This window comes from Rhamphochromis sp. 'chilingali' (genome assembly GCF_963969265.1).
Source record: "Rhamphochromis sp. 'chilingali' genome assembly, chromosome: 7".
In the NCBI taxonomy this organism is placed as follows: Eukaryota; Metazoa; Chordata; class Actinopteri; order Cichliformes; family Cichlidae; genus Rhamphochromis; species Rhamphochromis sp. 'chilingali'.
The window spans coordinates 17,960,349-18,076,106 of record NC_137934.1 but is presented as its reverse complement, the minus strand read 5'-3'; the positions used below and the strand labels follow the sequence as shown (position 1 = coordinate 18,076,106).

The 115,758-nt window shown below is 41.0% G+C and overlaps 3 protein-coding genes across 3 annotated transcripts; 1 reads left to right on the top strand and 2 right to left on the bottom strand.

Moving 5' to 3' along the window:
* Positions 1–33,623: 33,623 nt before the first annotated feature.
* itfg2 (integrin alpha FG-GAP repeat containing 2) lies at positions 33,624–42,472 on the bottom strand. The gene is made up of 12 exons (XM_080887739.1): positions 42,268–42,472; positions 41,452–41,547; positions 41,336–41,377; positions 41,067–41,244; positions 40,851–40,990; positions 39,893–40,041; positions 39,713–39,807; positions 39,245–39,298; positions 38,929–39,020; positions 38,223–38,340; positions 36,564–36,737; positions 33,624–33,774 (listed from the first exon to the last, which is right to left on the bottom strand). The coding sequence occupies exons 1-12, from the start codon at positions 42,361–42,363 to the stop codon at positions 33,707–33,709; spliced, it is 1,302 nt and encodes a 433-aa protein (XP_080743865.1). The 5' UTR covers positions 42,364–42,472; the 3' UTR covers positions 33,624–33,706.
* A 2,241-nt stretch (positions 42,473–44,713) lies between these two features.
* ascl1a (achaete-scute family bHLH transcription factor 1a) lies at positions 44,714–46,431 on the top strand. Its single transcript, XM_080887013.1, has 2 exons — positions 44,714–45,521; positions 45,612–46,431. The coding sequence occupies exon 1, from the start codon at positions 44,939–44,941 to the stop codon at positions 45,503–45,505; it is 567 nt and encodes a 188-aa protein (XP_080743139.1). The 5' UTR covers positions 44,714–44,938; the 3' UTR covers positions 45,506–45,521; positions 45,612–46,431.
* A 1,689-nt stretch (positions 46,432–48,120) lies between these two features.
* LOC308400100 (uncharacterized protein) lies at positions 48,121–115,513 on the bottom strand. The gene is made up of 15 exons (XM_080887604.1): positions 115,285–115,513; positions 110,392–110,457; positions 103,813–103,999; positions 99,717–100,151; positions 98,539–99,045; positions 93,312–93,458; positions 87,212–87,391; positions 83,681–83,757; positions 81,753–81,858; positions 75,157–75,381; positions 60,154–60,224; positions 58,838–58,948; positions 58,637–58,734; positions 53,702–53,771; positions 48,121–50,529 (listed from the first exon to the last, which is right to left on the bottom strand). The coding sequence occupies exons 1-15, from the start codon at positions 115,432–115,434 to the stop codon at positions 50,278–50,280; spliced, it is 2,682 nt and encodes an 893-aa protein (XP_080743730.1). The 5' UTR covers positions 115,435–115,513; the 3' UTR covers positions 48,121–50,277.
* Positions 115,514–115,758: the final 245 nt, after the last annotated feature.

The window sequence follows — 115,758 nt, the reverse complement described above, 5'->3', positions numbered from 1 at the left end:
CTTTGACAGTTGATTGGCCTGAGCATTGAAGGTTCCCATCTTGCTGCACTGCCCTTTTTTTCCATGACAGAGACCCAAGCCAATTCCCATTGAATATGTAGTAAGATCAAGTCCTTTTAGCTCTATAGCACGAGACAAAAACATTTCAAGTGTTTTTAAAGAAAACCAGAAGAAAGACAGAAGTCTTTATATCTGAACTGAGAGCTGTGTCTCTGATGTTTTATAGATAATTGTTTCTTTTAGAAATTCTTTCAAAGGAACACACCAATAACCAATCTTTTACAGTAAATTACATCTAAGCATGATTAAAATCACAGAATGATTAAATGTGTTAACATGTTAATGTGTTTTTTATATGCTATATACAGTAGCTATCAAATGTATACCATAGGCCAAGTCAGATATATATATGTAATATAACGTGGAGTGGAAAACAAATTTGCCACTTCCTCATTTCTTAATTTGTTGCACATTTGTCACACTTTTGGGAAAATATTCTGTGGAGTGAAGAGACAAAAGCTGGACTCTTTTGAAAAGGTCCTACTACATTGGGAGTAAAACTAACACAACACTTCATAAAATGAACATCATAGGAACAGTCAAACATGGTCTGGACTTGAGTTTGATTGAGATGCTTTGGCATGACCTTAAAAAGGCTGTTTATGCTCATAAACCCTCCAATGTGGCTGAATTAAAAAAGGTTCTGCATTGAAGAGTGGGCTAAAATTCATCCACAGTCATCTCAAACATGGCGGTTGTAATGTAATGGTCTGGGGCTGCTTTGCTGCTTCAGGACGACTTGCTGTAATTGAACCATCCATTCTGCTCTCTACCAGAAATATATCCTGAAGATTAAGCTCACTTGGGTAGACCAAGTCCATGTCAGAATGGCTCAAAAACAAAATGAAGGTTTTGGAGTGACCAACACCAATGAAATAGCAGATAGGCTGGCCTTTTATTTCATTTAAGAATAAAACGAGGAGCTCGATCATTCAGAAAAGCTTCGTAGTAGAGCCGCTACTCCTCTACATGGAAAGAAGCCAGCTAAGATGGTTCAGGCCTCTGACTAGGAAGCCTGCTGGGTGTTTTGAACACGTACTACTGGGAGAAGGGCTATAACTCAGGACATACTGGGAAGATTATATCTCTCAGCTGGCTTGGGAATGCCTTGGTGTTTCCCCGAAGGAGCTGGAGGAGGTGATCAGGAAGGTGAACTGTGACCAGACCAGATACACAGCAGATAATGGTTGGATGGGTGATGGATGTTAATGAGGTTGTGTTGTGGGGCAGGTCTACATGTGCCTTGGAATTTATTGTTGCAACACACAAATCATGAGCACATTACTCTAAAAATACTTTGTAGACTCTCATTGACCAACATGGAGGCAAATTTTATATCCTTAAAAGTATGGACCATGTAAGGAGAAGAGAAACTGTTGTTAAAGGCCCTCAGCCTGAACGTACTCATGCTAACATGCTGGTACAGGAAGTTGCATATAACTTGGCCTTACTCTTTAGACTGTTGAATCTGAGCCAAACCCTTTTCTAGACTGCGTGAAAGTATCTGATAAGGCCATGGGACAAGCTACATGCTAGTGGAGCTTACTCCAAAGAAAAGAAAAAAAGCTTGGTCCCTCCGTCTGATGATACAATTAAAAGAAGAGCTGATAACATGTCAGATATCACAGACGTTTTTTTGTTTTACAGGTGTGCCTGTGGGTTCATCTCGTCCTATTTAGTCACACACAAACAGAAGAGGAGAAGCATTCAAAGTCATTGCATAGCTGAGTGTAATAAAAACTTCCTAAATGTTAATGCAGCTAAAGCTTTGTCTTCAATGACAGTTTTTGGTTTTAACTAAATAGCTTTTGATTCATGCCCTGATGAATCTCTCCTTATATATTTTTTCTTACAGATGAAGCACAGGGTTCCAAATATGGACTAGCTCTGTCTTCCTCTAGAAAAAGAGGTAGATGCAGAAAGAGAACTGATAGAAAGAGGCTACGGAGGGAGCCTCAGGGCCAGCTGCAGGCAAGCAGCTGAGGGCTGGTGCAGGGACTGATGGCCTCCAGTAGCACTGTGAGGGAGTCTTTTTTGACAAGCATATGTCCTTCAGTGTCCATATTAAACAAATATGTAGGACAGATTTTTTACATTTGTGCAACAGCTCTAAAATGAGAACCATCCTATCTCACACTCAGAAAAATAAAGGTGCCAACTGGAACCAAAAGTGGTTCTTTAGACTGATGCCATAGAAGAACCCTTTTTGGTGCCACAAAGAACCTTTCAAACAATGGTTCTTTGAAGAACCATTTCTTTCAGTGGTTCATTGAAGAACCTTTAAAGGTGCCCCAAAGAACCATCAAGAAATGGTTCTTTGGGGCACCTTTAATGGTTTTTCAAAGAACCTTTTTAAAAATGGTTCTTTAAAAGAACCATTTTAAAGAACCTTTTTTGAGTGGTTCTTTAAAAAACCATTTTAAATCTTTCAAAATAAAATGCATCATAAATTGAATTTGAGTAGGGTAAAATAAATACGAGCACAGCATAGACATATATTAATGGTTTATTGTCATTTTGTAGTTACCAAAAGACAAAAAGGCATTTTAACCCTCAGCACAACATCACTACTAATACATGTCACATATTAGTGTTTTAAACAGTAATAATTAAATATATTTGCTATACTATAAATAAATATATATAAATACTATATCTACAGATAACACAACAAATAATACATGTATTGTTTAATTAATAAAACATCAGAAAGTGATAAAACACATTAGAAATAGCAATAGCTTCATAACAGACCAATAAATCAACACATTTTCATCAGCAGATATTTGCATGTTCAGTAAAAACATTTCAACAACAAGTTTATGATTAAAATGATCAATGAACTTCAGCCTTACGCTATGTAATGTACTTTTCATGTTGTACTCATGGTCCTTTGTTAGTCCAGTTTAGGACAATGTCTCTGACGTATGTTTCATATCAAATATATGTCATATCAAAACAAGCCCACACCTGCAGTTGTTTCAGTTTTTCACTGGTGTTTCCTGTCAGCTGGTCAACCTCACTCAGGTGGACATCCATATCAGCCAAACAAATGACAAGTTCCTCCCTTTGTGCTTCAAATCCCTCCCACTCTGAGACAAGGAGCTGAAAGAGAGAGAAAAGAGTCAATTATAAAGAAGAGAGAAAAGTGAAACCCTCCTCAGAAGGTCTGACTCGCATACCTGCAGTTGACCTGTGATGGACTCCAGTTTGGCGTTCACGTCATCCCTCGTCGATGCCAACAGCCGAGTCTGCAGGGTGCCCTGGAAGAGCTGAGTTAATGTTCGACTCCTCCTGGTCAGGCTCTCCAGCTGGATGACCCGAGGTCTCCCCTCTCGCCGCTGCCTCTGAACACACAAACACAAATTGCATCTGAAGCAGGAGGTGCAGATTTTTTTTGCTATTCTTTTCTAAATCCAGGCTAGATCACGTGGAGGTATTTGGAAAATTGTTTTGGCCAGTGGACGACTGTTGTCTTGCAGAAAGTCAAATCAATCAAACAAATGCTATACACAATCAATTCACAAGAACACATTGTAAAAAACAAGTCCAGTTCTTGCCTGATTTCAAGTGAAATCTGCATCAAAACAGGGTAAAATGAGTGTTTGCAGCAAATGTGAGCACAAAGCCTCACTTTGTACAAGCCTGCTATTACAGTTCTCCTCTATGCAGACGACTTTCCTGTTTTCAAGGCACAACTTGGATCTGCTGTACGAATCTTATGGATACACACTAAATGAAATAATAGTGTGCATGACTCCAGATTCTGATCCCTCATCCTAATATGGTCCCAACATAGCAACAGCAATAATGCAAATGTTGAGGCTTCAAAATACAAAGTCCATAAACCAATGGCTGACATGGGTTTTATCATAAGGGTGATAAATATACAGATTTCAGTCTGTCTTAGAGATTTGATGTTCATTTACCTGCAGATGCACTATCACTTAAACCCCCACGGATCGCCATTTGGCGTTTTCTACCTTTAAAACCCGGAGAGCAGCCAAATGGCTTTTAGCTAGGCTTTAGCTTCAGCCAAGTGGAAGCTAAATTGGCTAGTCATTCATATGTAAATTGGGTCGTTATCTGGGAATTCTGGAGGGAGGGGAGTGGGGGTGTGTGATTGAGGGCGTGGGGGAGCTGCTAAAAGCTGTGCACTTCCTTTTGTGTTTCATCTTGATGCATTCTCAATCATCCAGGGAAATAAATCTCCAAAAGTCACCAACTTGGAGTGTTTCAGTTTGCCATCTTAGGGAGAAATCAACACACATGGGTGTATGTCCTTTGTTGCTGAGATTTATTGATAAAAACAGTACAAAAAAACCAACCATTTGTACACATATTTACAAATGGCCTGCTGAGTGGTGCATGGAGCATGTTCATTGGTTCATGGACCTCCCTGAACTAATGGCATTTATTGCAATTGTCATCTTGCGGGGGATTAACAGGGTTCCATCTCTAAATGACTGCTGGTGGGCAAACCTGGGAAACCCACAGATAATTGGAACTATGGCACGAAACCGCTTCCAAGACATCATGCAACACCTACGCTTTGATGACAAGTCCACCCGCAGTGATCGAGCAAAGACTGATAAGTTCGCTGCAATTTCCAGTGTGTGGGGATCATTTGTCACCAACTGCATCACGTGCTACAACCCTGGTCTACATATCACCGTTGATGAACAGCTTTTCCCATCAAAGACTCGGTGCTGTTTCCTGCAGTATATTGCAAGTAAACCTGACAAGTTTGGGATCAAGTTTTGGGTGGCTTGCGACCTAAAATCCAAGTACATTTGCAATGTCTTCCCATATCTTGGCAAGGACCCCAATCGTCCCACTGGTTTTTAGTGGGACGATTTTAACATGAACAGGTTTTTAGTCATCACTCTGCAGAGTGATGACTAAAAACCTGTTCATGCATTTATTACTTATAGGCTGGACTAGAATTAATAAATGAAATGAAATAGTAATTCGTTATTATTAGGATGTCCTAAAACCTCGCAGAAAAGCCTTCAGTTGATCCAAAATGCTGCAGCTAGAGTACTAACAAGACTGGAAAGAGAGAGCATATTTCTCCCAATAACGTCTTTTCTTCATTCTCCCTTTATTGTTCATGTTCCCTGTTAAACCTAGAATCGAATGTAACCCTCTACTGTACACATTTTAATAGTACATACTAAAAATTACTTAACATCATTTACTGACTCGCTTTGGGCCATTTTATTGACAAAAACCAATTTTATATTTCAGACACCCCCTCCCCAAAATATTTTTGTTGCCTAGGGGCAACATTGTGCAATACAAGAAAATGATCAGTTCAACAAATTTTCTTCCCACTAAGGCCAAAACACTTACTCACAGTGGGTCATATGATTGTTGGGTTTTCTCTGTTTTCTTTGTATTATTGCAGGGTCTTTACTTTACAATATAAAGTGCCTTGAGGCAACTGTTGTTTTGATTTGGCGCTCTATAAATAAAACTGAATTGAATTGGACTCTGGTGTTAGTTTCCTGGTCTTTGTGCACCCACTGTTGAAGGCAAGTGTCAAGTGAAATCCTTATTTTTGCATCTATCCCTTTGGTATAACTAAAAAACAAAGACCCACAATGCTGCGTGTTACAGATGTCAATGTGACAAGCACAGGAAAAAACTGCATCATGTAAAAGAAACTAATGGCACCTGGGAAACCTAGAGGTGCACAGCCCAGAAAATCTGTCAAAACACTGTTTTTGTTCAGGGACACATCTGCATTAGGCGGGTGCCTCATTTCTGGCTGTTTTCTCACAAAGCAAACTGCATTGATATTGTGAGAGCTGTCACACGAAGCGTAACAAAAATAAAGCTTTGTGTGACAGCTCCTTGCTCCGCTAAGCCGGGGAACACGGTTGGGGAAAGGACATTACAGGAACACAAAATTACTACGAACCTTAAAGAAAACCTCCCTCAGTCCACCCCCTCCCCTGTTTTGAGTCAGTTTTCACACCACATCCTGTCAACACTGAGCTGCTAACACCTCCAGTAGGAAAGTACCAGAAGTCAAGTATTGTTACCGAAAAGGCAATGCAGTGTCTCAGTTGCAGCAGATGCTTTGAACATAAACCACAAACTGATCACTGGCTCATGGTAGAGAGGACACATCAAAGGGTCTGCTCTGACTTTATGTTCTTTAAGATAAGCTTTATGCATCGGTGACTCTGCCAGCAGCAGAAGTGCTGCATAAAACAATGTCTCATCTTCCCATACAATATGCATATTTACCATTCAGAGGGCAGCTTTCGACTGGGGATTACAGCAGAGGGGGTGCACCAATCTACACAAGAGAATGACTAATATAAATCTCCACCCAGAGGGCTGAAAGCACGCATATAATAACACGGTGTTTCAAAGTGATTGCTCGCTATTCATCACCAGTGAATTCTCCGAGGCTCTAAAGCCATCATAAACTTACAGTAACTACTCTTTTAGCTCACCCACCTCTGTAATTGCTTTGATAGAAAATTACTGGAAAGTGAGCTCAGGTGTAGGATCAGCACACATACAGTAACAACAGATAAATCTTGGCCTCTGCCGGCCTCCAGCAATAACTGCAGAGATGTGATTAAACAGATAAACCAAGTTTAACCACTGGTCCTTTCAAGATTATAGACTTAAATGATGAGACTTCTAACGTTACTTATTCTGGAAACACCACAGTGAATCAAATAAAAACTGCAATCAGGCCTTTGTAATTGACAATGAGTCTTTCACATCACTGTGGAGGAATTTTGTCCTGCTTTTCTTTAAAGAATAGTTTTAATTCAGCTACTGTTACGGGCCTGTCTGTATTTTGAATCAAGGTGTCTGGATTTTGCTCCATATGTGTGTTCTGTGCCTTTAAGTGTCTGTGCAGGTCCTCTTTCTGATTGGAGAGCTGGTAGCTCTGATTGGTTCCCATTATCAAGTGGCCGGTTTAAAAACCCTCTCCAACAGCTGTTCCCTTGGCAGCAACAGCAGACCTGCCCGTGGCATCCAAACTCTCAGTGACAAATTTTTGCATGTGTCTCCTGTACCGGGACGTAACAGCTACACTGGAGGGTTTTCCAGCAAGAACAGTCTGTTTTGTCATGCCAAAACATCTCAATCAGGTTTAAGTTTGGAGTTGACCACTCCAAAACCTTCATTTTGTTTTTGAGCCATTCAGACATAGACGTGGTCCACCCAAGTGAGCTTAAGCTTCACAAAACAAACTGATGGTTGAACATGCTCCTTCAGGATTTTCTGGTAGAGAGCAGAATTGATGGTTCCATCAATTTCAGCAAGTCATTCTGAAGCAGCAAAGCAGCCCCAGACCATCACACTGCCACCACAATCTTTGACTGTTGCTGTGATGTTCTTTTGATCAAATACTGTTAGTTTAATGTCACATGTAACAGGACACCAACCTTCTAAAAAGTTCACCTTTTGTCTCATCAGTCCACAGAATATTTCCCCAAAAGTCTTGGGGATCATCAAGATGTTTTTTTGGAAAATGAAAGATTAGCTTCTCTGTTCTTTTGAGTCAGCGGTGGTTTTCTCCTTGAACTCTCCCATGGATGCCATTTTTGCCCAGTCTCTGTCTTATTGTTAAATCATGAACTGAAACAAGTGAGGCCTGGAGTTCTTTAGATGTTGTTCTGGGTTCTTTAGTGACCTCTTCTTTAGTAGGCCAGCCACTCCTGGGAAGGTTCACCACTGTTCCAAGTTTTCTACATCTGCAGATGTTGACTCTCAGCGTGGTTCATTGGAGTCACAAATCCTTAGAAATGTCTTTGTAATCCTTTCTACAGTGATGGAGGTCAGTGACTTTGTTTCTCATCTTTAGATCATGGCATGATGTGTTGCTTTTTGAGCTCTTTTAGTCTACTTCACTTTGTCAGACAGGTTGTATTTAATGATTTCTTGATGCAACAGGTCTGGCAGTAATCAGGCCTGGATGTGGCTGAACTAAACAGAACTCAGCTTTCCAAAAATGTGGCTAATCACATTTGATTATTTGTTAAACAAGCAGAAACAAATACTTTTTCACATACGATTGAAGAATAGGTTTAGATAACTTTTTTCAAGTATTACATTAAAAAAATTAAAACATTAATAAAATAAAAAATTAAATTTGAAAACTGCACTTTGTATCTTTGCCTAAAATTTAAAATTGTTTTTGATGGTGTGAATCATGTGTGACAAATATGCAAAAAAGTAAAAAAGTTAAAAAAAAAAAAAACAAGGAAAGGAAAATATAAATGTTTTCAGAAGCGAATCAATATACATGTAGAGCAGTAGGTATTCAGTGCAACAGGTCTCACCTGGGGTGTGGGGTTTGGGCCATTAACAGAAAAAATAATGATGGAAAATGCTCGTTATCCCTTCCTGTTAGTGCATAATTAGTCATTAGCCAGAGTAATCTGGACCTTAGAAAGGAGGCGGATGAATTGAATTGATTTAAGTTTTTTGTTTGTGCTCATGTACTGTTCAAGAACTTGTAGAAAGCACTTAAATCATTAATCGGGTATTGATAAATGAACTAATCAAGTTGAAAAACTCTTATTGACATGCACTGGCAGTCACACAGGCGTAGAGACTGGTCAGCCACCCGTTGCCACCCATCCGCTTTTTAAGTCCGATGTCATTAGCTGTTTCCGTCAAAACTCCTAATACTGTGGCATCACTGAGAGTTAAAGCTGTCTAAATTTTTTCATTAAATTTTTAATAAAATGATCAGTGTGGCTGCTCTCTCCTAGGTGTAACAATAAAGTTTAACATGCAGGAATCCATGAAAAACAGGATTTATGAAGTTTAATGGAGTAAAAAGTTAGCAGGGAGTTAGCTCGCTAGTTTCCATCTAAAGATGACATACCATGTTCTGACTGAAGGATTTCTGGAAAACTTGCGTGGCAGGAAAAACATGCTGAAAACAGACCAAACTTCAGTCCGGAGATAATCCACTGTGGAATTATATAGTATTATATAGCTTTTTAGCATTATACTTTTTAGCATTGTACTATTTAAACATTATACTTTTAAGCAGGCCCCTGTGTGACCTTAGGAGCAAGAATAGTTGAAGTAACATCACAGGAAAAAGATGCATAAGTGAGATACTAAGAAATATACAGAAGTTACGGGGGGCAAAAGGGCAGCGTTAAGAACAGTCGAACACCTTGGATAAGTATACACTAGAAAAGCAGAACTAAGGAGGAGAGCGTAAACTCCCGGCGCAACACACTTGACACCAAAAAGCGCACACTCATGACACTTGACATGACCACACACACACACACACACACACACACACACACACACACACACACACACACACACACACACACACACACACACACACACTGCAGATAGAAACATGTACATCATACACACACATAAACAATTAAGACATGCATTTAAGAAAGGGGTTAAAGATGCAAGACCTTTATTTTATTATTTTATTTTATTTTTTGTTTCACACATGGTACATCAGTAATGCATTCCCATACACAACCTTCCTTTCAATTAAAGTAACACTGTTTCCATGCATGAAAAGGAGCAGGAAGAAGAATAAATTCTTATTGATACCTGCCCCCTATCTGTGATAATATAAGTAGGCAACCAAAATTACACTATGAAAATTTTCTGCACATAACAAAACAAAACAAAACAAAGCAAACAGAAAAATATACTCAACAATGAGCAATACCACTAAATATCAAACTGAAAGGATCATTTTTCTACAATTAAATTCTATTCTTTTCAACTTCTTCATATTGGTTTATCATTTTATTCTTATAGTAGATTTTAAATTGAGAAACATTTATACAACACTTAAGATGATCATTGAGAGAATTCCAGTTTCTTATGCTTATGACTGTTGGACACATTTGCCTTTGTGTGGTTCGAGCAAACCGATGCTTAAAATAAAACTTCCTTCTGCCGTCTCCATTTTCTGAACACAATACAAATAAACTTTGTAACTTAAGAGGTAGTGTTTTGTTTTTCGCCCTAAACATAATAGTTAAAGTCTGTAATTTTACTATGTCTTAATAATTTCGATTTTATAAACAAATTATTAGTGTGTTCTCTATATTTAACATTATGCATAATTCAACGCGCTCTCTTCTGTAACAAATGTAATGGTTTCATATTAGTCACACATGTATTCCCCCATACTTCAACACAATAGCTCAGATAGGGTAGAAACAATGAAAAATATAATATTCTTATTGTCTTGTAATCTAATATATATCTTACATTACCCAGGATATAAATACTTTTAGCCAACTTTTTTTTAACATGTTCAATATGAGATTTCCATGTTAACTTGTCATCCACTATTACACCCAGAAAACAGAATTCTGTCACTCTTTCAATTAACACTCCCTCTATAGAGAATACTATCTCTTCCTCCCTTACACGGTTTCCGAACATTATAAACTTTGTTTTTTCAAATTTAGCGATAACTTATTTACATCAAACCATTTTTAAATTTTTTTCATTTCAATAACCATAACTTTAGCCAATTCTTTCAAGTTTTCTCCGGAACAATAAAAATTTGTATTGTCTGCAAACAAAACAAAATTTAACATTTTTGACACATCACAAATGTCGTTTATATATAAATTAAAAAGTTTTGGTCCTAAAACAGAACCTTGAGGGACCCCACCTTTTATTTTCATTCTATCAGATGAATTGCCTAAACACTGCACATACTGAAACCTATTATCTAAATAACTGCTTAACCAGTTCAATACTATTCCTCTCACACCATAAGTACTTAAATTAGAAATCAAGATGGAGTGTTGCAGAAGAAGAAGAAGAAGTGTACTTTATTGGTCCCCGTGGGGAAAATCCCTCTCTGCATTTAACCCATTCACTCAGTGAAACAGTGGGCAGCCATTGGGCGCCCGGGGAGCAGTGTGTAGGGACGGTACCTTGCTCAGGGGTACCTCAGGGTAGCTGTTCAGGGGAATCGAACCCCCGACCTTCCGATCATGGGGCCGCCACTCTACCCACTGAGCTATCCCTGCCCTGTGTCAAAAGCTTTTTTTTTTTAAATCAATGAATACCCTATAGTATATTTATTATGTGTTGCTGATGAAATGCCTTCAATAGTAGTCATTAATGCTATTGCTGTTGATCTGTTCCATCGAAATCCGTAATGACTTTCACTTAACAGTTGATGTTTTTCAATGAAACTATCAAATCTTTGTGCAAAGAGTTTTTCAAGCACTTTAGAAAACTGTGATAGCAATGATACTGGTCTATAATTATTAAAACTATGTCTGTCTCCTGATTTATAAAGGGGGACAACTTTTGCCACTGTCATTCAGTCAGGAAATACACCTGAATAAAATGAGAGATTAAAAATATAACAGAGAGGTTTGATTATACAATCCAAGATCTTTTTTACAATGACCATGTCTAACCCATCACAGTCAGTGGATGTCTTGTTTTTAGATTTTGCTACAATAGCTATGATTTCTTTTTCAGTAATTTCCCCTAAAAACATAGACTGTACCACTCTGCTATCTCCTTTCTCCTAAATAGGTAGGTTAGGTTGCCATGGTCACCTGTAGTTTGCACAGAAGACGATCGTTAGTGAAACTGTGACGCAAAGTAGAGACAGAGGCCGTTTGCTTTCAAAATAAAAGTTGCATCTTTAGCATTGTATTGGTTGCAGCAGTAAGGCAGATCTTTTACAATGAAGGCGACTGTTTTGTTGTGTTATAGTGTAAGGTTATCGAAACAATGCCAGGGTGAAGCCATGCTACCATTACAGTCAAAGCGTGTGACTTATCTTTTGCCCAGACATGGTATCGAGTTGTTTTTATCTCATATAAACACACTTTTTGATTTCTGCTCCTCTTCACATGATTAGAAACTGGAAGGTTAGAGTGGGCAGGAGGGCTTTGCTTTTGTCGCAGACCTTTGATAAAGGCTGACAGCCCACTCCTCTAGCCAGACCATCATCCTCATCACAGACTGTTCACTCCCACACCAGCAGCAAGACTACTGCAGAAAAGAAAACATTATTTACTTTGCCTGCCACTAGAAATAGCTTTCTCCATCATGTTTCCCTCATCTCTATCAATAGCATCTCTTCCCGCTTTATATCATCCCCTCCATCTGGTGAGGGGATGAAAACACATCCCTGCAGGCTCTAGTAGCACAGCAGGAATGACCCACAAGTATTTACTTCACAGAGCAAAGCAGGGATGTTAATCAAACCAAGTCATCAGTGGTGAGGCAGCATGTTCTGTAAATCCAAATCCACAGAGTGGGAGATTCTCCAGAGTATTTCAAACAAGACCGATGATTAAACTACCAGAAAATTAAAATGCAAACCGAGAAACATTTAACAATTTTCCAAGATAAAGGGTATATGATTTGGGTAAATAAAAAAGAAATACCCAGCAAAAGTCAAGTAAGTATACACAAATGCATATGGTTCTGCAAAAGAACAATTCCTCTTTTTCTGTCAGGGGACCACCTCAGACAGGACTCCGATTGGGGTTAAATACCTGCGAACCTCCATCGAATCTGAAGAAGCTCATTGGATAAAAGGGGAAACATCTTCACAAACATAAAAGAAGTCCAGTTGCCTCCAATGACAGCACTTGATGGTAGTCGTTTTGCAGCACACAGACAACAACTACCATCAACCTGATGTGATGAAAATACTTTTTTTGTTTGTTTGTTTTTTTACACCAAAATCAGTTTATTTCAGTGAATTCTACTTAAATCTGCTTCTCTACAGAATTGTGTGAAATCTTGATGAACAAACTTATGATACTGAACAGCTTCAAACCGAATTAATGCCTGACCCCATGCCAGAAACTCAAATATTAGCTGTCTCATCAGTTAATTTCACATTAATCCCCTCTGCCACATTATTCCTTCAAAAGTGGTAAAACATTTTATTAGAAATATTGTGACCACCTAGGAAGCTAAGTGCTTGTGTATTTCCAGACTCATAGATGACTGTCTGCTCCTGATATAAGGCATATCTGATATGTGAACATTAAATTTGCCATTCGGTCTTTGCATTCTTCAGTGGTAACTCTGTGCAACATACAGTAGTTGTTAATTTACATTAATCTACATGTTAATCTGAACCTTTTTTTTGTTCACGTGGACTTGATGAAAGGGGGGAGTTGCTAAGTTATCTAGCATCTTTGTTACCAAGCTGCATTCATTGAGTTTACAGGTGCAATGCAGAGACATACATATCTGCTAATCAGGGCTGAGTAAAAGACTAATCAAATATTAGAATTTGACTTACCAAAATTGAAGAAAAAACTTTGATGATCTGTACCACACAGCAAACCATATTCTTTGTCAGATGAGGCATTAAGAATGTTCCAAATGGCTCCAAAAGCACAGACATAGTGAGGAGGTCCAGTTTAATGACTCGAAGCAGTGGATGAGGCATACCAGACACCGACATCCTTGACTCAATTATTCAGTTGGATAGGTTAGGGGAAAAAAGTTCACCCCACTCAGAGTTGTTATAAATGTGGAAACTATCCAGAAAGGCCACCCTGCAGTTTCTGAACTCTTTTTCAGTTCTGTCACGCCTTGATTTGGACATAAGGTAGAACTGGAATTTACCAGCTAATGCTAGCCCCAACTAGCTAGCTTGGTTAGTAAAGGGCATCTTTTGCAGAAATGTGATCACTAACCACGCAATGTTAACTTGTTTGCCATAGTAGATGTGTGACAATCAGGGTGACAGTGTACAATCAGGTGAATTAGAACCCAGTCACACAGGCCTCCCACAGGGCAGTTTCAGGAAAAGTGATTTCCAAATGATTTATAAACCATGCCAACAGACTTGTCAGTGACCCTCTGGTAATCACTGCCACTAGGGAAAAACCTATATTCCTCAGGTGTTTGGCAAATGTTTCTTGGAAATTGCTTGTTTTTCTCTGTCAACTGGTAAAAACTTCTTTGTGTCACTGTTTTTGTCACTAGAACATTGCTACGGTTGTAGTTTGAATGAAAGTGACGGACTTCTCTACAAACACTGTACAGATACTTCCCAAGCTGTACTGAAACTGTTAAATATGCAACACAAACTGGAAATGGGGAAGGTTTGCCTTTTCCGGCTGTAGCACTGATGTAAAACAATAGTTTGCGTCGTACATTGTCATGTTGAATTGCCGCTTGGCTTCTAGCTACCAAGGATTTGTAGACATGCATGTAAAATAGAAGGAAGCAATGGAGGATTTTGGTGAAGTACATTTTTGCAACTGATTTGAGCAAAAGTCAGCAAGCTCCAGGAACCACTTGACTTGTTGGCTCAGGAGTACACATTTTCCCCCAGCAACCAGAGGTTGTATTATGATATGGCTGACAAGACTAAGTTTGGCAAGAAAAAAATGGCTCAAAATGTACAATAAACAAAACAAAAAACCCCAAAACAGGAGAATTGACCCCTTACCATGTTTTTGATTGGCCTGACACTGAACAAGACAAAATAGCTTATATCTTTTACTAAAATTATACCACCTATAATGCACAATTTGAAGCCCTAATGAAGTTTACCCTCTACTCTTAAGTTAGATTTAGCTACCAAATTTATCTCATGCACAGGTGTTATGTTAGCTATGTATACTAAAACAATTTTTAGCACTGGGCTGCAAACATGCTGAAATCTGCTCATCATTACAGAGCACAAAACAGATTTGTACATTTTTCAGGTGCACTTTACATGCTGACATGTTAATGCTATCGTCCTTGTATTAGCATGTCAATCAGTCACGTCCACTAATAAAAATCAGAGATGCATTTAAAGTGTCAGATTTAGTAGTTTTATAATTGATTGTAAAATTTGGGTTTTGCTATTTAGGTTTTAAATTTTGTTCAACATGCTAATGCAAGAATGTTAAACAAGCTAGGATGCTAACACAAGTTGCCCAAAGTAGAGTAAAACCATTTATTCTTAAACTATCAAAACCATGTAAAGTAATACGTCGTTTTAAATAAATCTGTACCTATCCAGAATAGTTTTATAGTTATATTTAGTATATTTTTTATACTTGCTATATTACTAAAGTAAACGTGTTTTATTATATATTTTATGTATTGGTGCAAAGAATTACAAGTAAAGTTTAATTGTTATTTTAAAGATGTTGAAATGAGGCATTACATTTTTTTTAATGTTACATTCTCTTTGTTCATAAAAGTATGAAAAAATTATAAAATAATAATAATAATAACAATAATAAGACCCTCTGACTGGAGATTGTGTACAAAGTTAATTATGTAGAATATTTATTTATGACATAAAATCCTTTTTAAAGTACCAGCATTCTCTCTTAACTTCCACTGTCACAATGACTGCATTTTCAGAAAGGCACTCCAACATAAATTCCCTCCAGAAAAATTGTCTTTCTTTTCTTCTCACCCTCAAAGTGACACTGAATCAAAAATAAGCATTATCCTGTCACATCTGCAGCACATTGTTCCAAAGATCAAAACGCTGTTAGCAAGAGTGGCTATAAAATTCATTGCATAAAAATCCAACACTTGCACGATATTGCACAATAAGACACCATGTAAGATTGCAATCCCCTGTGTCTACTGAGATAACTCCCCTAATTTTTAAAACTCCTGTTGTTCACTGAAACAAAGAAATGTTGTGGAATTAAGTCAGAAGTGGGCTGTTAATCACAAGTGTGGTTACCATCAGTGGCTTGGGGCTGTTGATGGGACGTGGCAGAGCTTATGTTAAGTGCTCTCACTCTTTGAGTGGTTAAGCTTATCAAGATTATCCATCTACCCATCCATCCATCTTCTTTCATTGATCCAATTCAGTCAAATCGAAAATAACTTTGGTGAGATAAATGCAGTGGAGAGAAAATATATCTCAGAAATGTTGTGTACTCGAAGTATAAAGTGGCATTCAAACTACCCAAAGCTTGCACCTTGAGTAAAGTAAACAATATCACCTGAATTGCATTTCGGCTGTTCTTGTGATTTTCTTCACCTCCTGCGGGGCTCCACAGTCTGAAGATGAGCTGGGCTTTCAAAGCCAGCCTCTGCATAATTATCCTCATGTATTCCTGCAAACACGGCCGTCCCAACCATTTGTGACTCATCAGCATTGTATTCAAGCCGTACGAGACGTGTAAATAGGATCTCTGGGAGCGCATTAATCAGCAGTCGTCTCAGCCTGTTTCAGCCTCGGTTATGCAATCAAGTATAATAGCTGCACTCATTTTACTGAATTCATTTTCAGCACATTCAGGTAAAGTTCAGCAAGTGCAGCAAATCAGACCCTGTGGTCAGAAAGAGTTTTCACTGACTAGAATCCTAACTGTTTCGTAAATGGCAGGAATTATCAGAAACCTGTAAAACATATTTAAATTCTAAATAAAGGCATATTAAGATGCTAAAACATAGGGTCTATTTTAAAGCAGTAATTCGAACATTTGCTTGTCACAAATTCAATATGAACTCCCAAGGTTTGGGTGAAAGAAAGAAAATTAAAAGGCATGGCTTGTTACTGCAGAGCTTTTGTACTGAGAAAAACCAGTACGTTTACCTAATTGTGGTTATTGTAAATACGGTAAATATCAGCTTTATCAGCAAAATAAATTACCTAGGTTAAAGATGTCCTCGTGTAAATTGGGAATTATTTTGAGGATTCTGTTTTTTTTCTGGTTTTTGATTCTAATCTAATCACAGAATCATATCGTGGTTTCAGAAATCAAATAAAGACTTGATCCAATGAGTAGCAAAGCTTTACAGACAGATTACACAAAAACTTCAGACTTGCATTTGCATGCGCAAAGGGAATTAAGTGTCTCCATTTCTTTAAAACTGTGAGAGATGGCATTGGCTTTGGTGACAGCAGTGTCTTAAACCTGCGTTGTTTTTAATGTCAGCAGGAGGCGACTCCTCTGGTCTCAAAAAGAAGAAAATTGTTTACCGAAGTCAAGTCCAGTGGTTGTTTCACTGAAAGTCTTTTTGCATCCAAGACTTTCACCTCCTGTGTGTCGTTAAAAAGAATGGCAGGTTTAAAAGAGTCAGGTTTCGGCTTCACCTTTCTATGCTGAGGAGATAGTAACATAAATTATTAGAATCCTGGACCATATATATATATTAGGGGTGCAACGATACACAAAATTCACGGTTCGGTTCGGTTCGATACTTTGGTGTCACGGTTCGATATTTTTTCGATACAAAAAAATGTTCATGCCTTTTTAATTTGTCATTTATTAAAATTATAAATATATATTTTAACTCAAAAGTACAGTTTTTAAATTTAACCCTAACCCTTGTGCGCGTTTTTTATTTTGACAGCGAATGCGCACCTGCGGACCACTTATGTGCACCCCTGGTTATTTAGCTCGTCATATTGCAGCCACAGAAATTCTTTTGTCCATGAAACCATAAAGCTGCACTTTCTTTTTGCCTTATAGTCTCATTTGTCATAACTTCTCCGTTTTGTGGTAAGCTTTTCTTTGGCTGTCACTTCTTCACCCCGACCTGTCTTATTTGGCTCAGCAGAACTAAAATATATATCCTGCTACTTTTACACACGGACTCACATAAGCTCAGCGATTCTCTGCGCGATCAACCTCTCACATGTTTAAGCTTGCTGCGGGAGATTTCACTTGTCATGTTTGCATAGTAAGCTAACGATTAATAAGACGATGTCAGAGGAATTGGTGCACAAATTATCATCACTCACAGATCAGTGCTGTCATTGCAAAGTGAAAGCAAAAAAACAAGCGCAAATTCAAACGCGATTTCAATATGTCACATATTGACAGTGGCTCACCGATGCCAATGACATAATTACCCAGCTACATTTCTGAAAGAATGCAAAAGCATTGACATATATTTTTCCTACAATAGCCCGACGGGCAGGGCAGAGAGATTTTTATAGCCCGACTGGAAAGATCGCTAGCTCCGGGACGTCGGGCTAGCGATTTTGCAAGCCCTGTATCTGATTGAGGAATCACTCATCTTTGGAAAAGAGAGTTTATTACAGAGAAATGTCTCTTTCCAAAATAAAAGCTATACTATCCGCTTCTTCTGGGCTATATTCTCAGCAGCATAAGGAGAATCACGTGCTAACAGCTGTCTAAATGACTCGGCTAAAGTTAGTAGCATGCTTGTTGTTTTTGTCTTTGCACTACGATGATGTCGGCGTAAATGTGCAGTCATATTCGTTGTGTTCCCACTAGTGCTTTCAGGTTAATCTCGTTGAAATGACCTTAACGCCACAACACGGCAAATCTCCGTTAACGAGCTACCGCCGATCGCTCCGTGCATGGGGCTAGACGGCCAACACGTTAACGAGCTAACTGCGCTAACACACTAGTTCACACCAATGTAATTAAGCATTGCATGGCACATCCAACATACTGTTTTACTTTAGTCCATGACTCGCTTACCTTCAGGGTCATATGTCACATGAAAACCAAAATAATTCCAAACGCCAGATCTGAATGAGGGTGGGGGAGGTCCATCTTGCAAGGAGAGCTTAACTTCTGTCTCGCTAGCTTGCCCTGCGCTCTTCCTCCTGACTATGCTGTCTGTGTTGAGCGCTCAGTGAATCTGCGTTCGACTACTCCGCCTAGGCTGCACTGTCGAGCGCAGATCCACTGAGCGCTCAACACAGACAGCATCGTCAGAAGGAAAGTTGATAAAATAAATTACAAATGTTGTATTGTTCGATACATATGCGTACCGAACCGAAAGCACTGTATCGAACGGTTCAATATCGATACGAATATCGTTGCACCCCTAATATTATATATATATATATATATATATATGACAATTAACTGTTTGAGTAGATTTTTAATCAAAAATGCCAAACACATACCACCTGAAACTCGCGAAAAAGGGACGATCTGCTGAATACCTTTATATGAAAGTAATTTCATGTAAATAACCAGCAGTTGCAGCTCTGTCCAACTTTCAGAGAATATTTGCCTATAAATGAGCTAAATTTGTAGTAAACTGTGGTTATTTTTAGCAGGAATTGGTCTCCATCAGCGGAGTTGACCTTGTGGGAACAGAGACAGCACATCAACATCTCTTCCTCTGATTTGTGGGTGTTCCTACTTTCTCACAGGAACAAGAGGCTGTCTGAGCGCCAGCAGTCGTATATATTTACAGATCTGACAGCGGCTGCCTGACGATTCTGTGACCTGACGCTAAAGGCTGTGGAGGGACATTAGAAAGGAAGTTTTTTAAGTGCCTTTAAAAGTTAGATTAAGTTCTTATAGATATTATACATTCAGCTCATCAAAATGTTCTTTCCAATTCCAAGCATAAAATCTTGAGCTTAATTTTTAATCATGTATGACGGATTTTAGTTCATTTACCTGTGGTGTTTTTGCCCAGCTGTAAATATCATTTTTTTATTGTAAAATGAACTCACTGGCCACTTTATTAATTACACTTGTTCAACTGCTTGTTATCTAAAAAAATCAAATCAGCCAATCACATGGCAGCAATTCATGTAAACATGGTTGAGACGACCTGCTGAAGTCCAAACTAAGTCCAGACTTGGGAAATAGCTGTTTAACTGACTTTGAATGTGGCATGGCTGTTGGTCTGAGTATTTCAGAAACTGCAGATGTGCTGGGATTATCCCACACAACCATCTCTGTGGTTTGCAGAGAATAGTCCAAAAAAGATAAAAACATCCAGTGAGTGGCAGCTGAAAATGTCCAGGAATAGCCAGAGCTGAGAGTAAGGCGACAGTAATTCAAATAATCACTTGTTACAACCAAGGTATGCAGAAGAGCATGTCTGAATGCACAGCCTTCAGGTAGATGGGATACAACGGCAGAAGAGCCACACCTGATGCCACTCCTGCCAGTTAAGCACAGGAAACTGAGGCTACCGTTCACATGGGCTCACGGACAGAAGATTACACAAACGCTGCCTGACCTGATGAGTCTCGATTTCTGCAGCAATATTCAGATTGTAGGTAGGGTCAGAATTTAATGTAAGCAACATGAAAGCACAGATCCATCCTGTCTTTTCTCAGCGGTTCAGGATCCTGGTGGTAATGTAAAGTCCACTTTGGGTCCTTTAGTACCAACTGAGCATCATTTAAACACCACAGCCTACTGAGTATTGTCGCATGCCTTTATAACCATAACATACTGAACTCCTGTTTGTTGCTTCCATTGCGGTAAGGTAACGTGTTAAAAGCTCAGATCATCTCAAACTGGTTTCTTGAACATGACAGTGAGTTCACTGTACTCAAATGATCTCCACAGCCACCAGAACCCAATACCAGTAGAGTGGCTTTGGCATGTTGTTAAACAGGACGTTCACATCATGAATGGAGCCGACAAATTTGCGGCAACTGTGGGATGCTATCATTTCAACATGGAGAAAAATCTCCGACGAATGTTTCCAGCACCTTGTAAAATCTGTGACAGGAAGAATTAAGATGGCTCTGAAGGCAGTGTGGTGCTAGAAAGCTGTATCTAATGAAATGTCCAAGGAAGGCAAGCAACACATTTTTACAATATTAACAAATGAGGCAGGCAGTGTATAGAGAGTGGCTTGAATGGACTGTGGCTGCATGCCATGGCATGCCAGCTTCTATAGACCAACTCCTTATGATGGGTAGAGTAGAGGTCCGTCATGGGCATTATAGTCACAGTATACTGTATGCTCACATCTCAATGATTTTAGCCTGTGATCTCCCAAAACATGTCTCACACTGGAGATGTCAAATATTTTAAAAAGCCAGCATTTAGGATTTATAACAGTAATAATATAAATCTCCACATTAATGACCTAAAATGTGTAATAAAAACATATTTTTTAAAATGAAGAAAACATAATTAAATTTAGCATACATTTTTTAAAGATTAAAATCTGCATAGTAACTATATGATATTTAAAAATCAGTCATACGGACATAATGTAAACCACACTTCTCAGTGAGATGAGGGTTAAAACAGTCATCTGATGAAAACAGTTACTCAAAAAAATCCCAAACCTGAACATTTCTTTCCTGTAATAATCCTCAAAGGTGATCCGGATTCACATTAATAAAAAGCCAGATTGCAATTTTCCATGTGAAATGTGTTCAAGTGCAGAGGTGTCACATGACTTGGACTCGAGTCAGACTCGAGTCATTAATTTTATGACTTTAGACTTGACTTGAAAAATGTTCTAAGACTTGTGACTTGACTTGGACTTTTACACCAATGACCTGGGACTTGAATTGGACTTGAACCGGTTTACTTGAAAAGACTTGATATTTTACCCCAAATATAAAATTTAACATGCATATTATATAGAGATTGAAAATGTGACGTCATTCACGGGTAGAACCGCAAAGGATTCTGGGAACTCGTGGCAAGCGGTACTAGCGCACGCAGGCTTTTAATTAAAATCAGTTATACAGCGATAAAAAGAAACACAAAAATGTCAAGAAGCTGTTGTATTATTAACTGCAATAGCCGGTCGCATGACAGCCACTGGAAGCCGACGGGTAAAGAGATCGGTTGTTATCGGATTACGTCGTTGAAGAGAAATTGTTCGAGCCATGTTTCCGAAGTAACAAAGAGGCGACTGGATTGCAGCCATTCAAAGATCAAATATAACGTCCCAGAACACTCCAGCTCACAGGTTAGTCTGCTCCAAGCATTTCCACAAAGGTCAGTCTGCTGTTGTAGTTAATGCGTCATTTTTCTTAACATAATTGGTGATATAGGTTACAAGCAAGTCTGGCGCTGAACAGAAATTGTCGCGCTATGCTCCTTTATTTATTGTGCATAAATAGTGAATTGTCCTGACACAATATTGCGTTTCGCTTCTGTTATTATGGTACATTGACAAAAACATATACTTTTATTCACAGGGTAAAACAGTTGTTTTGTATGACTAATTGTCCAATGCGATTACAGCATACAATATTATTGTCACTGCTACATTTCTGTAACGCGTACCAGAAATTATTTCCACTGCTAATTAAAGGTCCTATTAATAAACTGTTAACGAATGTGTATTTATGACGACGATTTGTGAGACTGGTAAACTTATGATACGTACGATGGTCTTTACTTTCTACACGGTGCATTTCAAGGTCCTGCACCCATCCGACGGTAAACTGTACCTGGGCTTGTTGCAGTGACCGGAAGTTACTAAACTTCACGAGTGTATGCACTCACTCCAAGAACCGTATGATTATAAATATGCATATAAATATGCTACGATGAGATAGCTGACTTCATCTAACTAGCAAATGTTTTCCAGGCTACGTTGGTGATGCAGTTTTTTTTTTTAATGATATTTTTAAAAAAAAATCATTTATTTATGTATGATATTTTTGTCATGCGATTTTAAAGCCGGTCCTACAAGCGCATCCAAGAATAACATGCAGCTTATCTCTGAACTGTCGGTGAAAATTATTCTTGGAGCTAGGTTTAATTGAGCTGCATTTTAAAGAGGTGCAATTTCACAATTTGTGTATATTTTCTAAGTTCACTATTTTGTCATGTGTTGAGAAAAACACAGATTTAAAAATTACATGGTCTAATATTTACATTTAGCATAACTGCAACATTCTTTTTTCGTTTTTTTTTTTAAAGACTCGAAAGGACTTGAAATTCAAAGTTTCAGACTTGTGACTTGACTCGGACTTTTACACCAGTGACTTGAGACTCGACTCTGACTTGCCTGACATTACTTGAGACTTGACTTGAGACTTGAGGATAAAGACTTGAGACTTACTTGAGACTTGCAAAACAATGACTTGGTCCCACCTCTGTTCAAGTGATAACATTCAGGGACATGAAGACAACACTGCTCACATTGTTCCACACTATATAACAACAAAATCCCTACACGAGATATCCCCAGTGGCCTAACAACAATTTTCCTGCTAAACAAAACAAACTAGGCTTCAACTCGAGTAAGTCCATGAAATGATGTGGCTAAAATAGCTGCAGATAAATCCATATATACACACAGGAGGTCAGAGACATCATGGCAAGGCTATTAGCCCTGCATGGTGATGTCACAGGGTCAGATGTCTGAGATGTGTTTTACGTCCAGCTTGCCTGCTCGGGGAAAATATCAGAGCAAAAGTCAAGGCCGAGCGCAGGAATCATTGCTGGAAAGCAGGCAGGGCTCTGCATGCTAAACAGGCTGACATTTTGCCTGGGAAATCCGAATGGAAACAGGAGTCCCATACTCTGTTTCAACACAAACCAACCAGCTTAAATCCATGCTTATCTGATGGGATACATAAACACAACAGCATAACAAATGAGCTGGGCCCTGCTTGACCTTTGATGGTCATGAAGATGAGGCAGTGTGAACTTACTGGACTCATTTAAAAGACCAGGCTGTAACTAGGGCTGCTCGATTATGGCAAAAATGATAATCACGATTATTTTCACTGAAATTGAGATCACGATTATTTGACGATATTTATTTCGTCCGCCAGAGCTTATATTATTTTTTTTACATGCTGTAGTGCCATTTGTGGGAGCATTTCAAGTTGCTATACATCAATACAACTGTTATAGCCCATATTTTAAAAATGTGTATGCATTAAGTCCATAGTAACTACATTAATTGCAAAAAAGTGCAATAAACTACAAAAAAATTGAAAATCGTTTTTGTTTTTACATATATTTCTACTTGGAGAAATTTAAGAGGTTTATCCCTCAAAACTTTAAATACAAAAAAGTTGCAAAAAATAGTTTACAACAACAGGAAATTTATTTTGAGTGTCTTCATAGTTTTATTTTTGGAGATACAGCAATTTTTATATACTGCAGGAAAAACAAAAAAACAATCCTATGATGCAAATTTGCAAAGAATGTGCATGTGCATCAAAATAAACTATTTCCAGCAGTGCAATTCGAGTTCTAAGGCCTACAAGTAAAAAACTACATTTTCCGCAAAAATGACGTCACTTGCGATAGTTCACGTTGACGTCTTTTTCAATGTGGGAAGTGTTAAGAACAGCTGATCGGATCGGCAAAGCGTGTTTCTGGAATATTATGTTTTTGTTCCTGCAAGCTCTTTTTATGCAATTTTTGCAAAGCTATATGTGGAAGGAAACCGTGACCGAGGACAAGCTGATGGCATAAGATGTAAGTACAACTCCTCTGGTTTCATATGGAAAAAAATTTATTGTGCTAGCTTAGCGTTCAGGTTCTACAGGGATTTAAAAATAGTTACACAAAACGAGCATGCTGCTCTGACCGGCTTTAAAGGTTTAACAATAACAATGTATTGAATAATGACTTTAAAAAATAATATAAAATAGTGTGCAAATACTGATAACAGTGCAAATGTTTGCAATATAAGAAATAAATGAAAAATGTGAACTTTGCAGTGTTGCTCTGTGGTGCAGCTACGACACCATAGCAAAGTTTACACACTGTGTCTACTTGATCCACGTCTGACTCCGCGAAGCCATAATGTTTCCACACCACTTAAGTTTTTTTTTTTGTACCTCTCTTTTCAACCAACGGCAGTCCTCTCCTCTCCAAATAACTTCTGCTTAGCTTTCCGAGCTTCCCTCGGGTCCTCTTAATTGTTGTGACGCGTGTTCGAAATGCAGAGCAGTGCGCTTGATTTGCCACATGGAGCAGCGCGAGAGTAAAGCATGAGGGAGGGGCTAATAATCGGCTCAGTCATTTTTAATGATCGTTGAAAGCCCAGATCGTAATCGTGATTAAAATTCGATTAATTGAGCAGCCCTAGCTGTAACTGAACCAAGGACTGTGATATGACTGCAACTGCTGCAATTATCTTTACAGCTGGGGTTAACTTAATAATGACTCATCTACTCACACAGCTATCAGCATACATTTTGGCCACTTGCCCTTTTCATGACGTACAAACTGATGAGGTAAATATAGTTAAGTACATTTAAAAGATACCAATCATAACATGAGGTACTTTTAGGATTCAGAACAACTGTGATGTAGATAACACAAAATATCTGCAATTTAAAGTAAAAGTTTTTAGGAAATAGTCCCCTGAACAGCCCTATTTTGGTAGTGGATGTGGTTGTGGTTAAAAGTTTATGTAAACTCATTGTGGGCATGGATGCTGTGGTAATTTAGAGCTTTTAATGATTTTTTTTTAAACTGTTCTTTTCCAGGGTGAAATGATTTGTACAGCATCTTTAATGACATTAAAAACTGCATCATCCACGTCCACATTTTATAGCCTTTTGATGTTCTTCTATCAAACCCAGCATTATTATTAGCTTTTAACCAGGAAATCCCGGCCAAGAGAGACCTGGCCAAGGTCAGAAAAAACATTTTTCTTAGAGTAAAGAAAAAACAAATGCAGTCTAAAGCTCTTGTACTACAAAGGGAATTTAAATAACTTCATCTGCATGAAGATGCTTCAATAAAAACAGAAAATAAAACACGTCCTAAAAGGGAGCCCTGTGGGGCACCTTTAATTTTCCCAACAAAATCATAATTATGACCCCTGCATTTCATTACTCATCCAAGTGACTTCTTCAATCTCAGCTGAATGCAGGTTTCTGCATCCTTGTAAATTGTACAACTCCATTTCTGATGGTGGTGTCTAAATATTATGGTGTCAAAATAATTTACATTATATTTATTTACCTTTAAGCAGAGGTGTGGACTCGAGTCACATGACTTGGACTCGAGTCAGACTCGAGTCATTAATTTTATGACTTTAAACTTGACTTGAAAAAATGTTGTAAGACTTGTGACTTGACTTAGACTTTTACACCAATGACCTGGGACTTGAATTGGACTTGAACCGGTTTACTTGAAAAGACTTGATATTTCACCCCAAATATAAAATGTAACATGCATATAGAGATTGAAAATGTGATGTCATTCTGGGGTAGAACCACAAAGGATTCTGGGAACTCGTGGCAAGAGGTACTAGCGCACGCAGGCTTTTAATTGAAATCAGTTATACAGCGATAAAAAGAAACACAAAAAATGGCAAGAAGCTGTTGTATTATTAACTGCAATAGCCGGTCACATGACAGCCACGGGAAGCCGACGGGTAAAGAAATCGGTTGTTATCGGATTACGTCGTTGAAGAGAAATTGTTCGAGCCATGTTTCCGAAGTAACAAAGAGGCGACGGATGGCCTGGATCGCAGCCATTCAAAGAGCAAATATAACGTCCCAGAACACTCCAGCTCACATGTTAGTCTGCTCCAAGCATTTCCACAAAGGTCAGTCTTCTGTTGTAGTTAATGCGTCATTTTCATAACATAATTGGTGATATAGGTTACAAGCAAGTCTGACGCTGAACAGAAATTGTCGCGCTATGCTCCTTTGTTTATTGTGCATAAATAGTGAATTGTCCTGACACAATATTGTGTTTCGCTTCTGTTATTATGGTACATTGACAAAAACATACTTTTATTCACAGGATAAAACAGTTGTTTTGTATCACTAATTGCCCAGTACGATTACAGCATACAGTATTATTGTCACTGCTACATTTCTGTAATGCGTACCAGAAATTATTTCCACTACTAATTAATTACCGTTGAGCTCAAAGGTCCTATTAATAAACGGTTAAGGAATGTGTATTTATGACGACGATTTGTGAGACTGGTAAACTTATGATACGTACGATGGTCTTTCGTTCTACACGGTGCATTTCAAGGTCCTGCACCCATCCGTCGGTAAACTGTACCTGGGCATGTTGCAGTGACCTGAAGTTACTAAACTTCATGAGTGTGTGCACTCACTCCAAGAACCGTATGATTATAAATATGCATATAAATATGCTACGATGAGATAGCTGACTTCATCTAACTAGCAAATGTTTTCCAGGCTACGTTGGTGATGCAGTTTTTTTTTTTAATGATATTTTTAAAAAAAAATCATTTATTTATGTATGATATTTTTGTCATGCGATTTTAAAGCTGGTGAGCAGAATTTTCAGCTTGGTACGTTAGTGTTCATCAGTTAATCATAAAACATATTTAGTGCTTATAACAAATATATTATGCTAAATAAAGACAGATTTTTCCACAATGTATATGATAGTAAGAGTTAGTAAACCTGTATTAAAGTCTCCCTCTGCAGTCTGTTGTTTCTTAGATTCAGCATTGAAACTGAATTTAAAACCAAACATAGATGACATTCTGTCGCCTCATCAACCACCAAGATCTCACTGCCTACAGACATTCAGTAACTCTCATTGGATAATGTTAATAAATATCTTTCACTAAATATGAACGTTTTCTACCTGTCCTTGTTTAAATTATGAAAGAAATTATTATGCCTGAGAATCTCTAGAATGTCGAATACTTTCCACTAAACAGTTGTCTTCTACTTTGGTTAGTTTTTTTAACAACCATTTAAAAAACATATTTTGCTTTTGTTTTATTTTTTACTGCAATTCCTGTAGAGTAGCTTTTATAGTGTTAATTCAGTATGTGCTACAAAATAAAAGCCTTTCCTTTACATTAGGTTTGTGGGCATTTTATTTTGAATTGTTCCAATCATGGCACTTCAAAGGAACAGCGCATCACAGGAACAGCCTGTGATGTCACAGTGCACATTCTACTGGAAAACCCTATAAATAGGGGAGACGTTCAACCGACTTTAGTGGATCTCGGATGGCAGAAACACAAAGCAACCTGGTTGTTAAAACAAAGACAAGGCGGACGCAGAGAAACGCATACGCACACGCTGACGCATCTACAATGGCAGAAGCAAAAATAGAAATGGTCATCACACCAAAACCTGAGGTTGATAAAGCCGCACAACCAAATACTAAAAAGTCTCCTGTGGCACAATCACCAAAGGAAACGGTTGTGAAACCAAAGAAACAAAAAATGCAAAAACAGAAAAGAGTGGCTGAAGAACCAAGAAGAGCAATTACTCGGGCATATGCCCGGGCTCTTCTTGAAGCTCAAAACAGCACGGGTGATGGAGCAAACCCGAAAAATGAAGAAATGCAAAAAAACACTGGAGCCACTCCTGAAAAAGAAAAGGCTGAATCCCTCCCCATTTCAAATGCAAAGGAGGACATGGAGAGAGAGAGAAATGGGAAGAACCCCAGCAGACCAAACCCTGTGCCTAATGGAGGGACTTGGCAATATCAACCCATTCCCACATTTAGACCCCCGTTTAATCCCTGGCACGAGATTGCTGCTCTCAGACACCAACTGGAAGCCTCCCAATACCATCAGAACGACCTTTACTGTAAAATGGTAGGTGCAAACAAGAGGGCCTCTTATCACCAGTTTCAGGTGAACAAACTTCGTGAAGAAATTCACGAGAACGAGCGAAATCACGAGGAAACGATCAAAGGCCTCATAGAGCAGCTGGAAGAGGCTTCTAGTAATAAGACCTATGACATCAGTGAGACAGACACTCTCGCAAGTGACAATGAAGCTATGGTCATATTGGATGAGGTGATTGCTACCCTGCAGGACCAAATCAGCCACCCTACCACAGAGCAGTGTGTGGAGTCTGCCACTCCAACCACAGAGGCTTCACACACTGACTCTGTAGGACTGAAGTCCTCTAAGGAGGCTGAATTTGAGCTCAAATGTAGGATTCAGCAAGAGCAGATTGAGATGCTCCAGAAACAGCTCCTAGCAGCTCAAAATCAGCTTGAAGAGCAGGCCGTTAAACATAGGCAGGAGCAGGAGACACTCAACCTGGAAATCAGTGACCTGAAATCCCAGCTCTGCCCCAACAAGGCCCTTCATGATTTGAAGCTAGAGTCTCTGGAGCGAGAGCTGAAAGGGGCCAAAGCTTCCTCACTTAAAATCCCACAGCAGCACAAAGAACAAAATTCCACTGCTGCAAATGAAATGCACAAATTTGAGCTTCCGAAAGAAAACGAGACTGGACAACAGGAGAAGATGGAAAAAGAGGACTCACGGCCATCCACTGCAAGGTCTCTGCAGGAGCCTCAGAAAGAAAAAGACACCACAGAACAACAGAAGATAGAAAAAGAAGAGTCAGCTGCATTTTCTGTACAGGAATCTTTGCAAAGTCTACAAGACAAACAGAAAATGCTCAATGTCAAGGTGGCTGAACTCAAGACTGAAGTCAAGAGCCTGCCAGAGATTCCGCCAAGTAAGAAGAAGAACAAGAAGAAGCGGAACTGTGCGCGTCCCCAATTTCACATAATTGGTGTCAACATCAAGTCCTAAAAATCATATTTATATACAACTAAATTGTCAGTGAACATTTGAAGCCCTCTCGGTCAAGACAGAAGGCCACCCCTTCCTGAGCCCGGTTCTGTCAGAGGTTTCTCCCTATTAAGAGGGAGTTTTTCCTCTCCACTGTCGCCAAGTGCTTGCTCATAGGGGATTTGGGGGCTTTTTTTTAACACCAACCACTGAAAAGTTCACTGACATCAAATTTAAGACTCAGCAAATATGGAAATGGATCATTCGTCATCAAGTGAGGAATCATCCATTTAAAACATGTTTGCTGAGTCATATTTAGTTGTATATAAATATGATTTCTGTCACACTAAGGCCAATCACAGACTAATTTGGACAATTGGTAAAAAATAAATAAATTGAAAAAATTGAAAAGAAGTAGTTGTGTCATTGTTTCGTGTAGATTTCAAATAACATGCCATTTTATGTCAACATATTTCTGTTACATTTGTAGTGCTTGTGGTTTTATATTCTTATGATCCTGTTTGTTTGATGAGTATATCCTTCTGCCTTGCTTCACATATTTACTGCTGCTTGGCTAGCTTTAGTCATGCTAGCATCAGCACGGGTAGAAACAGATACACATCAGAGACATCACATGTAGCTTGTGTTTATGTTCAGAGTGACACCTGATTTAAAAGCAGGCAGCAAAGCACTGAGCAGCATATCAGTCAGCACAGAAAACAAATGCCATAAATGTCATCAATTAGGCTGGAATAGTTTGTTTCTAGTGGCTTCTATCAGAGGTGTGGACTCGAGTCACATGACTTGGACTCGAGTCAGACTCGAGTCATTAATTTTATGACTTTAGACTTGACTTGAAAAAATGTTGTAAGACTTGTGACTTGACTTAGACTTTTACACCAATGACCTGGGACTTGAATTGGACTTGAACCGGTTTACTTGAAAAGACTTGATATTTCACCCCAAATATAAAATGTAACATGCATATAGAGATTGAAAATGTGATGTCATTCTGGGGTAGAACCACAAAGGATTCTGGGAACTCGTGGCAAGAGGTACTAGCGCACGCAGGCTTTTAATTGAAATCAGTTATACAGCGATAAAAAGAAACACAAAAAATGGCAAGAAGCTGTTGTATTATTAACTGCAATAGCCGGTCACATGACAGCCACGGGAAGCCGACGGGTAAAGAAATCGGTTGTTATCGGATTACGTCGTTGAAGAGAAATTGTTCGAGCCATGTTTCCGAAGTAACAAAGAGGCGACGGATGGCCTGGATCGCAGCCATTCAAAGAGCAAATATAACGTCCCAGAACACTCCAGCTCACAGGTTAGTCTGCTCCAAGCATTTACACAAAGGTCAGTCTGCTGTTGTAGTTAATGCGTCATTTTCATAACATAATTGGTGATATAGGTTACAAGCAAGTCTGACGCTGAACAGAAATTGTCGCGCTATGCTCCTTTGTTTATTGTGCATAAATAGTGAATTGTCCTGACACAATATTGCGTTTCGCTTCTGTTATTATGGTACATTGACAAAAACATACTTTTATTCACAGGATAAAACAGTTGTTTTGTATCACTAATTGCCCAGTACGATTACAGCATACAGTATTATTGTCACTGCTACATTTCTGTAACGCGTACCAGAAATTATTTCCACTACTAATTAATTACCGTTGAGCTCAAAGGTCCTATTAATAAACGGTTAAGGAATGTGTATTTATGACGACGATTTGTGAGACTGGTAAACTTATGATACGTACGATGGTCTTTCGTTCTACACGGTGCATTTCAAGGTCCTGCACCCATCCGTCGGTAAACTGTACCTGGGCTTGTTGCAGTGACCTGAAGTTACTAAACTTCATGAGTGTGTGCACTCACTCCAAGAACCGTATAATTATAAATATGCATATAAATATGCTACGATGAGATAGCTGACTTCATCTAACTAGCAAATGTTGTCCAGGCTACGTTGGTGATGCAGTTTTTTTTAATGTGTATGATATTTTTGTCATGCGATTTTAAAGCCGGTCCTACAAGCGCATCCAAGAATAACATGCAGCTTATCTCAGAACTGTCGGTGAAAATTATTCTTGGAGCTAGGTTTAATTGAGCTGCATTTTAAAGAGGTGCAATTTCACTATTTTGTCATGTGTTGAGAAAAACACAGATTTAAAAATTACATGGTCTAATATTTACATTTAGCATAACTGCAACATTCTTTTTTCGTTTTTTTTTAAAGACTCGAAAGGACTTGAAATTCAAAGTTTCAGACTTGTGACTTTACTTGGACTTTTACACCAGTGACTTGAGACTCGACTCTGACTTGCCTGACATTACTTGAGACTTGACTTGAGACTTGAGGATAAAGACTTGAGACTTACTTGAGACTTGCAAAACAATGACTTGGTCCCACCTCTGCCTTTAAGCTATCAAATAGAAATGCAGCACAAAAACAATTTGCTTGTCGTGCATCACTTTGTTGCTTGTGGATAGTCTTGGTTGTGATTTTTTAAGATAACCATCTGATATAAGTACCACACACTTCACATTGCTAATAGTTATTTTGCCTATAATCACTACAATTTTATGAAACTGATTGCTTTGTGGTCATTTTCAGGTTCACCAACAACCCAGTGACACGTTTTGACTTCCTGAAACATTTCTCCTCTATTCAGCCTGGAATTCAGGAAATTTGTGCAAGAGTCTGCTGCTCTGCTTTCAAACTCATACACACAATGTGGAAATAGCAGTCCTTATCAGTAATTAGCTGGAAAAGATCTGGGAACCCATGCACTCAAGACTCTCATTCTAGTAGAGCCAATAGATATATACACAACTGGTCAACAGCAATCAAGCTACATTTAAGAGCTAGCATTGTTTGGTCCGTGTTGAAGTCCTTATTCTCATCATCTGTGAGCTAACAGCTCCTCTGGGGCAGGCGCTAAGTGAGGCTGCTGCATTAGTGGTTTTATCATTGATTTGTTGGTTCGCTGATGCAGAAGAGGTGTTTGTTTCCAGTAATCCAGATTAGAGCAAACAAACTCTCTGTAAACTGTCATATCCATGGTTTACCATCGTCAACCTCTTTGGGCTTAGTGCTTACCCAAAGAAATGATGGCAAAATTATCCATCTTCTTGATCACTCGTCTCATTTAGGGTTGCAGCTAAACGGGAGAGGTGGGATTCACCGAGGACTGGTCACTTGGCTGACAGAGAAGCAGACAACCACACTCTCATCTCCACAGAGTTGTTATGTCTCCAGACCACAGGAGGAAAACAACTAAAGTATAGAATATTAATTTTACTGCAGTGAGACTTGCTTCTGCAGACAATTTTTTTTAAATGTAAAAATAAATAAATAATAAGTTCAATTCCATTCAGCATTTTTGGGATTGACTAAAATCTTAGTAAAGCCCACAAAGAATACATCATCCTACAAACAATTAGAGAACAGATTATGCATTTCTGTGTCCCACATTGCTATAATTGCCTCCAAACTTGCCACCAGAATGATCCACTGGGCTGTTTTGCACTTTCCTTTATATGCGTGATCATTTCTTTTCCTTTTTAAAAAAAAAAAAAAAATTCAAATTTTATTTCAAAATGTAAAATATCTTTCACCTCATCAACTTTTTCCACTGAAGGAGTTTTATCTTTAGCTGAAGCTAATGCAGACAATCACGTGATTAAGAGTGGATTAAGAAGAAATTATAACTGCTGGATTTTTCTTAGATGGGATGCAAACAAAACAAGACTAAGAAAAAGTTCATGGACTTGGTCCTCAAAGGAAAGCCTTCTTTTTGTAAGTCTCTAAAGGGCAGGAGAGATAAGAGGCTACCAGGACACCTGAGCCACATGCTCATCTTATTAATATTGCATGGGAAAGACAGAGGCAGTCGACACAGGTGGTAATAGGATCCTCCCATTGGGAACAGTGGGAGATTCCCCCAGTCCTTCCCATCATCACTTCAACACTACTAACTCACTGCTAGTCAAATGTAAGTAATCGTGTTATGCATAATCAGAAGCGCTTCATGTCTGAGATGATACACTGGATAGGAGAATTTTCTCAGACACTACAGGGAATGAATAATAGGAAGGCACTGCTGTTTGATTGGGGAGCTCTTTTCAGCCGCTTGTCACCGCTGACTGACGGCCACATAAAGCTTCTGCTAATCCCCCGCCCTCCCCTCGCTCCCAGATTCACATAGTCACCAGTGAAAACAGCAGGTTAAACAGTGCAGCATTTCCCCTGCATTATGTCTCATTGCTCTCATCCTCTGCCCACCTTGTTAAAAGCAACCTGGGCGGACAGAATACCAATGACAGAGGCAGCGTGCAGGTCTGAGATAACAGCCAGTGGCGAGCCGATCAGAAACCCAAACCCCAACATCTATCTGTTGGGGAGCGCGAGTAACAAGAGCAGCAGCACAGAAGACGGTCTGTCAGTGTTTATTTACAGAGTATTTACAGTCAGGGGGAAAACAGAGAAGGCAGCGTGGTGATGCATGTCACCGAGCTACGTTTGCGCATCCTTGTAGAGAACATCTGCCACCAGGGCTCGCACTGCGGCCGGATCATCAGCATCTGTGGAGGCGAAACACAATGTGACGGTTACCGCTGAAACCGGAGTACTGACATTAGGGCTGCCACAAACGATTATTTTGATAGTCGACTAGTCACCGATTATTTTTGATTAGTCGACTAATCAGATCATCATCCATTGGACGTACAGCGTACAGCTTATTGCACCAGCAGCATCTGGTCTTATATAACTATCATTAGCTTACAGCTTGAAGTGTTTGTGCTAACTAAAAATAAAGACAAGATGGTAGTTTATTAATTTTTAATGAAATTTGCAGATTGTTTCGGTGAAGTTTAATAAACTCCTTGCTTTCTAAAATATAACAGGACACCGGAGTATATTATCCAGCGTCTCAAACTTCTGATGATCAGCTGTCTGCTTGAAGTTTATTTAGCTGTGCAAAAACTATAACTTTAATCTTAGCCAAACCGATTTACTCAGGAACAAATAAAATACTAAAGAAAGCCAAACAATAACATTTTAAGTTATCTAAGTGACTTATATATCATGTTTAACCTGAGTAGCGAAAGACAGTGGTGGGTTTGAAAACGATTTGCCGGGAGTCCGGTGTTCTCACGGCTCTAGTTAGCCTTGCCCCCGCCTAGCTAACGAGCTAGTGGGTAACAGACGTCTCCGAAAACGTCGGAGAGCTTTTGAAAATATGTGGTGTCTTGATAAACTGAGCAGATATTTGAGGTTTACACAGCTACATTCTCGCCTGAAAATATGTTAAACGTTTATTTTGTGACCCAGAAAGAATAATAAGAGTAAAGTTAAAACTAACTAGCTGCCGCCATTGTTGACAACTGCGCTGGGCTGCGCTATGAATTCTGGGACACAGCTTCTTCTTCTTCGGGGTTTAACGGCAGCTGGCATCCTTGTACATGCAGTGCTGCCATCTTCTGTTTCAGTCCGTTATTACACCCTTAAATCCTACTACTCATTCCTGCGTCCTTTGTGATCTTACAAAGCTTCAAACGATGCGTCGACTATTAAATTAGTCGTCGACGATTTTAATAGTCGACATAATCGTGACTAGTCGACTAATCGTGGCAGCCCTAACTGACATGTGACCAGATTAACATGACTTCACAGGAAATGACTCCACAAACGTTCACGGTGCATTCGGGCACGGTCTGATAGGCACCGTGTCAGATTACACAATTAGGAAAGCCATACATTATGGCCGTGACTGATGACATGTTGGAGATCGACCAATCACAGCTCGCAGCCTTTCACAGCCTGTTGATGTCACCGGGATTAAACAGGAATTTACACAAACAAAGGCGCAGATCATATCGACTCATATCGACTGTTTCAAGCTCAAATGGAAAAGATGTTAGCTTGCATCTTCTATTGGGTAATCGTAAGAAGTCTTACATAGGGGAAAAAGGCTAAAAAAAACCCCCTAAATTTCAGCCTTTTTGTGGAAGTAATAATCAATCATCGTGCAATTTACATTCATAATGCAAATATTTTAGTTTATACTCAAGAATATTTGCTTTAAACCTTTAGTTTATTATTTGGCAGACTTTCAAATATAAACCTACTAATCAAACCAGCACATTATTATTTTTTGAGACATTAAGATGCTAAATTGCATTTGTTTTCCTAAACAGAAGAATTAGTTTTAAGTGGTTGATTATTATTTATTCCTGATTCATTTCTGACTTCTCCAAGAAGTATTACATTTGTTAAGTAGTTTTGCATTTGGCTAGAGTCAGTGTTACAGCACAGTCTCAAGAGTCTAAACAGTCTTTACAGGGCCGTAGAAGGCCTTAACACATCAGCAGGACAGGTAGCTGCTCCTTTGTGCAACAAAGAATAGGATGAGCACTGCCAGAGCTACAATATAACCTCCACGAGGCCACAAGTGTGAATGTCTGAGCAAACAATCAGTGGGCCCTGTGCTCGCTGCCCGGCACCATTGAGCCCGATTGGCATTTGCCATCGAATACCAGTATAGATGTAAATACTTGGGAGGACAAGGAGACGAGACTAAGATCTTCTGCACTTTTTAAAATGATCCTTAATATTTTCCAGTGTGTAATGCTTCCAGTATTTCTTTTACACATAGGATATGAAGGTGAAGTCATAGCATTGAATTTGAGTGCAGGATTTTAAGCTGCAGTGCTCTAAATTGGTACAAATCATTATTCCAATTGTCCTCTCACATACTTTCTGTGATCTCAATTCCCTCTCTCAGGTCTGTCCCAGTTTAGGATCACTAATCCCGCAACACCCACTGAAAATTTACACAGCATGCTTTTAAATGTCAGAGTACTCAACTCAGTTCATTTTAACCACATACACTGTAGATGGTAACTGTTCTTTAATTTCAGCTATATTTGCATGTAAAGCGAGCAGTCAAAGGGAAAGGCTGGGTAATAAACAACCAGTTTTTATAATACAGCCAGAAGCAGCTAAAGTGTGTGCCTGCAGGAGGAGAGCATAAACTGACACTACAGCGACGTGTAGAAAAAGCCACAAGACTTGAATTAACACTCAATTAATACCCAACGTTACATCTAACCAGTTTACAATATCCTAGTTATATTTGTTTGGTGATCAATAGGAATTCTTGCAGAGACTGTGCTGCAAACTGTTTCTTTAAAGAAGAGTAAGAACTTGCTGGCAGGGCCTCGTTAGTTGTAAAGTCTGTCATGGTGGGGTCATTTTCTTCCTTCCTCCTCATCAGTATTCAGATCAGAGCCCCAGTTGGGCTCTTATTCGCCCTCAAACTGAGGAGGTGTGTGCTTGACTCCGAACGCTGAGCTGCCGACGTACTTACCGACTCCCAGCATCTTCAGGTGGCTTTTAAAGCCGGGCTTTTCCTCCAGCACTCGCAGCAGGTTGGTGGATTCCATGCGCTCCAGCTCCACCTTCCAGTAGATGTAGATTTTGTGGTTGAAGCTGACATAGACGAGGCAGGGCCCGTTTTTGCCCTCCTTACATGTGTACTGACCTGCAACCAGAGAAAACCTGAGAATCTTACACACAGTTTTTACTCAACAGGTGGTGGCAGTGATATGAGGGACCGTGCTTTGTGAATACAAATAAACAAATCAGCAATCCTCCGCTGCCGGGCTACTGTAGCCTCCACACAACACAACAAGTCTGATCTGTCTGAGGAGCTGAGAGCAGAGGGGAGTGAGGCCTGAACACCTCATTTAAACTCAGCAGGTGGAAAGCAGCAAAAATGGCTGGAATCAGAGATCTCAGGCGTCTTTTGTCTCTTTCTTTAATCCACTTAAAACCACACATGTCACACTAGGCGCCTCAGATTAACTGTCCAAACACTGCAGAGAGATCTGACAGCACAGATAAGAAAGACAGAGAGAGGAGAGGAGAGGAGGAAAAGCTCAAAGCAAGGCGAGGCTAAAGTTCTATGCTGCCATCTGGTGGAGCAGGTTTGAAATTCCACCTTTGTTTGAGGTTACAAACGCCTGGACTAAGGTAAGAAATCAGGTTGTAGAGAGCACGAAAACTGCAGTGAGGCCACGGGAGTGAAAATATATGAAAAGTCCAGAGGATTTTCACATCTTGTTTGAACTGTTAGTGTAATAAATATCCTCGTCACTTAGCTACAAAAATGATTTTCCACTAACCTGCAAAATGTAATGTAACATGTGGGAAAGCTGAGATATACTGATGACAATGCAGTCATTTTCTAAAGGGTTCAGTCATTTAATTTGAGAACCTTCAGTTTTCTGGTTATTATTAAGGGTGTGGGGTAAAGAGCTGTCCTTCACCTGAGCTCACAGTTTTAGCTTGTTATCTCTGGCCCAAGTACGCACATGTTTGTGGCCCATGAACTAAAAGGAGTTTGAAGCTAGAGCCTGGGAGGAGTTGTAGCTGAGGTGTTGTCAAACATTTAGGTACCTTAACCTCAAATCCAGAAGTGTAAAGCAGATCATTTCCTGCTGAGAGAGGAAAACAGTGGAAAATATTCCAAACACCTTCTCCTCAAACAGTCAGAACCTCAAGTGAAAAATGGTTTCATCTGCATTAATCTGGAGCTGTGTGGACAGCCTGAGGGAAATATCTGTGTCTTCAGCTGCTGAAAGCTCCGCTGCGAGAGGCTCAGAGACACATTAAGCAGAATCAACAGATTTATGGATGTTCAGCAACTCCGCTAATCCAGAGGATTAGAAGACTCCAGGTGGATTTACCTGCAAAAATGTGTAAACGATTTACAGAGCACAGATCTGAGCATACACATGTCTGTTTATCATTTATTCTCTTTGCCTTAAGCTCACCATCAATACTGAGCTGAGTGAGTTAACGTGAAAGCCAAAAACGCCCCAGCGGCTTGTTTTTAAGTGTGTCACATTCAACAGTGAGCTGAAAGTCGCATTATAAGTTGGACAAAGCTGCAGATTTAGATCTACCGTCACAGAAAAACGACGGCGGAGCAAAAACAAGGAGGAGGTGGTGTGACGTCCCTCACCTGCACAGAAGGCGTTGACGTTCTCGTCGAACTGGAACCTCACCACGGTCCGATTGTGGTCGATGATGTAGGTTTGACCGTCCCAAGCACACGCCACCACCTCCTCTCTGCCGTCCCCCTGGAAGAAGACACAAACACAGACGCACACAGGGTTGCTGCGTAGCTGAGCGCATACACAAAGGCAAACGCACATTTCTGAATTAATTCAGCATGTAATCGAGTAGAAACAGTTGTCTGGTAAAAGTGAGCAGGGTAAAGGGTAAAAATCTGAATTTGGTCGGATATTGTTCTTGCTGTGGTGGCTTAATGGAGATCAAACTGGTATAGTATAAACTAAAGTGACTAACTTGAAATACCCATGAGTGCCGAGAAGAACAGAGAGACTTTCTCGACAGCGGCTGCATGACTGCAATGTCACGTGTAGCCTACACGGGGGGTTTTATTTTGAAAACTAAATGGCTTCTCTGTGCTGTTGTTACGTCTGACTTCCTGCCGGCTTTATCTGCATTTTAAGTTAAATGTTAGTTAAATGAGTCCCATCAGCTCCAACAATTTCTAATAACACACGTAAGAACATTAAAAACAGACGAGTTAGCAAAACATCTGTTTTTCACTGGAAACTAAAAAAACAAAAACAAACAAAAGGTTTATATTTTTGTTAAAAGTTGAAAGCGTCCACGAGTGTCGGCCTGTCGCAGAGACTCACTGTGACGTCGAGCTTCTGCAGGGCAAACAGCTGATGATCCACCTGCACCGACCACAACAACTGCTCCGAACTGTTCATCAGCTTCAGCGTCCCTGTGACACGGGGAGGCAGAAAACAGGTCGGCCTTAAAAATGGTCAAAAATAAATCAACACGGCTAAAAACTGCTGTTGTGTACAGACTGTCACTGTCATATGCATTTTAGCCAACAAATTAAAAAACTCTTTCTCCTGCTTAACCAGCTTGTTCTAGTTGATAGAAAAGCACAGACTTCTCCACAGAGATGTGAATTTTAAGTGTTTAAAATTCCCATCCTACCATCTAAAGTACAGAGAGCAAACAGTCCACACGTTGACGACTCTTCCTTGGATCCTGTAAAAAAAAAAAAAAAAAACACACACACACACAAAAAAACTGAATTCTTCTATTAATATGCAATCAGCCATTTTTTTGTGAGTTTTTTTAAAACCATATCAAACGCACTTTTATATGTTTTTACTGTCACACCGATCGCAGTATGAAAGGAAATCATTTGCATCATCTGTGTTTCTGCATCTCAGCAGGATGATGAGAAGAGGAGACTTAAAGAAATTGTACAATTACAACACACCTAAAGAAACCCACTGAGACGAGACTCAGCTGCAGTTTAAAAGTGTCTCCAGGTGAGCGACAGGGCCCGGGTTTACCTGCAGACGCCCTCTGTCCCCACATTATTTACCTCATCAGCGACCCAGTAAACAAGCGTAGGTGCGAGTGTAAAACGAGCCGGCTGGTAAGAGCGTCTACCTTTGCTAATGCTGCCGATGAGGTGAGTGGAAACGTTCTTGTTGTGTATCCGCCCGGTGGTCAGATGGAGAACTACGTCTCTGGAGGGCCCCTCGCTGTGAGGAGGGAAATCACGCTAAATTAATCCAGTCCATCAATCAATCTAACCGACACTCACATTATAATGGAGGAGGCGTCTACCTCCCAGGCGTGGTGGGGGTGTCGTCGCCAGAGTCGGAGGAGTCCTGTTGCGTCCAGGAGCAGAGCAGGATGGCGTAGCCGCAGCCTGGCTGAGACACCATCAGCTCAGGTAACCCCTCTGGACCCGGGTTCACTGACAGACTGTCCACCTGCAGAACAGCCAATACCTGATTATTTATTCAGCTAGGTCTCATCTATGGAGGGCCTTGAGTGCCCAAACGCCCTTTTCCATCAGTACCTACTAAGGTCAGCTCGCCATGGTTTTATGGGTTTTCTGTCTAATGGAATAATAGTTTGTAATGATTGTGAAGGCACATGTTTGAAATGTTTGAAATAAAAATGAACTGAACTGAACTGAACGTTTTCACAGTGGTAATACGAAATAATGTCACGTCTACACAGGCGGAGGTACCGCTCATTGGGGTGGACTACGCTAAAATAATTTGGTAAAATGCTGCCACCTAGTGGTGAAAGTTTTCATTAAAGTTTGCTGAGAAAATATAAAGTAGTTTATTTATAAGGTGCACCTTACTGGCACTAGACTGCACCCTCTTTTGCGTTCAGAAGTGCTTTAATTCTTTGTGGAACAGATTTAAAAAGGTCCTGGAAACATTCCTCAGAGATTTTGGTCCATACTGACATGATAACATCACACAGTCGCTGCAGATTTGTTGGCTGCACATCCATGACGCAAATCTCCCTCTGCACCACATCCCAAAGGTGCTCTATTGTACTGAGATCTGATGACAGCCTGTGAAGTACAGAGTACATGAGGAGATGTGTGCACTGTGATCCAAGGGATAGATGTGGTCTGGAACAACACTCGGGTAGACCGTGGGGTTTAAATGATGCTCAGTTTGTACAAAGGGGTCCAGAGTGTGCCCAGAAAATACCCCCCCCCGCATCAAATCAAGTTTAGTGATTTCACATGCTGGTAAGAAACAACACCTGAGCTCACCTGTCCCTCCAGAAGCCATTTCTTCAACAGAATCAGCTGACCAGGCCCTGCATCAGAGCTGTCAGACGGCTCCTCCCAGCGAAAGGCTCGCACCACTCGGTCTGTGTATCCCACCACCAGCTCGCAGCGCCCATCTCCATCTGCAGACACGCACACGCTGCACTCAAAAATCACAAAAATCCACATTTATCACAGAAGAATTTAGCGAGAATTTACCAATATCACTGATGAGGATGACTTTGGTGTTGGCGGGAATGTGCTGGGTGAGGAAGGGCTTCTGGTCATCAGGTGACTGAAACTCGTGCTGGCTGGATGAGTCTGCCTTGCTCGCGGCAGCAGCTGTGAGGTCAAAGAGGTGAAACCAGCCCTCTGCGCCCACGGCAACCACGAAGTTCTGACACAGAAAAAATAAAAATAAAAACACGCCGTCACATCAAATCCTAAACCTTCAGACAATATGCAGCTTCTGACTTCTCTGTTCTCACCTTTCCTTTGTTGCACACATCTCCAACAGCAACGCAGGTCAGCTGGGAAAGCACAACACACCACATGAGCCACAGATCACATGACACAAAAGGATTTTTCTAGCACCTGCACTGACCATGCCCACGCAGGACCTTGTGATCCAAGGTTTGGAGTCATCGTTCTTGTAAACAAGCAGCTTTCCGTTGGTGTCTCCTACGACCAGCTCGTTCAGCTGCAGAGAAGGGAGACAGCCGTGTTAGTGGAGCAGTTGAACAATCAGGTAACACAGGTCATAAAATTTTTTTTTTTACTCTTCTTGATCAAGACAAATTCTAAACTGAGAAGCTAAAAAGTCATTAATTGTGAGACAAAACATCATTATATTTTGCTAGGAAAATGGGGAATAGATGTGTTTGTGTTTGGAATCACTGTCATGCTGATAAACAGAGCCACTGCCAATCAGATGTTTTCCAGGTAATTTGGCACACATCAGCAATAGTGGATCAAAATGTGAGTTCTCTAACACGACACTGGCTGAAACCCTAAGTTGTCATGTGCAGACACAGCACTGATTCGTCCCTTTAGTGTGGTGCCTTTTTAATTGTTTTTTCAGTCAGGTAAAAATGAAAAAGATCAGGAAGCAAACAGCACTCAACTGAAAATAAGTTAAAAAGCAGCCAGTGTCCGAACAACCAAGGAGAACTTGAAAAAAAGTACCAGAATTTCTTCCTCTTTGGAAGCAAGATGGAGAAAGAAATGAGCGGTGACTCAAGACTTATTATAATAAGAACAGACTGCAAAAAGTCTAGTTATCAAACCATAAATAAATACATTACTAAATATATTTAGAATTTAATTTAAACATTTAAAAGTCTGCATTCAAGAGGTCCGAGAAGACAAAACAAACATTAACGATAACAATAATAAACAAAAGTTAGCTTAGCTTCCGTACCGAATCGTTGTCTGCGTCTCCCAGACAGATGGCGTGAGGAAACAGAGTCCCTGTGAAGTCTAAGCTAACCCGGTGCACATAGTTCAGAGAGCGCATAGCTGATAGTCTTTGTATTCCCTTTACGGCCGCTGATTTACCGATACTGCTCTGGCTACCTCATTCACGCGCTCACCGCCTCCTCCTAGTAAACAAAACCACGTGACCTAATATCTACGGGATCGTAGCAGAGACATAAAGGTGATCCGCAAACCAAAGCACTGATCTGCCTGGACGTGTTCCTGTTTCCATATATATATTTTATTAGTAGTAGTAAAAACATGTACGCACATGTGTATGTTTGAAGAAAGAGAGCTTTTAAAACTGAGCTAGTTTACGTACGCTGTGAAATACTGACACCTGGCGGTCAATGAGCGTAAGTGCATACTTTCAAATAGTTTGATTTTCGTTCTTGCCTCTGTTCTTTCTTTGCTGGACCCCCATAACAGCAAAGAAAATTACATTATGTACCCAGACCATGCACCTGGTGATCTATTGAATCTTCCCCAAGTTGGTGAAAAAGTAAATCTCATCGTTATCTTATTAATTTAAACATTTTGCAAACAAACACGATATTAAAACATATTAAAGCGTGAAAAGCACCAAAACGAACACTCAAAGTGAAGAAAACTAGCTATTAAACATAAACATAAGCTAAAATTAGAAAAAAAAAGTTATTTAAACTTGCAGATGTTATTAGATCATAGTCCACATATTATTTATTAATGCAATTTGCACTTCTCTCTTACACAGTGTCAGTCCTTTTAACTAAATTCGGGTTTGTTTTTTATTTTTATTTTAACATTGTTGCTTATTTAACACAACAATTTCTCTTGTGGAATCTATCTATCTATCAATCTGAAACAGGGCAGGATGGGAGGATTTACTTCTCGGTGATAACGTCCACTGCTGTCCTCTAGAGGGCGCCCGTTAATTACAACTTTACCTGTAAAGCAATAAACGACGCAGGCGTGAGGGAGTTAAATCAGTGTGAAGCCAAACATTCTAGAAGAGAAGAGAAGCTCCACTGCAGAAGAGTTATTTTTAACTTTGTCAGCCATAATTATAATTCAGTTTAAAAAAAAAAAACAAACAAAAAACAATAAATGATATGATACTATGATGAATTACATTTATTTTTGTAGAGATGAAGTGTTTATCGGTCTTTCTGGGTGACTGAGCCTGCCACAAAACAAACTGAGAGATAATCCCTCGCATCCCCCCCCCGCCCCGCACACACACCAACACCAAAGAAAAGAGGGAAAAATACAGAAAGTGGTTAAAGAGGGAACTCGGGTAGACAGATGTCATATTAATTATTACACCCAGCTTTGAGTGGAAGGCCCCTCGAGTAAAGTGAGTGCCCTCCCAGCCTCTGGACGACGAGCAGCAGCGGAGAGAGAGAGAGAGAGAGAGAGAGTCCTCACAAAACGATAATTGGACTGTGGAAGCCCGCTAACAGCGTGGATATATGTTTCAGAAAGATCAGGCAGGGCGGAGGGGCGCAGGGGGGACGCTGAATAGGACCCACGCCTCTTTTCTAAACTCTCCGGCTGGGCTTTGAAGGAGAAAGTGGAGGTGGTGTGTGTGTGTGTGTGTGTGTGTGTGCGTGTATCTGTGTGTGTGTGCCTGAATGTGAATGCCACAGAAAATTTGAACTATTTATGGCAATCCCCTCTAAAGGCGCGCATGCACGGGTGCCCAGGCCCAGAATAAGGGGGGAGAGAAAAGAGTGCGCGCGCACACACGCAAGAAGTTCACCCGCAAAAACTGAACCCCAAAACAATCCTAATTCTGTTTAGTGCGCAAAGTTGTGCGTGCATGCGCAAAGACGCGAGAGAGCGTATTGGAGTTTGTGCGTGTTTTCTTGTTATGCACCTCTCAGTCCCGCATAGAGAGTCCAGTTACGCGCACAGACCGAGGATTTGCGCCTCCTCGTTCCGCTTGTGCGGCCGATGAGGCGCGCAAAGTGGAAAATTTTACAAAGTCCCGCAAACGAGCGGCTGTGTGTAAAGAAATGGCACAGACAGGGACCAGAATCAGGATCGGGCAGAGAGAACGTCGCACACTTCACTTTGTGAATAGATTTTATGCACAGTTTGTGTTTTCTCTCGCTCCTCTGTATTTTAGCTGACCTGTAAAAAACAAAAACAAAAAACAAACCCAAAACAAAACGCGTGACTGTCCACCTGGAAATGCATCAGACTGAGTTCGGTGTGGACTTCTATGAGTCTGTTTCACCTTCTCGTAAAAAACCCCTCTCCTCTCACTGTTTGTTTAGTGCTTCAAGTGGCACGCGTCAGGCGCGCGGCGCACCGGTACCGGGGCAGGAGCCCAAGGTGTATCCACGCGACCGGAGGGCGTGGCCAGCCCCTCAGCCACCCGTGTTGAAAAGCAGTGGCGTCTTTCTCCGAGAGCTCAGAGCAGCTTTGAGGAGCGCGAGGCAGCATCAGCGGAGCTGCGACTGCCCTCCTAACCAATAGTAGCACCCCCCCCCCCCTCCACATTGGAGCAAGTGCGCGACCAGCGGCCACAGCACGTGAACGGCACGAGCGGGACGCGCTCCCGGAATCTCTGCGATTCTTTAAAACTTCTGTTTTTTTCCCCACACGCGGGTAGGGACCTCACGACCAAAATGGAAATTAACGCGAGTCAGCAGCAGCAGCTGATGCCGCCCGCGTGCTTCTTCTCCGCGCAGAGCGTCCAGCTGAGCGCGAGCGGCAGCGGGAAGTCCGCGAGCAAGCAACCGAAGCGTCCGCGCTCCTCCTCCCCGGAGCTGCTGCGCTGCAAGCGGCGGTTGAACTTCGCGGGTTTCGGCTACAGCCTGCCACAGCAGCAGCCGCACGCGGTGGCGCGCAGGAACGAGCGCGAGCGCAACCGCGTGAAGCTGGTCAACAACGGCTTCGCCACGCTGCGGGAGCACGTGCCAAACGGCGCCGCCAACAAGAAGATGAGCAAAGTGGAGACACTGCGCTCCGCCGTGGAGTACATCCGCGCGCTGCAGCAGCTGCTGGACGAGCACGACGCCGTGAGCGCGGCGTTCCAGGCGGGCGTGCTGTCGCCCGGCATGTCGCAGGGATACTCCGCGGACATGAACTCCATGGCAGGCTCCCCCGTGTCCTCCTACTCATCCGACGAGGGCTCCTATGACCCCCTAAGTCCGGAGGAGCAGGAGCTGCTGGACTTCACAAACTGGTTCTGAAGAGCATCCGTGCGAGGTAAGCGCACACGTCACCGCGCTCGTTCCAGGCACCATCGTCATTTAACTCCCGACAAACCTAACTTCCCGTTTCTCCTCCTCCTCGCAGAAATATGGATCAGCTCACTTTATTGCTCTCCTGGGCTTGGGATGGTCCCGAGGAGGAGAAGAACAAGATGGTCCTCCCCGGTCCACCTGACAGTCTCAGCAGGGTCCCGGAGCCTTAACTGAACATCAGGCCGGAGATCAGCGCCAAAGGATTAAAGGAAGACGGGTCTCCCACATGCAGCGTGGGAATCCAAACTTTCTGTGTGTCCCCTTGATAAAAAACAAACAAACAAAAACAAAACAAAAACAAAAGAAAATGACCCTAAAGCGATTCACGCTCTCAGCACATTAAAAACTCTTCTATGCCAACCCCATCACAGTAGCACCAACTCTCTCTCAGACGCTGACTTCAGAAAAATGCTTCCAAGTCACGGATTTATTCTATAAAATTCTATATCAAACGCTCTTTTTTTTAAGATATATTAAGATATTTTTGTATGTAAGAGATTTATAGATGTTTTGTACACATCCTTTTGTATATATTTTGTCTATATATTTGCGAAGTCGCTTCTATACCTCCTGCCTATGTAGACGTGTAGTCTATTATTCTCTGGCTGTTGTGTTCACGAGGTTCCAGAGGGAGTTTGATACTCCGATGTTTTATCCTATAGCACCGATGTGTCTTATTTAATAGCAGAACCACGTTATTGCATTATGTCATGTCACAATGATCAAAAACTTATGCAGCTATTGTCCAAACAGAGTGCAATAGCCACGCATTGTCTCTTTATACTGCCAGCTCTATATCCTCTCCACATAAGCGGAAGATAAGAAGTCTTATAACCATATTTTCTACACTCTAGTCTAAAAATAAAACGAGATGCTACTGAATTACTGTTCATGTCTTAATTTTAAAGTGTGTGTGTGTGGTGGTGTGTGTGTGTCGGGGGGGGGGGGGGGGGGGGGGGGACGACGACTGGGTACAGTTTTCCTTGTGTGGCCATTAAAACCAACATGAGTAGATGGAATACGTGGAGATAAAAGGGGAAGAACGCACGTTTTACGCACGATGCATTTTCTCTTTTCTTGTTTGAAGCTGAGCGCAGAGTGGCTCAACTAATTCTGTAGCCGCAGGTCTTTTACTAGAGAACTCTCACACCGCTATCTCTTTCTCCTTGGTAATACCAGCCAGCACCTTCAACCCAACAGACGCATTTTTTCACACTCGCAAAACATGCGTAAAACTCCACTTTGTCTCCATTTTAAAAACACACATACACCTCCTCCACCACATTGATGTCGTGAAAAATAAAAATACTGCTGTGATATTTCTCTTAACAACATGACCTTAAAATGAAGACACCTCTGCAGTTAATGAACCCTCGAGTGAGCTTTTCAAGCTAGTCTTCCTTAGCGTCTGTGCGCACGAAGCGGCTGGAAGGTGGATCGCCCAAGTTGTAGGATTACAATGACACTATTTCCCCCAATTCAACTCACACCGAGAAATATAATTCAAGTAAACAGGAGGCTTTAAAATTTGCAGATGGAGGGCATGACGTGAGATTGTGAACTAGAGCTCTGAGGTTTCTGCACAACTGAGTTTGACAGGTAGGGCGGAGGCTGCAGCCGGACGCGTGTCTGGTTTAATGAGTGAATGGGGTCTGAATGGTGGTCGAGTGGAGACACGGAGCTGAATTGGCTGATGGCGTGTGCCTCCTGACAGCAGCATGCCGCTGAACACACAACCACCACCTGGGAGGGGAAAAACATCCGTCAGAGTGTGGGGTTCAACATGTTGGTGTTAATGTGGGTGTTTATGCAGAAATGGCGTTAAATACATAAATAAGACACGTTTTAGTGAAATTCTTTGGAAAAACTCGTGTTTATTGTAAATATGAGCGCACAAAGGAGAGTTCGTGGACCACCAGAGGGCCTGAGAGAGAGGCAGAGGGTCCTCCTGGCTCATTCAAAAACACAAGTTATTAGAAAACTGTCTGAGTTTAGCATTAACTTGCAGACACTTCATTGTTTGTACAATAATTAATAAACAATTATAATATCTATTCACTTAATCTATTTATTAGAAGCACAGGACCTGCAACACTTCAGATCAAACAGATGATACCTCTAAATTCTGTATATATTTTCTGATGTGAGTAAAATTTTCTGCCAGCTTGGAATAACTTTAAACCCGAATAAAACTTTTCCATCAGAATAGCACACGAGAAAGGTTTGATCCCACTCTTGTATGTGCAAATACATCTCTAATTTCCTCACCTCTTTCAATTTACTTCAAGACCTTTTATTTTGAAAGGCATCTTGAACTTCAATAAAAATGAGATGTGATTTTTTTTTTTAAGTTTTCAAATTTAACTTTAATTTAGTGTCTAAAAAAGTGAAGTAAGAGGCACGGCAGCCTCCAGCCAAGCACCATCACAGTTTAACAAGTAAACAATTATGATGACTGGATTAAAATAAAACATAAAACAAATAAATAAAAAAGACCTCCAACACACAACCAACAGTGAGAGGTCCCCAGACTTTGTCATGGGGCTCAGCAGTGGGGGGAAAGCCACACAGTGGTACTTTATGACTCAAGGAACCTATGGAGTGAGGAACTTTGTTTCTCTAAAGATAAAATCAATGTTTTGGATTGTTTTAAAAATATAAAACGACAACTTATGGCAAGTAGGGCAAGCCCAGAGAGTGTACACAAAATACACGTTTATTATTATAGACTGTAAATAAAAGATGCATTTAACCTTATAGATTCTATATAAAAGATGCATTTAGGCTTATGGACTTGTTGAGTGTTTTAAAACCAATCTATATGGATCTGAGCTCACTGACTAATGACCCAGTCACATGATGAACTATACTAACAACCTTCTGGAATCTGAGGAGGACCAAAATTACAAAATGAAAATCAAGTTGTTTTAAGTAAGACAAAACAAGTGACTGAGCCCAGGAAGTCCACAGGAAAGTGTTTATTGGAGGGAAGGGGAGGATGCTGAAAGTTAATGTTTACTTTTTTATCATTTAGCTGTATTTATTTAGCAGGAACAATGGACAGTACATAATACAAAGCTACTTTCCTCCTGTAGTCTCTGGTAAGAAGACCCTAAGCTCACCTGCAGCCACATTTTCAAACTAGATGGAGTTCAAAACATGCATCTAAAGAGTCACAATAAAAGCAGTTTTGACTGTTTTCTCTGGTGACATAGAGCTTACAAAGGTTTGCTGCCTGTCACAGCTCATTATGTTTCCCTCAGCGGCAGTCTGTCAAGCGTACACAAGCGGCAGGAGAGCGCGGCCATATCTAATTGGCAAAGCTTAGGCAAAACAAAGGCTCAAACCACATCAGTTGAGTATCTTAGCGAACATCATTCATCAGTGTTGATTAAGTTGGACTGAACTGGACGGTAGCCAATAGCTCTGCTGCGCTGCTGCATTTTTCTCAAATGTTTTTGTGTCTTTTTTTTTTTTTAATAAACTCCACAACAATGAACACTTGTTACATGAATCAGAGCGTCAGACTCTGAAACTACAGCAGCCACAGAAGATTTCAGGACCACAGACAGCACTTTACTGCTCTGTGACGTGATCCACATGCCTCAGAGAAACGACAGAGGCTGGAAACAGAACATACTCAGCACACGTGTGACGTAAAGGACATGCGCACAGGAAGAGACCAGCAGCAATGTGACCACCTGAGACTGTGCGATGCCAATAAAATTCAGCTACTCGTACAGATGAGAGATGGAGTGGGAAGTGCAGAGTAAATTCATTTCTATTTTCAGGGAATTGAAATGACTGCTAAAGGGAGCGCAGTGCAAACAAAGTGTAAAATGTAACGTGGATATAAACACACACACACACACATGCTGCAGAGCGTTTACATTATTAATGCAGAAAAAAATAAAGGAGACAATAAAAATCTGACTCCTTGACAGAAGATAACTGATGGTTTCACAACTGTATTTCCATGGTTTATTCATTAATTGAACTATAAAAGGTCAAAAACATTTTGGCTTCCAAAATCTTGACTCTTGTTTATATTCAAAGTATTCATATGGAAATATGTGTTTACACAGCTGTCGAGGAGAGAGATTGTTTGAACATTACCCCACAGAAGTCCCTAAGGGATCGTCAGTCTAATGATCGACTTATCTTTTATCAGTGTGTCATAAACATCCAGTGTAATTTCTGTTCTGGCGGCTTTTATCACCAAGGCTTCTGTTATTTTTTTAATGTCCAACAACAAACACTTGTCTCTGATAGTCTGTTAAATTATTAAAAATCCTGTATTCATAGTTTTTATCATTAGAATGTGAAAGCATTCTTTCAGCGAGTTCGTCTTTAAGATCTAAATATCTAATTGCATAAATATTAGTGCTTATTTATATATATACATTTTATGAAACCCAAACTAATGCTGAATGTCTAATTTAGAGCAATTTAAAATGAAAGAAATAAGTTTCAGGTGCAGCGGAGATAGCAAGGTATAATGGTTTCTTCCACTCTAAACTCAGTCTTGCTGGTTGTTACCAGCAAATTTAAAGGTTAAAGCTAGAAGTGAAATGTAACAAAGTTGCATAATTTAAAAGAAATACTTTGTATCTCCACTACAAATGTCCTTTTTAAAATCATTTTTCTGTTTGTCACATGTCGTCTTTTCATACAAGCAGACGTGGCTCAGCTGAGATGTCATCCACAGAGTGCTGAGGTCAAAGGTTGCTGGAGTCATCAAAAGGGTTGGAAATCACCGACTTGTGAATGAGCATGAAGAGGGGCAGGTAGGCCAAGAAGTCCAGCAGGTCCAGAGGAGGAATGTGCTGCAGCTCCAGTCTGACGGCCACCTCCTGATCCAGGTGGATGCCCCCGGCCTTCAGCTCCAGCAGCAGCTGCTCTGCGCTGATGAAGCCCTTCTGAGCACCCGCATCGCCCTGCTGGTCCTCCAGGAGGAACAGGAAAAGTTGCTGCAGGAGTTAATAACAATCATAGTTTTTGACATGACCTCAAACATGGAAAACTGGCTCTGGTCTTGCTCTTTGAACCACTTCAATTCAATTCAATTCAATTCAATTCAATTCAATTTTATTTATATGGGCAGCACGGTGGCACGGTGGTTAGCACTGTTGCCGCACAGCAAGAAGGTCCTGAGTTCAATTCCACCATCAGGCCAGGGTCTTTCTGTGTGGAGTTTGCATGTTCTCCCCGTGTTTGCGTGGGTTCTCTCCGGGTACTCCGGCTTCCTCCCACCGTCCAAAGACATGCAGCTTGTGGGGATAGGTTAATTGATTAATCCAAATTGTCACTAGGAGTGAATGTGAGTGTGAATGGTTGTCTGTCCCTGTGTGTTAGCCCTGCGACAGACTGGCGACCTGTCCAGGGTGTACCCCGCCTTTCGCCCTATGACAGCTGGGATAGGCTCCAGCGCCCCCCGCGACCCTGAAAAGGATAAGCGAATGGATGGATGGATGGATAGATAGCGCCAAATCACAACAAAAGTCGCCTCAAGGCGCTTCATAGGTACAGAGAAAAACCCAACAATCATATGACCCCCTATAAGCAAGCACTTTGGCGACAGTGGGAAGGAAAAACTCCCTTTTAACAGGAAGAAACCTCCGGCAGAACCAGGCTCAGGGAGGGGCGGCCATCTGCTGCGACCGTTTGGGGTGAGAGAAGGAAGACAGGTTAAAAGACATGCTGTGGAAGAGAGACAGAGGTTAATAACAGATATGATTCAATGCAGAGAGGTCTGTTAATACATAGTGAGCGAGAAAGGTGACTGGAAAGGAAAAACTCAATGCATCATGGGAATCCCCCGGCAGCCTACGTCTATTGCAGCATAACTAAGGGAGGATTCAGGGTCACCTGGTCCAGCCCTAACTATATGCTTTAGCAAAAAGGAAAGTTTTAAGCTTAATCTTAAAAGTAGAGATAGTGTCTGTCTCCCGAATCCAAACTGGAAGCTGGTTCCACAGAAGAGGGGCCTGAAAACTGAAGGCTCTCCCTCCCATTCTACTTTTAAATACTCTAGGAACAACAAGTAGGCCTGCAGAACAAGAGCGAAGTACTCTAATAGGGTGATATGGTACTACAAGGTCATTGAGATAAGATGGGGCCTGATTATTTAAGACCTTGTATGTGAGGAGCAGGATTTTGAATTCAATTCTGGATTTAACAGGAAGCCAATGAAGGGAAGCCAAAACAGGAGAAATATTCTCTCTCTTTCTAGTCCCTGTCAGTACTCTTGCTGCATCATTTTGGATTAGCTGAAGGCTTTTCAGTGAGTTTTTTGGACATCCTGATAATAATGAATTACAATAGTCCAGCCTGGAAGTAATAAATGCATGAACTAGTTTCTCAGCATCACTCTGAGACAGGATATTTCTAACTTTAGAGATGTTGCGCAAATGGAAGAAAGCAGTCTTACATATTTGTTTAATATGTGCGTTGAAGGACATGTCCTGGTCAAAAATGACTTCAAGGTTCCTCACAGTGTTACTGGAGGCCAAGGTAATGCCATCCAGAGTAAGAATCTGGTTAGATACCATATTTCTAGGCTTTTCAGGGCCGAGTACAATAACCTCAGTTTTATCTGAATTAAGAAGCAGAAAGTTAGCGGCCATCCAGGTCTTTATGTCTTTAAGACATTCCTGCAGTTTAACTAATTGGTGTGTGTTATCTGGCTTCATGGACAGATAGAGCTGGGTGTCATCTGCATAGCAGTGTAAATGTATGCTATGTCTTCTAATGATGCTGCCTAAGGGAAGCATGTATAATGTAAACAGAATTGGTCCTAGCACTGAACCCTGTGGAACTCCATAATTAACCTCAGTGTGTGAAGAGGACTCTCCATTTACATGCACAAATTGGAGTCTATTAGATAGATATGATACAAACCACTGCAGCGTAGTACCTGTAATACCTACAGCATGTTCTAATCGTTCTAATAGGATATTATGGTCGACAGTATCGAATGCTGCACTAAGGTCTAGCAGGACAAGCACAGAGATGAGTCCACTGTCCGAGGCCATAAGAAGATCATTTGTAACCTTCACTAAAGCTGTTTCTGTGCTGTGATGAACTCTGAAACCTGACTGAAACTCTTCAAATAAACCATTCCTCTGCAGATGATCTGTTAGCTGTTTGACAACTACTCTTTCAAGGATTTTTGATATGAAAGGAAGGTTGGAGATTGGCCTATAATTAGCTAAGACTGCTGGGTCTAGAGATGGCTTTTTGAGTAAAGGTTTAACTACAGCCAGTCTGGCTCAGTGGCTCTTCTCTCGCTGGCTATTTGGGTTCTGGCAGAGCTTCGCAGAATGCCCAAGTAAATTTCTGCTGTTTTACAGAGTACACTTGTGTGTTGTTATTGTGTGTGTGCTCTTTAGGGAAGCCTCAGATTACCACAGGCTGTTTCTAGTCTTTTTTGAGTGCACCTGTTTGCACAGTTAATGCAGTCAAGGTACTAATTGTCAGACGCGGAGGCGGAGTAGGGGTGGGAGGGTTATAATCCCTCTGGCAAACACCCATTGCTGCTGCCCCCCCCCCCAACTTCTCCAGTTAACAACCCTATCCCTAACAGCTCTGTAATTACGAAGCCTCCCCTACCTGGCCAGGGGCTCAGTTTCCAAACCCATGGCTGCAGGCTTTCATGTTCCTCCTGCCTTTCTATTGCTCAGTACTTCCTTCTGTGACTGAGTACTGGGCCAGCTGGTAGATCCATCCTGGTCCATCTAAGATGAGCCGTGTGTCTCAGGCTGATTACAGGGCTGGGCGGAGTGGACGGCATGTTCACTGCTGGGCACTTTAATGAGATTAAGGCTGTGCTAATCTATGAAAAGGGAAAGGCACCCCTCTCTTTCTCTCCCTGACTTGCTTCCCTCATTTCTATGCATGAGGGGTGAGTGCCTCTCATAAAAAAAGCTTGCTGTATAAAGGATGCCTTGGAATTACTCTTCAAAGTGTTTGCCAGCATTTATTTCATTATAATTATACCAGCGAGGCCATGAAAAGAGGCGGGGACGGCTTGTGTGGAATAAATGTGACTAATGTGTGAGTTAATCTGATGTTGCATTGAGGGCACATCATGAAAACAAACTCCAGAGTGTAAACATGAGGCAAAGGAAGCTTTCACTGCACCTTAGCTTTGAAGAGTCTCACTTCCAAGGATCGGAAGTCCATGCTGCTGATTAGCGATCGCATAAACTCGCTGAAAGGAAAAAGCAAAAATAAGAACATGAGCTGAAAACTTTTCAAGGTTTAATTCTACCTGTAGAGAAGTCACATCCAGAATATCTTCACTTTTAAACTCATGTTTCCAAGTCCAAAGTGAGATTACCCCGATGATGTAATCAGGGTATTTTTCAGGCTTTGGGAAACTCCCGAAAGAGAGGAGCTACGTTTATATCTTTATAAAGCTATAAAGTGAAATCACAACGGATCTGAGAGCTGCTTTGAAATAAGGCTTTACTGCCAGTCAGATAAATTCACAATTAAAATGTGATTTCTTAAACGTTACTTGTCTTAAAAGTAGTGCAGTACGTTACTTAATTACTCACCGGAAAAAGTAATTGTTGCATTACTTTGGCATTATTCTATAACATGACCTGAAATACATTGCTACACAATTACCAGCTAACAACATAAACCTGAGGCTACAGTCCCACATACTGACATAAATCCCTATCCTAATGAGGACACACAAGATCCAATGCAAAGCTGGAAACGAGCCCAAAGAGCCACAGTGATTCTAGCCGGTTCCAGAGAACAGGAGCTGGCGAACACTCAGTGTTGAGTAAATGTAACACGAGTAACAACACAATTAACTGTAATGTAATTAATGAAGTTAGTACAATTTAGCTACATTACTACTGACAAATGTAATGTGATTACAGTAACATGTTAGTTTGGAATGTGTTACACCCAGCACCGGTTACAACACTGCAGATCATTAAAACAAGATTTACACCCATGAGCTCAAAAGTAACAATCCCAGAAATGTTTGTAATGTTCAATGCCTAACGTGCGCTGTTTGTGTGTATAGAATTGTTTATTATTCTTTTTAAATAAGAGGGGAAAAAACACAAGTAGTTTACTGGCCTAAAGATTAAAAACATAAAAAAGACCCTAAATAATCCCATACACAATACAAGCTACCAAACTGTATGACACACACTTATACAACGTGTGGATGCACATCATTTAGTTCATAGAACATCTGCTTTTTTTTTAGAGCTATTTATAACCTTATTTTCATTTTTTAAATTTATTGTTTAAATGCATTTATTTATTTGTTTGTCAAGTCATTTGTATTTCTGCAGCCCAAACTCACATGTAAAGGTTTCATGGTTTTCAGAGACACATGTTTAACTGTTTAACATCGAGTGTATAATATCTGATACATGAGGTTTATTTTGGCATTATTTCAGCCCAGCGTCAGACTGGCGACCTGTCCAGAGTGTACCCCACCTCTCGCCCTGTGGTAGCTGGGATGGACTCCAACCCCCCCCCCCCCCCCCCCCCCCCCCCCCCGATTCTGATAAGGTTTAGAGAATGGATGGATGGATGACAGTTATTTCATGGTTCAGGCTTTACAGAGTTAAAAAGAGACACATAAAAAAACTCCCTAATGTTTTGAAACAGATAAAAACAACATATTATTTTAAAATTTGGAAGATTCCTACATCTAACCAAACCAAATAGTGTCTGAAATATGTTTTTCCAACAGAGCTTATTTTTTGCAATAACTGAAAAAAAAGAAGAAGAAATATGATCAACTTTTTGCAGAGGAAACCAGATTAGGGTTAAGTTTATTTACACATTTCCAGTTTGTATAGTTTTGCTATTTGATTGCAAACCTGTTCTGATTTCATAATACAGACACAAAGTGGCTCCATGAGCCTCCAGAGCACGCTGCACTAATTCTTTTATTGACTAAGTCATGAAGTGTAAAAGAAGAGAGCAGCTGGCCTTTAAGGACAAACGGGATTGTTGTGAATACAAATAATTGTGGTCATGTAATCGCTCCAAAAATAGGAAAAACTTTGGCGGCATTTTTTGGCGGGTTTGTCCTGTGCGACGTCGTGTTTACAGGAGACGTGATGGTAAAATGTTCTGAGTCCATTGTGGTTGTTCACAGTAGCCAAACAATGCGTGGGCAAACGGGGACACCCCGCCACAGTAACGGATAAAACTGCTCTGGTTTTGAGTCCGTGTGGAGGTTTGGGGAGGGGTGTCAGCGACCGGACGCACACTCTGCAGCAATGTGACAAGTCGCAGACCGGCACAATCTAGGTCTGCTCGGATAATTAGAGGGAGACTGGTCCGATTATGTGGGCACAGGCCTCTCCTGTCCAGCGTGTGGCACAGCGACGGCCGTCCCTTCTCTAACGAGCGCCCAGTGTTAATGAGCCCCTCCTCGCCGAGCGCTCAATGGCCTGTTAGACCAAAGAATGGCTGAGCACCAGGCCATCGAGTGCAGTGCACGCCTGAGTGCTCCCAGCTCCATGATTGGCCCTTGTCCTCCAACCACGGTGCAGGCAGGGGCTTGATGGGGATGAAGAGAGACAGGGCAGCTAATGATTATTAATTGCACTTGGTTTGCAGTAAAAGAGTCCAAATGCTGGTGCGCTAAGGACACTGGCGTGATAATGGCTCGCGTAAATGAGGGGCGAGGGGACCGATGATGGACTGCAGGGAGGATAATAGCAGCCTAACCCATTTTCTTTTGTCGGACCTCCTCCGGCACCCCGCTGTGGCCAGCACAGCAGACTTCTCGCTTGCGTAATACTCCCCAAATTTTGGCGGTCCCCTCGCTGGGGAGCTGGCGAAGCAGGAGGTGAAGGGATGCAAACATATCCTGACCTAGTTCGACTTGACAGAGTTGAGGGTTGTTTTGGGATATTCTGAGCAGGCTGACGGGTGATGGGAAACTCTATCAGACAGTTTACGTAGTGGGGAGATCGTCAGCGTGAGCTTCCAGCGAAAGCACGAGGATGAGCCGGCTCCGCTCGATGCCGTTCGGGAATTCTGCATGGTAATGTGCTTCCCGTCAGACCACGTGATGCTGCCTGAGGGAATGTGGTGCTGTGTGAGGTGGACTTGTGAGGAAGCACAATGCCACACAGGGACAGATGGCCTGAGTCAAGGGCCAAAACAGGAGAGCACAGAGAGGGTGAGAGGGAGGCAAAAAGAGAGCCGGAGAGACGAGAGACACGAGAGGGGAGGACAGTTAAAGATGAAAAGAAAAGAGGAGAGCAAACGGGGGAGGAGGGTGTAATTACTGTGCCGTTAAACTGCAAGAAACATCTATGAACATGAGGGAGCCGCCTCCTCTAAGCCCTTCATGATCAGAAAGGCTGATTGTGTAACTACTGTTGCAGCTCATTTCGAAGCTAGGATTACAGACAACAGGATTAAGTGAAACAGGTAAGAGGATCAGCTGAGTTCAGTTGGGATGAGACGGCAGAAGGATGCTATTGTTTTCTCCTTGTTTAGGAGGTGGCGATAGGAGCGCTGATCTCCTCTCTTCTTATCATTTAAATCGCAGAAAGGAGTTCTGTGAAAAGAGGTTTAATATGGACATTCATTATCATTACTATAATTGCCTCTATAGAGCGCAGACACCCTGGGCTTTCTGTGCCAGCGAGGCAGCCAGTCTACAGGCCTCCTCTAATGCACCACACAAAGGGGCTGGCCGTAAATCAGAGGACCCGTGACCCTGGCCCCGTACTCGCTGAGAGGGAGCTCTCACTCTGGGGTGAAGGTTTTGGGTGCAGGCCTTGACCTTCGGGGACCTCTGGTGCTGGCTTGGCTCCACACTCTCCTGTGTGTAGGAAGCTATAGAGCCCGGGGCAGCGAGAGATCGCTGTGTGTGGGAATCTGCGACATATGGGGCACAATGCAGAGACACAAGGACGCGGAGGCCGAGCGCCGCCCGAGCAGGGTTCAGGGTTCGGTTATTTTCACGATCTGTTCGCCTGCTAATTCTTTTTTCTCCCGTTTACGCCGTGAAAAGTGAGAAAGGAGTGAAAACACCTGATATCTTTTTGGCTAAAAACACAGACACACAGCGAGCAGCCCCTGGATTGTAGAGCGTTTGATATGAGGAGAATTTTTTTGTTTTGTTTTGTTTCAGGGTTGTTTTAAATAAATAAATTAATAAATTGTTGAATTTTTTTCATGTATTAATTGCAGACCAGCTCCACAGTGGAGCTCTTTAGGAACGGGAGAAGCACGAAAAAACATCAGAGATCCAAAAAGCAGCATGAGAAGCCCAGAAAGTGTCTGAAGTGGACACCTTCAAGCACCAACAACAGCACACGTGAGAGTAACACACAGAACGGTCGTTTGTGACACAGTAGTCGACGGTCCATGTAGGCAACGACCCCAGAGTGAGTGTATGAAGACCCCTCTTACAAGAAAAGAGCCAAAGCTTGAGTTTCGAAAGCTAAAACCAGTTGAGCAGACTTGCTTCACGGCCACAGTGCAGTCAGTGTTTCCTGTGATGCACTCATTGGTCATCTTTGTAATAAAACCTAAAGACTAAAAGAAAGAGTAGCGTGTGCCTTCATTAGCACAGGGATTTGTGTCACGGTGTGGCTGTAATGTTAGTTTTATACTGTTTATTTGGTAATTATATAACTTTTACTCTCTTTAAGGAGGCAATGCATTACTTTTTTAAAGTAATACAACACAGCTCTTTAAATAAAGTTTTTAACTCTTTTACAGCTTTTGCATCATTTTTCTAGCTGTTTTCTTCCAAATTAATGGATATATATGATATCTAACTTTTTCATGGTAAGATAAGTTTGAATTAAGTCAAATTCTGGTGACTATTCAACATTGGTTTCAGCCCTTAAGGGCAAAGTGCACAGTTATCACATCCAGACTCGAAACCTTGACCTCTAAAGTCGTATAAAACATTTCTAAAAAGGTAAAGTGGATCAAAGAGAGTCCCACACACGATGGCAAAATCACTGGAACAAACTTGCATACACAGTCTTATTCTTATTTATGGGAGGTCAGCGACTCCTCCTCCGGCTTCTCTGAGGGGTGTGTTAGTTGGTCACTTACTCCATGGATGCAATTTTCTGTGCCAGGCTTGCAATTACAGCAAACAGCCTCAGGTCCACGAGCCCATCTGTCACTCTGAAGTCCACCATCTCCAGGATCTGAAAAATAAGAAAGAAAAGAAATCCAAAAAGCAAACCCATGCAACTGTTAAAGCGTCGTGAATGTGTGATGTGAGCGTGTGCAGGCAAAGCGAAGACCCACCCTGTAGACGTAGATCTCTTCCTCTTCGGAAAGCAGCTCAGGAGGGATGATGTTTTTAAGAGCGAGGAGGACCTGCAGACAGGAGATGTAGCCATCACCGTCACTGTCCTCCTGCAAAAGAAGACTGCCATTACCATCTTTAACTTAAAGGATTAAACAGGGAAAAATGCTGGGTACTATATAAAGAAACAACAGAAAGTTGTGATAGATGATTAAAATCTGTAGCTTGACCTTTACTTTCTTTATTATGTTTGGAAATAAATCCATCCAGTTTGAGGATGATTGGATTAACTGATTAATTAAAAGCCAACTTATTGTCAACCTTACTACCATCAGTGGGAAAAATTACATTATTACTAAAAGGAAGTTCAGCAAATTACAGTGAAAGAAAGAGAATATACTAAAGAATAAAGGTGAATATAAAACCTGAATCACGCAGGACTAGAGGAAAACGTGTATTCCCCAACTAGTTGGAGAGTGGTTGCTCGAGGTTACACCACCAGATTTGTTGGTAGCAGATTGCCTCTAGTTTGCATGAATGATGCCAACTTGTCGTCTTTTCAGTAGTGAAACTTCAAAACGCAAACTGGAAACAGAAACATTTTGCCTTCAAACTAAAAACTGCGCTTTTTAAAACATGTTGGTTGTGGCGGTAAGGTAGAACTTTTAGTTTGAAGGGAAAAAGACTCCAGGTTGCCTCATACTTTTTCACATTTCACTACTGCTTGGCGAGTAGTTGTCAACTGTTTGCAGACAAGTCGTCGTTTTCCATGCTAACCACCAAAGCAATCACTAGCATAGAAGGCTTTTGGTGCTTTCACCTAGTAACAACCAGCAAAATCCAGCAACCACTCGGCAACCAGTTGCAGAGCATAGTGGTTAAAGTGGAAAAAACGATAAATATTTTACAAAAAAGCAAAACAAAAACTCAAAACTTGAGATTTAAAGTCTTTTCTTTTGACTTTTCGTTTCGACCCTTGGAAATATTGTAGGAATCCAACCAAGGTGTGAATTATCACATTAATTAACTAGCAGAATCTTTTCTTAAGGCTGAAATCTGTTTCAACCTTCTTTTAATACTCATTGGTTTTCTTTGTTGACTGTGATTGTGAACTGGAAAAAAGTGATTTTTTTTAAATTCTTAAATTCTGAGATAAACATTTTTACAGTTTTCCTAAATTTTGCAAGCCATTGCTACTGTTAGGAGAAAAAAAATCTGTATTTCTGGGAGGGAGAGCAGCAAATTACAGTGAGTGAAACAGAATATCCTAAAAGAAAAAGGGGAATATAAAGGGTTTAAATCCCTTTTCACTTACTGCTTCAAAAGCCCTTTTGTACTCGGCCAGCTTCTCCTGACTGAAAATGCAGTACTTTGCCAAAAAGTCGACTGGAAAGAGAAGAAAACAAAGGCAAAAGTTGAGAGCTAGGGGAAGCCATGTTAACTGTACTCTTAGACATACTAAATTTCAGACGGTGAATTCATCATCTTTATGTGTGATAGTCAAAAGAAACATGCAGCTCGAGTAACAACGTCAGGCTTCTCACGGTGTGTGCATGTGTGTGTGTGCAGAGTGGATTAGGGCAATATTTCTCTCCTCTGGTCGCACCGGGGTCAGGGAGGGGGGACAATACGGGGCGAGAGGTTCACAGGACGTCCAGTTGACCAAGATCGGGGAGGAGGGAGCGAAGGAGGGGAGGAAGGGGGTCAGAGTGGCACTTGGCTGCTGGGTCTTTATATGAAGACAGAAAGTGAGATGAATAGATGCAGCGGTCAAGGCCTCGAAATGAACGGCACTGCTGTGGTTGAATAGGGAAAAGGTTTTTCCTGAGTTTGAGTATATTAGAGGGAAATATTAGCATTTGTATTAAATCATTTCTACTTAGGAAAAACACTAACCCTAGGGGTTCGGTGAGTCGGTCTCAGGGGTTCGGCAGAACCTCCGCCGTGACATGCACGGCTCATTTTGTACACCAGTAAAAAACATATCTGTCTTGAATTTGAAAAAAATCACATTTTATTTTTCACTAAAGAGGGGTTCAGTGAATGCGCATATGAAACTGGTGGGCTTCAGTACCCCCAACAAGGTTAAGAACCACTGGCCTAGACTGACCACTTTTCTGAGGTTTCTGTGATAGCAAACTTTTCTGCTTTCTATTTTTAAATTTCTTCTATTTTAAGGACTTAAAAAACAAAAACAAAACAAAACACTGTTTCCAGATGTGTTCGAAGATCAAAGGCATAACATTTAACTCTGGTGATGTCAACTTGTGTTGTTTACAACTTCAGTTCTATTTCTTCATTTTAAAAAATGAATCGCTTTAACAAAATTCTCTGGCCTACATACTGAACTTAGATAGAAACAAAGTTTCGACCCTCGCTCTAGTGTCAACCCAATAACGATATGCTTCCCTGTACTGACGGCAGTTTGTCCACATGTGGGTCTACTGGGAGGCAGGTTTCCATGCAAACTTTACAGTGGAACTACACGGAGCTTTTCAGCTTTTCAGAGGCTCAGCTGTTTTTATATATTGACTTTAGTATATTTAATGAAGCCAGACAAAATGTTACCTTCAGGTTTTTTGAGTTATAGACCATCGGACTGCATTGTTGTGGCAACAAAGTCTTTTCTGATAACTTGCTGTGCATTTTTTTTGGCACATTTGGGGTAAATGTCCCAGCTGTTTGATCACCATATGGAATTGGTGGCTGGTCAAAACAACTTCTGGCATATGAACGGTCTTCTTTTTATTTTAAAACCAGGCTAATCTTCTAGGCATCACTTTTGGCCTTCTAGAAGAGTTTTTAAAAAAAACATGTATTTTTTTATGGGGCATTAATTAAACTGTCGATTTACAAGTTTCCCAAGATACCAAGTATATCAAGCTGGAGTTTATTTACAAGATGTACAAAAAAAATTCTTTTTAGGAGTTGATTTTGAAAAAAGAGAAAGTTGTAGCTTGTGAGTGAGAATCATTATTATAACAATGTAAAGCTACCCAAAGGAAAACAGAAGGGAGATAAGCATGCCAGCAGATTACAATACAGTCCTTTTGCATGCAAAAAAGCAAAGTACAGAAACAGTATCTGCTAAATTCAATTCTATATTGTTTTAAATGATGTTTTTATGCCGCTTTCATGTAAACTCCTTTTAAACATACTCTATTAGGAGAAAAACATGAGCTTATTTCCCTGATTCAGTGCAAAAATCCCAAATGTAAAAGCGATGATTACACGAGGGGCACAAACTGAGACAAATCGCACCCATGAATATTTCAGCAGGCAAATTTGTTAGGGAGAGCGACTCCGTATAAAAAGCGAGAAGGGGGGTTAGAAAACGGGGCTTTTAAGCTGCTGCCACTTCAATTTAGGAGATGCGAATGAGTCTACTGAATAATGGATCTATTCATTGGTGTGAAGAAGAAAGAGAAGCAACAGAGTTGATATCAGTCTGGACTTAAACCTCTGGACCTCTGGGGTTTCTCTCCAATGGCAGGGGGGCCTGTTTGAATCTGCCATTTATCAGCTTAGGCCTAATCAAAACCAGGCCTCCTCTTTTCACATGCTAAATGTTACATTCGCATCCAGTCAACTTGACTTGTTAAAGCTTGATTAATCAAAAAAAGCAAGGCGGCCTGCCTTCTTCGCATCTGTTTGCAAATATCTGCGATGAGACGAGGGTGCGGGACGAGGATCTGGAGGGACACATGCGTGCAGCCGCAGCTCGGCCTGCAGCGGGCCCGGGCGGGGATTTAAAGGCTTTCCTCATCCTCCTCGGTGGCTGCATCAGTGCACCTGTCAATCTGCTGAAGTGAACTGGCACCTTGTGTGACACAGTGAATGGATCCTCCTCCTCTTTTTTCTGAGGAGGCTGAGGTTCACTGACCATCTGGAGGAGAGTGAGCAGCTGACCTGTGCTGACGTCTGTGAGTCCACAATGACAATATGAGGTTACACACACACACGCACACACACACTGATACCGCTAATAATAAAAACCATCCAGGCGTATATAAGGTGCATTTTTAAAATAATTTTTCCGATCATTTACTCAGGCAGGATCTTTTTTCTTTTTTTTAATTTTTGCACTCCATTAGACTTTATATTTTGAGACTTCACCCCAGAAATATATGACAACACAGCTAATACAGGAAGCCACAATCTACATTAAAAAAAAACTCCACTGAATACTTCCCCCCCCCCCTCTTTTTAGCAAAGGAAATTACACTCAACGGGACGGGACAATATATATTATATTCAGTGTATGCATGGACAGTTTTCAGGGTGAAAATGTCAGAGGTCACACGAGAGTGGCCAGACTGCTTTGAGTTGACAGAAAGGCTAAAGTACGTAAAACAAAACTCGCTACATCTATGCAGAAGAGCATCTCTGAAAGCACAACCCTGAAGCAGACGGGCTCCAGCAGCAGAAGACCACGCCAGGTGCTATTCCTCTACAGGCTACAATTCACACGCTCTCAGAAGATGGGAAACATTGCCTGGTCTAATGATACGCGTTAAGCTACAAACATGCTTGCATTCTTAAAACTTAAACTTAAAACAATATGGCAGATTTGTGCACAAATATTCAAGCATGTTAACCGATACTCTAAATCTGAGACATTAAATTGATGAAGTTTTGCTACTGAAACTCTGCTATATCCCATGATGTTAATGCATCTGAAGTTTTATGTAACAAAGCAAGATTTTGGTCTTAGATCAAGACCTGTTGTTATTAACAACAGTATATTATATATACGTTTTGCCTCATAAACATATATTAATGTTACAATATAAAAGCTAAATAAATGAATAAATCACTTGATTCTGATGGTGTCAGGTAGGAACTTTTCTCAGCTTTCACCAGAGCCAATGGTTCACATGAATGAAATCTGGGGCCAAACTGTCCTCTAAGTACTGCTTCCGGATGAAAACTGCACTTTATTTTCCACTTGTTTCTGTGAAACACGCTGAATGAGGCTTGTTCTGAGAGTTAAAGCCGTTTGCTGGGGCTTCACCTTCAACATCAGCCTCGCCTTCTCTTTCAGCTGCTGTTTGCAGCGCTCAGGCTCACAGTGCAGTGGTGCTGGAGGAGGTTGGGGGGTCCCCGGCTGAGAAGAGCGTACTGTCAGGGAATCAGGCTGGACAAAAGGTGCAGTGGAGTGAGAGATTGAGGGAGGAAGCGAGGCCGGGTGGAGGAGCGGGACAAAGCCGAGGCAGTAAAGCCTCCTGCCTGATAGCCTTATCTGATTCTACTCCAGCGCTCGATGGCTTTTTTTTCACCCTGCCTTTAAAGCGCACAGGTTGTGCCTTTGGTGTGAAGCCTAGCAGAAAATGTTAATCAAGAGAGGGACTGTGTGGAGAAAGGCGAGAGAAAGGGGAGAGTCACTCTGTTGAGGCCATAATCTGTAATGAGACCGAGGCGATTCAGTTGCAATTGAAAGAGGAAGAATGGGGCCATGATGATGATGATGAGCAGGGAGGTTCACTCTTTTACCGGCGTTTGTTTTTCTGTTTTGTTTCTTTTCTCTCGTGAAGTCAGTGCTCTTGCACCGGCACAGAGCCGCGGGTCACAGCTCATTTAATACACACCCTCGGACATTGTTTCCAACGTCTGCAGCTGACAGATGAAAAATACTTCTGACTGCTCCACTGACCGTTATCAGTCTGTGTATGATTTATATTTCCCTCTATGGCAAATATTGATGCTGTTTCTAGTAATCACAGCTCTGAATAACGGCTGATGCAACCCTCATTAATTATTCGCTTGTTTCTTGCAGTCTGTAGTAAATACAGAGGTTGTCTTAGTGCTGTGGAAAACAAAGCAGGAAGTGGACAATGCGTGTGCCGCACTCGGTAGTGAAACGTTTCACTCGCACGTGCAACTAGAAGTAGATGGACTGTAATGAAGGAAACAAACATGTAATAAATAAAGTCACCATGACCAAGTCATGCCCAGCAGCATCTGTTTCATGGTGGATTTAAAGCCCTGCCTCTTTGCTGCGACCAAGAAAGTGAATCCAGGTGGAGTGAAAGAAGAGTTTACGACATCTTTTTAATCATGTTTGTTATCAAAAGCTTTGAGCTAAGCCAATAAAAGTTAATTATCTGACCTCCTCTTCAAAACGTTAAAACCACCGGAGGTTTGTTTTAAATAGGCACAAAGCACCTGAATCAACAACAACAACAAAAAATACGTGTTTGTATGCAGATAAACTGCTTCTCTAGTTCCCTTAGCTCTTTATATTTGGCAGGTTTCTGATAAATCCTACTGCAGGCTGGCAGCAGCAGGGCCATGAATGTTAACCTCCTAAGACCCAAACTCTTTCATGGCATGTATTTTTAATTTCTTTTTGCTATTTGGGCCAATTGGGACCTGATGAATGTAAAAACAAAGAATGACATGATTTTTTTTTTTTTTTACCTGATTTTTGTTTCTGATAAAAATAAGAGCCACACATAAGGACATTCTCTTTAAATTTTGATAGAAAAGTGGCAGTATAATGTCCTCTTTAGTGGATATCAGGCCCTTGTAGAGCAAAATTTAGTATTTTGGTCTAGACAACCCAAAATGTGATGTCCACACATGTGAACGCCAGGTCCTAAGATGTTAAAGATTTTAGTTACCAATTACTCTGCATATTAACACTGTTAATAAACCATTAATAAAGCTACTTTCAGCAGCTCCTATATTCATTTGATTTAGCTGTGTTTTGCCCTTCCTGAGTCTCAATATCTGCTATTAATAACTTCTGCTCTTAAGGTTACCAGTCCTTTATAATTTAACCACCAAAGTATTTTAAATTAACGCTTTGGTGGAATTTGTGCTCGATAATGGGTTTAATTCGTTTCCCCACAAATTCTAAGCTAGTTACCTTTTTCCCCTTAGCTTTCACTTGTTGAATAGAAACAGCAAAACGGTCCGGTCTTGTAACTGAACAGCATACTAGAGACACAAATGTAAAATCAGACAAATCTGCAAAACGTTACCACGTGACCCCTGGATTAAAAACATAGTTTTTCTATGGTAATTTGAGTATATTTAATGAAATAAATGAAAGAATGACAAGCCCTCAAAGTGCATGGGGGAGGGTTGAAATATCCCCCCCTCAACTCTGAGCATGTAACAGGATATATCATAGTTTCAGCAGGAAAACTACACTTGGTTAAAGTGTGTGCTGTATTTACAAAAAAAATTCCGGTAAGTTTTAGGGTTAAGCATAAAAATGTGCTTTTCTGGGAGTAAAAGTTGTCATGGCCCTGGGTCGTTGACCCAGCGTTTTGCGTTTTTTCTGATCTGTATTAGTTAGGGTTAACCTGAAGTTTGGTGTATTGTCAGCCCTACCTGTGTCTGTCCTTGGTGCTCTGTTCATGTCCCCGTGTTGTGTTGTACATCAGTCTGTTTCCTGTTTTATTTTGAAGGCTCGTGTTCTGGATTTCCTGTTCTGTTCTGAAGGTCTGTGTCTGTTGTTATTGTGTTCAGCTTGTCTCCTCCGGTCCCCAGGTGTATTAGGTTCAGCTGTTCTTCCCTCCTGTGTGTGATTACCTGAGTACCTTGTGTGTGTATATTTAGTGGGTGTCGGTCTGTGTTCGTTGTCGGCTCGTCTGCGTTCATCCATGTATCACTGCATTCTTCCGTGTATCTCTGCGTTCTATGGTGTTCCTGTCTCTGCGTCTCTCTGCCCCGCACCCCTTTTGTATGGTCTCAGGTTTGTCATTTAGTTCTCCCAGTTTAGGTTTCTTCAGTTGTTTTGTCATGCCTCACTGCCTGTTTCTGCCATTGTCACTTTGTAAATAAACTTCACTCGTATCATCAGTCACTGCTGCATTTTGGGTCCTCCCTTTCCTCCACACCACACGGCTCACTCCGCCAGCCGTGACAAAAGTGAAATATGTGAAAACAGATCATCACACCCAGTTCTGACTGTTTTAATGCCTTAAGTTTAAAATACAGCCCACATTCAATTTGTGCATACCTACACAAAAACACCTCTGTAAAACAATGTAAGGCTGTGATGTATAACACACGGGCACACAGAGGGGTTCATTGTGTTTGTAACGTGTCCACTTGTTTGTTGCTCTCTTTCCCGCTTAATCCCAGACTTTTGTTTCTGCTCATCATCACACTGTATGCTGTGATCCATAATTCCTTCAACAAAGGTCACATTCAGCAGCAGAGAGGAGGTGACCTCGTTTTTAACAGCAGGAAGATGTCAGGGTGAAACATGCCCCACATATACGGGACTAAAATATGTGATTAAGAGCGCAGATTTAGAACAAAGTGCGTTCATACAGAAGCAGATAAACATGTTTTGACAGGATAAAATCTATGAGAAATGGGTCCTTAAAAATGAGATGATTCTGTAAAAGTGATGAGACCCTATGTGTTAAGCAGGTGAGAGGAGCTTTGAGCGTGTCATTACACAATAATATTGAATATATAGAATATAGATGAGGTGGCGATGTCAGCCTCCACATGATACACCAGCAGGAGGTGCAGTCTATACTGAACACATAGAGTCAAATGTATGAGTAAGTTGTGCAACAGCAATAACGTTCCCCCTGTACCTGTACATTTTTCATGAAACCTACCTGAGTTAAGAGTTACAACAGACAACTCATGCATATTTAACTCAGCCTGCAAAGGATTAATATTAAAGAATAAACAGCTAACCTGTTATCTTTGTACTCACAAATTCAATGCATGTCACATTACGCATTAAATTAATTACATTTATTAGTTGATATTAAATCCACAAAATACAAACTGCAGGTGTAGACACGAGGGAACAGCACAGGAGATCACATCGGGAGTAAAGGGGGAACATCACAGGTACATTTTTGGTGGTTCAGAGTCTTTTTGAGGTGGTTCTGTGTCTCCTTATGTCAGTTCAAAGCCTACATCACATTTAGAAATGGCCTAATAGAATATATTGTTTAAGAGGAACTGTAGCCCACCATTCACTCACAGTCCAGAAAGACTAAATTACAACAAGAAACTAAGTTACAGGCAGGCAATTGTATCACTGGATACATGGAAAACATTTATGGAGCTTAAAAACACCTTCAGAATGCCGACTTGTTTTCTATACTAGCAGGTAAATAAGGAGCTTAGAAAACAGAAAACAAGAAGTGAGGTGTAATTTTGTCATATCAGTGACTGTGGTGAAAGACTACATTATAATCATAATTGTTGCAAACATGGGAAATGCAAGAACTTTAAATGCAACAGTTTTTTTTAAAGGTCACCAGTGTTCAAAACACAGTGTAGCAGAGTTAGGTACTACCGTGCTAAAACAGGTGACGGCACAGCAGCATTATCCTTAAGCCTCTGTTGTTTCTACATGGACTCATGACTCCACCCCTCACTTTCTCCAAAAAGACTGTGTTTGTGTGTGTGTTGAAGGGGGGGTTAAAGCTCTGGTAGGAAAACAAACAAAGACGCACGTAGCGGCCACACTCCTGATTCTGGCTGCACGCCATCGGCCTCACCACAAACCACAACTTACGCTTTCCACATGCACACACGCCTACGACCAATCAGCTCCTGCCGCAGATCCTCCTGATATGCTCCCAAGAGTCCAAATCATCTGCTTTGCTGCAATACCTGATCTCCAGAGATAACCTTACAAAGACAAATCATTTGCTATTATTGCCCTGCCGCTCCTTGACATTGTGCCATTAATAAGGCCATTGTCGAGGGCACTCTCTGTTTGGACACCATATAATAGACGCTTTGACAGATTTACTTTGCTCTCTCCCTTCTTTTTTTTCTCTCTTATGAATACAGCGGGCATATTCCACGCTCCTGCTCATCAATAGACAAGCTGTTTGTTTGCCTAGTCATTCTGGACTGATGGTAAATACATAGAGGTATGCCACACCAAAGGCTGAACAAACAGGGCTTACATAAAAGCACTGTACCTGAACGCACACTATGGACATCCCCCTGCAAACACGTAACTATTTCTATGACCTCTTGTTACCTGCTCTTTAAGCAACTGGTCTTTCTTGTTCACTTTCTCTTTAATTCACTGTTTGGAGCCAACAATTAGACATCAACCCACAGGTAGAAAGCAGTAATGTGGGCTGGTGGTGGTGGTGTTACTGGGTGGGGTCAAAGTGAGGCTGGTTTCAAGGCTGGCAGGTGTTCCATATCAACAATGGCATTCATCAGAGACCCACAGGGTCCCTTCCACCACAGCCAGCCGCTGGCTAACAGGCACGCTTTAGCAACACAAAGGAAACCACAACTACTTGACATCCGCTTGGGTTGTCCATTGGAGATAGAGGTGAATGGAGCCCAAAGTGGCTTTTAGAAGTCCAGAAACTCATTAGCACTACAACTTTGTCAGCTAGACTCTTTGACACAGTTCAAATCACAGCTGAAAACCTCAGTTTTCATCTGAATATCAGCTATAACCTTCCTGTCTTGTTGTTTTGTGTTGCAAGGTAATTCTGAGTGTAAATAGTTTTTTATTTTTGAGAAAGTAAATATTTCTCATTAATTTCAATCCATTTCTACATATGTTGTTTTATATTTGTTCATTTGAAACAGTTTTTGGAACTGGAGTTCAAGGCTTTCAGTACCCACGGTGAATTGGAATTGACATGAACCCTGAAGTGGAGGCCTTTAAAAGGTCTCTTAGGGTCCTTATCATTAGTGAGAAGAGAGTTACTGGTCCATCTACGTTCATACAAGCGGTGTTTAATGCCCAAAAGAATGACATCATAAATACAAGCAGTGTTCTTCTCAGTCAGGAGTCCCTCTTTTTGACCCCCTTCCTCACCTCCTCCCTCTCATTCTCAGGTGTGACATGATGGAGTAAGTAATGGGAAAGGTTATCCTGTTCTTATTTAAGGGAGGTTGGAAACGAAGCCTGTCTCTTAGATCAGACAGCTGCTACATGCTAAGCTTGTATGTTTTGATAGACTTCTGAGTATATATCCTTTGTGTTTCCTGTTCTCATAGTTTTAATTAATTTTTAGTTTTTAACTGGTTTAGGGAGGAATTTTTTTTTGGCTTATTTGCATTACGTCATTTTGTTTCTTTTGCGCCTCTTGTAGCTTAGTTTATGTTTGCTTTCAAGTAAAAATAATATGAATCTGGGGTGTGGCATCCTCTTTCTGCATGCTGTGGTCACAGAGCTTAGATGAGTTTTTCTTTACCTGCTCGTGTCCATAACAATAAGGTCATTTACCCAGGCATGGCATGCCCAGAAAGTACACACAGTACTTTTCAAAAGCAGGAGGTCCTTTCCAAAGCTTTCGGGGAATCAGGAGCCATAATAGCTTATTTCAGGAAAAAAAAAAGATTCTCTTTAGTAGAGTCCCAGCATAAAAAAGGGCACATGAAGCATATGAAGCACTATTTAGGTGCCACTTATTCTATAAAAAGGGGGCACAGAAGATCAAAGGTGAAAAAGGTTTTACTTTTTTTTCTGTTGTGTAAGAAACCAACAGCTCATCACATAAAATCTTCTCTTTGTGCCTGTGTACATACTGTCTCTGCTTTGACTCATCTCTGCAGAATGACTCCAGACACGAGGCGCATGGCAGCGATTGCTGACTGATGACAACCTGGAGTGTCACGGGACTGAATGGACAAAAACATTACAGGTGTAGGGGTGGGGGTGGATTTTGGGAATCCTTTGGCAAGGGCTCGGTGCCGAACAAAACAACAACAATTATGTCCTTTTTAGAGACTAATGAGGGGCCACAGTTACAAGAATGAACCAGAGGGAGTTCACAGACATACAGATACAAGCCACACACAAGGACAAACACGAGAAAACAAAAGGACCCTTGGCAGACAAAAATACAAAAATGAGCCAGGAGAGAAAACACAGCAGCCAATCACACAAGCACAGTCACTGAGTGCCTTCATAATTTCAACATATTTCAGTGTTAATTAAATTTTCAATGCTAATAATTTTGTGTTAATTCTAACCAAAACTGTTTTTCTAAACCTGAAAAATAATGAAAGAATCCTTCATGTTGCATCAATACAAGGAGTCTATTTTTTTTACAGAAGACAAAAGATTTCAAAACTAACTGGATTTATTTGACGTTCATAATATGGAGAGAAAAATCTCAAGGGTTTTTTTTTTTTTCACCCCTTGAGAGTCTTGTTACTTTATTAATGTACGTACATTTTTTTTATTAGAATTACTTTTAAAAACTGTATTAAAACAACACATTCACAGCCTGGTACAACAACAGGTTTGGTCTCTGTGGACAGGAAGTCCTTTAATTTTAGCATTTTATAATTCTTTATTTATTTAAAAGGGACAGTGAAGCTTAACATAGTCCAAATATAAAATATCAAATGATGTACTGCACATAGGTTTATAGCTATTGCTCACTTCCAGCCATTGCCCCGTGTTGGGCTTACATTCACAATACACACAGTTACACCATTCACTTTTTTTAATCACCTGTTTGGATGTAATCGAGGTGTTATGTTGGAGTGGGGCTAATTTGATTGACAGGTGTGCATGCGATGCTTTCTAGAGAACTTTTAATGGGATTATCTCACTAGTGTTACAGAATCCAGAGCATTTGTGCTTTCTATTGTTAGCAAATAAGTGTATAAGTGTTAGTATATTTAAATATAGTAAATGTGATAAATCTAGCTTTAAAAACCTGGGCATTCGTCTTGTAATCGGAAGGTTGCCGGTTCGAGCCCCGGCTCCGACAGTCTCGGTCGTTGTGTCCTTGGGCGAGACACTTCACCCGTTGCCTACTGGTGGTGGTCAGAGGGCCCGGTGGTGCCAGTGTCCGGCAGCCTCGCCTCTGTCAGTGCGCCCTAGGGCGGCTGTGGCTACAATGTAGCTTGCCATCACCAGTGTGTGAATGTGTGTGTGAATGGGTGGATGATTGTGTATAGTGTAAAGTGCTTTGGGGTCCTTAGGACCAAGTAAAGCGCTATACAAATACAGACCATTTACCATTCTTTCCTAGTCTAATTGACCACAAGGGCACATTCATAAAGCATCTGATGCTACAGACATTGGTGGATCGACTGAGTGAAATTTGGGGTTTAGTATTTAGTTGAGCAAAGGTATTTTGAATGTTATCATTTGTTTTTGAGATTTATATTTAGCCTTATTAGATTGCAAGAGTGGAATATAGTGAGAGAGTGGAGAGGGTTTGAAATAAATGGTCTGAGGCAGAATCTGAGAAAGCAGTCTGTGGTTAGGGCATAGCAATCAGTCAATAGTCACTCTCTTTTCCCTCAATTTTTGTATCCACCAAGCCCTGACACCCGTTTATTGTTTGATAATGAGGTAATGAGAAAATCCAGTTCACAGTGTGTTTTAGGAGCATTTCTCTGAAAACAGATGTCATGCTCCGGTCAAAAATAAACAGTGACAGTAGACACACACACACACACACACACACACACACACACACACACACACACACACACACACACACACACACACACACACACACACACACACAGTAACCACAGTGCACACTCCTGTAACAACACAAAGGCTTTCCATTAGTAATAACCTTTCTGCAAAGTAGCGAGGCCAGCTGCTGGGTTCTCCATCCTGCTTGATTACTCTCTGAACAAACCTGTCCAATCAGTCCTATTCATGGGTGCCAACACTCACATGCCAACTCTGACCTGACTGACCTCCGCAGAGGGCCAGCCCCTTCAGACTTGACCTTAGGTGTAGATGCTTATTGTCGGAGCTGCTGTCCCCAGCGCTCTTACAAAGGCTCGGATGCCAGAAATTAGGCACTTGAGGGAAACTCGAGAACTCCTGGCTAAAACTCCTGCTTGCAGAAAAAAGGCAATTGTAAAAATCAAGTGCTGTAATTGAGGGTAAATTTTTGGAGTCGAGAGGAGTGTTGGTAAATGCGTTTGTGTTTTTTATGCATCGTCTATGAAGTGAGGCAAAGAAGAGGGTTGGCAGACAGACAGATTCAGCCTTCAAATATTGCTAATTGCTAACAGTTAAGAATAACACTTAACATTTTCAACCAGGCTGATGTCTGTCTGTGTTTATTTTTCAGTTCAGACTGAAAACGCTTTACAAGGTGTATAGAATTTAAAATGCAAATGGCCGCAAAAACAACTTCAACATGTTAACAAACAGTGAAATGACACGATCGGAGGAATGCCAAAATGCTTACCAAATCAAATCAAATCAAATCACTTTTATTGTCACATCACATGTGCAGGCACACTGGCACAGCACATGCGAGTGAAATTCTTGTGTGCGAGCCCCACAAGCAACAGAGATGTGCAAACACAACAACACAAACGAGCAAAATACCAGACACCAGCTTTATTGCACCTCCAACTTAACTGTATATAAAAGATGGATGTAACCACTAGGACATCACCCATTAACCCTTTTGGTCCAATGGGAGGCAGCTAGCAGGTAGCTACAGCTCCCTGCACCTGCACACCCATCAGTCTAGGTGCCACACTTCATAACTTCAAGCTTTAATGGTATCCAAATGCAGTGGTTGTACACACAGCTGTTAGGCAGCTTTAAGTGGCCACTGAAGAAACAGAAATGAGTTTATGTGTGCTCAATGAGATGTTAGGACAACAATGAACAGCTCATTTCAGGTCAAGTTCAATCTACATGATGGGAAATAGAGCTATTTATGGCTGTTATTTCAAGTGCTGTTTTGTAATTAGCTTCTGCAGTATTAATATAAAATGTTATCACCAGGGACAGTGAGGAGGTAGTTTTGAATGTTTAACTTCTGATATATATAGATTTATAAATATACAGACAGTGTTGGGAAGGTTACTTTTAAAATATATTCCACTACAGATGACAGAATACATGCCCCAAAATTTATTCTGTAACGTATTCCGTTACGTTACTCAATGACAGTAACGTATTCTCAATACTTTGGATTACCTATTATATTATCATGCTTTTTTACAACTACATGAATGTACTATTACTTTGTAATTTATTACTATTACTGAAGGTTACTCGCCATACCAATACCAACTAGATTTTTAAATCTTAATATAAAATGAGTAACAGCAGGGTGGACATTAGGTAAGGCTGCACTTTTTGCAGCGATCTTGTATATATTCACGCATATATAAAACAGGTCCGCGGCTCCGAACCGTAGTATAAAATTTCAAAGCTTTAATGACTCGACTGGTTAAATAAGGGTTAAACTAAACACTGCACCATCTTGTGGTATGAACCGGTAATACACAGAAGCACTGCCCAGCAGTTTTTTATGTTGAGCTGATATCTCTTCAATACAACACACAAATGTTTTGGAAACACATCGCATTGATGTATTTAGTTAATTCTGCAAGATTTGAAACTGTTTTATCATGGTCTGGGTGAGTGGCTGGAAACTTCCACTAGGTTCTTGAACTTCCCTGGTCTCCGCCCATGGGCAGGGCCACCACACCCTCTACCACCTGGAGCTGACTGAGCTAATTAGGCTGGGAGATTTAAGCGCTGTGCTGACATCTCTTCTCCACCAGTTCATCGACTACCCTGCTGCTCCCAGACACTCCACGGCTTTAAACCGCACAGCCTTTTGGACTTTGGATTTTCCTCTCCGTTTCCTGGGATTCACTCCTTGCCTCACCTGCCTGCCCTCCTGCAGTCCCTCAGTCTTGGAACCACAAGGATCTCAGCTCAGCCACATCCACATCATCAAACTCACCCGGACCTACGCCGCCTCTCCTTCAACACATCCATCTCTCACCTGCAAATGTGACTGTTCCCGCTCCAGTTTCCTTCTCAGTCCTGCCCCTTTGTTTTGCCCCAGCCACATTGCCACGCCACCCAAATCCTGTACCGTTTGTCACTACTACATATTATCCTTGTGTTGATCAATAAAACTCTGTTAAAACCTTTTCTCTGCCTCTGCTCTGGGTACTGCGCTTGGGTTCAGTTCCAGTTACCGGTCTCTGGCCTTTTGTGACATGTTTTTACAAACAATACTTTAAGTACTGTTAAGGGAGTAGGTCCCCTCCTCCCTTAAAGTTAAGGGAGGGGACCTAATTTTCCAAACGATTATTTCAAGTGCTTATGGTGAGAAAAACGGTCTTCTTCAAGGTTTTATTTACATTTGATGATATCATAAACACCGCCCCCATTTTGGTCAAAGACAGAGCGTGACACCGTAGAGATTGCCGATGTTTTGAAATATTACAGAGGTCGTGGTGGGGAAAGAAGCTGTTCCCTGAGGGTGTTTTTTCATTAAGATGCCATCGCCACAGAGATTTATAAGACTCACATGGAAAAATCTCTGCCAGGACACAACCTAAAGATACTTTAACCATTCTGAGATTTTTTTTATAAACTCACAATCTTCGAAGTTTGAGTGGCCTTTGCTGCTTTTGCTTTGTCGAGGCGTTTCGTCCTGCAGTTTGGAAAGCACGTTCAGCACCTTTGCTTTCCTCTCCTCCATCTTGCTTTCCTTATCCTCGAGACTCCCAGGCCTTCTCCCTCCAGCCGGGGACTCAGCTTGGTCCCTCCATCCTGGATAATTGGATTCCTCCTCATCTGGGCCCCCTTCGCCTGTGTGGGAACCTGGAGTGAAGGCATACAACATGAAATATACATTTAAAAAGAAAGACCTGGCTCTACCATGCTTACTCTCTACATTTTAACCCTTTAAACATCACAGTGCTGCAAAAGAAACACATTTGTATTCATGATTCTCGAGGAAGGAGCCACTTAGAAGAAAGCACTAAAACCCATTTCCAGGCTGTTAATAGCTAACACTAATTCTCATCAAATTGTTTTTTCGAATGCTGCAGTCACATCTCCTTCAGTCTTTTCAGTGCCGCACTAAAGAGCCAGACTTAAACAGCCATCTATTTTGTCACTGACCAGCCAATTACGAGTCCCATTATCTCCAAATACAAAGTCCACAGAATACACTTCTTGGTGTAGAAGCGTAGAGACAAAGAGCGCCATCAATGCAGACTTGAGCTTAAAGGAGCCTCAAATTGTCTTTTGCGACAGTTTCCATTAGAGTTTCAGACTCTTTTCTTCGTGCTACTTTTGCAAACACGAGTGTTTCTTGTGTTAGCACATGAGCGAAAATTCAAAATGTGATACATCAGGAGACGGGTCCATTCATTAAGAGGAGAAAGCTCGACCGGTCGAGTAGATGATGGACATTGGATTCAATAAGCCTCACGAACGTGGTGGTGGCGAGCGTTCATTTATCCTGCGTGCAGAGGTCAGCAGCTCAGATTGATGTAGCCATGTCTCATTTGACAGGCTGTCTTCCACCACAGTGCACACAATCACACGCCTCCACGTCCTTCTGAAGCCCCAATGTCATCAAAACGGGTGAAAGACGGAGAAATGTATTCATCTTCAGAGCAAAAAATTTATCATTCTGTTTCATATGCAACAAAAAACTTCAACAGTGACACGATGACAAATGAGATGAGAAGCAACACGATTTCAAAAGGAAAACAAAAGCTTTGGTTAAAATTCATTTTATCAATCATCTTGATTCATTAATTAAGAAATGACAAATTTGACTCAAAACTTTATACAGCCCTCATAAGAACAAAAGAAACATCAAAACAGACATGATTAACCAGACTCATCTGTTTTCCTCTGCCTAAAATCAATAATTCATTTCTTATTTAGTGTTTATGGTCAACTCCAAACATCTTCCATCGCTCTCCTTTAAAGTCCAGGGCCCATATTCCCAGTTTCCCAGTCTTTCCTGTCTCTGGTCACCATGCCACTGCAAATCACTTTCAGTGTGGATGGCGCCTTACTTAAGGGAGTCAAAGCATTAAATAAAACTTTATCTTTAATTTTACTAGCCATGAAATGGCTAATTACAAAGAAAATTACATTCCCCTTAGCAAATAGACTCTGGGCATCAAAACAGCTCAGCTGCATAGGCAGGAAAACTATGTAACATATGCTGCCTGGGAGAAGGCCTGTGTTTGAGCCCCAAATCATTCCCAGAGAGACCTCCAGTCTGCATAAATATGGAGTTGCAGCTGTCCCGAAACAATATGGTGGCTGCTAAGTGTTTAATTCTGATGACTGTAGAAAAAGTCGCAGACTTCAGTTAGTGAACAGTAGGTGGTGGACCAAACTACTGTGATGCATATGAACGGGGGTGTCCATTTGTCAAGACTTTAAAACTGATTGTTCTAAAATATAAAGACGACATTAAAATCACCTTCATCTTCATGTATCCCCTTCATACCGTGATTTATGAGGTGTTTATATATATATTTTCTTCTGACTGATTCCAAACCTGCACAATCTTTATATCAGGGTGAAAGGATTCAGTATTCAGTTTATTCGTTTTGAAGCCCTCCTATCCTAACCTGCAGTGGCCTAATCCATGAATGCACAGCCGTGATTGCTGGTTAGTTCAGGCTGAAAACAACAGCCCATCTAAAACACACAGAGCAGGTTACCATACCAACCGCAGCATCTGAGCACAGCAGATAGCTGGATTTGGCTGCGAGTGGCCAAGTCAAATCCCCTCGCTGATCTCGAAAAAAGGCCACACACCGCCCACAACACACACCGCCTGCCCTTTGCCATGCAGCGCACCAGCCAAAGGCAATAAGGTTGGACTTGTATCTCTTTCTTTGCATGTTTGAGAAAGGGATGAGCATCAACGAGACAATCAACGTGTCGAGGCCATTCACTGACGCCACCCGGAGCCTTCACTCCTCTATGTCTTGAATGAATGGCAGAATAGGAGCAGGGTGGAATAAAAAAGAAAATCCTTCTCAAATTATTATTCATGGGGAGGGGATTTTCCTTTCAGGCCTCCTTTATCGATGCCTTTCCCAACACGTCACCCTCTCTATCTGCCCTGACAAGTGCCAATCAATGGGCTTGAGTCCAGGTTTTTGGGAAACGCCGGAGGATTTCAGAGACAATAGCCAATGAGTCCACAGTGATGGTGGCTCAGAGACAATAGTGACATGGCTACACTGTTAGTGTGTGGTCCACAGGGGGTGAAACGATCCTTGCTTAGTACATGACTAATCTCTGGCTGCATCACCTCTGTCTTTCTGCAGCCTAATCTGTCCCGTAGTTTCCTCAACTTCCCTGAAACAATCCACTGAGGTCAGTTCAGATTAGTGCTCTTTGTGGCCCTGTACATCGCCACATTCATTTGGACACTTACATCTTTAGTTGCAGCTGAATGCTAAACTCTGAGGGTGAACACAGAGTGACCGAGCAGCAGAGAAACAGCCATGAAACAATTACGAGGGAAGGGATTATTCTACCTATGAATTCCAAATGAGCAAAGATGGACAAAGGTCTTATCGCAGGCCTCACTGGGGAGCCAGGGCATCTTGTAGCAGCTGATTTCTGGGTCTGGCTTAATCTCTAAATCATTCAACCATTTTCAATCGATCCAAAGGGATGGGTGACTCATTGATGTGGGGATCTGGGGTGGAGCTTTCTAGAGATTACAAATTGGTTATTTTATTCAATTCTATTACAGGAAATTCATGATATCAGTACTCATGGAGCTTGGCCAGAACAAAGTAGAAGGTGCAGAAGATTTTTTTTATGTATTTAACTCTTTTTTTTTTCTTTTTACCAATTTATTGGTAACAACATTGGTATTGAGGTTATTGCCTCAATGCCTCACTTTTGATAATCACCACCTAAATCTCTATATAAGAACAAAATAACTTATAAAGAATGTAAATTGTATAATTATGTAAATAGCTTATTTCAGCTCATATTTTTTGATTTTTGATTTTATTATGTTATATTATATTATGCATTTATTTCTACTGTATTTCTCATATGCTGCTCTTATAATTGTTTCTGTTGTTTTAAATGATCATTGGATTCTTTTCTGTTGTGAACTGCAGTGGAATTATTTAATTGTACAGGGAACTATGTTTTTTTTACTGTGTATATGACAATAACACTTGAACTTGAAATGAATTATGTGCTTTAAATTGAATTTCATTAGCATTAACACTATTAGGAATGAAGTAGCTAAAATTAGTCAGCTAGCTGTAATGTTTGGGTAACGAGCAATTTGTGCATTAAGCCCCGTCACATGTTAATAGTAATATCATTATTATCTTTATTATTATAAAGTTCTGTTTGATTCAGTTTTATTCATATAGTGATGATCTTATTATTCTTAAACTATGGTTTGCAGTATTTTGGCTGGGCCCTCAGTCATGGTACAATAACGTACCATATATACAACAATCATAATAATAATAAACATGATTAATAAATAAAAATAATAGGGCAGGACATATGTCTTTTCACTGCTATAGTCAATGTTAGCCTGCATATAGATGTGCTGCTTCGAAACACCAGCAACAATTTAACGATTGCAGTTCCATGGGTCCAATGAATAACAATGGATGGCTTTATGGTTTGGTTGTATGGTTTTATGGATGATACAATCCATAAAACCTTTGTTATTAATAAAAGTGATGGACATACTATAATTGTAGGGTTTGGATCTATGACTTCTACAAATGTAGGGAACTTCATTCAGGATGGAAATCTGACATAATCTTCAAATCCATTCTGAGAAGTTGTTCATCACACTAAACCTACAAAAGGGATACCCATATTCTCATGGAGTCAAATTGGGGTCATTCCCTCCATTAGGGGCTTAAATGAAAGGTTGAACTGCTCGCACGTCCAGGGTAGCCAAATCTCACCTATCCACACAAAGACATGCCACACACTGGGCATCTTTTAGAGGCGCCGTAACCTCCAGAGCGACCTCTCCACGGCCTGCTAATGACCCCTTCCCTCTGAGGGTGACCGTGTCTTTGGCCTCTAAAAGGTCAAAGCACATAAGCCATCACCAGGATCCTCTACATAACATCTTTTTCATGTTTGCCCAAGTTTTACAGGGTAGTTAAACAAGCAAAGACTTATTCTAAAATCTGTCAGGAACCAAAAAAGGAGCATTTTACAGCTTAATGGAATTTAACTTATTGTGTAACTAGACAATGGATATACATTGTATACCTTCTACAAGCTAATAAATCAATCAGTCTTTGTAAAAATGCCTTTAAAGAGTCATAAAATGCTCTTTACTTGTGTGGTCACTTCTTACAGTCAGAAACAGAGGAGGTAAATAAACATGTTACACAGTAAAGTCAACCTTTAGGAAAGACCTGTGAAACACAGAGAAGAGGTTCTGGTTGTCCTCACAAACTCTTTTTTAGGAGACCCTCTCTAAGTTTCAATCACTTCCGTACCTCGTTGAAACTAAAATTTGTCTTCATAACAAGAGTTTTGAGTTTGTATGTTCATGTTTGCAGAAAAGGTCTTCATCCATAAAGAGACTGGATCTGAATGTACAAAGGTGTCCCAAAGGTTCTGACACCTGATCAGAAAATCTTGAGTGACTAAACTGAAGCAAACACGGATCTCTTCAAATACACAATTACACTATGATGCAAAACAGCAGAACTTGAGCTTGGACATCCAGGTTGCATCCTTGGCTGCCTGGATGTTCAAGGGCATTTTAATTATTGTCTTTGATACAAAAAGAGAACTTTTGGTGACACAAGATGTTATCCACGTTTCAATATTTTGGCCGTTTTATTTATTTATATATTATTAACTTTATTAGGAATTCATATTGTTTTGCTTTGTTTTTACCCTCTCATCCTCTCTTCAGCTCTAAAATCAAAAGGTGGAGAGTCACAGCTTTTTAATCATAATCCCAGTAGGGGGTTGTTCTGCAGGAGGGTAGGTGACGCACTATTAATCAAGTGTGTCATCACATGAGTCAAGGTGTGCAAATAGGCATGGGGTCAATACCACAAGAGGTTTGTCCCACCCTATCATGTGACCTATTGAGGTATGACATTTTTGGGACACCCCCACACCCAGTCCATATCACACACGCTGATGAATTTATATAAGAATGTAATGTGCTTGAAAGTCTGATTGTGTACTGTATATTTATTAAACCCTGAAGCACTTTGCCAACATGTGCTTTGAAAAGTGACATATGCCAAATCCTTCACATGGAGACTTTCTGTAACTAAACAAGTGTTTCATCGTTTTTCATGACTCATACCTCATATCAAGATTTAGAAATACTTTTTATTTTAATGCCTCTGTAATGCTGACATGATCGTAAAAGGAAAAGCAGTGCATTATATTAGAAAACTATTTATCCAATTAACATAACCGAACACTTAAAAAAAAAAAAAGTAATTATGTTAATTATGTCAATCAACCGACAGTGGCATCAGACATGTTGGATTTGGTAGACAACACTGCGCCCTGCAGCTCAGCCTTCGGATGCATCAATCTCAGCTGTGATGGATGCATTTGTAACTTCCTCTAGCAATACAGCAGGCCATGGACCATTAGTGTTATAGCACAATGACGGATAATGGATAAGTAAGACACCAGCGAAAAAGAAAGAAAATGATCACAGTCTGACTGATGTGGTCAAATGAAGGTGGGAGGAAAAAGAGCGAGCTATTACTTCAAGGGTGGCTCTCCATTTCCACTGCGCTGACAACACTCCTGCCTGTTTTCTGGCCTTTTGCTGCCAGCTCTCTAGTGTTTGTGGTCCATACAGTAAAGCACTGCTCCTAAACCATCACTCATGAATGTGCACAAGCTGGCCCTACAGGTGAAGGTGATACTGCAGGCCAGCTGGCCCTAGCGAGGATTAACAGGCTTAAGTGTACCGGAGGCAAGGGAACGCCAAACACAGCGCTGACAGTGAGGAGACAATGGCCTCTAATAAAGCAGAGCCGACAGGGACTGAGTGGGCTTTTACTGGATCAAGCGCTAATGGTGAAGATGGGCTCTCGTATTGATTAAGTATTGTTGTAGTAGGCTCTTAGTTTTGAAACAGAGGTGGTATGTAATGACAGCGCAGACAGAGCCTGAAAAAAAATATGTGTTCTGAGTAAATCTAATGGATAACATACTGTGGCTGGACTGGGAGGGAGAATGGGAGGATCTGAACATGTCGAATGACGGACTTGGGTCTATGATCCATGACGATGGCGACCCTGAACCTCCTTCGGACTGATCCTGCATGGAAACAGAAAGGAAAAAAATCAGTTAGGCTGCTTTTCAGCAGAAACAGGAAGGAGCTATTTTAGGTTAAGGTTTCGGTGGAATTAGATTGACCTGTGTAATGTAATGTGCGGTTCTTTGAGTACAAGTCTGCGATAGCCACCATATCTGGAAATTTCCACATGCACATGGATCTTTCTTCTTGTTCTATTTGTTGCCATGTCTAACAAATTGAGGTGTAAACAGCAACTTTATATGTAAATGATTAAATAATGTACCTAGCTATAGATGGGGTGGAAATTAACCCTGTTCAGATGCACATAATGTTCCCCTTTTTCAAATTCCCTAACTGACTCTGGGAGATCTCAGCTATATGGACATCCTGAGGCTTTGCTTGTTTCTCTATTAGTTCCATGGTGATTTTTCCAGCATGGTTGGGCTCAGGTAGTGTAGCAGTGCTTCTAATAATGGGAAAGATGTTTGTTTGATCCTTCCTTGTAGTAAGAAAGCACTTTTAGTGCTCAAATTGAGGAGAAAGTATTTACCATTTATTGTGGGAAGCTGCTGCCACAGGGGAGTGTCTTTGCAAAGACTGCTTTAACAGTTTTTTGTTGGGCATTGAAGATTGGTGTTATTCACTTTAACTGTCGGTGGTTTTAATATTGTGGCTGATCTGTGTGTATCATTACAAAAACTGAGATTAAAATTCTGTTTCATTATTAAGTGTAGATTTTTGTTGGGGACGCAGATGGCTCGTTCCTGTGTAAGCTGCCACTCGCTGCCTAATTTTTGTGTTTCCATCTTTATAATTTTTTTTTTTATCATACATTGATGCAGAAAAGGACCCCCCCTGCCCCCACCACCAATACTGAAAACCAACACCTAGTACATGCACTTCCTTTTTTTCTTCAAAGACACAGCAGAGTAATCAAAATGAGCAAGTAGGGAAGTTGGTTCAAAACTTTTAATAACGTCGGGTTTGCCTCTGAAGAAGCACGTGAGGAAGAACTTGCAGCTTCTATCTTGAAAAACCTACTAATGGTTTATGAGTTTCTCATCATTGTAAATAATCCTGTGGGTGGATACTTGGTTTCAGTGAGGTGAATTATGCAAATGTTTGTATGAATCCTGCTCTGAGCACTCCGGCTAGACCCCCATCGTGGTCAGGCATAATTGTGGGGGGCTTATGGCTCTCATTCATGCTTTTCAGGGGCTCCCTCTCATCTGTCATAAAGAGGAGATTAATCGTAGATCACGTGGAGCACCTGCATCCATTCCACTGCAGCCCAGCGTGCAAAAGCCCTGTTTACCCTCCCGACCCCTCACCCCATCAAACCCTGTCTGATCCTGGTGGTGGTGCATCCTCCAAAAGAATCCTATCGTGTCGAGCTCTAACCCCCCCCCCCCCCCCCACCACCACCACCACAACGACACACCAATGAGGTGGTGTAAAAGCCTACCATACAGTCGGGCCTCCCCCTTCTCCTGCAGCGCGTGACTGATTAACCACACACCTGCTGCACGCCGCGTGCCCTCTGTTATATTGTGTCTCAATTATCATCAACAATTTGGCTTGTCTTACTGGCATGACAGTTATAAATGCATGCTGGTTCAAGTTTGTAAAAGGGTGTCTTTGTGTGGGATGTGTGCACTGCTTGGGGCTGTTGTGCGATAGTAGCTGATTCCTCAAGGTCTAGTGTTTGTTGACAACAAAGCACAGTCCTGCTTTTGAAGGAAATCTGATAGATGAATGAAGGAGGGGTGAGTGTGTGTGTGTGTGTTTGGGTATGTGTGTGAGAGAACCAAAACTGGTTTCACAAGGGGCAGCGGCACTCACCGATTTGTTTTCTTGGACTTTCCCTGCAGAGTTGAACCTTTCAGAGACGCTGCCAGCTGTGAGCGGCCTCGAAACACCTGACGAAACCAGCAAAGAACACAGCGTCAGGCAGGAGGGAGAGGAAGCGATTGTGTGTTAGCAGTTGTGTTCATGCATCTGTGTACATAAGTGCTGGCCTCTGGCACACACTTCTATGCGCTTGTCTTTTTGTACTTGAGTGTGTGTGCTCAGATATGAGTAATGTTGTGTAGTAGTTCCAATTATGGCTCCTAATCTCTGAGCAAATAATGGCATAAAATGGAGCAACAAAACCCCAGAGGAGCACCTGTCTGCAGAAGCGTGCCAGGTGTAAACATTGTTCTGCAGACACAGAGAGAGGAAAGACAGGCTTTCAGAAAACTCAGACAGATTTTGTCTTTTTGTAAACATCGGAGGCATGGATGCATGAATGCTAACAACACCGTGGTGATTATATTTCTTTTTATGCTGGGCATGAGCCAGATAAATATGGTTTTATTCAGCCCAGTTTGGAGATTTCCACTGATAAGACAATTTAAAGGAATTCCAGCGGAAATTCACCCAGAGAAATTTTGTTTCTGATTAAATAAATAAGCCACAAACCGTTACAGTTTAAAAAGTACGAGGTCAAAGGTATAATTACATGAAGACCAAATTGACTGACTAACTCTGACTGACCCCCAAATGAAGAGCAAAAACACTGCCATCATACAGATAATGATGATGCAAGTCTCCACAAGATCCATCGTTTTCAAGCTTCCCACTCACTGTCTTTTATTTACTTTTTGCAAATCAGGGGGTCTGCAACTGGGCACCTCAGGATGCTTGAGAAAACCTGCAAAACTAACTGTTTATTACCAAACTGAAGACAACATTCATTTAATTTAGCAGGTTAGAAACTCAGAGTTCTTCCTTCCCACCATCGCAGGTTCTTGCTCACAGGAGGTTGCCTGATTGTTGGGATTTTCACTCTGCTAAGTCTTTATCTAATGCCAGATTCAGGCGACTGTTGTTGTTATTTGCCATTGTACAGATAACTGAATTAAACTAAATGTCTTGAATGTTTTTAGAAGAATATTTTGGCAACAAAAGAAGAAGACAGATCATCATAAATTGTGACGCTGTCAAGTGGTTCACCCAGTAAACGCTTGGAAGTCATGTGACATCCTATCCTTGAGCTCCTGACCTTGAGGTTGGGGTCGCTGAGATTTGAACTTGTCTGAGAGTGTATTTTGTCTGAGAGTGTATTTTGTCTGAGAGTGTATTTTTAGAAAATACACCTACGGTACGAATTTCAAATCCCTATGTCAGCTTGTTCTCAAGTTGTCGCATTCACAAACTTGGGTGCACTCCCCGCTTGCCAAGCACTTTGGATGATAATACCCTTTCAGCGTTTTACGGCTGAGGGATAAAAAGACAGCAGGTCGAGCTGAAGATGCTGAGATTTTCACTGGGAGGGACCAGAATGGACAGGATTAAAAGTGAATACATCAGAGGGTCAGCTCAGGTCTAGTTTAGAAGTTTAGAAACAAGGTTAAAGAGGCAAGGCTGAGATGGTTTGGACAGAGCAGGGATTTGGGATATTATGGATAAAGGATGTTCAAGATGGAGCTGCCAGGGAGGAAGAAAAGAGGAAGACCACAGAGAAGCTTGTACTATAGTGAAGGAGAAGGTGTAGAGGGTTGGTGTGACAGAGGAGGATGTTAGGGAAGCAGACAATCTGTTTTTTGTACAGATAAAACACGATTCCCAGTCTCTTCTTCACAATAAAGTACACAGCTTATTAATTCATTAATACTATTAAGCCAAGGTCTGTTTAAACAGGTCTGTGTTTGAACAAAGAAAAAAACTGTCTGTCACGACCTAGTAGATAGACCTGTGGTATCAATTTGAAAATCCTACATCCCCTCATTCACCAAGTTGCGTGTCCATGCTGCCTGCCTGGTTGCTCAGCGGGCTGCCTTTGAAGCCTTTGAAGCTGAGGGGTAAAAAAGCCCAACTAGGGACAAAAGTTGGAAGCACATCAGTTTAATGCTTGCCATTATATTTATTCATTTCAGTTTTATTTATATGGTACCAAATCACAACAACACTTGCCTCGAGGTGCTTTATATTGTAAGAAAAAGATCCTCTAATCATAAAGAGAAAACCACAACAATCAGACAACCTGTTATGAGAAATCACTTGGTGTCAGTGGGAAGGAAAAACAGCAAGAGACGTTCTGGAGAATCAGACTCAGGCAGAGGCTGTGAGGGACAAAGACACGCTTCATTTATTATAAAAAGTGAACCATCTGAGGTCTAAGTCACCATCAGAGATTATCAGCTTAACAATAAAATATCAGAATATGTCACTTTTGTTAATCCACAACAGTGTTCGTGTCTAAAAGACATGAACAGAATTAACTCAAACATGAGGTTATGTGAAAAAATCTTCCAGTAGATACGTGATAGATGATGAAGCGACGAAGAGCGAGCTCTCTTGATCTTTAGTGCTTTTGAACAGATGCAAAAATCTCAGAGTCGAGTTAAAATGAGAGATGTTTCTTCATGAATGGGTTGAATTGACCTCTTAAACATCCACAGTGTTTATCTCCCTCTCTGGTGCCTTATCAGTCTATAATCAGCAGGGGTTTTCTGCACACACTCTTCTCAGTTTCTTATCCTGTGTTATGTGTCAGTGTTGTTTCGAAGTGTGTTTGGCTTTCTTAGTCGGACTTTCCCAGTTAATGATCTACTCTAGCGGTTTGATCTTTATTAATATGGCACATCCTGATATCCCTATAAACCTTTTTCTGCCTCACTGCACCTTGAGGGAAAAGCAGTTAAGAGCTCGCAGCGGCATGCCTGGGAGCAGATGAGAGTCGATATTACAGCTTGTTAAAGAAAGAAAAAAAAAAAGGGGGGGGGGGGGGATTTACACCATAAATGCATTGCTTACTCTCAAGGCCAGTCGTAGATGGAGAAAACACACCTTCAGGGTCATATTTTCCCCCCATGTAAGGTCTTATGTGTTTTCTCCAGACACACACACACACAGGCACACCTGTCCAGCTGCTGCCTGTTATTACAGTGACGGTTTTTGCTTATCAAACAATCTCACTCAAACCGTCAGAGCAGGAGGTTTACGCTCAGTCAACTCAGATTTGTCTTTAAGTTACAACAAACATGCAAAACCACAATTAAAATCAGAAGGAATTCACTTTCTCACTCTCACACCAACGATCCAGACTGTTCAGAAACATCTTAACTGAAATAACGGGTGTTAGTCAGAGTTTGTTCTTTGGCTCTGAACTTCCTCTTTTGGCTCAGTGTCCCCTGATCATTAACAAGCTACAAGCTACAGGTGTATCTGCATGTTTGTGCAGGGTTGTGTTAAATCCATGGTTTATGTTGCAATCTCCCAAACTACCCACAAACCCGTCTTCCCTCCATTCATAACATTTAAGGTCTTTGCATTTCCACACAGCTTGGTTTTTTAGCTTTATCATGCTTAATATTGCTGATGTTTTACCTGCTGAATCATACTGCATCGTCAGATCGGACCTCGGGGACACCTCCTCCTCCAGCTCAAAGGGACTCAAAAGAGTCTCAGGCGCCGGTCGGTCCAGGAGGAGCAGCTGAACCCGGGACAGGGAGCCCAGATTTCCAGAGTCGCAGCCCATTGTGAGTGCTGCGAGGCCGGGGGACAGCTCTGCTGGGGGAGGCAGCAGATGTTACACCAGAAAAACAAGATCTGAATCTTTCAGAGACCTCTGATATTCTGCAGTGAAGATTAGACAAACAGACCAGTTAGTCCAGGCAGTTATTATTTCAAATATTCATCAGAAAAATAAACTTTAAAGCTCCAGACATGTTGGAGCCGTTTAAAATTAATACATCTACATGTAAAATGTTAATTTAGATAGGATAGAAAAGATCCTATAACAGTATAATAACACATGCTATTATAAATATGAATAATGGTGGATACATGTATTAAACATGGCCAAAGTTCCAATAATGGAGGTCATCTTATATAAAAGTAACACCTGTGGAACAAAATCGAAACAAATGTCAGTAGGAGTGAATTTCCTTATATGGTTGTCATAGAAGCGAGCAGCACGGTGGTTAGCACTGTTGCCTCACTTCAAGTTAACCTGATAACAAAAAGAGAATATCAGAAAATATCCAGTTGGTCCGACAAAACCACACACCACACCCCAATCTGAGCCTGTTATCAACCTATTCAACAGCATTTATGAGTTCTTTTTAAGTCATATAAATGTTGCCATTAGGTACTCTTAAATAATAAAAGTACTCATTTATTTACTTAATTAACCTATACTAAACTTTCTGGTATTGTATTGGTGCTTGAATCTAACCAAACAGTAAGGGAAACAAAGAGGTCAAAACAAACTTTAACCCCTATTGCTACCATTGAAGAAAACACTCCTGCCCATTACTTCCATTCAGCAGGGTGGACTAATAACCACCCAATGAAGTAAAACTACATACTACACTCCCACACATAGGGGTGCAGTATATGTGTGCTGTCAATTAGTAAAATATAAATATATGAACAAAGTTTTACTGTTTCATTTAAATAAAAAGCATTGCCATGTATATCAGCTGTGCAGGTCTGCTGAGTGGTCAGTAAGTAAAAAGAATAGATCAAAATACCAGCCAACGTCTAAGTGTACAAATGAATAAATTAGTAATAAAATGTCTAAGACAAATTAATAAATTAGTACAAAAGTTCATCTTTTAAAAAAAGTTACAAAATTCACTACCCATTAATTAAGGTGTTAATAGGTATATTTTAAAAGGTAGACAATAGCAACAAGTACCATTTCAAGGGCAGAACAACAGGGCTTTAGAACACATCAACCTGGGCTGGATTATCCAATGAACAGTCTGGGTACAGGCCCAGAGACCCACCCACAGCTGAGAGTCCACCCAAGAAACAAAACAAGAAAAAAACAAAAACATGACCACAATATTTCTTATTCTTATTCATAAATCTTCTCATACATCTTCCAATTTTTAAAGGTTCTGTACTGGCCTCCTGTCAGGTCAAAATCTGGGTTCTTACTTTTATGGCCCAACAAGGTGAGTGTCCCCCACCTATATTGTCGACCTACTCCACCTTTATTCTCCAAGTCGGGTCCCTAGGTCTGCAGATTTGGGTCTTCTTGTGCTCCTACTTACTCGTCTGAAAACTAAAAGGGACTTTGAATTTCATTCCTTAGTTATAAAACTTTGCAACTCTGTAATATCCTTAAAAAAAAGCTTAAACTGTTCTGGGTTGTTTTATCGGTTCAAGTATGTTTGTTATATTTTACTGACACCTCTGTAAAGCACTGTGTCACTGCTTTCTTGTCTTGACACATGCTATATTTTACTTACTTAAATAGATACAAGTTTCAACAGCTGACAGTCAATTGGCTGAAGAAATCAGGATGAAAACATTGCAGTGAATATTAGAATTGCTGAGAAAATATTCACCTCAGTCGTGCTAATGAGAAATTTCTGAATGCAGATATTTTAATGTTTTTGGGATAGCTTTTTTTAGTAAGATAAAGCACTCTATGAAATGATTTAGAACCAATATGTGAATATAAACTGGAAGGTCTAGTATAATAAGGTGTTTTATATTCTGGGAATGAGGTACGCAGGAAGCCATTTTATGACATCATCTTAATGAGCTGGTAAAAGTAAATTAGGTAAAACATAATATGCATTCAGAGACTTTTGTTAGTATACAACATATCATAGTCTTGAAAGAGTAGAACACAGTCTAATATTTGTATTCCAACCATAAAGATGTTGGAAAAATTAATAATCTGCTGAAATTTTTTTTGATTCAACTGAAATATTAAATTACTGTAAATTATACAGCACAGCACCTCAAGCAAACCACCCCAGATCTACCCCACCTTACGCACACACACACAATTCCCCCCTCAGACTCCAAAGTTCTCGCCGTCACACCCAATTAAAAGCGGATCAGTGACAGTGTGGCTCACTGCCCATGCAAATCCCCGGTGTGGAGCTACCATTCCTATCTGAGGGGATTTCACACATTACGCTCTGCTGCATGGACACAAACACGAACACACACACACACACACACACACACACACACACACACACACACACACACACACACACACACACACACACACTAGCACTCCCAGCAGCATCCCAGCAGTGCTAGAAAAGAGAATCAGAGAAAGTTTTGCGCTTGCATCCACACAGAGCACATTCCTCTGTTAAGTGTTTTCAGTTGGGAACTGGTAAAGTAATCCCTCAGGTGAGAAAACTGGAACTGTTGCTTCTGCTGCTGATAAATTAAGAAGTCGTTGAGAGGAAATCCCTGGGATAACTGTGGCTGTAACATAATGTGGCGGGAAGCACTTTCAGTTAGGTCGGGTATTAATCTATCGTTAGCCACAAGCTGCCCAAAGACTGAGCAACACTCAGCAAACACAGTGGCAGATAACAAATGACTAATCCTGTGACTAAGGTGTTGGACACTGTGGTTGCCACCCACTCAGTGTCACAGTGACATGCTCCTGAATGAACTGCTGTACGGTTTCTTCAAAGCGCTGATCAGAAGTGATGTTGTGCAACATCAGCAAAGGTCATGAGTAATGACAGAGGTTTTTAAAAGAGGTTCATGTCAGATTTCAAGTTCTACAAAGTCATTAAAGAGGACAAATTAAACACATGCAGCAAAGTCTCTCATCTGAAGCTGCAATTTGCTCACCATTATTTTCTTTTGGGGTTTTCTTGGTCCAGGCCTGAGTTCCTTTGGTCTGTTTTGAAATAAAAGGCTGTTCTTGAGTCTGCTTTATGCAGTTTAGCCTGATTAAATATCTGTATTTTTTTTAAAATCCTGTATATCCTATACAAATTTAAATTGTGCTTCACGTCAGCCTGATAACAATCAGTCTGGAGCATTAGCTCGCATTTGCCAGAGCTTCTGGACTGAGCCCTGTGTTGATTTTATCAAACTGGTTGCCGTGGTTGCGGCTGCGCTGATCCTTTCACATCCTCGGGGCAAAGGTCGTGGAGGTCAGACAGAGGTTCGGGTCAAGCAAGCAGGTTAAACACCTTGTCAGGGATTAGCAGGCTATGAGGGACGTGGAGGAAGTCTTCATTGGCTAATGTTTCTCTCCGCATCTCACTCAACCACCTCCAGGACACACACATGCTATCTAATACAGGCATGCACACTAACACAAATCACATTTACTCCGCCTTTGTTGGCCAGTGTGGGCCAATGCAAGGACCTGACAGAGTGAGTGGTCAGATAAGCTCATCTCTGCTGGTAACAAGGCAGATGTCAGAGAGAAAGGAGAGCATGTCTAATTGAGACATGAATGGGAGCCACACATAGATGGAAGCAACAATAAACAAACTTAACTTTCTTTGAATTGGAATCACAGAGAGAGAAAGAGGAGCCAAACTAAAGCCTGACCAAATTTCCAAATGCTGATAACCTGTGAACCGCAAAAACGCAACGTGTGTATGTATTATTGTAGGGTCTACCTTACAATATAAAGCACCTTGAGATGACTGTTGTTGCGATTTGATCTATATAAATTAAATTGAAATTAAATTGAAAAAAGCAAAAACAAAAACACACACAATAATAAGGGGATACTTTTGTTTTAAATTATGGTTTAATTACTAAATGAATCAGTAAGCTGAACGATCAAAAACACATCAGACAGACCCTCAAAGATGAGAATGAATTACCTTTCAATATTTGTACATTTGTTAGTTTTGTATTTATACCTGATGACCTGTTGCTTCTTAAAACTGTTCACTGTCCTCGCCGGGTGACCTGCAATGGTCGTGTATTGTGTGATGTCCCTCGTTTCCCCTTATATTTCTGTGTGTGTGGCTGTTTTTCCCACCGTGAGACCTGCCGCACCTAAAGCGTAATCGCATGCACCTGCTGCTGATCAGCCTCGTCGAGGGAGTTATTTAACAGAGTGGCTGAGCTGTGAGATTGTTTGAGTGTTTGAGTTTGCCGCCGATGTGGATGTTACTAACCGCTGCCTCTGTGACTTCCAGGAGTATTGCAGAAACAAGAGGAAAAACCGCATGCATTGTATACAGACGCAAAGGGAATGGAAACATGGACCATGGACACTGGGAGAAATGTTCAACGTAGAAAGTCCTGCCTTTGGGTCCTACTTTCCCCATTCTCTGAAAAAAACATACTTTTTGAAGACATCATATTAACCACTTGATTGGTAATTGGTCCTTTATTGTCAGACCTCTATATTAACCTTATGATGTCTGCACAAAAAATTAATGGCAAGCCATCAAAAAGCTGTCGAGAAAGTTGACTAAAACCATGAAATTTCAATGTCATGGTAATAAGACTGAGAATGTCAGTAGGTTATATCATCTGTGGATTACAAAAGTATCTACAAAATTTCAGGACAATCCAAGACCTAAGTAGGGGTGGGTTTAAAAAAATCGATTTTTCCAGTTCAAATCAATTTTAGTTTGAATATTCTGATATCGATTCATTAAATCCTGAATTGATTTTTAAATATAAATGTACTTTGCCAGAAATCTCAGGTTAAAGCTCACAAAACTATTTCAACAACCGCAAAACAGCTAAAACAGCAAACGATTAAAGAGCAGGTAAATGGAAAAAGATTCCCCCCCATTCACCCGATGGCACGTATGGATGCCATCGAGTGCTGAAAGCCGACAATCTCACAGATTCGGAAGCTGCAGGTTTCGTCACTCTCCAACCAAAATTTACTAGCAGCGGCAAAAGAAGACCAAAACTACGCTTCACGTTTGAAAAACATTGTAATGAGCTCCCTCTTACTTCTGCTGTTCTGCTTCCACCACGATTAAATCACACTTCCTGCTCAGCTCTCTCTCAGTGTATTTCAAGAGTTTACCATCAAAAATCTCTCTTTTCTCCATTATTCGGTTACTTATTGCACACCAGTCTACCATTGTGCACAGTGCTGTCTACTGCTGTTATTTTTTTTTAAATGACCTCCAATAAGAAAGCCAAATTTCTGCTGGTCAGCACCAAAGAAATTTTAACTTACAAATTATGTCAAACGACAAAACGCTTGGCTGTGTCTAATAAACCTCTGTAACTTTGGCTGCTTCACTTCAGCAGCATCAGGTAATGTTCATCTGCTGATTCATGGTTTTCTTCCGTTTTTGGTCTACTGCAGAATATTTTTAAGGGGGTTATTTGCTATAAAAGACCAAGCCAGAAAAATCTCCTTCATGTTTTTCTTTGTTTTATCCTCAGTTACTTTGACACAAAGGCAGCTGCTGTGATGCTTACACCTCTGATGAAGTCAAATATAATTGTCATTTTGTATTTTTGGGGGTTTTATATTTGTATAAAACCAAGTGTCAGTTTTGTTTTTATACATAGATATAAAAGTATGGATATGTACTGATAAATTGATTGTCTGAGTCAAATCAGTCAATCAAATCAAATCAATTATGGAAATCAAAATCGATACGCAGCCCTAGACCTAAGTGCTTGGACCAAAGTTGTGGAAAAAGCTGGAAACACTGTAATTATTAAGCTGTATCATTAGCTGAAGCTGTTTAAGTGCTGAACGTGTTACCTGTTTCAGGTGAAGGGCAGCCTGATGAGTCAGATGGCTGGTCCAAAGACAAACAGGAAGTTGACAGTGGCGCAATGGCCTCCAGTTCATCGAACACACGAGACTGACTGCAGCTGATCTCAGAGCAACGAGATGCTGCTGAGCGCCCTGCAACAGCACAGAGCGGGTGTTTAATATTATGGCGATAATACAGATGATGATGAAGCTGAAGATAAGGATTAAATGTATTTTTAATGACATGTGTGGGCACAGTGGATTGTTACATTTGAAAAGTATTAGGACCCAGTACAGTGCATAAAAACAATAGAAAATGTAAGCGCCAAATAACATGACTGCATATTATTTTTATTTTAACATGTTTCAATTTACATTTTCTTACTCTGTGAAACAACTTTTTGAAGTAAAATGTTTTGATTTTTCCAAGGCAGGAGTTAAATCCATATTTATGTTCTGCTGCTAGAAGATTTTTCTTTAAATTACTTAAGCTATGTCCATTAGCTATATATAAAGCTACAGTTAGCTCAGCTTGCTAGTGTGGCACATAATAACCCATACAACTGTTTTTGTATGGGTATAACATTTTTTTTACACTTATATCATAGCTATATTGTATACATTAAACAAGGTGTAATGTGCAATTGAATGAACTCTAGAGCATTAGCAGGCACACTAGATAAGGCTAGGAAAAAAAAACTAGATAAGGCTAGGTTAGCTGTTTTATACTAGCTAACTTCTGATTATTAGAAAACAAGTGGTTGTTGGAAGTCGCAAGGTGAAATTGGTAGTAGTGGTATATGACCAGCTGTAGCCTGCCGACAACTCTTTAAGTAGTAGTGAAACTGAGACCATGTCCCCTCAAAGTAAAAGGTGAGTTGCAGTGTAATGCAAACTTTTCGTTTGTAGGTGAGCAGTGTCCGTTTACAGTCTGGTTTGTAATTTTTCGAGACAAACTATGGGCAAAGCAGTAATCTGCCAGCGACAAGAGCAATTGTTGGGCTCAACTTCACCTACCAAAAGCCAGCAACCACTTACTAAGCAGTTGAAGCAGATACATTTCAATGGGTCACTGGCTGGTCTCTAGGCCTTTGTGACTGGAACATTAAATGTACCTTAAATTTTTTTCATTAGTACTGACTGATTCCCACATAAACTATCACAAAATCCTTTAAATATCAATAACAGATTGCTATATAATTTAATAATAATGAGAACACCAAAGAGAAAGGAAAACAAAAGTCAGACTACACAGCTTCTCTTGGCTGGATGTAGTCAGCTATATTGATGCTCACCCCTTCAAGGAGGGGGATTCCGACAAGTGGGCAAAACACAATACAGGACATCCACAAGTGAAGCCCCTCAGGTGAGGCTTCAGGGTAAAAGTACTCTCAACTTGCCTACACTAAACATAGCAGGAAAATCTTCCCTTAAGCGCACAGAGGGCACTTTGAGGAATGTTAAAAATGGTCAGGCTCGTCATCAAAACTGTTTCACTCTGCCTGGTTTAAAACTCAGAGGATTAGTGAGAGAAACTGTTTCACTGGGTGATGTGTTTTGTCATTGCCATGAAAGAAGCTTGTCGAGGCTTTTCTCACATTAGAACAGCTTGGCCTGGACAAAAGGATAATATATACAGAGGCTCTAAAAGGAAAAGGCAAACTCAGCTCCTTCACCCACACAGACGAGTATAAATGTACACATGAAGCCACCCTTGCGCAGTCAAGTAAGTGAACAACGCCACGCACACACCACTGCACTATTGTGCACTTGAGCGGCTTGGCGCTCTACTCAGAGAGACAATGGAAGGACTTGACTTGACACTTCAAAGCATATTGCTGCTGTCAACTCAGCTGTCATTCTCAGTCGACGAGGGCTCTACTGAGTCAGGGCGAGTTTTTCGGGGAGGTTAAGGGTGGCTGTGGGGGGTCAGTGGGTTTGATTTGACAGAGTTGGATAAAAACAACGACTCCTCTGTGTGCCTGTGGCCTTCTTTTCCTGGTCACAGCGCCATGCTGAAAGGCCCTAAGTGGAGAGGCCAGGCCAGGCCAGGACAGTGCCCTGCTTCATTGTCAGGGACAGTTAAACTCTGGAGATGTTGCTCAAAACAGGTCAGTCTGGGGTCACTGTATGGACTGATGGGATATGAGAAAGCCATGCTGGGGGGCACAAAGGGCTGAGTGAGACAAGGAGAGTGTCTGCTGCCAAACGCAGTACCACACTGGGGCTGTTGCTATAGATACAAACCATGCCATCCCTTCCAAAGCCATACCTCTCAGATTATAGCTTTTTAAGTGACAACTCCAGCTTATGACAAATTTAATTTGAGCATTTTTAAAAAACATGACTTTGCAGACACAGATTTAAGAAGGCAAATTTTTTTTGACCATCTGGTGTAAAGTTGGTGATACAAATCCGTCAGACCTTCAGACTTCAGCTGTCTAAGTGAGACATAAAAAAGTTACAGTCTGTTGTGTCTAAAGTCACTTGAGCTGGAATTTGATCTTCTGCTGAGTTAAAGTAAATGATGAACTTCTGACACGTGACCATAACGTGGTGGAAATCTGTCCATAAAACTTAATTTGCCTGATTTAAATTTGATTGATTTGCTGGTTTCAACAGAACTCCAAGGTGAAGTTTTTATAAGAGGAGAAGCATTTAGTAGCACAAAGTGCGGATCTTGTACAGAGAAAAGCTGTGACTTTCCAAGATAACTACAGGTTTACCTTTCTCAGACTACTTTATAAGTTTAAAAAGGAATCTGGGCACTACTGTAGCTCACCTGACTGAGTAGATGACCCGTATGGTATAGGGTACTGCAAGACCATGGGTTTGATGCCACTGGACCACATTTCCTGTGTGTCATTTCATAACAATGCTTCCTAGCAATAAATCTTATACCGTTGGCAAGCCCATTTGTTTCTTCTTAAATTTGTAGGTTGAGCAGTAGAGTTGAGTATGTAGGTACATCCATGAAAATTCTCTATGCTAATGCCAAACTGCGTACTCTGCTATTCACTCTTGTTTGGCGTCATTAATGTATTGGATGATTGAAGTCTAAAGAAAGCAGACATACCGGCAAGTAGCATGTGGATGGACCATACACAACTACAGCAGCCTGGCACCTCCTCCTCATGCTGGTCACCAGCTTGGTCACACACTGCTATTTTTCAATCAGCAATTTCCACAAGTGAGCCAATCTGGTTGTGTTGGTCACTATGGCAGCACTCCCAAGCTGATCCCACGAGTGTTCATTGAGGTTGAGGTCAGGACTGCAGGCAGGCCATTCCTTCCCGTCTACTCCCAAATTCTGGAGTCAGTTTCTAAGCTGTGCTGTGTGGGGGCAATTTTAGGTGACAGAGTTTGGTACCAGACCAGTGAAGATATGGGAGAATCCAGTATGCTTTCTTTCTTCAGACTTCAATCATTCAATACATTAATGAAGGGCTGTTGGGCATTGGCAGAGAAGACTGGACATGCTTTTCAGGAACAAACAGGCTTTCCAACAGTGTAAGATTTATTGCCAAGAAGCATTGTTAATAAAAAGAAATAAACACAAATTTCCTTACTTTTTGTGTTTCCTTAGAGCAGCTCCTTGTACTTGCTCTGTACTGCTGAGAACATCAGACTTTGACGTGTTGATTTTTGCATTTTTCTGTTTATTTTGCTTTATTCTAGTAGTTATCTAGTGTTTTTTTTGTTTTACCTCCTTTTTAACTGCCTGGATCACATATTTAAGTTTTGGCCTCCTCTTCGTGTTTCACAGATTTTTTGTCATTCAGTTTCACCTCAAAGCCTGATAGCTTTGCCTCTCATGTCATCTTGTGTTTTGTGAGATCAGATTAAAATAAAAATCCCTTTTAGTTGTGCATCCAGTTTATGTTCTTGTATTGTTATAGGTTGTGTGTGAAGGACAGGAATATCCTTACCGGTACTTTTGAGATAAATAAAATAATTCTCACCGTATCTTATCTAGATGTAATAAACAGTTTAATAGCTGTACTGAATGTTGAGCAAGGTCTAGCTTATTCTAAAAACGATAAATTGAACTGTAGTGAAAAGCTGTAATTTCTTACGAAATGCTCCCGGTAAAGTCATTTTATTTGGGAAAGAACTGGAAGGGAACTGGCCTACTGAGGGCTGAATTACTGTTGCTGCCTTCACTTCCATTTAAATCAATAGGATGTAATTAAGTTGATCAAGCCCAACTGTGGACCTGTCCGTTGGTTTTTGTCTGTCTTTTATAAATGCTGCCATGCACCTTTGCGACTTTGGCAAGAACAGTAAACATAATAATTCATGTAAACCTGAACAAACAAGACTGAAGGTTGTAATAAACTGGAATTAGCTTGCAAGCGTCAAACTGAGCCGCACTGAGGCTGCATTGAACTTGAATTGCCTCCATCTGCGAGGAAATAAATGAACCAGTGACACGCTCTCTGTGTCTGCCGTGAAGAGAACAGCGTGCTCCGATACAGCATGCCCCCCCCCCCCCCTGCAGCACAGCACCACACAGAGAACAGTAGATGTCTCTGATAGAAAGGAGAAAATCCCTACACAATTTCCACATTGTTTGCTTTCTTTCATAAAGTTCCTGGAGAAGTCAGATGTCAGTGGCATGTCCTTTATGCTCATTGGGAACGGTAAATTAGCGGGCCACAGGAAAGCCATAGAGGTATTCTATTGTGGCGTTCCTCCTCAGTGTTCTGCCGTCAGCGAGCGGTGGTCAGTGTGGATTTATGACCATCAGCTACACGTTTCCCTCTCAGAGCCCAGAGAAAAGTGAAGCCATGAGGGGGGGGGGGGGGGGGGGGGGGCGCTGAGACTGAGAGGCACGCCACACGAGGTAGGCACCCCGACTTCTATTGTTGGGGCCTCACGGCTTTGAGCAGCGACTCAAACGGTACCAGCTTTTCATCAAAAGCCCTCCTTTCTATTGCTGATTTAGAGGAAAAAGAAAAGCTTTATGTGTTATTTATTATGTGGTGGGAGGAGGTGAGAAAAAACAGGCTGACAGCAGAGCTTTCACAATGTGCTGATGGGGGCAGGAGCATCTGAAGGCCTCACTGTGGAAGTAGGCTTTGATTTCTCTGTCTGACCAGATCTCTTTGTCCCGGGGTGGATGTCCACCCTTGTTCAGGACAATCAGGGCCCTCAGAAAGTGGGTAGGAGTGTAGTGTTGGGCAGGGAGGAGGCTGTGAACGACACATATGTCGCCAAGCTCATTTCTCACCTCTGACAGGGGAGATTTGAGGCAGGACCGGCCAGCGATGAGACTCCATCCGAGACATTGGAGGAGAAGGGGTCAGCTTTGCCAGTGACCCTGAGTGGGGAGTGGTCCTCTGTGGACTTGGGCAGGAGGACCAAGTGGTGGAGGGAAAAGCCAGAGTGGCACCTTGATCGGAGTCCAAGGATGTGTTGAGATCGGCAGGAGCTACAAATACTTCTAAGTGGATATTTTGTGGTATTTTTGTGCTTCTCTTGCTGCTCTGAGGTTTATCTGAATTACAGTGGATGGCTGGTATTGGGCGAGGTGAGATGGGTTTGGTTTGGCCGAAGAGTGGCTCGTAGAACACAGGGGTGGCGGTGCTGTCGGCGGTGGTGTTTTTCTTGAAGGATTGATGAAGGTCTGATTCCTCTGGAGGGGAAGAAGCTAGGGGTAACTGCATGAGAGGGGAAGGATGGGATGGGGATAAAGAAACATAGCCTTCTGGATCTGCTGAGACCATCAAATCTGCTGCTGAAAGACAGAAGAAAAAATAATTTGATCAGAAGTTTGAGTCTAAACTGCTGCTTGCAGTTTCCAGAATGACATCACTTTCTCTCCTGTTAATTCTGACACATTTCACTAATCAAAAAAGGGAAAAAAAGCCATATTTTTGGGACAGAAATAAACCCTTGCAGATATCCTTCTTCATCAGCTGAAACTCATCAGAAACACCAGATGGAAATTTAATCTTTAACATCAAAAGTTTTTAAAAGTTATGTTTCTGTTTTTTTGTGTTTTTGCTTTTTTAACCTTTTCTAAGATCTGGTTTACTTACATGTAGACTGTTTTATTCACACTAGATATTCTATGTTTCTGAATTCATGTATAAGGTATGATGATATTAATCCATCAAGGGAAACTGGAGTTCAATATATTGCCCAAGAACACCTTTGCAACCTGAGCTACAACTCCCTCAATGCTTAAATCTCTTCTTGAGAAATAAAATTTCTCACATTTTGGAGTATTGGCAGGTTTATTTCTACTATACTGTACCATTTATATTAGTTTGTAGTAAATATATTTGGGGTTTGGGTGTTTGAAAACATCATTTAAATCAGCCTGAAGTACTTGATTAGTAAATATAAGTTATAATTCATACAAGTCTTAAAGGTGCCATGAAAACGGCTAACTGAGATTTTTACCAGATGTTTTGTCACAGAGGACGCTGCTCCTGCCACTGCTGAGGTCGGCGCTCCGACTGAATAAACTGGAAGGTGGACGGCTTAAATCTGAAAAAGACCCCCGGGAGAGGGAGCTGGGTGGTGGTGAGAGGGTTGATCCAGCAGGTCTGAGGTCGGGCTCCAGCACTGCGGGTAGGGACACCTTTTCCCCCCCAAGCGGTTTCTCCTTCACAGGAGGAAGAGGATGAGGAGATGCTGGAGTGGGGTTTGAGTTGTTCTCCTGTCTTTCAGAGTCAGGGTGAGGCGTGTTGTTGTAGGGTGGTGTTGGATTAAGGCTGGGTGGAGCAGCGGGGAGCTGGGCACAGGGAATGACTATAGCAGAGCGACTTCCTGCAATCAGACCAACGTTCTGCACGAAGCCCGCTCTTCTGATGGGAATATGATGGAAGTGTCCTTCTATAAAAACACAAATAAATATCAGTAAAGATTCACATCAGCCACAGAGCTGACTTTAAATATGGATCTGAATCAAGGGAATAAATCCACTCTTCTATTCCTCAAAGGTCAACACATTGTGGTTCATTTTTAAAACTTCCAGAGTCTGCTCGTGACAGTTTTGTTCCCACTTTCCTCAGTCCTGGAGCAGACACTTGTTTCCCTGCTGAGTGGATCGGCCTGCTAACAAAGGCTGCAAGAAATCACCCCACTGGAGCAGCTGCCTGTTTCCCAACTCCATATTCACAACAAGCATCAGACCTGAGGGCAGGGGACCTTTTATCTAAACACTTACAACAGTATACACTGGAGGCGTCCTGCAAGCTGTTTGTGGCAACAAGTGTGTGGAAAACATCACAAGCTCTGTTTGTTTCTGTAAGAACTGAGAGATTCAGACGTCACTCTGCTTTTACAATAACATCAAAGATATATATAAAATGAAAGAGAGAAGGGTCGGTTCAAAAAGTGGCATATGAATCAGATATGAAAGATGAAAAGAAAAGAATAAAACTTAAATGTGCAGAAGATTGCTTAAAGATAAACAAAAATACCAACTTTCTGGAACCAATTAAAAGTTTGAATGTTTCTTTTTCAAAGTATGATGAAGAAAGACGCACAGAAAAAAGAAGACAAATGAATCAAACCTGCAACTGCATGTACAGCTGTGTGCAGTATATGTGTACGGTATATCAATAAGAAACACTAAGCAGCGCTTAAAGGTGACAGACTCAAATAAATGACACACAATTTAAATAAGTAAATTAAAAAAAACATATCTGTCAGGTGGAATTAGTGAGTACACCCCTACCGCTTTCACAGTTTAAAATCTCAGACCATCCTGTCGTGGTCCTTGGTGTATTCCAATTTACTATTATGTATTTTTCCCATCCATCGCCCTTCTTTTGCTTATTTGGGAACCAGATGCACAAACCACCCCAACTAGCTCCTTTTGATGTGGAAGAGTAGCGGCTTTAGACTGTTTTTTTTTTTTTTTTTTTTTTAAATTTTGGTTGTAATCTTTGAATTTTGATGTTTGTGTGATAAGTTTATAGCTTTCAGAGTTTTCTTTACTTTCTTCTCAAGTATGAGTATAGAGTTTAACTTGAAACACAAACCCGGCCATTCCTAATGATAATAGAGAATTACTAACACGTTACAAAATGCTACAAATGAAGAGATCGGCTCACAGCAAAACGGATGGTGAGCAACAGGATGAATCGTCCTGTTGCTGACTATTTTGTCTCAGCAGCACATTGGCTCAGACAAAACAGGAACATGTTGTCATGTCAGTTTGGCCAGCCGTAGCTTTAGGTTCAACCAAAGAGACATGAGCCCACTCCTGAAGAGCTTCTGTGACTCTGTGGTGGCGTCAGCGATCTTTTACGTTGTGGTCTGCTGGGACAGCAGCATCTCTGCTGGGGATGAACAGGCTGATCCGGAGGGCCAATATATTGGATTTTTATTTCTTTTTCTGATGCAACATGTGCAATTTTGACATACTATTTTATTTCGTTCTATTTTGTTTTATTCTATTGTATTTCTTAATTTTTGCTCCTTTCAGCTTTGTACTGTCCACTTTCTGCTATGACCAACCAAATTTCCCACTTGTGGGACTAATAAAGGGTCATCTTATCTTATCTTATCTTATCTCATCTTATCTTATCTTATCTTATCTTATCTTATCTTATCTTATCTTATCACACAGAAACCCCTCTAAAAAACAACTGGCTTCATTTTCTACATATTTTCAATAATCATACAATACAATCAAACATATATTTACACATATACAAATATCTCAACAACACAAATGCTATAATCAATTGCACATATTTAGAAATACCTTGACTAAACTCCACTAACCTGTCAGCTCTCAAGCAGCTGCTAACAACAAAGAAAAAGCGAGAACCTAAATTCAGACACAGAATTTACAAGACAAATAATTATAAGTTTTGAAAAGTTCTGATTCTTTCGAACAGAGGTAGGTCCATCTTTAATCCTTCATCTTCCATAATCTGTCAACTAAACTCCATAAAGACACAATAAATGTGTCTGCCTTTTCATTTAGCTTAATAATTAATCTGGTTTACAAAAAAAAAGGATTAAAAAGAAGTCTTAACAGTTGACCTTTAACTAAACCAAACTTTTCTTTAATTAATATCATAATAAAAAAAAATAAAGCTCTAGACAGTCAGTGAATTTCAGTGTTACTATCTTAGCTGAACAGCAGCTCTGAACAGAGTAACACTAATATCACAAAACGTCACCCAGTCCATTAAAATGCAAATGATGTGTAAAAATCTGTGACATATATGAGCTGAACTTTGATCTCTGATGTGAGGTTTGATCCCCGATCCCCCGCTAAGCCCGAATATGGATGTTATGTTTGAAATCTTCATTTTTAAGTACAGAGACGTAGTGAATACACAAGACTGGAAGTAAACATAAATTCTCTCTTGTATAAGGGCTAAAGTAGTAAAATGAACTTGTGTAAGTAAAACTGTTAATGGGGAATGAAAACGAACACAGCAAATCACAGAAAACACAAAAAACAAGATTCGCTTGTTTTAACCAACAAACAAGATGATTTAAAGACATTCGATATACAAAATAAACTAAATGAGGCGGTTTTGTGAACTTTGTGGCATCGGATAAATTACTATGTTTCACTGTGACACTTAATATCCACAAAATGTGTTTTAATGCCCACATTCAGTCCAAACCTGAACCCACTTCCTTTCTCTTCCTACCACAGCTATTATCCCCTCTCTCCGGCTCTTCTTTCCACATTTCCTTTCATAGCTCCAAGATTCTCTTCCACAAACTTCAAATCCATACAACACCGCCCATTTCCTCTCACTCCTCCTTTTTTTTTGTTGACTGCTGTGAGGGTGTGTGTGTAGTAGTAGTAGTGGTGGTGGTGGTGGCGCTGCAGGGGTGGAGGGTGTCAGACAATCTGCTCTTGTTTCCTGGGGGTCTGTCGCCAAGAGGAGTCAGCACAGGGGGATAAAGAGAACGCGCTGGAAAGCACATTTCTGCACTGCCTCCTCTTACAATGCCCTGCCATTCCCATCTGTTACACACACACACACACGTGCACATGAACTGGTGTGTACGTGCGTGTGTTGATGTGCATATGAATGACATGTGTCAGAGTGCAAAGCCATGGCATTGGGCGCAGCACGTTTCTTCAGAGAGGAGGGTTAAAGACGATTGTGAGGGAGCCGACCACCATATGGCAGAATAATTAGTATTAGACCCCGATCCTAAGAAATGCCCCCTCCTCTGCTGTACACACACATTCACACACATTCAGCTGAGCATTCTGGGAGTGGTGCCCTGCTGAGGTGTGTGGTGGGAGAAATGCCTTCACATCAGAGGCTGGGCTCTGAAAGGAGCGGTAGGTCTCCCAGCACCAGGCTTTTCACTCCAGGAGACCACCAGAAGGGCGGCGCTGTGGGTACGTCCTCGCTAGAGAGGATAGATTTGGAGTTAAGCAAACACAACTACACACACAGCTAACGACAAGCTTGATGGCTGCTAGCTTTTGCTACTGAGCAGGCCTGTGGAGATAAAGGAGTCAGCAGTGAAAGGTCCAGATGTTTCATTAATAACCCCTCACCCTGAAGCATTTGGCTCTTTGGGGCAGTGGAAGCGTGTGTGTTCTGGACCTTTCCGTGAGAAGAAGGACGCTGCTGTGTGAACTTGGAGCTCCGGTAATAGGGAGGGCAGAAGTCTTTAGGACGAGCCTTCATGTGAGACAGGAAGCGTGGACACAGAGAGGTGCAGAAAGCTGGACGACCGTGGGCCTGCAGGAGGAAACAAAACAAACAAACAAAAAAAACCATTTGAAATGCTCTTATTCTTAAAATAAATGTAAAAACAGAATAAATAAAGTGAAAAATCAACTCTATCTGTAAGTGAATTTTGAAGATTAGGTAAATGGAGAACCAACAAATAAAAAATAAAGCAAAAAGATACAACAACAATGTAAAATAACTGTAATTTTTTAAAGTATATTGAATGATGTAAATACATCCTATTGAATAAAAATAATACAAGTAATAAAATATAATAAAAAATAAAAATAAACTAAAAAAATGACACATGTAAACAACATAAATACTAAAAAAGAGGGGAAAATGCTTACAACATTAAGCACTCAACACAATAAAAAGCACATTACAGATCATTAAAAAATGACTAAAACAAAAAATTTTATATTATTTGATCAAATTAAAATCAAATCAAATTAACTAAATAAAGGCGGCTATTTAAAAGCACATAGTAACTACATAACAAATTAAAAAACTACTTAAACTTATTTGGAAAATAAAAAAATATACTAATTCAAATAAAATGAACTAATATCTAAACATTGTGTAAAAGCATAAATAACATGATTAAAAAATAATTTTGAGGAAATAATAAATAAAATTAAAAGATTAAAAAAGAAAAGAAAATAGACAAAAAATTGATTACATTTCAAAAATATTAAACATAACTTTAAAAGAAAATACCCATCATATTTAAATATATAACCTCATTGAAAAACATAAATGATTATATTTATTAAAAACATATATTTGTATATTAATAATCTAATAAGGTACCAATTTATAAAAAGGTTGAAAACATATGCACAAAAATTCTGATTTAATAAATAAAATAATATTTTCCTTCAACTTTATTTGGTACAACAACTGTTATTTGTCACTAAACTAGCAGCAAATGTATCAGTATACAAACTTTAAGCTGTTACAAAATAAAAGCCTGAAAGAGAAAACCTGCTGTAGGGTGTGCTGTATATGGAGATGGGGAGATTCAAATGATGCATGGTACCACCACTGCCCCCTTGTGTTGACAAAACAGATCAGCACACAAAGCAACTCCTGCTTCCTCCTCTTTACCCAGCTCCTTCATGACAAGAGGAGGCAGAAAATTATGGCGAGGGTGATAAAACTCTAGAGTAAACTGTTAGGGAGACACAGGAGATAAAAGCCGGTCAATATTGAAGGAGGGACGGCATGCCAACCACAGAAATCCAAGCCCAGCATACAGCCTTGGTGCCAGTGAGTCATTCAGTCGCTCTCCGGCCCTCAGAGAGCAAACAGTCGTAATAAATGGCCCGTGGACGCAGGGTTTTTATTTGACTTGGATTTCAGCTCCTTCTACAACAAAGTGCAGCTCCTTACTCTTTTATTATAGAATAAAAATAGTAAATGTACAGATCCAACATCTGTCTGAAAACAATAGCTCACACAGAAAGAGAAAGAGGGTGAAAGGTGGGGGCACTGTCTGTGACTCACACAGGGAGGATCAGCTTTTTAAATCCCTTTCTCTCAGATGCACAGGCTTTAAAGATTTACATTCTTGTGATGTAAAGAAGGCGAAGTGAGGTAGAAATGGCAGGACAAGAGGTGGCGATGGGGGCTGCTCTCCTCCACACTGCTTTTCCACCCTTTTGGCCTCCTTAATACCTGAAACTCAGGCCCTCAAAAGGCTGCGGAGGGCTTTCTTTGTAGGGCTGGTGTCATCAGGCTTGTGGCCTTCTGTGGGACAGGTCGGGGCATGAATATCAATGTAAGTCTACACCACTGCAGTCCACTCAAAAACTATATTAATGCAGCCAAATCTTCAAAAACACTTCTATTTAAATCCTACCTCATCACACCAATGCAGGAAGTCTAAATACTCAGTCCTCTACTTCATTAGTTATCTATGGACTGAATTTATATGATGGACTAAGGTCTTTCTACAACTTCCTGATGTCTTATCCTTATAATGACACCCACTGGTTTGTTGACATTTTCACCAAGGTAAATGTGTAAATGGAGTGCTACGTTATGTGATAATGCTAACTATCATTACTGGTTAGTCACACAGCAGGTAGGTTTCACTGTGGGTCAGCTGAATGAACTTGAATGATGGGATGAGCATCTGTAAAACATGGTGGAGTCTCAGTCATGGTTTGGGGCAGCATTAACCCAGAATCACATCAAGGATCCATCCAACGCATCTGGAAAAAAAACATCCTAATGGCAAAAGCTTCATTATTCAGCATGACAGTGAGCCAAAACACACGGTATGCAGTAAAGGCATACCTGGATAGAAGAACTGGAGCAGTATCAGGCATGGATTGGCCTCCCCAGAGCCTCAACCTCAATGTTATTGAAGCAGTGTGAGATCATCTAAAGCATAGGTGTCAAACTCTGGCCTAATTACATTTGGCCCGCGAAGCCATACCAAATTACTATTAGAGCTGGCCTACTGGTATTATACAGCTAATATATATATATTGTTTAGTATTAAGCTTTGCTTGTTCCATATTCAGTTTTCCAGCAAAACTTATTTGAGTCCATAAGAAGAGATTCATTCTTAAATCTGGAGGAAGATTTTTTTTCAATAAATATTAATGTTAGCCCACCATCTTTCTCATTGTCCACAGCTCTGTTGGGGCTGTGGACAATGAGAAACAACATTGGAACAAATGTTAGCGACTTTGTTCCAGTTTTGAATTTTGGCCCACTGTGCATTTGAGTTTGACACCCCTGATCTAAAGGCACCCAACATCCAGAGCTCTGAGTGTCCTTTAAGAAGCTTGAGAACTATTCCTGAGGACTACCTAAAGAAATTCCAAGAAAACTGCCTAAGTTAGTTCAGGCTGTGTTGAAAAATAAAGGTGGTCATACCAAATATTGACTTTCAAGCTTGTTAGAATAGTTCAACTCTGCACCTGTTTCCCATTTTCCAAAATAATGACTCAAGACTTGTGGACAGCATTATATGATTTATGGTATTTAATATTTGGCTTATAGGTTCCCTGTCCCATGTCACAGAGGAAGGCATTTCCAGCAGTGACAGTAGGTAGGACTGTAGTTTTTGCAGATGCCCATAACACTTGTGTGGGCTCCATCAGGGGCCCTACAGGCCCCCAGGAAACACGCTAACCTCCTGGCGTCAGGCAACCCACACGCTGTCCTCACACAGCCAGAGCTGGCTAATGTCATTACGGGCCTGTTTGCGGTCAACAGCTACATGATTGAGATGTACAAGTAGCGCTTCTAGATGAATGTAGGAAGTCTATTAGTTAGTCAGAGTCCCAGATGGCCTGCAGAGGACAGCCTTGCGTGTGCTCCTTCACCCCCCCCCCACCACCACCACCTCTAAACACACACACACACACACATATATGTACACAGCATACAAGCATACATAAGCAGTTGTGCAGACACACATCCATGCACACACTTAATTATGCTGCCTCTGAGTGAACCCTCTGACAGGCAGACGACTACGAGCAAAGACAGAAGTGTGTCTATGTCCCAGCGTCTGCAGGAACAGAGAATTCTTCACAGAGCTGAAGCACAAGAAAGCCAGGCTTAGGCCCTAACAAGGTTAAACCCCTGAAAAAGAGTGACTTTTTAAATCATGGAGATTTGTGTTTCTGCGGGGTGTAATTAGCTTTGCTGTGGGGGAGGAGGGGAGAGGGTCGGGACTCTGGCAAGGGGGCCGGCGAGAGGCAAAGTGAGGGACGACGACAGTGGGGCACATTGTGGAGTCCGGCGGATTCTGGGGAGTAAATCTGATTATCAGCTCGTGTCAGAAGCCAGACTCAGATGCAGCTTAGCATTCAGAGCAACTTTCTACTTTCGATGGTGAGACAATGACCCTGATTTACGGGCCCACGCAGCCCCAGAGGGTCCGGCAGCTTTTACCCCGAAAACGCACAGATCCCAAAACAACTCAGCACAGCAAGGATGTGACGATACTGCCGCACAGTTTGTGCTCAGAGTCCTCTAAGGCCCTTGAAGTTCAGGTATAACTGAACAAAAGTTTTGGAACCATTTTTTACATCAGGGATTTATTAATTGGTTTTTCCTTCCTCTGATGTACAGTCACCAAAATGACTTAACACAGAGTAATTATTGATGAACGGTGATATGAACATTAATAGTAGTAGTATTTCCTCATAACCTTCTTTTATCTGTCTATGTTTACAACCTTTAATATTACAATAATGGACTTTACAGAGTTTGGGGAAAAATTTATTAACAGCATGTGCCTCAAAGTTTAGTAAATGACTCCATTAATACTTCCTTTATGGCCATGTGCTGACACAACTCCGACATTTTGGTGAAATTGTTTGGAAGCAGGTGTTGTTGAACTAATAAAGTTTCAGATGAACTAAATATGGTAAATTCTTTCTAACAATATTGCTCCTAAACTAAAAAACAAACAAACATACCACATTTTTATGTAAAAACCCTGTTATATATGAGTGCTCTGCCTCCATGTTTGGGCACCTGTGCAGCCCGACCTGCATCTCGTATCCTGGGTGAGAGTAGAGGAGCATCAATGTCTGGGTCAACAGCCTCTCTGTCTCTCTGCTTAGCTACCCTTGTTGTAAAAGTTGTCCCCCTGTATGACAGCGGGCAGTTGTTACCATCACAATGCCCTCATGATTTATTAGATATAACCAGAGCGGGCGCAGGAGATTGGAGAATGGCAATGGGTGATGCCAGGCCTGATGAACTCTGTGAATGCAGAAGCGGTGAAAGCGGTTGAGGATGTAAATGAGGCTGTAAGGACCAGCGGGCCCCTTTGTCCGACGACTTTACTTGTTTGTTTAACCAGAGGCCGAGACAGGAAGCCAGCCCACACAACTGTGCTGTCCCCATGGCAACTCCACTGTTAATTGCGGCACATCCACTCCCGGACGCTTTTCAGCAGAGGGGAGAGGTGGGGAATCGTGAGTGTTGAAGAGAAAGAAGATGAAGAAGAAGAAGAATATGTGTGTGTGTGTGTGTTTTATGTTGCTTGTTAGAGGAAAAGCAAGGGTTCAAATTATAAAAAGCTTTCAGGAATTTGAAAAAAATTTAAATTGCCCTGTTCTCTGAGTGAAAACAGAGCTAAAACTTTAACATTTATTTGCTGATTTCATCCTTAAATGGATGATCCTCCATGCTCCATGTCGAATACCCCTTATGTCAGAGGCATACTCATTAACGGCCTTTGGTATCTGGACCAAAGTATAGATTCTGGATCCTGTACATTAACTTGCAATATATTTTTGTCGCTGAACAACACTTTTCATCTGATCTGTCTCAGATGTCACGATTCGTGTCTTTGTACAAACATTGAATACTGAACCATGACTTGGTTTGAGTGAGCCATCACTTTGGTGCTGACAGTTGGTTGCAAGCAGACATTGCTGACTCTGGTTGCCAAGAACCCTTCTAAATCTATTCACTACCTTTGCTTTGAAGTTAAGAAATCTTGAGTCCTAGCATCTATTTCACTGGAAGTTCCTGAATGTCACTGATTTTCTGAGGACTCTGGCTGCCACCTCACCACCGTCTGGACGCCCCATTAGGCAGAGAAAAGCCATGGTGCATCACGATGGTGCATCCCTGCGTTGCCTGAGCAAAATACGTGATGCAGACATGAAATATACTTCCTGTTATGCTATGACACATTAGATTCTGCTGTGAGCCATGGCAAAACCTACCCTTTTAACATTTTCTACGACTCCAACGACTTATCTTATATCTTTTAGGGCACCTGTAGTTAATTTGTTCTGGTCCGAATCAGTTGATGAGTTTGTAAACTTGCCGCTTTTCACCATGATTTGGATTCTTTTCACACAGAGAAAAATCCAAGTGAACCAAAATGTATCAGCACAAACCACGTCACAATGTTTAATCCGCTCAGATGTGTAATAACAGAGGATAAAAAACAGAAAGAAGATGCTGTGTTCTGAACTGTTGGAGAATGGAGACTTTATGTTCGTTTCATGGCTAGTTGCTAGCCTGTACAGACTTTTGTGCATCCATTGTTCCATACAAAGCATACAGGAAGTTTCTTAGCTCAAACTTGTAATGTACACCTGGTACTATGATCATATCGGCGTCAGATCATGTTGAAAACAAGTGCGATTACTGTGTTCACATCTGCATAAACGAACTGCTCCAAGGAGGGGAAATGAAGTTTGATTTAAATGGATTAAACAATTCAGGGGTTGAAACACCCTTAATCTAGTCTCACAAGAGCGCACTTATAAACAGGAGGTATTCATGATTTTATGGCAAGTTTGGAAAGCTAGAAGGATCACTTGTACAATCTCACAAAAACAACAGGTAAGAATACCAAAATCTGTTCAGGTTCTTTGTGGCTACGAAGTGTAAAATTGGGCACTCACAGTGTAGTGGCAGACTCCTCTGTCCCACAGGATAGCCTTGCTGACAAAAGAGACATAAATGGGTCTCTGCAAGAAAAAGAAAATAAGTCACATTTAACAGTATTGATTGCAGAAAGACGGCTTATTTAAGTACAGATCTATCAGATTGAGATTGATCAGTTGAAAGAGTTGAAATGCTTTTAACTCCACAGGCCTTGGGACTGAGAACAATGACTGAAGCATTTGAAAACACATAATGCCACACAGGGAGTGGGCTCTCTGGAGATATTTAAACCCCCTCTGTCTTGATTATTGAGCTGCTGTGAAACACCTCCAGGAGAAGCTGAGGACTCTGTGATGAAGTCTTCTCTCCCACACAACCAGCTTTCCAACATCTGCTCAGTGTACAGAACGTCTGCTCCTCATTTCTTCGAACATAAAGCTTCCTTGGGACAGTACGGTGGTCCTGTGGTCCCGATGTGTCGGTTTGACCCATGGAGCAAGAGGCACTGTGTTAACTCATCAATCACCCGGAGACACAACACCAGCCAATTCCCAGCAGCTCATCCATCTCTCTTTGCAGCTCCTGGCAGCTCCCAGAAGCACTGAGTCAGCTCCAGAGTTGATCCACTGCAGGGAGCAGGAGAGCAGACCCTCCCAGGATTCACCCTTCATTCATGGGCTGTAACCCCAGACCAGAGTAGGTGACATGGGGCAAGAGTGGCACACGGAGGAGGAAGACAATGGAGGTTGATGCGTGCTTCCATTTCCTCTGCTGCGGAGCTCTCAAACAGCTTCAGTGCCACCATGAGAGGCTAGAGGGCAGCGTCAGGTCTGGCCCATTTTACCTCCTTTGTCTACCTACCTGTTGTATGCAACAAAGCACATTATGTATGATTACACACATTATGCCAGAAATACCTCACGAGCTCTTCGTCCTTAATAGACGCCTTAATTGCTGCCAAATAATGAACGGACGGGGAAAAACAACCGTTTTTTTCAGTAAATCACGGCACTTGTGGCCCAGTGACCTCATTGTCGCTAATTACGTTGAATGTGAAATCAAGTACATCATTTTCAGACAGCAGAGGATGGAGTGGCTGGGGGCTGGGGTGGCCTGTGATTAAAATGTAGAGAAATCAAATGAGCCGAAAGAGAAAACTGGGCAAAACAAAAAAGAGGCTGCAGTCACATAGCAGAAAAAAACATCGTGTTCAGTTTTTATTATTCAATAAATGCAATTAGAAAAAGATTTTAATTTCGGAATTGTTAGTTTTTTAAAAAATATGCGTCTCATTATGGATTTAACATTTTTTGGCAACGCTATGTCTGGATATGAACAGTGCTTGGAGGGTTTGTGATATAAGCCTAACTACAAAGCTGTGGTTAGACTAATGAACACATGAGAATAGGGAAAATGCAGTAAGAGGGTTAATTTGTTGAGAGTCCCCAGCAGGAAGAGACAAATGCTATCAGATGACACCTCTGAGATGAAGCCATCCACAACATGGGGTTAGTCATTAATATGTTGCTGTGTGGTTTGGATTAACCACTGTGAAAAAGTCCTGATCCTAAGCTCGGCCTGAGAGTGTCATTTAAAGGGTATGTGAGAGGTGGAATAATTTGCAGACACAAATGATTATACGGAAGTAAAACTTGACACAGAGAGTAACACTCACCAAAACTAAACAGGAAGAGAGACACAACTGAACAGGAACAAGAAAGACATAAAGACCTGCACAAAGACGAGGCTGAAGGAACAGAATGGGAATGCTAAAGGGAACCAATAAACCTAGAGTCACCTTTAACTAAACTAAGATCTAGAGAAAATAAGGAAACATTACAAAGCACCAGAAAATAACAAAACTCGCGAGCACAAGGAAATGCAAAATAACCCTATAACAGAAACTATGAAATGATAGAGAACATGAACTTCAGCACTTCTCAAAATCCAAAAGGAAACAATGAACTAACAGAGAACACAAAATGAAAGGTGATTCTTCTCTGAAGCCCATGTCCCTTGAAAGGCTCATTAAATCCTGCTATCCTGGTATATAAATGAGCTGTTAGTTAAATGTGCATTTGTCACATAAAGAAAACTTAATGTAAATTATAAATGTCAAAATAATGATCATACTAAAGTTGACTATTAGGCTTTTCCTCATGATCATATACTGTTTCAGTGTTCAGTCCAAATATTGGAAAACCAATCCTAGCAAGAGAGGAGCGGAGGCGCTGCACCAAACCCTCAGCAAGATAAAGAAGCTTCTTTTTTTAACTGTGAGTCATGTAAAGCTGCTCTAGCCAACAATAAAAATATGGATATCTCATTTAAGGATAACCCCTCACTCTGATATCATAATTAATGTTTTCTGCTGCCAGGTAAAAAAATCAAGCCTGGCCAAGAAAGGCAAATGTCATCAGATTACTGTTGCAAGTCTGAGGTAAAGACTACTTTACAAATTTACAGATAAAAGTTATGAATTTACATTTACTCAGCATTTTATCTTATAGCTCCATAAATCACTTTTTTTAACATCTCTGACGTGTGTTTTCCTGAAAGGTTTAAAAATTTCTGGAAATCACTTCCCAAACTCATCGATGAAAACATTTAGTCTTCATGTTATTCATTCCAAACAAAGAAGCAAACTCGTCACAAAAGAAAAAAAAGAAAGCCAGTGGTCTATTAGCTCAAACAGAATTTCATTACTCGCGGTCCTCGCTCTGCCTTTGATGTCACCGTTTGACCCATCATCACATAATCCCAACAGAGGGTTTGTCTAAAGTGATTGCTGCTCCTCTTTTCCTTGTTCAGTTCAGATGATGAGATTAGGGAGATTCCTGGCAGATGGGATTTCCACTGTGCGTGTGTCGACGCTCCACCTCACGGCACTTCCTGTCAGAACTGCTGAGCGTAGGGTGGCGTGGGCTTGCAAGTGGACAGGAAGTGTTGTGCTGTCGGTCTGAGCCAGCAGGGGGAAATATGGTCAAATATGGTTTGTCTTATCAATAATGAGTAGGTGGAAGCGGTTAGATCAAATTACCAATTTAGAACTAATCACCAAAGTGGTGGCTGGTATTTGCTTTATCCCCTCTCCCACTCTGCTTTGTCCTCTCTCTGGTGGTTCCTGTCGCCATCTGTCTGTCTTTCTCAGGGGAGCTCTTCCTTTTCTCCCCAGCACCACACTGGATGTTTTATTAACTCTGTTTTACCTGATTACACCCCGTCTGCGAGTCATTGTGCATTAATAGGCATTTAATCAGCATTTAATTAAGGGAGCAGGAATCGAACAGTGAGCTGGACGCTCGTGAGGTCAGCACCAAGGACACAAATTACCCAGAACAATGCAGGTAGCTTACGGAAGTAAACAAGCTGCCATTAGGGTGGTGGTACATGTGCAAACCTTAGAATAAAAATCAGACTAAAGGTTTCTGGCACAATTTCTAGTAATATATTGGAAGTGTTGAAGGGTATTTTTCATGACAATCGTTTTTTTTACAAATGCAGAAATACTTTATGGTGTCAAGCTTTCAGTTTGGTATCAGTCTTTTCTTTTTCACACAGATTGCTAAAGCATGACTGGTCAATAACTTGAAGGCTACAAGTGGATGTCCAGATGAACAGAATCCACCTTTTGGCAGAAAGCTTCCAGTACAAAAAGTCTTGTCATATACAGATTCTGTATATTCATATTGAGTAATAGGAAAAAGAAAGTAGGCTTTAGGGATCAGGGCATGATAAAAAAAAAAATCTGGTCCTCAGCAGGCCTTATAATTAATTAAATACACCCTCAAATGAGTATAAATCTAAGTATACCCTAACTGCTTCCACTGGAATAATCTGATCTGAATAACTGATCATCAGCAAGTGTGAGCACCTCACATTTTGGCAGTTTTCCGGTGTGCGTTAACACACTATCAAGGAGACATCAGCAATGCTCTTAGGGAACTGTTGCTGCCCATTATGAATAATTGGGAAAGGTTATAAAGTCATTTAAAAACAATCTGAAGTCCATCATTCTTCAATGAAAAAGATTATTCACAAGTGGAAAACGTGACAGTTTCCAATCTATTCAGGAAATTCACCCCAGGCTTAGAGCCTGAGTAACGCTGAGCACTGAGACAAAAGAGCTGCACAGTCCCTAAACTTAAAAAGCACACTCGAGGAACTCGACAAAGCAACACAACGGACGAGGCGATCCAGTCTAGAAGACAATCAAGTTAACGGCTGAGCTATCAATGCAAACAAAAGGCGAGAGTGACCACCTCAGCATGGCTTTGGCCAGGTTAGAGCCAGAGATAGAAAAGACGAGCAGCACACTGAAAGAGAAAGAGCCCGGGGTCAGCTATAATGAGCTGTGAATGTGAGCATCTGACCAATCCTGTTTAATGGACTTCATCCCTGGAAAGGTTTCTGTCCTGCCCTGCACCGGTGTTTTCGTGTGTTCACTTAGGGTCTGGGTCAGGAGGCTGAGAGGACTCTGTGACCCTGAAATGAGCTCTCGAAGTCAGCGGAGACCCCTGCTGATAGGACAGACCTCCTTTTATACTTTAATCTGCCAGCACGAGGGATCAATATGGTGACTATTGGTGTCAGGATTGTGTGCAGGAGTAAGTAGTCGAGCCATTTTAGACGTATCACGGGGGGTTGGCGCACCATGACAAAAGCACAGCCCGCTGCCACCACTGGCCACAATGACCGGTGGGACACTGGCACACCAGCAGCTAACCTACTTAACATTCATTAGTGTCAGAGAGGTGGACAGATGTGCCGGGTGTTACGGATCTTCCCTCTCATGTTCTCGCCATGGGGCTCATTCAGCAGCATTTGACGTGTCTTTCATTTGGGATTTCAGAGTTGTGGGCGGTGGCGGCAGTAGGCCACTACTGCTGGGTGGGCATGCATGGACTCACCCCATTGGAGCCATCAGCCGGCCAGGTGCTCGTGCAGACAGGATGCCTGGGCAGAACCAGTGGCCTCAGTGGATGCTTGAAATCCCGATTTCTGGAAGGTCTAATTTCCCAGCGAGCCTCCGAAACTTCTCTTCTCTCCACAGCAGACATGTCCAGGGAACTCTAGGCTTTCAGTTTACTCATTTTCTCTTTAAAAGGAGCCTGAAAACGTCTCCACTCGCCCAGAAGGTGTTTTATGCGTTTACACTTTGCAGTCAGAGCCTCTCTCTGTGGGAGGCTGAAAAAATGCAGCCTATTCAAATAGCTTATGGCTGTTAATAATTACCATCCAGCTAAACTAGTGCAACTCTCTCAGGCATGCTTCCTTGGTGAACACAATAACAGAGACACTGGGCACAAAGAGGCTATCTCCCTTCTCAGCTCACTACAAATTTTCAGGCAAATAATGTGACACAAAAACAGGCCTACAATAAA

Coding starts and splice junctions, on each gene's coding strand:
- itfg2 (XM_080887739.1), bottom strand. CDS start 42,363: ATGCGCTCTCTGAACTATGTGCACCGGGTTAGCTTAGACTTCACAGGG. Junction 40,991..41,066: donor CATCCTCATCAGTGATATTG/GTAAATTCTCGC, acceptor GCGTGTCTGCAG/ATGGAGATGGGCGCTGCGAG. Junction 39,021..39,244: donor TGCTCTCTGTACTTTAGATG/GTAGGATGGGAA, acceptor CCCGTGTCACAG/GGACGCTGAAGCTGATGAAC.
- ascl1a (XM_080887013.1), top strand. CDS start 44,939: ATGGAAATTAACGCGAGTCAGCAGCAGCAGCTGATGCCGCCCGCGTGC.
- LOC308400100 (XM_080887604.1), bottom strand. CDS start 115,434: ATGTCTGCTGTGGAGAGAAGAGAAGTTTCGGAGGCTCGCTGGGAAATT. Junction 99,046..99,716: donor CCTCTGTGACAAAACATCTG/GTAAAAATCTCA, acceptor TCTGTCTTTCAG/CAGCAGATTTGATGGTCTCA. Junction 50,530..53,701: donor TGAGACTCTTCAAAGCTAAG/GTGCAGTGAAAG, acceptor TAACTCCTGCAG/CAACTTTTCCTGTTCCTCCT.